This window comes from Peromyscus maniculatus, chromosome X (assembly GCF_049852395.1).
Source record: "Peromyscus maniculatus bairdii isolate BWxNUB_F1_BW_parent chromosome X, HU_Pman_BW_mat_3.1, whole genome shotgun sequence".
In the NCBI taxonomy this organism is placed as follows: Eukaryota; Metazoa; Chordata; class Mammalia; order Rodentia; family Cricetidae; genus Peromyscus; species Peromyscus maniculatus.
In genome coordinates this window covers 55,238,009-55,382,187 of record NC_134875.1, presented here as the reverse complement: position 1 = coordinate 55,382,187, position 144,179 = coordinate 55,238,009, and the positions used below count along the sequence as shown (strand labels likewise).

Here is a 144,179-nt window from a genome sequence, read left to right as displayed (position 1 = left end):
TCTAAAACTCATCTCTCAAGGACATAAAAACAACCTTTAAGAATTTAGCCATCAAAAGAAGGCCTATGTCTCCAAGACTTCATGGAAGAGCAGAATCCTAACTTTGTTATTACCAAGCACCTTCTCAAAACAAAATAAGAAGCCAAACCTGACTTTATCTCCTTACATTAAACAACATTTTTCACCTTTTGCTTCTATGAATTTGCTGAGCCCCTTCCCCTAGGCCCCAGTTAGTTACGTGCTTTTAGAAATTACTGATTCTGGAGGTCGAGCAGCTGAGCTATATATCAATGTCCCACTGCCTTTACTGTACACTACACTTCTGGAATGTGGGTCTCACGGATAACAGCTGCCTAGGCTACTTTTGTAGAGATCCCCAGCTCTTTACATGGGTCTGTGGAGATGTCTACTGGATACTTTGGCTGTCAGGAGGTTGAAAAGTCCACCATCATTTTCTGACCATAAATCCCTCCAAGAGCCATGGGGATTAATTATACTTGTCCATAGTGCTGATTACTTTAATTCCAATCACATTTCTTCAAGTCTTAAATCTACCTGATAAATATTACTAAACCCTATCAAGGAAGTGGATTTGAGACTTAGCTGTCTTACCCCAACACTTAACCACCATGTGAAAAATTCATTCTCCTTTGAAAAACTCAGTTTCAGTTACTGTGCAGATAAATTAGGTGTGGTTCACTAAAAAAACCTCTCAGTTATATACTTAGGCTGGATAACTCCTATCTGTCTATCTCAGGGTACATTTTCCTTCTTTTTAGATAACATCTTTCTATATAATACCTTTGGGAAATATGCTGCCTAGTTTATGTCATCTTGATACAAGCTGAAGTCATTTGGAAAAAGGTATTCTCAGTTGGGAAAATATCCCCCATCTAGATTGGCCTGTAGACAAGCCTGTAGTGCATTTTCTTGACTGATGATTGATGTGGGAGATTCCAGATCACTGTGGGTAGGGCCACCCCGGCAGGTGGTCCTGGGTGCTATAAGAAAGCGGGCTGAGAAGACCTGGAGGAGCAAGCCACTAAGCAACAGTCCTCCATGGCCTCTGCATCACTGCCTCGCTCCTGTTTGAGTTGCTGGCCTGACTTCCCTCAGTGATGGACTGTGATGTGGAACTATAAGCTGAAATAAACCCTTTTCTCCCAAGTTTCTTTAGATCATGGTCTTTTATCACAGCAGTAGAAACTGTAACTAAGATAGGATATAGTGGGATATAACTTGAATATCCATCAATTCACTCACTTAGAAAATACTGTCTGATGATTTTCAGTATATTCACAGTCCTGTGCTACCACCACTATAATTGCTTTCTCTATGTTTCTATCAAGTCAAAAGAAGCAGGATGACATAACTACCTTTACCAAAACCATTGAATTACTTCCCAATTGCTCCCGCCATAAATTGGAAGAAACTTGGCTTGAATTTCTCCAGTTGAAAATGAACTAGGTTCTACTGGGAGCCTAGTAGTGGCTACATGCTTTATGTCTTGTATATCTCCAAGGGTGAAATATCTGATCGAGGGTTGTGGATCTGGGGACAGGGAGCATAGCAGCCTACTTTCGGGGTGACATTTCTACTCTAAAATGTGTATTCTTCCTGGGGATAAGTATAGCAGTCTAAAGTCCGGCCAGCTTACCTCTGTCAGTGTAAAATAATGCCTTACTTTAAAGGATGTAAGAAAATAGCTTATTCTTAGCCAAATATGTGTGGCAATCGCCCAGAATCATGGATTCAAATTAATTTAAACGGCATGTTCCAAAGTGAAAGGGGTTACATGAACTTTTATAGCTAAAGAACAAGAAAAATGTTTTAAATGAATACATTCAACAGATACGTTAGCTTCAGATGTTATCTTCTAGCATTCTTAGCTTTCTTACCTTTAGCCTTAGTGGAGACTGGCTGTCTACTGAGCTCACTGATAACATTCCAAGGGTTTTACCTAATGGCCAGGAGGATGTTAAGACAGACACAGAAACTGAAAATTACTGGCTATTAAAGGGACACAGATAACCAAGGTAAATTTGTCCCTTGACCTACAGCATTCCATCTGCTCACAATGAAGATGTTCTTCTATATCGACAAAAATCAGTCAGTAGGATTGTTATCATATATGCAGCACTGTTGGAGAACTTTGCTTCCACAGTGCTAATTCTGGGAACCATGTCTTCAAGACAAGGACAGGATAAGCAGCGTCCCAGCATTCTTTGTGGTTCCACATCCAACATTCTATAATTTGATTGAGCCCCTACTTTTTGGTTGCACTCACTCAGCATTCAACTTTAGTCAAGGGTCAGTACTACCAGGATGAAAAATACAGATATCCTTCCTTTCCCATGAAGAAAGCTCCAGACTTGGAGTTGCAGGGGGCTGGTTCTCAATTGCCTGGTAGAGTGCAGGTTATGCCCCCCGTAACTGAGCTAGGGATTTTGGTGGAGTGAGAGATATAGATCAAATGCCACAGATGTCCCCTATTTTATGAAATTTTTATAAATTTTGTCATATACATGATTCTTTTTTGATATATGTTATTAATACTATTTAAACATGTTTGAGATGTTTGGGTGTTTTGTTCCAGGTTGGTTTTATAGTTTTACTAGAGAGCAAGATCTCAAAGTTTGTTATGATGCCATGCTAATATTTCCTAGATATTACTTGCCCCAGAAGACATCACTAGCATATAGGTTAGGTATTCTTGCTCTGTGGTACATATTATACTCAGTATCTACTGTCTCACATTAATTATGATCTCCATGAACATATGAATGCCATATTTTCCTCATCCTTTTCATATTTCTACTGTCTTACCAGAAACATAATATAAAATACTGAGTAACTGAACTGCATATATTCTTATAGCAAAGAGCTATATCCAGGGTATCAAAACTCTAAATTAGGGACCGGAGAGATGGCTCAGCAGTTAGGAGTGTTCATTGCTCTTCTAGAGAACCGGAGTCAAGTTCCTACATCATGCAGCTCACAAATGCCCATAAACTCCAGCTTCAGGGGACCCAATGCCCTCTTCTGACCCTGTGGGTACCTGCCTGCATGTTCATGGCACACACACACATACACAAACACATACAAACACACACACACACACACACACACACACACACACACACACACACACACACACACACACACACCACACAATACACACCTCTTTAAAACTCTAAATTAGGTACTGAAAATGAATGATAGATGTGGGCATGTGGCACTAGCACAAAAGGAGCTAAAATATCATCAAATGATAAATGTTTAATGAATACAGGAATGAATACTTTATATAGCTTGGAACTTACTAACAGGAAAAATTGAGTGGTGGTTTAAGAATATAGATTAGGCACTACAGGAATCTGAATTCCTATTTTGTTGCTTCTTATCTGTTGCTTAGCTTCACCATCATGCAGTTCTTTTGTTTGTAAAATGGAGGGTACCATTAGCACCTACTTCCTAGGACTGTTGAAAGGATAAAATGTAACCATTAAGGTACATACAATAATGCTTCACATGTAGCAACATTTTCTTATCTCTTTTATTTTTCATTACTATGTATTTGTAAGAAAAATAGGTTAGTTTGTATATGCTATTTTATTTTATTTTGTGTTCATTGGTGTTTTGCCTGCATGTATGTCTGTATGAGGGTGTCAGATCCCCTAGAATTGGAGTTACAGTTAATTATGCGCCACCATGTGGGTGCTGGGAATTGAACCTGGGTCCTCTGGAAGAATAGCCAGTGCTCTTAAATGCCCTGCCATCTCCCCAGGCCCTGTATTTGCTATTTTATAAGACCTTTTAAATGAGTTAATTTTTTGTGATTCTAGAGATCAAACCCAGGGGCAGGTTTGTTTCTGCTTGCTTCACTGTGGGTTCCTGTCTCTGCCTCCTATTTTGCGTAGGGGTGCTAGGACTATAAATATTTTTTCCGTGAGTTCTGTGGGTTTCTGGGATCAAATTCAGATGGTCAGGCTTGCATAGCAAGCGCTTTCCCTTGCTGATCCACCTCCCTGGCCCTGTTGTTACCCTTTTTGACAACCTGAGAAAACATTCAAATTTGTCTGGGTCTCTATTTCCTAATTCGTAAAGTAAAGCTCTTGGACTAGATTATTTCTAAGGTTAGTTTGGTTTTCATGATACAGTGTCTATGAAAGAATGAGACCTTAGACCATAACTTTCTACTCTACAAATCTAAAACTAGGTGAAAGCCAAGAAAAGGAAGCTATAAAAACCAGTGTTCATTTTAAAATGATAGATTAATTTACATTTTTGGACTCATGGTTTATTTTACTCTCCTCTTCCAACCCACTGTAGTGACTTTACACATTAGTTCACAATCAGTTCACAAATGAGTATTTGTGACTATGCTAATCATTTTTTAAATGCTTTAGAAATCCTTCATGTAGCAATGATATGAATGGAACAAAGCTGTAGTGATTTTTATTCTAGGTCATAGTCAATGTTATTTGCACCTAACCATTATACTCAAACAAGTGTTACTAACATATTGACTATTGCCTAGCAGGAGGCCAAGAAATGGATGGTAAGAGGTTCATAACAGTAAGTGGTATGACAGCTTTTAAACATGGCTAGAATTATTGAGCACTTCCCTTGAATGAGGTGAAATTTAAATTCCATCTACTTGAATCTTGGAAAAGGTCTTATGACTGCTTGTATTGATTGATCACAGTGGGACTTCCAAGGCCAGATCATAAAAGGCCATGTAAATTCCACCTTATACACAGGGAACTTTTGCTGTTGAAACACTGATGTAACCATGTTGGATATGCTACCTGTGAATTCTCTGTCTTTTGGCCATCTTAGTTCCAGCATCAGGCTATTTGTGTCATCTACAGGCATTCAAGTTAGTCTAAACTGGACTATTCACTCTATGGTTCCACACAGTAGAGCAGAAGAGACTAGCCCTTACTGTATTATTTCTGAATACTTTAATCACAGAATCTCTGAGCATATATATATATATATATATATATATATATATATATATATATATATATACAAATTTATCCCTTGTAGTTTACATCAAATGAACTCTGAGGTGATTTGTTACCATCAGTAGGTCACTGGTAGAGTCACCTGTGTTCAACAAACAATAGCACTGTGTTACTTTCCTATTGATGTGATAAAACACTATGACCAAGGCAACTTAAAGAAGGAAAAGTTTACTGGGGGCTTATAAGAGGGATTAGAGTCCATGACCATCATGGCTGGGAGCATGGCAGTGCAGCAGATAGACAGTCAGGCATGAGGTGGCTACAGCAGCTGAAAGCTCACATATCAATCCACAAACAGGAAACAGAGAGAGCTAACTTGAAATGGCCTAAGTCTTTTGAAACCTCAAAGTCCACCCTCAGTTACATACTTTCTCCAGCAAGACCACATCTCCTAATCCTCTCCCCCATAGCCATCATTAGGAACCAAGTCTTCAAATGCCTGAGACTTATGGGGGACATATCATTTAAACCACCACACACATCACAATCATAATTCCTATTTATAATCAAATCAATCAGAGTTTGGGGTAGCCAACATGGCAATGAACATCTGTATTTTCAGCACTTGGCAAACTTAAGCAGGAGGATCATGAGTATGTTTCATGAGGCAGGAGAATCATGAGATTGTTTCAAAGAAATAGAGTTAAAAAGTATATGAAAAGATAAAAAAATGAATGCATAGTTATAAATTCATAACATGAATTTCACATAAATTTTGATATTTCTGATATCTCTAGATGGATATTTCACAACCTTGGGCCTGAATTTCCTCAGGACAGTTGACCCAAGGTGTGCAGAAACCATCTCATTTTAGTGGGACATGTGATCTCCAAATCAAACACATTCTTGCTTATTAGCCTTCACTCACATATATGGTACTTCTCACCTTGCTAGTTATAAAACTCACCTTGCTAGTTATAAAACTCAAAGTAATAGGGTCCACTGGATGTCAGGGCCTCACCAAGCACCAGAACTGTCAAACAGTTCTTCCAACATAGCAGTCCAATTGAAAAGTTTGTTTAAAAAATTGTGAATTTATTGGGCCAGTGAGATGGCTCAGCAGGTAAAGCCATTTAAGAAAAGAACCAGATCCTTCAAGTTGTCATTTGACCTCCACAAATGGAAATAAATAGGGTAATTGACATTTTTTTTACAAAGTTAATTTTTTAAATGTGAATTTTTCTGGATGAGCTCATTGTAAATGATTCACATTCAGGGAAATATTAATAATACCTGAGGTTGTTATGTGAGAAAATATGCATTGTGTGCATGTGTAACCTATATTGTGTATGTGCAATTTCAAAAGATACTGAAGTAGGATAGAAAGACAAGGGAAATTTGGGGGACAGGAAAAGGGAGAAAAGCTTTTTAGCCAGCAGATAAGCAAGAATTCCAGCACAATTTACAACTGTTTATGGCCTCCTCTGTTCCCAGATATAAAACCTGTAATTTTCTAGGATTCTCACCAGAAATTTCATGCTAAATCTTACTTAGTCCTGATGTGTTTGTGTTTACAATTTTTTAAGATTATATTTTTATTTATGTGTATAGTTTAATTATGTGCACATGAGTGCAGTGCCCTCTGAGGCCAGAAGAGGGCATCAGATTCCCCAGGAACAAGCCAGACATGGGTGTTCAGACCTTTGGCCTCTGCAATTCTTGCTCTTAGTAGCTGAACCATCTCTCTAGCCTGTTTGTACTTTGTTTGTTTTGGTGTGTGTGTGTGTGTGTGTGTGTGTGTGTGTGTGTGTGTGTGTGTGTGTGTGTGTGTGTGTGTGTGTGTGTGTGTGTCTACAGGCAATGGAGCACATGTGGAGGTCAGAGTTGATTCTCACTGACCACCCACCTTGTAGGCTCCAGGGATCCAACTCAGGTCATCAGGCTTGTAAATAAGTACCTTTATCCATCTCTTTGCCCCTCCCATCCCGGTATTATTTATTTTTTTTATTTTACATGCCTGCCTGTATGTCTGTGTGAGGGTGTCAGGTCCCCTGGAACTGGAGTTACAGACAGTTGTGAGCTGCCATTTGGGGGCTGGGAATTGAACCCGGGTCCTCTGGAAGAGCAGTGCTCTTAACCACTAAGCCATCTTTGCAGCTCCCTCCCTTCCTGGTGTTATTTTATTAATTAAAATTCCATCAAAGGCACCTCCTGGCCAGGTGTGGTAGCGCACAACTTTAATCTCAGCACTTGGGAGGCTGAGGAAGGTAGATCTCTGTGAGGCCAGCCTAGTCTACAAAGCAAGTTTCAGGACAGCTAGAGCTGTTACAGAGAAACTCTGTCTTGAAAAACAAAACAAAACAACAGCAAAAGCCAAAAATAAAAAAGTACCTCCTGGGCCATTTTATAATTTTACTTACCAAAAAGAAAGAAAAGAGAAAAATGTTTTTCACTAACTTTTTGAATTGTAACTTGAGAGCCACCAAAATGGTATCTATGACTAGTGTTAAGACAGTTCATTATGACTCTCCTTGAGGAGCCGATAGGTACACATGGGTATGTCCCACTTTCTTCTGCTTTTCCTTGGGAAGCACACTCACACTTTCTTGCACGGAAGACTTGAGTCACAGTTTAGCCTGAGCTGAAGTCCCTTAAAGATCAGAAAAAAACTTCTTCGACTTATGGGGGTGGCAGTGTGGAATCCTGTCTCCTTCCCTTCGCTGCTGATATCACGGAGTCCATGATCCATCTGGAGCATTCTTCATGAATTTCCCTGTCACTTGGCCCATCTGCCCATCAGCTATGCATGGCTTTCATCTTATCTTTGCTGTTGTTTGTCTTGCCAGAAATCCCCAGTTCTATTGTTCAAAACACAGCCATGAAAGTAGATCACCCAGAGTCTTGATCCCCCCTCACACTCCTGTGAATATTTAAGACAAGCCTGAATAAAACACATGGAAAAACTACTCCTCAAAGTCTCATATGCCAGGTGCAAAACACATTAGAAACGGCCACTTCTATAATTTGCTGACCTCAAAATTCTAAAGGCACTGTTTTCTTTCCTTCAGCTGTCTCCTAAAGGGGCTTGCTGGTTTTCCTATATTAGGTACTCTGTGAAGAAGACTGCCTTAGGGAAGGGGAACTTTGACTCCTGAATGCAGTCTTACCAGTCCTCAGCTTAAATTACGAAGAAGTCTAACAACTTTCCCTCAATACTGTGCAAACAGCTCAAGGCCCAACTAGGTGAATTTAGGCTTCACATGTCTTCATTTTATGAGAGGTTGAAATCCTAGCTGCTGTGCACGTCTATTTCTTTAAACTACACTGGATGGAACAGTGGTTTTTAAGCCATGAAAGAAATCCCTCTAAGGGAAAAGTAGCCACTAGAGAACAAGTGAGGACCACATTTTGAGCCAAAGCCTGTCAGTGGTTGGTGTTGTTTGATCCAGGCAGGGATATATTCCAGACTTGCACTGGATGGGTGAATTATTCCTCATCCAGAAACCTATATATCTTTTATCTCTTTCAGATATACAAACAAGCACCAAAAAATATAGTTCGGCTTCACTATAAATGAGAAAGTAGAAAGCTTTGGCTTCAAATGACACAGAGAAAGGCATTTTTGTCTGTACAGTCACTTCCTTTCTTTTATTTAGTTCTTAAAATAGAAAAGATATTGCTTGAAATCTGAATGCCTAGGTTCATGTTTTGACTTTTTGATTTTACTGCATATCTACTGAGCCTTACTAGTGATCAAGTTAAAGGCTGTAAGATGTAAGTTTTCTATCATGTTTTTAAGGAAAGTCATACCATAGTTTGGGATTAAGAATTACTCAATGCTATCAAATAAACACTTAGATCAATGATTTAACTTAAAACTGACTAGTGATATCTCTAAATGAAAGCTAAAAAATATTAGTCTTTAAAAACTGTCATTATGCGTGACTATGTATGTATCGTTAACATGCACTTATGAGTTTAAGGTTAGTTACAAAAAGCTCCATTAGCCCCAACCAGTTATGCCTGATCACTTGTCCCAATATACCAGTTAAAGAGAAGAGTAATTGCCAGGGACAGAGAGAATATGCAATCAATGTGGCCCCAGGTCCAGTGTTGGTGGTATTAACATGAATCTTAAATTAAAATTTTAAAACAAAAGCAAGCGGTATACATAATTAGACAGTTCTGGTTAGGGTGTTATCTGGTTGACAACTGTCTTAATTCTGATTCTAGATGGTCCAAGAAGTCCCTGTTGCTGAGCTGGATGGATTAATTTTCAACAGATGATTGTTCCTGCTTCCCAGTGCAACCCTGCACTTAGCTGGGGTGCTAGGCTTGGTGTTCCAAGGACTGGAAATAGGGCTTTTCAGTGCTTTCAGTTCTCCTCGGGTAATTAATATGCTTACCTACAAAAGTAAGGACACCACACAAAGGAAAACAGAGATAAAACGAAGGCAGAAATGCTTTAGTGTTTTGGTTGCCTTATAAGCTCAAATGAGACATGAATGCTTTTTAAAAAATGCAGAGGTTGGAGAGATAGCTCACTGATTAAGAGCATGGCACTCTCCCAGGGGACCCAGGTTTAAGTCCCCGCACCTACCTGGTGACTCACAGCCACCTGAAATTACAGTTCTAGGGAATCCAATGCCCTCTTCTTGGCTCCTCAGGAAACAGGCATTCATGTGGTACATAGACATACATTCAGGGAAAAAGGCCTATACTACTACTACTACTACTACTACTACTACTAACAACATATTTTTAAAAGATCAGTTTCTAAGTACCTATTACAATAGGACTTAAATCTCAAACAAATTGGTTAATTTAAATTTGTTGTTCAAAATGTTTTCAGGACTGTTAATGTGATTTTGCTGCATTTCATATATAGCTTCCTATGAGTCACTAAAATATAAATTTGTTTTATCAAGAAAAAAATGTTTTCTAAAGAAAATAAAACTGAAAAGAATCATCAAATAAGAAAAGAGATACATAAAGTTTTAGGTGTAAGACATTTGGGGTAAAGGGAGATTAAAGAGAAAAAAGCAAATGCTTCCAGACAAGAATAGGTTTTAGATAGTTTTTGGCTCATCTGATAATGGTGCCCATTGCCGTGCTGAGAGACCTGTGCTTCATCTCTGGACTCACACGTCGGAGGGAGAGCAGTGACTTTTGCAAGTTGTCCTCTGACCTCCACATGTTCTTCTTTAAAGTTTAAACTAAGAAGCTTAGACATACTGTAGGAGCTCTGCGAAAATATAAGAAGTTTATGATATGTGACACTTTAAAAACTTAAAGATGGTGTGCATGTGGTCAAATTTACTGTCATTAAAGACAAGAACCCCAAGGTGAGATATGACTACTTGCTCGTTTCACCAGGCCGCACGTTCCAGATGCTAGAAGGAAAGCATGGAAGTAGGCAAACAGAAAACAGAGACAACCAAAAGGCCCAAGGGAAAAGATACAGGTAATGGGACACACCTGGACCACACCTGGCTACTATAATAGCTTTAGTCCTGGGGAAAGATATAATTCCTCAGGTAGATTACAACTGATTGTCCCAAGAGAACCCAGGGTAATGAGAGGATTTTTTTTTTCTGAGACAGGGTTTCTCTGTGTATCTTTGCACCTTTCCTGGAACTCACTCTGTAGCCCAGGCTGGCCTTGTGAGTTCCCGAGTGCTGGGACTAAAGGCATGCACCACCACTGTCTGGTGCTAATGAGAGGATTTTAAAGGAAAATGTTGCATACAGTCTACAGAAAACCAAGGCACTGGGAAAGAACTTCCCTCAGTGGAGTTCTAAACTAACAAGGGCCCCACCACTCTACAAAGAGGGAAAGCACTGTAAGAGACATGTCCTATATTATGTCTGGAGAATGGTTCTTCAGCTCCAATTATGCCTGCCCTTAAAGATGCTGCCCAAGGTAAGGGCCCCACAGGCTTGACTTCAGATAACTATCATTTACCTTGCACAATTTTGGACTGTGGCAAGCAAAAAAAAAGTTAATATCTGGGGGCTTTGTTCTCTACCTTAATCAGTACCCCAGGATTCAGTTGTAAAAAAAAAAATGCGCAGTAACCAGTATTTATGAGAATGCCCAATGTACTCTTAGCTGCTTTCTCCCAGTCACCCTTTATTTCAACTCTCTGTTCTCTTAGACCTTATAACTGTCTAAAATTATCCCATCATCTGCTTACCTGTTTGTTTTCTATTTGTACCATCACAATAGAAGTTCTTTGGGTATGCCACCTATCTGTGCTTTCTACCCTCTGTTGCTTAGGAGCATGACTGGCATAGGATAGATCCTCAGCTCTTATCTGTTTAAGATGATAAAAAGATTATTATATAGTCATATTTCTTTAAAAAACTACTTATTGTCTTCAAAAAGTAGTCTCTCTGTGTCTGTTTTCTTTTGCAATGACATAGTATCCTGTTATGAGACCTGAGTGGGTCACAACTTGTTATAGAGACCAGAATGGCCTCAAACTTGGAGCAATTCTCCTGCCCCTGCTGTCCAAGTGCTAGTATTACAGGCATTGCATCCCTCTCACCCATTCATTACTCATGTTTATTTGGTATGTGCATCTTTCCTTTAAATATAATTGATGATGTCTTTCTTTTGCATTCATTATATTATTAGTTTCACAGAGCTTTTATACCAAAGCACCAAAAGAGGCTTAAAACAGAAATGTGTGTGCTCTCAGAATTCTGGATAGTCAAAATGCAAAATCACAGAGGCAGGATAATCATACTTCCTCAGAGAATCCAAATCCTGCTGGATCTTTCTTTGCATTTTCCTAATTTCTGGTTGTGGCTGTCAATCCTTGGCATTCTTTGGCTTGAAACTGCCTCACTCAAATCTTTACCTCTGTCCTTACTCTGTGTTTTCATCTGTTGAACAAAGACATTGGCCACACTGGATTAAAATCTTTGTAGATGGCACCATCTCAACTTGATTACACCTAAAATTTTTTTCCCAAACACAATCACATTCACAGGTAACAAGGATGGGGACTTTTTTTTTTTTTTTGGTTTTTTGAGACAGGGTTTCTCTGTGTAGCTTTGTGCCTTTCTTGGAATTCACTCTGTAGACCAGGCTGGCCTCGATCTCACAGAGATCCGCCTGCCTCTGCCTCCCGAGTGCTGGGATTAAAGGCATGTGCCACCACCGCCCGGCCTGGATGGGAACTTTTACATATCATTTGATGGCATATAATTCAAATCATAGTGCCTGTGGCTCAAATACTTGTCTCATAATTTTCTATATCCTTTAAGGTAGAACTGGTGTTCTTTGTTCCCTTAGATATTAGCAACAGAACTTATATGGGAAATAGCTAAGCTTGGGTAGTCAAGAGAAAGTAACTTCATAGATATCTATGTATGAATTTTCTATTTTTTTCAGCAAACCCAGAGTTTCATGAATGATGACAAGTGCTCTGCCACTGAGCTACATCCCCAGTCTATATATGAGTTCTCTGATATGCCACTGAGTTTATCCCAAGGTTCAAGGGGGAGGAGGAATATGACTACCACAGGCTTGAAAGGTCGAAGGAATACACACACACACACACACACACACACACACACACACACACACACACACACACTTTAGTACAGGTCATCAGTTTAGGACACTACATGGAAATGATCTCTTCCAGTAAAGTCCTAAACTACTCTAAATAGTGACTGTAAGACTTCCTTGTCACAATGTATGCATCTTCTGTAGTCCCTGAAATAAAATATTTTCCTGCTGCTCTCTAAGAGATGATAGAAGTTGGATATTTGTTGGTTTTACATTCAGATAACCAAGCTCAACAGCTCTCTCCCTCCCCCATTATTTCAGACAACATTCTTCAATTAAATATCTTTCAAATGATCCAAATTCTTACAGAGATACTTTCATTAGGTCCATTCTTTATTCCATAAGTCTTAGCATCAACTTTATAATGGGCATGCCTTATGGGAAGCCTGAGGGAGCATGCGTTCCTACATTCTTGACACCCAGTTTCAGTTTGTAATAGGTGTTCCAATGTTGCTGAAAAGAGCAAAGCACGAGAAGAGTGTAGCAATGAAGCACTGGGAAGCTGCAGAGAAACATCTAAACAAGAACAGGGATACCTATACCCACAGAGCCTCCAGTGCTCAGAGCCTTCTCCCAAGCCGAGTATTCAACTAGGAGAACATAATGAGAAGCAAATAGAGTAATTAACACAGTCCAACTGGATGCACTCCAGCCAAATATGTGTGAGTTACATAGTGAATCATTGTCTCAAAAACAAACAAGCAAACAAAGAAAGACAGGCCATATCTCAAAGGTTAGAGCCCTTCCCTAGCAGGCACACATGGATTCAATCTCCAGCAGTGGAGAAAAAACAAAACAAAACAAAACAAACCCCCGAGATTTCAGCAAAAAGAAGCTTCCTTGGACTGGATATTAGCTTGATAGCTCCAGAATGTGATTGAAGGATCTTACCAAGTGCAGGTGAAATCATGAGAAAAACAACAACAACAACAACAGCAACAAACCCAAAAATCAGTGAATCAATAACATGCTTTTGCCACTGTTTTCCCAGTGGGTATGGGCTAAACTATATATTAGTCTAGCTCTTCAACTTTCAACTATTGTTATTAAAATAGGCTCAGTCAGACAGTTGAATATTGGGCTCCTTTTGTTTTGAGCAATCAACCACACTTTGTATTGCGAGTCCTCCTAACCCCTTCAGGACCTTTAGAATGGTGGCTCCTGGATATGGGATGTGTGAGACCAAGGTGTTCTATTGTCTAACCGTTCTCTTTCTGTGTGTTTGTGTGTTGGTTTAGTGGTGTAAAAGCTTGCAGAAGAGGGATAAAAAGACAAGTCTTAGCTCTGGGAATGTACTTCAGTGACAGGGTACTTACCCAACTTGTTTACGGCACTAGGTTCAATCTTCATCACTCAGAAAACAAAAATACGCCTCTTCATCAAATATCTAGGGTGACTCCCATGTAATTAATCTCTCATGTAAGTGCTACTCCAATGTAATTCATCACCATTGAGACTCAGGCTAGATTCCTATAGATTCCAATGACAGGGCTCGCACCAGAACAACCTCTCAGGTTTTGCTGGCATCTCTGAAGACTGGGCAGTATCATGTACATACATGTAACTTTTATATTAACATTACTATAACATGTATCTCTTTTTATCCTACTTTGCAACTCTGTATCTCAAACTTTTGTCTCTTCAGCTTCCACTTTGGACCCTGCCTGCATGCCGGGATTTGTTTTTCTTATCTCTTCAGAACCGGAAACTTTAGAAGAAAAACAATCCTGGCCCTTTCTACACCTTTCCACACTACCGTAACATCTTTTCAGTTTTCTTTCTGTTACACAGGGAAACCTTGTCTCGAAAAACCAAAAAGGAAGAAAGAAAAAAAAAAGAAAAAGAAAAAAGCCATTGCTCTATTATAACTAATCTCATACATAAATTTTGATGGAAGTATATACAAATGTATGTTTTTGTTCAAGAAAAATTAGGTGGTTGCAAACAAAAGACTTATCCAAGCTGGATCAAAAGGACAATGTTCAACCATGCACCCACTGAAAGAAATAAAAATCCACTTGAAAAACTTCATATTCAATTGTTATGCCACACAATTTCTCTACTTTCATGGAATTCTTTCAATATAATTTAATTTTTTTCCTACTTTGTACTATAGCCTTCAGAACAACATCATCAACAACAATTACCTTAAGTATGGATGCATTCATTTATCAAATAGTCACCTACTTTGTACAAAAAATACTGTAAACCACTAACTATGCAAAATAGACATGTGGATTTCACAAGTTAATATAGCTAAGTAAAGCATCACAAACTGATACTCTTAAAATATTGCTAGAAACAACTTAATGGTAGTAAAAAATGAGTCAATTTCATCAGCAATTTGCTAGGCTCTGGTGGTGAATTCTTATTATATGTAACCATATTCTTCTAACAATCCCTGTTTCACTGTGGAAGCACAAAATATTAATAAATAATTGACTTAGAGTTACTCATCATTACTTTAGCAGACCGAATCTGAACCCAGATTTGTCTGATATCCCAGCTCATGCTTCTATTCTGCATCTTTCCAGTCAATATTATTAACAGAGCAGTCTGTATGATGTTAAATTAAACAAAATTCAGCCTAAAGATGGCTCTATACTTGACCAATTACACAAGAAACTACAAGGTAACTTAAGAAAAAGGTTAAATGAAAGCCTGTTGAAGTATACTTTCCTAACAAATAGCTCAGTCTCAACCATTCACAGCAGTCCACCTTCAATCAGTAGCTAGGGAGTAACTGTTCTGACCCTATGTTCTCACTTGTATTTTGTTCCTCTGGTAAACATCATGACTCAAAGCAACTCCTGGGAGAGAATGGTTTATTTGACTCACAGGTTATAACCCAACTCTGAGCTAACCCAAGGTAAGAACTGAAGGCGAGACCATGGAGGACTGCTGTTCACTGGCTGCTTTTCATAGTTTTCTCATCTGCTTTCTTATATAACCTAGGACCACCTGCCCGGGGGTAACACTGCCCACAATTGGCTGGGGTGGTCCTTGAACACCAATCAATAAACAAGAAAATGACCTCAGGCTTGCCTACAGTCCAATTTGATGGAGGCAATTCCTAAATTGAGGGCCCCTCTTTCCAGGTGACTCTGGTTTGTATCAAGTTGACAAAAAACTTGCCAGTGCACTACGCTTAAAAAAAAAAAAAAAAAGCAAGCACTAAGCTGTAATCAATCAAGCTGTCTCTTTGCCTCAACTCTGTTTTCTGTACATGTTCATTTTCAGATGTCCAAATTCCAGAAATCTCTAGAATTACTTTAAAAGGTAATTACTGGGCCGGGCGGTGGTGGCGCACGCCTTTAATCCCAGCACTCGGGAGGCAGAGCCAGGCGGATCGCTGTGAGTTCGAGGCCAGCCTGGGCTACCAAGTGAGCTCCAGGAAAGGCGCAAAGCTACACAGAGAAACCCTGTCTCGAAAAACCAAAAAAAAAAAAAAAAAAAAAAAAAAAAAGGTAATTACTGGCTATGATTTTGCAATTTGAGATTTGGGAGCTATATCCTAATATCTCCAAACTCTTAATTTTATATGTGATATATGGCTCCCAAACCTTAACACACCAAGCATTTACATTTTACTTCTCCAGTGTCCCACCTCATTTATCAGGGTAGAGACAGTACAGAAGTTTGAGGGTCAAACTAGAATCAGCTTCTTTCTGTCATAATGACTAGTTATTAAATTGTAAATAATAATACTATGTTTTCAAAAATCTATCTTCTATCTGTGATCATTTTTTAACAGAAGCTGATTTCAACTCCAGGCCTGTCTGGGCCACAGAATGAGACTTTGTCTCAAAACAAGCAAATAACCAAAAACCAAAACCAGTGATTTCAGGGTGAGAGAAACAGTTGTATTTAGGATGACTTTCAGTATAAGTTTCATTGTTTCATCCATCCTTTGCTTATTTCTAATATTTTTTGCAATATTCACACCAGAGTAGGAGGTTTGGGGAGGCAAAGGGAGGAGGCTGAGGCAGGAAAGAGCACCCCAAGTTTGAGGCCATCCTGTTTAGTATAGTGAGTGCCAGGCCAACCAGGATTGCATAGTGAGACCCTATACACACACACACACACACACACACACACACACACACACACACACCATATAAAATTATGGCTTCTCCCTGAAGGAACTATTTCATATCAGTTTCAAAGCATTAGCTGTATTCAGCAAGAGTCCCTCCTTCTTAAAACAAAAAATGAAACAGACTAATACAGTATGTTTCAAAACAGCCATTCAAAACCTAGAGAATATAGTTTCTGTCTCACACACACACAGGTTAACATAAACAAGTTTTTTTTTTTTCATTCTGCAGAATGAAACATTTCTTTCAAAGCTGAAAATTCACCAGGTTTGGTAGAGCAGGCCTGTAACCTTAGCTACAAGGAAGGCTGACGCAGGAAAATTGAAAATTCAAGTGTAGCTCCAACAACATAGACAAGCACTGTCTCCATTTTTTTTTTTTTAAGTTTAAAAAGTGTGTGTGGTGGCAGGGGGTGGAGCAGTCTGGGAATACAGCTCAGAAGAGAGCTTGCTTGTCCAGCAATTATGAGGCTAGAGGTTCTATCCCCAGCATTCCAAAAAAGAAGTGACCCTTTTAATTTTGAATTTTCTGAAGCATGCTGATGTTTTTTTTAAAGAGGAAATAAAGAGAAGTATGCACAATCTCCCCATTCTCCACTTCAGGGTGTTTGTGGGGAGAGGTCCCGGGAAAACATTTGGCTAAGGTGGAGAAGGTGGAGAGGAATCTCAATGAAGGCTAAAGCCAAGACCTGGCTATAGTGGGAGGGAGAGATAGAGGATGGTGCTGACTCTCCCTGGTAACAGGGAAGGGAGAAGTCCAACCTCCAGACGGTGAGGCCACTTGTGGGTACTCAGATTGGCGAGGATCTGGATGAGTGACGGGTGGGGCCTGAGGTGCTTGCTCGCGGCGGGGAGGTGGAGGCGGGGCCTCCTGTCGCACTGGCCTCCTGAGCAGGGGAGCTAGCTTGGCAGTGACGCGGGGCCCTCACGTGACCCGGGGCTGCAGAGCGACGCAGCCTTGGGTGCAGTCGTCACTTGCGTCTGGTCTCCAGCTCCGCGCTTCCCTGCGCAGGGCGGGCTGGCATCGGGCCCTGGGCGAGCGGCGCAGGTAAGGGGCCCGCACGCAGCGGCCCTAGGGCCACAGCCTCCCGGTGCGCCGGAGCGCGCTGCAGGACGGCGCGGCGGCCCCGCGGCTTTGTGCATGGCAACGAGAACCGCGGCTGCGCCCGGGGAAGGGGCGCCCCTGCTTGCGGGCGGGGATGGCGGGGGTCTCGGGGAAGGGCCGGCTGGGGCGGCTGGCAGAGACCAGTGCTAGACCTAGCCCTGGAGAGCCTGGAAGGGGACGGGCTGCTGGTGGCTGTGGGAGGCGGGAAAGGATGGGCAGTGGGGGTGCAGGCGGAGGAGGGGGTGCGGTACCGATCTCCGCGCTGAGTCGCTCCCATCCCACCCTGTCTGCAGGTCTGCAAGCCGAGAGTCGCGGCGGCGCGTCTGGCAGGAGAATTGAGAGGAGGACTCCGCGGCGAGGGATAGGCCCAGGTCGGTTCAGGGCAGTGTGTGTGTGGGGGGCGCGGAGTGGGGGAGGGGAAGGCTGGAGGAGCGTGCGGAAAGCCTTGTCTGGGACCCCAATGAGAGCCCCTACCCCACCCCACTCTCCCTCGCAGTCCTCCATTTTGGTGCCTGCGGAGCTCAGGGAAAGGATCCTGGGAAATAAAAAATGGTGGGCTTTGGAGGTAGAAGGGAAATGAGAGAGCTAGGGGGAGGGGCTCGAAATGGAGGCTCCCTAGAGGTTGCCTGGAGACTCTAAGGTCGGGGGGAAAAATAATGAAAACTTTTGTTGTTAGTCTCGGGATATTGCTGGTCGGTGCACCAAGCATTCAGTTTCTTTCCTTGCCCTGTCTTACTTGTGTTCAAAGAATAACAACCAGAAAACAAAATCTCATCATGGCAAATATCCACCAGGAAAACGAAGAAATGGAGCAGCCCCTGCAGAATGGGCAGGAAGACCGCCCTTTGGGAGGAGGTGATGGCCACCAGCCTGCAGCAAACAACCACCACCGAAGAGGACAGGCCCGCCGACTTGCCCCTAACTTTCGATGGGCCATACCCAATAGGCAGATTAATGATGGGTTGGGTGGAGATGGAGATGATATGGAAATGTTCATGGAAGAGATGAGAGAAATCAGGAGGAAACTTAGGGAGCTACAGTTGAGAAATTGTCTGCGTATTCTTATGGGGGAGCTCTCTAATCACCATGATCATCATGATGAATTTTGCCTTATGCCTTGACTTCAGCCATTTTCATGAGATTCATACTGTGATTCCCGATGTATTCCTTTTCCTTGCATTTTCCTGACATGCCTTTACTGATCTGTTTATGGTGAGCCTTGTGTTATTTCCATGTGCCAGGTGGGTCTTGTGTTGCCAACTTCTAATTGGAGATTGCCTTCCCACTCAGTGTGAGTTTCTGTCAACAGTACAGTGTTGCCCATTTGCATGGAAAAACTGTAAAGTAAATAAAGCAACCGAAAAGCAACCTGAATATCTATTATTGTCTCCGTAAAGCATATATAAATACATAAAAACGAACCACAAAAAGCCTGAAATTCAACAGTATTGGGGGCACATGTATATAATTAATTTTTCTTTTATTTGGAGTTTCATAAACTTTTTCAGTGATTTTTATGAACTTATTGCAGGTGCATATAATTATTTCCTCAACAAACTTAAAGCATAAATCCTCTTATAAATACAATTTCTTAGAATTGTCCTTAGTCCCAGAGAATGGAGTTTTACAAGGCTGTAATAGACCGGATCAGGTGTGGGACTCTGCTGGTTTAGGTTTTTCCCTACTTGTCAGCAATCAATAAGGCCAGGCCTCCAGCCTTCATTAAGTAGTTGGGGTAAACTGAGGGGAATCCTCAGTCCTTGCCCATTCTCCCAGTTTCATATAGGAAAAAGAGGTAGGTTCCTCTAGTCATTTGTATGTTGCAATCCCGTCTCTGATTACAGGTGTGTGATTTGGGCATTCCCTCTGATTCCTGTTTTCTGTACTTAGGGATGGCATGCCTATAGTCCTCAACATAGCTAAATCTGATTTGTTTATAAAGTCTGTAGTGTCCTTAGTATGATGGTGTGGAAAATGCCTTTATAACTTGGCATATTTATCCAGGTGAGTATAATCCCCATGGTTCTTGACTCTTAAGAAAATAGCCCTTTCTGATTTTATTTTGTGCCCCCCTTCAAAAATCTCTGGCATGGGTGCACTGAAGCCTAGCACAATAGATAAGCGATGCCTTTCAGGGTTAGGCCCAGAAGTGCATTACTGTAAACCTCCAGATCACAAATAGGCTAACAGCTTTATGCTGTTTATACTGTAAAGCAGCCTCTCAGCAGGCCTGCCCACCCAGTTTAATAGACTTCCTAGAAACATCAGTTTCATTGAGGAACAGGCATTCTTCGGCTGCATCCTGTTTGTCCCATCCACACCTGAAACATAAACTTCATTGTGAGCTCTTAAAAACCATGTGGAGCATTTTGCTTTATGATTTTTATGTAAATGTGTATCCTGTTGAGCGGTTAGGACCTGACCTAGAGTAATCAGAAATTGTTGATTACTCTGATAGGTTAAGTATAGTGGAGTTAGAAACTCTGATACTGTTCCTAATTGACTCTCCATAACAGAAGACTAGTAATCACTGATCTGGAAACTTTAAAGAAGCACCCCAAAGAAAATCTTTAATTCCATATTTAAAAATTATAGACCTTATAATATGTTAGTGTTTATGGGAACACAATCACCTACCTGTCCACATAAGGGAAATATTAAAACTGAATTCATGACACGCGGGTGCCCTCAGCTTGTTGCCCGCTGTTAGCAACCTCTACATCAGAGATTACTATTTTTAACAGTTACCCAGCTGATTTTTCATGTCTTAAGTTTTGACAACATAGGCAAAAAGAAACTGGCAGAAATCTCACCATTTTACATGATCTGAATTACCTTACTCGATTACACAATATACAGTTTTAAAATTAGAAATTATACTGTATTAAATATTCAGTGTATGAGTATAGTTAAGCTAGTGCTGTCTTTAATTTTTAAAATTGTCCAGTTAAGTTACTGCATTATTATGAAAAATTATGATACTAAAATTATACATTATAATTTCTGTATAGGTCCATGACCTGTCCACTTATAACAATAGTTTTGTCTTTGCATTCCTGAAGCTCAGTGTTTGGCACAGTGCCTAATATGGCATATATTTAATAGCAAAAAGGGCATGTATTTAATCAGTTATTAAATAATTTCATAGTTATTAATCTAAAATCATATACAACAATCCATAGTTTTGTTTCCATAGTTTTGTTTCTGGTTATTTTTTTATACACAACAAAGTTTTTATGAAGAACATTCAAAACTTACTATCTTTTAGAAATATACATTGAAAGGTCATTTTGCATATTGAGAGTGTGCTGAAAACTAAGTATGAGCATAAGTAACAACAATCCAGTCACCCAAAAAGATAGCTTGTAATTTTTTGTCTTTGTCCTATATGTAGTCACAGCGGGGTCAGATGCAGGGCCTCATAGGATAAAAAGACTGCCTCTTTCTCACCTGTGAAGTTAGGTGTGGTGGCACTGGCCTGTAATCCTAGAATTTGGGGGTGGAGGTAGGAAGATTTTGAGTTTGAGGCTACCCTGGGCTGCATGAGACCACCCCCACCCCCAAATTAGTTTTCATTTAGCTAAACTTAGGAGCCATTTTCAAGGCAGCACATTTCAGTTGGCAGCATTTTGACGATAAATTCTACTTACTTTTGCTTACTATATAGAACAAGATAGAACTATTTACTTAAGATTAAAAATTGTCCCAGTAATAGAAAAGTCTGGTTTCCATTAACAAGGTTATCAAAATCCCATGTCTATTCTGTGTCCTTTCCTGTTAATCACATGTATTATGTAATGCCATGCCGATCTTGGTTAGAAAGAGCTAGCTTTTAGATTTTCAGTATTATATTTGCACTTGTATTATAACTGCAACTGAGACAGACGAAGAGGACCCACTTGTCTCTGGGGCACTAGGTAAGTATGAAGCACTGTTAAATGTCACCATTACTATTAAATTATGTTCATTTTCTGTGTAAATATGCAGATATTGGGGATGGATAGGGCAACTGGACTTCTAACTAGCTGTTATTGGACTCTTTTATCCTACCCTGCCTGTCTTGAGCAAAAGGACTATCAGCCAAACAGCCAACTAAACTCTCCCTGTGTGGGCATCAGCCAGTTTGAACACTCCACAGAGGATGTGAGAACACTATCCAAAGATTGCAGCTGGCTCCCCCACCTCCTGGAGGTTCATTCCGGGATGTCTGAAACTGTTTATATTCAGACCTTTTGCTTTTGCAAACCTTAATGAACTCTAGACAAGCGGGTAAAAGCCTGTAGGATAAGACAGGTCTGTCTAGAAGTATTAAATTAAATTGCCATTCTTAGGACTGCAGTAATAACTACAGAAGTAGATAAAATCAGCCAAGGAGAACATCGAGACTGAGAGAAGATTGGACTTGCAATGTTTAGAGAAGAAATAGAGCTCAATTCCTAAGACTCCAAGCTTGTAATTTATCAGAAGCAATTAGATTAAAATCTACAGCCTGTCCCCTTCCTAGTCTAAGAGAAGCAATGAAAAGAAAAAGTATAAGATGGTGATAAAATGTTCACATTAAGGATATGACAGAGAAAAGCTGAACTTCAGAAAACGGTGAAACATACTCTATAAGAAATCTGATATTGTTTTTTAAACATCACAGAAAGCAATAAATGTTCTATAGATAAACAGGAACATTTAAGAGAGAAATGAGTTAAGGCCATGAGGGTTCTGTTGATAAACAGGAACATTTAATAAAGAAAAACTGTCAATCAACCCACTAGGAGTCTCATACTCCTTAACTTACATGGCTCCATGAAAGAATGCTTCATTACTTTCCCTGCTGCTGTGATTAAATGCCCTGACCCAAGCAACTTAAGAGAAAAGGGCTTTGTTTTGGTTCACAGTTCAAGGGGACAGTTTGTCATGGTAGAGAAAGCACGGGGGAAGAAGCTCGGAAGTGGTAGCTGGCCACATGGGGGCTGCAGGCAGGAAGCAGAGTGTGATAGATGCTGTTCTCTTAGCGTTCTCACTTTTCTTGCAGTCCTGGACTCCCTTCCCAGAATGGCCCCACCCACAGTTAGTATGAGTCTTTTCACCTCAATTAGCTGAATTGAGATAAGCCCTGACACCTGTACCTGGGGGCTAACTTAATCAAGATGATCCCTGACATACATTTCCCCAGGCTTCTCTCTGGAGATTCCAGGTTCTGTCAAGCTGATAGTATGAACCATCACAAAAGTTAAAAAAAAAAATAAGAGTACAGTAATGATAAGCTACTTTTCTGTCACCATGACAAATACACACAGAAATCAACTTTAATGAGGAGAGATGTATTTTTGCCTCATGTCCTCAGAGGTTTCGGCCATCATCAGTTGGTTCTGTTGCACTGGGCCTGAGGTGAAGCAGAAGCAGCAAGATTTAAGAATATGTGGCAAAGACTGTTCACTTTCTGTCAGGATGCAGACAGAGACAGGAAGGGACCAGCCACAAGTTCTATTTTGCAAGATATGTACTAGCTGACCTGCTTCTTTCAACCAGGCCCTACCTCTTAGCTTCTACCAACTCTCAATGTGGCCATCATTGTGGATTCATCAAGCTGAGGCAGGATAGAAAGATAGGGGAAACAGTGGGGACATGAGAAGGAGGAAGGACTCCCCCTTACCATAGTATCCAGTCAAAGCTTCTTGCCAGCAAAGAAGCAAGAATCCAGCATACTGCTATTAACAACTCCTAGCCAGCTGCTATTGGACTCTTCCTACCTTACCTGCCTTGAACAAGAGGCCTTTCTCCCATTCCAGCTGAAAAATCTGAATTTTCTAGCAAACTCACTAAACATTCCATTTACAAGGAAAGGACATGTTCTAATCATCTTGTGTAACACTAGTGGCTTCTGGTTTTCTTTTATCGGATTATAATTCCACCTAAGCCATCCTCATAGCCACCTTATAATGTCCTTTATCAAAGGAGGAGAGGGAAAAAGATCTCTTAGCTATCTTCTGAGATGTAACCTGAGACCACTGAATTAGTATATAAGGCTAGTGTTGACCATTAATAGCTTACTCTCCCTTGGGGAGTCCATACCCACACTCGGGTACACCTAGTGCTCTGCCACTCTTTCTTTGAGAAGCTCATACTCATGCTCACAGATATGTCTTACTTTCTTCGGAGAGCCTGGCTTTCTCTCAACTGTTGTGCTTAAGTTTTTTTTTTTATTAAAATAGCTTTGATACAAATCTCCACACTGCTTCATAAATTGGCTATTCCTGGTGTTCCTTTCAGTAGCAAAGCCACAAAATCCAGCCTGAGCTGAGGTCCCTAAAAGCTTAGGGGAACTCTTAAGCTGCTGAGAGTGGCAGTGTGGAGCAGTGTGTCTGTCTCCTCGCCACTGACACAGAGATTAATCCATTGATTAGGTTAGAACCCTCAGAAACCTATCATTTCCTCAAAACCCATCAACTGGCAGCCATGCCTTCAGGGGCAGGGTTGGGCAATTCAGATTCAAATCACAATGGATACGCTGAAAAATCTATAATCAATATAAGGAAGCACAATATAAGCTTTGGGTATATAATAGTATAATTAGGAAAATATCAGTAATGATATTAAATATTTGAAAAACTGGTAATACATTTTATCTTATTAACATGTGAAACACAGCAAACAACTGCTGAAAAATATCTTTAAAATGTACCTGTGTATTGTGGATGTAATTCAGTGGTAGAGCACTTCTCTAGTAGGGAAAAGGCCCTGGGATCAGTCTCCAGTACCACAATAAGTTAGTAAGTAAGTAAGTAAGTAAGTAAGTAAGTAAGTAAATTTGTGGACTACTTCCCCAAATTGACATATAAACTAGGCCACAGAAGAAGGATCAACACATTTTAAACAATGTAACCTGTCTACATAAACTTCCAGACTTGCAAAGAAGTCTCCAAATGTTTGAGTCAAACAATACCATCTAAATAAGGGTGAGTAAAAAGGGAATTACCATGGCAATCAGGTGCTAGTTTGAATTTAGAAATAGTGAAAATATGGCACCTGGGAACTTTCAGGCAGGAACTAATGCTGTCTTACAGACCTGTGTTGTATTTGACTATCTTGCCTCTTATATCCCTTTTGCTGAGCACTCGGGTGTCAAAATGGTTCATTAGAGCAGTAAGGCAAGCTTAAAGTAACAATAAAATCTTATTCCAACAGTGCAAGCAAATGGTGAAAATGAATAGTGCTGTCTTCAATTGCTGCAGTTTTCCCAGTGGACTAGCACCAGAAGTGGGTCAGCTGGATTAGCATAGATGACAAGAATCATCTCAATGCACAGGAGCCACAAACTAAACCTTTTGGCTTCCTATTGGCTCATTTAAGTTAGACTAGTGTTCATCACATATACAGTGCACATATGTATACACATGTACACACATTTGTAGATGGTAATCAGAAGAAACATAGCACTCTGATAATTTTATGGTGAAACTGAAGATTATGGTCTGGTCCTAATAGTGCATGCATTTTCTGCATATGCAAGGTGGATAATGGATTATTGGTCATCCAAGATAGAAACTAATTAGTGATTTACTTATGAAAACTATATTTGATTTAGGACATTTAAAAAAGTATCGTAAAACCATAATAAACAAATTCCTATGCAGTCAAGGTTATAGAACAAATTATTCCAGAATGGACTTCTCTGAATGGCCCCTCCAATCACCTCACCACTAGCAGGAACCACTCTCCACAGTCTACTTTTATCATTCTCATGCTTTGATCCGTTTTTAACTACTCATGAACATACCCATAAACAAAGCACACACAACAGCTTTCTTGTTTTAATCCCTAACAGTATTGGTATTACGTATTGGTTATTGTTGGATTTGTTTCTAAGAAAGGTTCTGAGTTTTCTCAAATGAAGTCTTTTGTCACGTTAGCTATGGACATTGACCATGCTTGCTCATGTGCCTAAGGCTATCTGAGTCCAGACTTAAGGAAGCAAATGTTGATGCTGCCTCTCTTTACTCTCTCACTGACATTGCCAAGGGTGTCCACAAAGAGACTGTGCCAAGTATTCCTCTCCTACTATTATATTAAGATCTCACACTTCTCCAATTTCCATCTTAAAAGGATGTAGCATGAATCTTGCCAAACTCTATAGTAATTTCAGAGTATGTATCAAACCTTAAAAAAAAAATCCACCGTCTTTACAATTAAAATTTGTATGTCAAATATGCTATTTATATGGAAAGAAGAGGGAAAATTGGGTAAGTTAGCTCACAATCCAACAACAGTACACTATATGAACAAGTATAAATAATTTTGGGAAGTACATTATTGCACAGATGTGAAGAAGCAGCGTGTAGTTGACTGGAATCAGTATTAAAGAAATATTTTTAACTGCATAGTAAATATTTAAAATGTTAAATAATAATGCTATTTGCCAAAATACTCCCTGTAGAGAAAGGGGTCTGGCTAAAGAAACCCACCCTGACCCTGGAGCCCAGAACCAGAGAAAGAAACACACCCTGGATCTGGGACCTGAGCCAGAGAAAGAAACACTTTATCCCCAAACCCAGAACCAAAGAAACACACCCTGACTCTGAAACCAGTGCCAAAGAAACACACTTTGTCCCTAGAATCAGAGCCAGTGAAAGAAATGTGCCCTGGCCTCAGAATTAGAGCAAAAATGCTAAGAAAGGCCAGTGAAAGAAACACAGTTTGGCTCTGAAATCAGGGCCATCTCTGCCCCAACCCACAAAACTAACCAATCTCTGAGCAGAAAAAAACTAACCAATACCTGGACAGGAAATCCTCTCCCGGGAGAAACTCTGTCCCCAAGAGATCCTATATAAACCACCCTGCCTGTTCAGTTGTTGGCTGTTCTTTCCCACCCTGGTAGAGGCAGATACTCTCTTGATTCCTCTTTCCCAAATAAATCTCTTTCTCAAAAGAGTTTTGGGTGTGAAGATCTTCATTCGTTGGCGCAGAGAAGAAGAACCTTGATAAGACATCCCTTAGTGGACTGAGCAAAAAACCCTTACAGAGATGTTCCCTTAGTGGGGGCTGAGCAAGGTGGAACTGAACAGAAGAACCTTGCTGTGACATCCCTTAGGGGCTGAGCAAGGTGGAGCAGAAAAAGTAACAACTTTTCGCTGGAGCGGGAGGAGATTGCTACACTTCTGCAGGGGTTTCCCCTTTAGCAGAGTGAAGCCAAAGAAGCAACATCTCCAGCCGGAGAAGAAGCCGAGCTCTGCTGGGAAGCCCCCTTTAAGTGGGGGGCTGAGCAAAGCTCAGCTACAGCGGCTCTCCAGGCGAGGAGCAGGATTGCCATATTCTGCAGGGAGACCATCCCCCACCGCACCAGGTATAGCCTGACTGTGGCACAGTCAGGGTACCTTTCCCTCCTGAGCTGTCCTAACAGCTCCAGGCCTGACTCTTGAGCAGTCAGGATGCCTTTCCCTCCAGAGCTGAGCTGTCCTATTGTAGCTCCAGCTGTCAGAGCTGTCCTGAAAGCTCAAGGTGTCGCCTGACTCCCAAACAGCCAGGATGCCATTCCCCCAGAGTTGCAACACACTCGCCTATAGTCCCCCTCAAACTTCAGATAAAGTAAGGATAAACATCCTTGCTTGTGTGTTCTCACTGTTCATGGCTGAGTTGACAGGCCCTTAGCTATCTCTATAACTTTTGGCCTTGAGACCCCATTGTATTCATCCTCCCACCTAAAAAGAAAAATCTACCTTCTGGTTAGCTGCTCAGTTTTTGTACACAATGTAAGATCCTGTTTAATCTTTGTTATAGAGCCCAGGTCTCTACGCCTGAAGGACTCTGCAAACCTTTAATAATCCTTGCCTGAGAAAACTCTCTTTTCCAATGTCCCCCAAAGCCTGACCCTACCTATGAGGTACAAGCAGCACTACATTCTCTATACACATAAAAAAAAAACTGACCCTAGAGAGCTTTTTACATACTTGACATAAAACTTCCTAGGGCCAGGGGGAGGGGCCTAAGCTTGCCTCCTCTCTGGAAACGCAGGGTGGTAAACACAGGAGATGATCAAGCCTCACGGCAGAATGTGTTCTCACACATTTGATCTTCCACCAGCCTTTCCAGGTGCTGAGGTTGACAGACATTTTTTTCCTGGCTCTGGCAAGGGTCTGGAGCAGACTCCATGCCATCTGTCTCTGAGATTAGGAACATGTGTGTTGTAGTCACACATCCATGAAGACAGAGTAGACATACCTCATAGGAAGGGCTGTCCTGAGATGTAAGGCAGACACCAAAGAGCCTGGAGCTGCGGTTCTCATAAAAACATGCGTTATCAACAGTTGCTGTTTTTTCTCACCTAGAGCAGAAAGTGCTATGGTGGCCTTCTGACTTGCCTCCTTCACCAGTGCTCTTTAGCAATTACGCACATCAGAGCCACAGCACTGTGCATTTTCTAAGCCAAGTCAGTGTTCCCCTTTGGTTTGAAATAGGGTTTCTTCTTGAAAGGCCCATCAAGCCGGTAAGCCATAATAGTATGAGCCCAAGGAAACAAACTCATATGCTTGTTTGATGCCGATAGTGTCTATGCAAGTCCCCTTTATTCTAGATATTTAAAATGGTTGTCTTTTTTGGACAATCTGATCAACATATTTTACCAGATCTGCCTCTTTGAAAGTGTCATCTCAAATGGTCATTACATTACGTATTCAGAGGTTCTTCCCTTAGGACTGCTAGATTTAGCAAAATAGAAAGTACAGCTGCATTCAAATGAATGGAATAAAGATGCTTGCTACATCCAGAGAAAGAGAGAGAAAGTGTGAGGGTGTGGGTGCATGTTGGAGGCAGAGAGTGAACTGTCAGCCTGGAGAAGACAGTAAATCTAATGTAGATTAAGCTGGAGTTCTGCTACAATGTCTCTCCTCCTACTCAAGGGCATTTGGACTTTTGCTTTAATCAAGCTTCCAAATGACTGGATGATGCTCATCTACATTATAGAGTACAATCTGCTTTAATTAGTCTGAGTCACCACAAGTTTAAATGTTAACCCATCCAAATACATCGTCACAGAAATGTGTAGAATAATGTTCAGTTATCTAAGCACAATGGCCTAAACCAGTTTAACACATATAATTAATCTTCACACATAAATAAAAAGTATTCATCCTTTATTCTGAACACGAATTTGACCAGTTGTTACCCCTTTTCCCAAGTAATCCTGGAGGACTGGTATTTAAACAAGTTGCTTCCGGCAACAGCCCCAGCTGAGTACCCAGCAGATGCCAGCACTAGCTGCAAAGCATGTGAAGAGACCCTCTAGATTTCCAGATAAACAGATCCTCCAAATGACTGCCAACTCCAGGTGACAGGCACCATATGGGGCAGAAAAGCATCCATCTGAGCCAAGACCACACATAGACTACCAAGGATCAACACCTACATTATTGAGAGGTATCAGTTAAGCAGAAATATCCAACATCAAAGCTTGATTAAATACTCCTTCCTTTTGAGTGGTCTTTTTTCACTGGATAAGAAACAATTCCCACTTTTGTTTGCATGTCACATACCTTAGAATGACAAGGCATGCTTTAGTCAATGGGATTCTCTTATGCCTGAAGACTTGGTAGGCTTCTCTAGAAAATTGACTATAATTTGTGTATGAGTTTGTATGTGTATACAGATGACAAAAATCATGTTGTCATCTATGTCTAATAGATGTAGGAAAGGATGTGGTGATATTTTATTTGTACTGAAATGTTATTTTAATTTTATGTTAATAAATAAAGTTGCCCTGGGGTCAGAGCTATTAGAGCCATAGTAAGAGCATGGTGGTTAGAAGAGCTAGGTAGATTTCTGTGTGTTCAGGGATACAGCCAGTATTGGAGACATACGCCTTTAAGACCTGGAGGGCGGTACTTACAGGCAGTGATGAGGCAGTCATGTGGTTGGGTTTACAACCAATGAGAAGGCAGAACAAAGATTATTTAAACAGAGACACAGGAAGTACCTCCCTCTCTCGGGGAAGCTAGGAGCACTGCAGGAGGTAAGATTTTATCTCTGAGCTCTGACCTCTCGGCTTTTCTCTTTTACCTTGGCTCTGTGTTTCTTATTTTAATAATACGATTGGTTACATCTACATCTGGCGCCCAACGTGACAAGAATCCATTAAAAACTGCTTGGGGCCGGCTCCCTAGCCGGAGCAGCGGGCTCCCTAGCCCCAGCCCAGGTCTGCTTGGGCTCAGGCCGGACTGTGAGCTGCTTGCTTAAAGCCAGTGCTACAAACAGCTCAGGCCTGCCCTGCTACACAGGGCCCCTGGCTGTAAAGCCAAGCCTTGACTCGGCTCAGAGGGAACAAGTGGCTGGCTTTAAGCTTTAGCCAGCTACCCCTTCGCTTTCACTTTCACTTTCACTTTCACTTTCACTTTCGCTTTCGCTTTTGCTTTCTCTCTTGCTTTCTCTCTGTCTCTCTGTTTCTCTCTCTCTCTCTCTCTCTCTCTCTTTCTCTCTCTCTCTCTCTCTCTCTCTGGATTTACACCTAGGACTCTAGGTGGCTGTTTTGAAATTCGCTCGGATTTCTACTGTTCTACGCAGATTTGGTAAGTCATAAAGGAAACTATTTAAAAGACAAATTTTTTCCACATTTAAAAAAATGGGTTTCCTGTGTACATTGGAAGAAAATTGGGTTTTGTTTGAAATTTTAGGCAGTCTGACAATGGAACAACTATATGAAAAGATTAGTATTATGGGAATTATGCAGTTAATCACCATGCTTATTCTCATTTTACTATTTAAAAAGATAGTCGATTTAAGTGCCAGGATAACAGCTTTAGAAAAACCTGTTAATTTTAACAGTGAAGTTGGTTCAAGTTTGGATCATAAGATTACAGAAAGAAAGCCTGTTTTCACACAATCATCCTTAATTTATCCTGTAACCGTACAGCAGATGCCTGATCAAATGGCTACACAAAATATCTGGGCTCCAATTGAACTGATGGATTTTAAAAGGTTTAAGGAGGCAATAGTATCTTATGGCATGCATTCCCCATATGTAAAGCAAATGTTAAACTCTTGGTCAACATATAATAGGATTATACCACAGGACTGGCGGGACCTTGCACAAGCTGTTCTGGAACCCAGCCAGAGAATTCAATTTCTGACTTGGTTTAAGGAGGAAGCTAGAAACATAGAAACACAATGGAGGGATAAAGGAATACAAGTTTGTCAGGATCAGCTTATTGGAGAAGGCCAATATGCTTCAATACAAACACAATGTTTATATGATGTTCAAACCGTAATTTTATGTCGAATGGCAGCCTTGAATGCATGGGACAGAGTTGATGAACCAGGAAAAAAACATGAGTCATTCACAAAGGTTATGCAAGGCCCTAAAGAATCTTTCACAGATTTTTTAGAAAGACTGGCTTCAGCAGTAAACAGAATGGTCTCAGGATCAGAAGCTAGTAAGGCAATAATTGAAGCTTTGGCATTTGAGAATGCGAATGCAGCATGCAAAAGAATAATCAGGCCGTTAAGGGCAAGATCTGCACCTTTGGAAGATTGGATTAGAGAAACAATTAATGTTGAGGTTGATGAGCATGATACGTGGGTAGGAGAAGTAATTTCAAAAGGTTTGAGGAGTGTTAGATGTTTTGGGTGTGGAAAGCAAGGACATTTTAAAAGGGACTGTAAACAGGTCAATCCTAGAAGCAATGTTTCTTCAAGGAACAATGGCAACAGAATGCCCCTTCCTTCTGGAGTATGCAGAAGGTGTGGTAAGGGAAAACACTGGACCAACGAATGTAGATCAACAAAGGACAGACAGGGTAATCCTTTGCCTCAGTTTTCGGGAAACTCCCGGAGGGGCCTCATGCAGGCCCCCATAGCAAAACCAGTTCAAACCTTTCCTGCAGCTGTAGAGGAAATCCCTGCTCTGAGCGATTAAATAACCAAATGACTATTGGAATAAATCAGGCTGGTCAGGATGATGAAAAAGAGAGAATAGAAAATTCAGGAGAAAACATAAAGAAAATTTTTTGGCAAACTTCTATTAATGAACAGAGACCAAAATTAACGATAAAAATAAATGGTGTTTTGTTGTCTGGTCTGGTAGACACAGGTGCGGACATTACCATAATTGCACCAGAATTTTGGCATCCAGCTTGGCCTCTTCAGGAGGTAAACGTTCAACTGTTAGGAATTGGGACATTATCTGGAGTGAAACAGAGTGCAAGATGGCTGGAATGTATAGGTCCAGAAGGACAGAGAGGAAAATTAAAACCATATGTTGCTAACATAGCTATGAACCTGTGGGGTCGAGACTTGTTGCAACAATGGAATACTCAGATTAAAATCCCTCCAATCTCAGAAACAAATCATAAACTAGCACATGTTTCTGAGAGAAATATTAGAAGGCATTATTTTGAGTGGTCACCAGCCATCCATATTATACAGGAACAGGGCACAACAACTGATAATCTTCCAAAAATACCAACAGCTCTACCTTTAAAATGGTTAACAGACAAGCCTGTATGGGTTCAGCAATGGCCTTTAACAACAGAGAAACTCCAGGCTTTAGAAGAGCTGGTAGAAGAACAGTTAAATGCTCAGCATATTGAACAGTCAACCAGCCCTTGGAATTCTCCTGTATTTGTTATTAAAAAGAAATCTGGTAAATGGAGAATGGTAACAGACCTTAGAGCAATTAACAAAGTAATTCAGCCGATGGGCTCTCTACAATCTGGAATTCCTTTGCCTACTCTGTTACCAAAAGGATGGCCTCTCATAGTTATTGATTTAAAAGACTGTTTCTTTTCAATACCCTTACAAGAAAAGGACAAAGAAAGATTTGCTTTCACAGTGCCTACTTATAATAATTCTCAACCGGTTAAAAGATTTCAATGGAGGGTCCTCCCACAGGGAATGTTAAATAGCCCAACTCTGTGCCAATATTTTGTACAACAGCCATTGGAAGTGATACGTAAAAAATTTCCTAAATCTATAATTTATCATTATATGGATGATATTTTACTAGCTGACTCAAATGCAGATACTTTAGAAAGAATGTTTGAAGAAGTAAAGAAAATTTTGCCTCGCTGGGGATTACAAATTGCTCCTGAAAAAATACAAAGAGGAGATTCTATTAATTATTTAGGATATAAAATAGAGCTACAAAAAATTAGACCCCAAAAGGTGCAAATTAGGAGAGATAGACTACAGACTCTTAATGACTTTCAAAGATTATTTGGAGATATTTCTCATCTACGAACTATTGTTGGGGTAAAAAATGATGAACTGACTAATTTGTTCAAAACCTTAGAAGGTGACAAGGACTTAAATAGTCCAAGAGAATTATCACCTGAAGCTGAGAAAGAATTGGCCTTGGTAGAAAAGAAAGTACATGAAGGGCACGTGGATCGTATTGATCCAAAGCTGGATTGCATTTTGGTTATTTTACCTTCTAGGCATTCCCCTACTGGAATATTAATGCAGAGGGAAGATATTATATTGGAATGGATATTTTTACCAAATAAACCAAATAAAAAATTAAAAACCTATGGGGAAAAAATCTCTGACTTGATTTGGAAAGGAAAATTGAGACTTCGTCAATTAGCAGGAATAGACCCAGCAGAAATTGTCGTACCTTTAACTAAGGAGGACATTGAAAAATTATGGACAGAAAGTGAACCTTGGCAAAGAGCTTGCAGTAATTTTTTGGGAGAAATTAACAGCAAATATCCCAAAAGCAACAGAATTGATTTTATAAAGAGAGCTGATTGGATCTTGCCTCGAATTGTACGGCAAAAACCCATATCTGGAGTTCGTACATTTTATACAGATGCCAACAAACAAGGAAAGGTAGGTTACAAATCAGAAAATTTAAGTAAAGTGGTTCAAAGTCCTTATAATTCAGTGCAAAAATCAGAATTGTATGCTATTCTGTTGGTATTAATGGATTTTTCAGAACCTCTCAACATAGTAACTGACTCTCAGTATGCTGAAAGAGTGGTATTACATATTGAGACTGCAGAATTTATCCCTGATGCTTCAGAATTAACTTCACTATTTATTCAATTACAAGATACAATCAGGAAAAGGAGTCATCCTTTATATATAACTCACATCCGATCTCATACTGGTCTGCCAGGCCCTCTAGCACAAGGCAATGATGAGATTGATAAATTATTGATAGGAAATGTGCTGGAGGCCTCAGAATTTCATAAAAAACATCACGTCAATAGTAAAGGTTTAAAAAAGGATTTTCCCATAACCTGGCAACAAGCCAAAGAAATAGTAAAGAAATGTCCTACTTGTTCCTTCTATAATCAAACACCATTACCAGCAGGATGTAACCCAAAGGGTACTCAGAGGAATGAAATCTGGCAGATGGACGTGTTTCACTTTGCAGAATTTGGAAAACTGAAATATGTACACCACACTATCGATACTTATTCAGGATTTCAATGGGCAACTGCTTTGAGTTCTGAAAAAGCTGATTCTGTAATCACTCATTTGCTAGAAGTCATGGCCATCATGGGTATACCTGCACAAATCAAAACTGACAATGCTCCATCATATGTCTCTGTTAAAATGAAACAGTTTTTTGCTTATTACAATATAAAGCATATTACAGGTATACCACATAATCCTACAGGTCAAGCAGTTATAGAAAGATCAAACAAAACTCTAAAGGATATGTTAAATAAACAGAAAGGAGTAACAAAAACCCCCAGAAATAGACTGCATAATGCTCTATTAACTTTGAATTTTCTGAATGCCAATGAGAAAGGAACAACAGCTGCAGAGAGACATTGGGTAATAGAAAAAACTACAGAATTAAATCAGCCTATATACTTTAAGGATGTGCTGACCTCAGAATGGAAACCAGGGTATGTATTACGTTGGGGACGAGGTTTTGCTTTTGTTTCTATAGGAGAAGATAAGCTGTGGGTACCATCAAAATTGATAAAGGTTCGATTTGAACAAGAGAAACCTCTTAATTAGAGGAGGTGATAGTTCATCAACCAGCATGAACATCCAATTTAAACTAACTTGTACCTGTAACACATGTCTTTTCATTTAATCAGATAATAACTTGCCAAAAAGGAACATCCCCAAAATTAGTCTTGGGGGAAGGTTTTTGTTTTTGTCTTTTAGGAGAATGAAGGTTAAGGAATCTGAAGGACACAAGACAAATGAGACAACTGAAGAAAAGGGACAAATCATCTATCCCAGGAAACAGAGTATATGGGAGTATATGGCATATGGGTATATATTATCTAAAAAATTTTATGTCTTCTTAAATGTTTGTTTCTGCTTTTCTCTAAAGATTTAACACTATTGGTTTTCTAATAGTCCCAGTTCAATTAAAATTTAAAGCTGACTTTGGAGTTGGAGAATGGCTCTCTCCTTCTTTAAACTCAAGCATGTTGTTAAAATGAAAATACAAACTCCCTGTATCATGACAGAATAAAAGAGCCATTTTCTGCTATGGGACAGGACAAAAGCCAAATTAATTAAGGGACTATTCTATTACTAATCTCAACTCTTTGATTCTATTCTGATTCTTTAAACTTTTCTTAAAGTATAAATTTTATATCAAAATTTACAAGATTAATATATATATACATTTTAAACTTTGTTAAGATATGAATGGTCATATAGAGTACTAACTAATTCTAGAAAAAAGGCTTCAGTTAGCTGCATATATATGTCTTTGTGTTCGAGTCTCTTATCAGTTTTCTGCAGGAAATCACGGCCAGGCCTAACATCAACTGAAGTCTCCGGAAAGAAGATGGGGCCCCACAACAACAACAACAACAACAATTCCACGTGGACAATAATAATATCACTAAGCTGACAAACATCATCTACAGATCAGCTTTGAACTACAAGGTGCTCAGAACAATTTTGAGATGACTAGCTGAGATGATCCAGTCTCAAAGACTACTTGAATAAGGACTTGAGATAAACCCTGAACTTTGGCTTTATACACAGACTGGATAATAATGAAGGATATAGTTACCTTTCCTAGAATTTGACAATTAACCTAAATTTTTCTTTCAGGATAAAGATAACTTCACCCATACCCAGCAGGAAGCAATTTTAAGAATATGACACCCACATTGCCAAAGAAGTGGTGTGGGGCGGGTGGTTTTTTGGTTCTTTTAATGGGTTTTGGGTCTGGGATAATTTTCAATTGTTTAGGGGGGTTGGTTACAAGTTGTTGTCAAGGGTTAGGAAAAAGGCTAAGCAAAGGAGATTAGATTTAAGGTTCTTGTTTAAAAAAAAAAAAAAAGAAAGAAAAGAAAAAGACAATTACTAGTTTTAAATACTTTACACTATTACCAACTATTAGGATATAAAGAAATGAAAGTTAGTAGTTAGACATTACAATAGAAATTGTAGTCATATTAGATATGTTTTAAAAATTGAGCAGATGTATTTTAGACAGGTCATCTTCAAACCCTTCAGAGATCTAACGAATATGGCATTTAAAATATTTTAATAACTTAGAAATTTTTCTTTTTTGAGACATGTCAGCTCCTGGCAGTACCAATCTACTTCAGAGAAAATATGGGCATTGAAGAAACTGCATATGGAGTTAATTTTCATTGTGGCAAAAGTTAGCCACTGGACAACAAAGTATCCTCAAATCAACAGGACAAAATGGACAGACAGAACACGAAACAAAGGACTACCGATTCCTGCCAAAACAAGTATGGTTATGGCTTTATCAGAAGGCATCTTCTGAGGCCAGGACAATATGGCACCATCCCTGAAGTGGCCTTCACAATCTGGAAAAGGTACAGTGCCCTTTTCTTTGAAGGCAGCTGAACAGGCAGTGGGCCGATGGCTTCTGTTGTGCAATGGAACAGCAACTGAAAGCTCACGCCTCTCAATAGTAGACTGGCATTTAATAGAGGGATGTGGAGAAGGGCATGCTTAGATGAAGCCATATATACACAGCCAAGAAGAATGGACAGCTGAATTCAAAAACCATCAACAATTTCCAGAATTTAAAATCCTGAATCATGACATGACACTAGTGGAATTCAGGTGTTTCTGGTACATGGACTGCTCTCACCCAGTGTGAGGTTGAACTGTTGACCTTGTGTACAACCTACTTCACAAATGAGTCTGTCAGATACGCTAAGCCTATAGGCTGAAGATGATGCCCCAACACTGTGGAGAAACCTCAGGTGACTGTCCAGGCAGCTGGCTGTTTCTGTCAACTCACAAAATTTTTGGAAGTTGCTTTTGTGCACTTCCTGTTTTTATTTTTGTTAGCTAATATTATTTCCTTCTTGGGTCTCTGAGGGAGTTGAAGATTAGTTAGTTATAGTTGAAGATTAATTAGGATAGAAAGTGAATTAGATACATTTTGGACTTACTAAAATAGGATAGATAAGGGAATTATTTTCTCTGATTTGTCAAATACAAATGGACTAGACATCGTTTAGGTATTTGTTACTTGTATATATTGTATATAGTTATTGTACTTTTGTATATAGTTTTTCTTTTGTTAGTTATAACCTTTTGCCTTTTTTCTTTTTATTAAAATAGAAAAGGGGAAATGTGGTGATATTTTATTTGTACTGAAATGTTATTTTAATTTTATGTTAATAAATAAAGTTGCCCTGGGGTCAGAGCTATTAGAGCCATAGTAAGAGCGTGGTGGTTAGAAGAGCTAGGTAGATTTCTGTGTGTTCAGGGATACAGCCAGTATTGGAGACATACGCCTTTAAGACCTGGAGGGCGGTACTTACAGGCAGTGATGAGGCAGTCATGTGGTTGGGTTTACAACCAATGAAAAGGCAGAACAAAGATTATTTAAACAGAGACACAGGAAGTACCTCCCTCTCTCGGGGAAGCTAGGAGCACTGCAGGAGGTAAGATTTTATCTCTGAGCTCTGACCTCTCGGCTTTTCTCTTTTACCTTGGCTCTGTGTTTCTTATTTTAATAATACGATTGGTTACATCTACAAAAGGATTTTGACAAATTCCTCAAGAAATTTGGAATAGAAATATCTCAGCATAATAAAGGCTCTTTGTGAGAAACCTATAGCCAACATTATATCAAATGGGGGGAAATCTCCAAGCATTTTCACTAGAATCTATAAAACAAGGGTGTCTGCTTTCTCTGCTTGTATTTAATGTAGTATAGAAAAATTTGGCTAGAACCATAAGATGAGAGAGGCTAATAAAAGATGCACATCAGGAAAAAAGAAGTCAAAATATTTCTATTTGCAGATGATTTGATTTTTATACACAAGAAACCCAAAAGACTCCACAAGAAAATTCATGGAACTGATACAAACTTTCAGCAAAGTGGAAGAATATAAAATTGCCTTATGGAAGCAAGTAGCCTCCTATATAGCAAGGACAAGCCTGCAATTAAAGAAATTGGGGAAGCAATTCCATTCACAATAGCTTTAAAACTACATTGGACACCGAGGACTTGAGAAGAACAAAGCTGACAAATGGGATCTCATGAAATTAAAAAGCAAAGGAAACTGCTAATCAAGTAAAGTGCAGAACAGGAGAAATTCCTTGTCATCTTATACATCTAACATAAGACTAGCATCTAGGATATACAAAGAACTCAAGAAACCAAACATCAAGAAAAAAAAAACCTAATAAAAATGGGTTATAGAAGATTAGCATCTAGAAGATACAAAAAATTCAAGAAATGAACAACCCAATAAAATGGATTATAAAACTGAACAAAGCATTCTCAAAAGAAAAAATACAAATGGCAAATAAACATTTCAAAAAATAACCAACATCATTAGCTTTCAGAAAACTACAATAAAAACTACATTCCATCTCACCCCAGTCAGACTATTTATCATCATGAAAACAAATGACAACAAATTCTGGCAAGGATGTGGGGGCAGGAAGAATCTTTAGCCACCATTGGGAGTGAAAACTGATGAATTCACTATTGAGCTACCATATGACCTAGCTACATATTCAAACTTTGTATCCTACCATGGGGATAACTGCACGTTTATTTTTATTGCTGCTCTACTCTCAATATCCACCAAATGAAATCAGCTTAGGTGTCCATCAAGTGATGAATGGATAACAAAATTTATGTATATACATATATATATTTATATATATATAGTTATCCTTTGTATGTACATAATTCATCTTAAAGAATTAAAGAAAAATGAAATTTGTCGGAAAAATGAATCAAATTAAAAATCTTATACTAAGAAAGACAAATGCCACATTTTCTCTAATATACAGATCCTAGTTTCAAATTGTTAGATTTGTGTATTTAATTTGGGATGTTCATAGAGGTCAGGGACCTAGATGGCTCAATGGCTAAGAGCACTGGATGCTCTCCCAGGATATGGGTTTAACTCCATCTCCTACATGGTGGCTCACAATGGCCTGTAACTCTAATCCCAGGGGCAATCCAACTTCCCTCTCTGGCCTCCATGGGCACCAGGCATGCACATGGTGCACAGAAAGACATATAGACAAAACACCAACACATATAAAATAAATATAAATTAAATACATTACAACAAGTTTGAAAAAAATATCCTGCACAGGTGAATATGCTTTCCCCTGAAGACATGAATTATTAAATGCAAGTCTCAGTGCCAGGTATTAGAAACCTCCCTATGAATCAAGGGGGCCCTTAAAGCCCCTCAAACAACACAGACTATTGTCATTCTTCTTGGCCGCCCACTGTAACTAGATAATAAAATCTTGTTGCTGAAGTCACAACATGCTTCGGTTGCAGGGCATAGAGAAACCAAACTCCAATGTCCAGGAAACAAAGTCACTTTGCTTGTCCATCCATGTACAGAGCTCTTTTCCAAGACAGCAGGTACCTGTGTTGTACAGTTGGGCCTTGTGACTGCCCCAACTCAGCACTGCAGGTGAGTGTCTGGAAAAGTTTGGAATTAATTAGTAGGAGGCCAACATGCTGGCAACTCGTAAGTAACACTGCCTAATATCAGCCTTCTACAGAAGAAAGTCCACATGGTTTTCTTCTTTTGTCTCCTTAGCTGTTCTGTTCAAGGACAACTGTGGTGATATATTGTGTACCCTAATAAACTTGCCTGAGGTTCAGAGAAGCAGAGCAAGCCACAGCCAACTTTACCTCGCCAGCTCCATGAATCCTGACTGAAAGCCTCTGAGTTCAAAGGAGGACCTCAGCTGAACTGCTTTAGTTCCTGTCTCCTCAAGCCTCATATATTTTCCTCCGCCCTGCCATCGCTTCCTGGGATTAAAGGCATGTGTGCTTCCCAGTACTGGGGTTAAAGGTGTGTGCCACCACTGTCTGACTGTGTTTCCAGTGTGGCCTTGAACTCACAGAGATCCAGACATCTCTGCCTCCCGAGTGATAGGATTAAGGGTGTGTGTGCCACCACGGCCTGACCTCTGTGTCTAATCTAGTGGCTGGCTCTGTCCTGTGAACCTCAGGCAAGTTTATTGGGGTACACATTATATCACCACAGATAACTATGAATGTGGCCCAACCCCAAATCATTAGCTTACTTAAAACATGTTTTATTAATGTTTCTTTTGGAACTTCATTGCACAGCTCTTGAGCATGGATTTTGTAGATGATTCTGTAATGTTGCATTATCAAGAGGATTTTGTTGGGTCACCTAAGCCTTTTGAAGAACAATATAGGAATGTGTTGGGAGACAGTGAGACCCAGAAACAGGAAAACAGCTTTAAGCCTAATAATAGTCACCCCACCCCCACACACGTTAGGGGTAAATCAGAGACATAGCTCCTGCAAGGTAGCTTCCTGCCTCTCTGACTGAAGGGAGAGTGCTTGGGTTATGTAACCCTAGTATAACTTCCAGTATCTCAAATCAGGTAGATCATGCATAACTATGCAGAGAGAAGGGGGCTAATGCATATTGGTTAATGGCTGTCCTTCTATATGGGAGAAAATATCAGGAGTGGAGGATAAAAATTCCTCAGAATAAATCAATGTATGACTGATTTGGCTAGATTTCTGCCAGATAAATTATGGGTATATTATTCTAAGACTCCTTCTCTGAAATGATTCTGAGATTTATTAAATGACATTTGTTGAGGTTTCTATCATCCAGTCTTGTTTTTTGTTATAGATGACGGACTGTATAGTATAAGTATCTATATACCGTATATACTCATACTGTATAGTATAAGGATAAGGTGTATAAGTATCATATGCTTACCTGAAAGGGCTAGCAAATATCCTGGAGCCACAAAAGACATTTCTTGCTCTCTTTTCACTTATACTACTCTTCTACGGTCAAGGCTTGTTTCGTTTTGGACAGGGTCCTTTAAAAGTATAATATACTAAAACAATCAGCTTCATTATGACATATTCATATGTGAATTATACTCTGATCACATTATCTTCTGCCAATTGCTTCCTCTTCTCCACAAATTCCATTCCTCTTTCCTAACAATACTCCTATTTTATGTCGTTTCCCCCCAGATTGCATATATAAGATAAAACATGCTTGTCACTCATTTTAAAATGTATTTGTTTTATTTAATTATTTAGTATTTATTCAGGGAGTTACTTTTAAAGGAAACAAAATTCCTGACCACAGAAACAGGCTTAATTTCACCCATTTGGGCGGGCTTCTGCCAATTGCTTGCTTTCCTGCCTGGTTTCTTTAATGAGTTTGCTTCCTCAGGTGGGTTGAAGAGATGATGCCGCTTTTTTTCTTCTTCTTGCAGAAGAATGCAAAGCCAAGGAAGGGAGGGCTGCGGGGGAAGCTTTTCCAGTCTGTTGAACATCCTGCGAAGAGCGGTTGCCATAGAAACCTGACATCATTAGGGTGACCTTGAGGACTTTTAAACGGAAACCAGCGTGATCTATTACTGAGAGAAGGGGCCAGTCATTGGGAAAATGTTTTGTTCGAATGACCTGGTCAAAATTCTTCTAATTTCCTGAATCCCACCCTACTTTCTCTCAGTGTACTTTCTCAGGTAGTCCAAAGGTCTTCAAAGGCATTTTCTTTCAGAGAAAGTCTAGGGCACAAGGGAGGATGGGCGGGGGCGTCTCTATACAGCAGCCTGTGCATGGCGGTTGCTATAGAAACCTGACGTCATTAAGGCTACCAGGATGACTTTTTTATGGAGCACTAGGTGATCTGGCAAGAAGGGCAGAGCTTCCCCGCCCACAAGTATTTGGACTGTGCTGAGAGTGTGAATGTCCTGTGATGGGGGCTGACGTCCATGGAATTGGAAAAAAAACAAAAACAAAAACAAAAAACCTCACACCCAAGTCGGTTTTGTGCTGCTTCATCTCCTGAGGGAGAGAGCCATGGATGCCTTCTGGATACACAAGAGTGTACTGTCCTGGTTCAGGGTGCCCAGGAGCCATTCTCATCCTCTTCCACAGATCTGGGAGTTGGGCATTTGACAGTCTTGCTAAGAATCTCTGGAACCTTCAGTGATAAAGCCTACTGAGACCATTATCAATGAATGATACATTTGAATGTCTCAGATGTATGTAAAAAGACACATTGCATTTGACAGTCTTGCATTGAATCTGATTTTTTTTTTTTTTTTTTGGTTTTTCGAGACAGGGTTTCTCTGTGTAGCTTTGCGCCTTTCCTGGAGCTCACTTGGTAGCCCAGGCTGGCCTCGAACTCACAGAGATCCGCCTGGCTCTGCCTCCCGAGTGCTGGGATTAAAGGCGTGCGCCACCACCGCCCGGCCTGAATCTGATTTTTAACACAGAATTTTCTTGATTTTAACAGACTTTTCTCTGGGCACCAGGCTGTTGCCTATTACTTTAAAAAATTCTGGGTGATTATAATTTTTTAACCATACCTTCTTTTTTGATTCTTTGGGAATTACATCATGTACCCAATAACGATCATTTCCCAGGTCCCCTGACCCATATTGACCCTACACCTCAAAAGAGAATAAAAACTTAAAACCAAAGTAAAACAAAACAAAAACAAAAAACAAACAAAAAGTCTCTTTGTTCCTCCGTCTTTCCTGCCTCTCCAACACGCCTCTTCATTCATCTTAGTGGCATTGGGATTTTCAGTGAATGACACAGCATACCCTTTTTTTTCCAATCAGCTCTACTTGCAAACGTTCATTGCAATGATCATTGGTCTAGTTCATGGCCTCTGGTCTCTGGTACACCATCATCACTGGACCCTCACCAAAACTCTTCTTGGATATCCTGTGGCCACCCTGGTATTGTTCCATAGGACCAGTCCCTTCCAGTGTCCCAGCAGGTCATAGATGGGGTAGATGTTAGGGTGGACCAAGGCCCTGAATATGGGCCTGGGTGGTAGTTGAGCTTGTCAGTCCTGGACACTAGGGCCTCCCCCTCAGGCTAGGGGCAGAGCCAGCTCTCCTATGCCCATGCCATCAGGGCCAGTTCTCCCATGCCTGTGGTGAGGGTGGGACCAGCTCCCCTGTGAAGGTCAGGATTAGCTCCCTTGCTGCAGTGTCCAGGGAAGGGCAGGGCCAGCTCAGCCTGGGCCTTGGATTTCATCATGCATGGTCCTTATGGCCCCTGTGGTAACACAGGCCACAGACATCAACACAGACCCCTGTTGCAGTAGGACTCTGGACCCAGACATGGCCCTTGGCAGCACCTGAAGCCCGGGTGATACCATGGTGGCAGCACAGACCACTCAGATCAGCATGGCGCTGGCAGAGGCAAGGCCCTCAGATACCAATGGCCACAGGTTGAGGTCCAGACCTCAGGTTCCTGTGTGACCTTTGTTGGCAACACAGGCCTCCGACTTTAACACAAACCCTGGTTGTGGTAAGACCATGGACCCAGACATGAGCGGTCCTTGGCAACAGTCAGTCCTAGATGTCACCAATATCCAAGGTCGAAGCCCAGGACACTCAGATCCACATGTCCCCAGCTGCAGCATGGACCTTGGACACCAACATGGCCCCAGATGTTGACCCAGACCTCGGGCATCCACATGGCCTTCAATGGTAACAAGAGCCATGGACATCAAAGACCCTGGGTGCTATAGGGCCACAGACGTAGAAATGGCCCTTGTCAGCAGCTCAGGATGACACCATGGCCATGGGTGGCAGCACAGGCCACTCAGATCAGTGTCACTCCAGTGGCATCACAGCCCACAGACACCAAGGCCACAGGTTGCAGCCTGAACTCCAGGCATCTATGTGGCCTTTGGTGGCAACATGGACCATGGATGTTAACACAGATCCTAGCAGGGAAAAGACCACAGACCCAGACATGGCCCTTGGCAGCAGCCTGGGTCCTGAGGTCCTGCAGTGGCAAGAAGACCACCCCCCTCAGCCTGTCCCTCACCATCTTCATTTCTTCCTACTGCACATAATTCATTCAGTTACTCTTTCTCTCCCATTTCTCCACCACACATTTTCTCATCATAATGATACCATTACAGTACCAGGCGGGTCTATGGATGTCTTCCACCAGGCCAGGCTTTGAGGACCCACGCTGGCTTGTAGGTGGCTGGCACCTGCCTGAGGGAATGACATCAGGCAGGCTAGGGATGTCTTCTCACCAGCCAATGATTACCATTAAAAATATGTGTATTTATTGTAAGCATTATAGCTCAGATGGAAAGGGACCCGGTCAGTGGGAGCTAAGGAATACCCCAAAGTCACCATGAGCACAGCAGCTTACAGCCCTGCTCCAGGGAAAAGTTTTCCACAGTGTAACCACTCTGCTCCAGCAGAGGAAGGTTTCCCCAGCGAAGTTGTTAGAGCTTTGCTCAGGTCCCCCAGAGTGTAACAATTCTGCTCCATGACAGGAAGGTTTCCCCAGCAAAAGCGTTAGAGTTGTGCTCCTCTATACCTGGGGCTAAAGTTGTTGCTTCTCTGTTCTGCTCCAGTGAAAGAAGGTCTCACCCAAACCTCATCAAGAGATTTGTTGGGAGGGAAGAATCCAGGAGGGCGGCTGCCCCTGCCAGGGCGGAAAAAGGCAGCTCCCAACTGAACAAGTACAGGGCTTAAATAAGGCTTCTTAGGAGCAGAGTTTTTCCATTGTGAAGACTTTTAGGGTGGAAACTGATTGGATTTCAATGCCTGAGCTTCAAGAAGCCCAGAGATTGGTTGGATTTTGTGCTCAGTGTTTAGTTGGTTTCATGCTCAGGGATTGGTTGGGTTTTGTCCTGAGTTGGTCAGGGGCAGAGTGTGTTTCTTTGGCCCTGGTTTCAGGACCAGGGTGTATTTCTTTCACTGGCCCTTTTTAACCTTTTGGCTCTGGTTTCAGGGCCAGTGAATTGGCTCTGGTCTCAGGGCCAGGGTGTGTTTCTCTGGCTCTGGTTTCAGGGTCGGGGTGTGTTTCTTTCACTAGCCCTTTTACCCTACATATATGACTACCTGCATGTACATATACTGAGTGGGGTCCTGGTGAAGGCCACAAAAGGGTGTTGCATCCCCTGGAAATAGATATACAATCCACTGTGGGCCACCAAGTGGGTTCTGGGAACACAGCCCAGGTCTTCTGTGAGAGCAGCAAGTCCTCTTAACCACTGGGCCATCTCTGAAGTCCAATACACCAAATTTTAAACACAGTTATTATGGTTCTACTTTCATCCATAATGGCAATAGACATCTTCTTGTACTCAGGTAGGCCCAAGTTTCATTATTATTTACAATCCATAAGGTTTCATGTCTATGTTACTCAGGTTCTCAGTCCAACCCACTGCCCAACCGTGTCTGCAGGCAAAGACAGCAACCTGTCACTATAGAGCACTTTATATCTGCTGGAAAGTATTTGAATGGAGTCAGAGGTTAGAGACATCTGGACTCTTTCACTCATCTTGCATATATGTATAAATTTATCTGTTTTGTTGCATATGATAATTGTTCATTCTTAATACTAAATGGTGTAGCATTGTATAGCTTCACTACGAGTTTTAAAGATTTATTTTTATTTTATGTGTATATATGTTTGACTGCATGTTAGTCTGAACGGCACATGCATGCCTGGTGCCTGTGGAGGCCAGAAGAGGGTGTTGGATCCCTTGGAACTGGAATTACAGACAGTTGGGAGCTGCTATGTTGGTTGTGGGAATTGAATCTCTTTCCCTGTTGGCTATGGTTTAGGTTGTTTTCTATTCCTACCTCTTGTATTGAAATGTCTGAGCTCTCCCCATTTAACGAGGGAGACAGAATAGACACAGAGATGAGGGAGATGGCACGTACTAGGCCTGAGCCAGCACTACAGTACCTCAAAGCTGTTAGGTTACTCATTCTATGATGAAAATGTCCTTCATGTTAACATATATTTGCCTGTGTTTCAGTTCCAGTATTTTGAAGTTGCAGAGAATTTGGTGAATTACGAGAAAGGAAACAAATGTCCAACAACAAATTTGGTGGAAAACTACTAAGACAACCATAGGCCAAATGTTTGCTACAAATGGAATCTGCACAATCATAGAAAGTCCTCTATCTCACAACCAGCTCCCTCAAGGAACTGCTGAGATTATAGGTGGAGAGAGAGAAAGTGATGTATGTGAATATCTGTGTATGTATCCGTAACCCCAGGAATGTGTGCATTGTGAAGAATACTTACAGTTAATCATTTCCAAGATATATAATTTTTCCCATCACAAAAAGGACAAGGTTAGTAGCTGTGTGTTTTACCTCTGTCAAGCTGTCAAGCATGCAGATTTTAACAGCGACTACTGTGAGACTGTATACAGATGGAGTGTTTTATGTATGATTCTTGCCACATCACTTATCACCATTATACCTGCTAATGCTGCCTCTGATACCCACTTTTCTATGCACTTACTAGTCTCCAAGCATTACTTGTCTTTCAGTATAGTTACACTTTTTTCTCGTTTGCTTCTTAATGTATTTATTCATGCATTTGTGTCTATCGGTACTACTCAGAGACTCCCATGTTTTACAGGAGTGCTCCTTTTTCATCACTATATATTGTGATGGCTAAATTATCCAATTCCATGCCAGTGGAAGGACACACACTCAAGCTGACCTGCTGCTCATTTGTTTCCTACCTAGAATTCTGTACCATCTGACCACCCCTGGAAGGAAGTAATGGTGCCCATCTCAGTGCATTGAAGACCTTGAAGATAAAGGTTTACAAATGACAACTTACAGAGGGTGACATTGGCACTTTGACTCCTCTGTCTGTCAATGTCAGGTTCTTCTGTGAGAAGAACAGCAGGACTGCAGAGAGAACACACAGAAAGTTGACAACAAGCTGACATATGCCCATGTTTCCAATATGAATGAGTCGTCAGTGCCACTGGTGTGTGTGTGTGTGTGTGTGTGTGTGTGTGTGTGTGTGTGTACATGGGTGTGTGTGTACATGGATGTGTGTGTGTGTGTGTGTGTGTGTGTGTGTGTACATGGGTGTGTGTAGGAAGTGTTCATGAGATGAGCTGAGAAGAGGAAAAATGTCACTGCACAGCTTGTACTGGACTGAATGTAGACAGGCTACTCCATCCCTATATTCAATACAGTTTATCACATGAGCTTTCTCAGCTGCATTACTCTCTTTTCCATGAGCTTTCTTTCCCCTTATTCTGTCTTCTAGTAGAACCTGAGAGGAAGCTGTGGACTCTCCATCCGGAACCAGCCTCTAGAGAAGAACCAAGTGTGGTGTAGAGTCTTATCAGCATGTTTCCAGAGCGAGAGTGGTAAGATCATGTGGGACACAACAGGTGAGTCATTCCCTATTCTCTTCCCATCCCTCTGACCAGCAGCAGCACTGTGGAGTCGGGATGCCATGTAGGAAAGCCTCCTGTGGTATCAGGTGGCAGCAAAGAGCAGCACACTTGGGAACAAGGCATTAATAGACTCCCCAGATGCCTGAACTCTGCACGGGTGCCTTTAAATGACGAGTACTAGAATAGAAGTCGTTCACATTAGGACAATTTCCGGAATGGGTCATAAATTTCTCCATCACATTTGCAGGTAGTGCTTTTAAAATGGTAGATATCCCAAGTCCACAAAACATAGCTCTGGGAAGCAGGGTGGGGCCTATCCAGTTCTTTCTGATGGCTGTCCATGTTTAAAAAGCATTGCCAGTGGGTTTGCAATTCTGTGTTCTAGTATATTTTTTCATGAACTGCTTAACTCTATTAACACGCTCCCTTGATGTTCACTTAAATATCAGTGTCTTATGTGGTGTACAAGTATGCATCAATTCCTTCAATTGTGTCATGTTTATCCAGAGAGTCAGACACTAGCTTCTTTTGTGGGCACCTGGTTTCTGCACCGAGTAGACAAACAGAGGTCCTGGAATGTCATGTCAGACGGGGAAAATGTCAGTAAGCAGAGAGAATTCAGAAATCGAGCAATTCCATATATTATTTGTGCTTTAAAGCACACAAAGGGGACAGAAAATCAGTGTGATGGGGATTGTGGTATGTGGGGTTGTCCCCAAAGTTTGGATTCATAGAGTAGCATTTGATTTGAGTACTGAGTGACAAAATAAGCAAGACATGTGCAAGCAATCTTGTGGTTGGCCTGTACCCCATGGACTATGTTTGTCCTAAGAACAGAGGACAATGTCAGTGGCTGGAAGACAGAATGTAGCCACGTTGAAGTGAAGTTGAAGCGTAGGTGACTCACACAGTTTAGGTCTTTCAATTGTATTTTGATTATGAAAGGCAATAGGCGGAGAGAGACACGATTTGATTCTTGTTGTTGGACTGTGATTGTGTGGAGAATGGACTGAGTAGGACCTGGTGAGAGAGTAGTCTGGAATAGCCACTATAAGTAAAAAGTGGATGGGAGCCATGCGGCCACAGTGTGTAGAGACAGTGGAAGCTTTGGACATGGCTACTCTTCTGAGTGTGCCTTACCAGGTGAGTGGGGCTTTTGGAGAAGAGGCAGGTCAGAGACTCCTGGGCTTTTCTGGCTCCGTGGCCACATGGTGATGCTGTTTTCCATCAGTTGTTTCATGTGTTTTTGAGACATTCTCTGGGATGGTTTGGAAATGCAATGGCAGTTATTGTGAATCTTAGTGATCTAATAACATATGTAAGTTGATAAGAAGTTTCTGGTGTAATAAAATTAAACTTTATTTTCCCAGAATTGTTTAAGTCAATTTTTAAAGGAATCAAATAATTTGCCTTTTGAAAAAATAAACACAGTAGTATATTCTTGAAATGATTATTTTTCTGCAGTCTGTATTACATACCTGTTTCGATGAGGCAAATGCACATGTTCTGTGTGAAGGAAAAGTACCATCACAGTTTTCACGTGATACACCTTTGTCCTGCTCTACAGCCCTACTCTTACCTAAACCATTGCTGAGGGAAAAGAGAATGAAAGTTGGCCTGTGTCTTAATTAGGGTTTCTATTGCTGTGGAAGAGACACCATGACCACGGCAACTCTTACAGTGGAAAACACTTAATTGTGGTGGTTCATTTACTGTTCAGAAGTTTAGTCCTTTATCATCATGGTGGGATATGGCATTATGCAGGCGCTTTTGGTGCTTGAGAAGGAGCTGAGAGTCCTACATCTTGATCCTCAGGCAACAGGAAGTGAACTGCAACAGTGTGTCTGGCTTGAGCATATATGAGTCCTCAAACCCAACTCCACAGTGACACACTTCTGCCAACAAACCCACACCTACTCCAACAGAGCTAAACCTCCTAATAGCACCATTCCCAATGAGCTTGTGAGAGCCAATTATATTCAAACTACAACAGCCTGTTATACCTGGACCATAAGTCAGTAGAGTCTCTTTAGTAGTCACTCCTGTATCTTTCTAGACTATGCTTATTTATCTAAGAAAAAAAGAATGGCAACAGGAAAAGCAGAGTTGTTACTAATATCATAGTTGCAATACCTTGGATACCATGACTGTTACATCAATTCCTTAGACCTATAAGATGATGTTTTTACACTGTTAGGATCTCATGAGGCTTTTCCATATGGACATCACATTTTCTCCCTTTGCCAGAGACCCCATTGCGTGGGAGGAATGCCTACTCAGGTCTTCTCTGTCTGGTCTAATCACCTAACGTTCCCAGCCATTTGTGAGTGAAGACAGACAGTGTGCCACAGGTATGCTTTGTGTGTAAGAAATTGCCTTGTTCCTTTCAATAGCAATTCTTTCTCCTGCACTGATTACACATTTCCTCCAGGTTAACTGGCAGATAATGTAAGAGTACACTATGTGTCTTTAAAATAAAAGGAAGTGGGTCTTGATTTTTCTTCCCTAGTCACAAATTCTTATTAGGAGATTAGAAGAAAGTCTCTGAATTACTCATCGCATTTTCTCTGCGCCCCTCCCTCCCCGGTGACTTACTGTGATATCTACATCTATTTTTGTCTATCTGTATTTGTAGACCATATACTGTCATTAGTGTATTGTATTACATTGTATGACTGTTTCATCAAAAATGCCTATTTTATGGAATTCTGGATATTTCCTATTTTTTTTTTTTACTTCTTTTGAACTATGGTGTTATGAACACCTTATACATAGCTTTGCATGAAAATTTACTTTGACTTTCCTTGGTCATGAACCTGCCTCAGACCTGAGTAGATTATGTGTGTCCAGTTAAGTAGACAAAGGTAAGCAGGTTTTCCTAGTAATTATCTATTATATTCCAGCCTGCAGCATGTGACATGTACACTAACTATTCTATATCCTTGTCAGCACTTGGAACTTTGGAACCCTTTGTTGGTCACATGGGAATGTGGCATTATGATTTTTTTAACATTTTTTTTATTATTGATTCTTTGGGCATTTCCCATCATGTACCCCAATCCTACTCATTTCCCAGTTCTTCCATGTCTGCCCTCCACCCTTGTAACCTCTCCCCACAAAGGAAATAAAAAATAAAAATTAAACTTACAAAACAAAACGTAAAACATCTGGCCAACCCCTCTGGGCAATGACCTGCTCCTCTATTAACCACAGGGTTCTCTTACACCTGTCACAGCCGTCTCAGCTTCAGTTCCACCACGTGTGTACCACTTTGTCCCTGCTTTTTTCCCATCTCTCCATCACATATTCATTTGTCGTAGTGCCATTGGGAGCTGTGGTTCGTCACACAGTATATCCATTTGCTCAAACAGCTTTGCTTGCAAATGTTCATTGCAATGAGTCCTTGGTTTGGCTCAAGGCCTCTGGCCTCTGCTACACCATCAATACTGGGCCCTCACTGAAACTCCTCTCTGGGATCTTGCTGTTGCCCCAAGTCATGGAGATCCTGCAGTTAGGGTTCCAACAGCTTTCCAGCACCTTGTGGCAGCAGGTAAGGCACAGGGCCAGTTCTAGGGGTTTAGGTGCAGAGAGGGGTGGGGCCGGCTCCCAACCCCCCCAATGCACCACACCAGTGCCAACGTGTGGCAGTTGGCGAGAGGCAGGACCAACTGTCCAGCTACTGACAAGGGGCGTGGCCAGCTCAGCACCACCCTTGGACATCAACATGACTTCAGGTGGCAGCCCAGACCACAGGCATCCACATGGCTTTTCACAGTAATACAGGCCACAGACATCAATACAGACCCTGGATGACTGCAGAAGGACCACAGACCCAGATATGGCCCTCAGCCACAGCAGGGCCTGGGTATCACCATGGTCTCAGGTGGCAGCACAGGCCACTCAGATTAGTATGGCCCTGGTAACAGCCTGGTCCTCAGATATCAATATGGCCTTGATTGTAGCAGCCCAGATCATTGAAATCCTCATGGCCCTTGGTGGTAACACAGGCAACAGACATCAACACAGACCCCAACTGTGGCACGAACCCCGGCATAGCGCTTGGTGGCAGCACAGAGTGGACATCCCATGCATTAGTCTGTTCCTCATTGCCAACATGGCTCCAGTTCTCCTCTCTCCACAGTATGGGAAACACTCCGCTTCTCTTTCTCTCTGATCTCTCCACCACATACTCGCTCCTCATAGTGGCACCTGTCCAGCCTGGGCCATGTGGCAATGGGCCGGGACTCTGGCTCTCTCTCCTATTATGATGATCTAAGGTTCAGCTGTTTTAAGGTTTGTTTGTTTTAACTCACTCTGAATATGCACACTTTTTAAAAATATGAACAAGCTTATTTCTTTTAAGATATTTTTCTATTTGTTCACTTAAAGTGTTTGCACTTGAATCTCTGTTTTGCTAACTGCATCCCTGGTCTGTTGTTCTTTTATAAAGTTTTTTTTTTTTTTAAAAAAAAGAGTTTTATTGCCTTTCGTGTATTTATCATTGTTATTATGGGAGTGTTCATGGCACAACACGTATGTGGAGGCCAGGGAACAGCTTGCAGACGTTGGATCCCCTTCTATCATGTAGTTTCCGGGGTTCAAACTCGGATAGTCAGGCTTGGCAGCAGGTACCACTATTTGCTGAGCCTCTTCCCAAGCCCTACTGTGCTGAACCTTCAGTCTTTCCTGTTTCCGGTCTCTTGGCAGCTAATGTCGGAAGTTCTATGCAATTTAGAACTTTTAGCAGCAGTACTTCAGGTGTGCTATTCTTTATTCTGATAGTATTACACCGTGTCATGGTTAGTGTGGATGCTACAACAAATTGTCACTAAGTTAAGCATCATTTGTTTCTTATGTGAGTGGATACTGAAAGTCTGGGATCAAAGTACCAAAATGGCCGTGTTGTTGGTGGAAAACTTCTTGGTTATGGTCACACATGTCCTTTCTTTGTATGTGCACTCAGAAGACACAAATGATCAAGTCTTCCCAGGACACTAACCCATTCATGACAACTCCATCCTTACAACACAATTCATCCCAAAGCCCCATCTCTAAATACTACCATGGTTTACCTAAATACCACCTCTAAGTACCATCACTTTCACCATGTTAATTTAGATGGGACACAAACACTAGGCACATGAATAACAGACATGCCCTGCTTCTATTGCTTGCTGCTTCAATGATCTTAGGATTGAGCACTAGTTCATGAGTTTTCAGCTCCTATTACTTGTCCTGTTCTAATTTCCTAACAGTTCCTCTTCTGAGTCTTTAAATTTTCTAATTAATCAACTAATTTATTCACTTAGTTCTTCATTTTCGATACAGGCTCTTATGTAGCTCAGCTTGCTTTTAAATCTCTGTGTAGTTGATGAAGCTGGTCATGAACTCCTGCATACTGGGATGCATGTACCACCACACCCAGCTTCTCTTAATCCTTTCAGAATTTTATACAATGTACTGATATCATATCCATCCCCTCACATCCCCCACAAGGACCTACAATCTCTAACCCCTCTCAACTTCATGTTCTTAGTTTTTAAAATAACCTACTGACTCCAATTTGTGCTGTCTATATTTCCTGGGTGTGGGGCCTTCCCCTGGAGTGTGGTTGATCTAGCAGGAGCCATGTTCTTAAAGAACCTGATTCTCCCTCCCCTAGGAGCCATGCACTGTCAATGGGTACTCAGTTAGGGGTGGGGTGTTCGTGAGCCCCCTTCCATGTTAGAAGGTTGACTAGACTGATCTTGTGCGGGTTTTCTTAGGGAAACTACAACTGTGCGACAGGCTGTTTTTTTGGGTTCTCCTGGACACCCCTGACCAACAAGAATAGGGGATGTATCCCACACCTAATGCCTCTTATTTGATAACCTACGAAATCTGCGAGGAACATTATTCCCTTTTAGGAGAAATTAGTCTTGTCGTGTGAAGAAAATACTGTTTCATTCCAATACTACTCAATCTCTGGATCTTAGAATCTTCCAAACCACCATTGTGTGATTGTTCTTGAGCCTTGGGAAATGCTGTGATACAGATGTTCCATTTGTGGCTGAACATTCCATAGACAATTACCCTCCATACCTTGGTCAATTTTGAGTTTCTGTGTTAACCACAGTTCACTATAAGAAGAACTTCTGCTGAAGTCTGTAAGCTGTACTAATATATGTATATAGAGATTAGAACTTAGGAGAGTTTCATACTGTGTCCACTTACCAAAGTAGTAGTAGTAGTAGTAGTAGTAGTAATAGTAGTAGTAACTATTGTTGTTGTTGTTGTAATAGTTTCACCTCTGTAACCTGTAAACACCCCAACCATGGGATCTTGATCAGATTTAGAGTACTAGGCAAATGTTTCCTCCTGAGGATTTGGCCTATAAATTCAATCATAAAGTGATTTGGTTACCTCTGTGGTATTCATGCCACTATCTTACCCATGGGTATATCCTACCCTGCAGTCCATTATTGTAGATCACAGAGGGATAAGAATATTGATGACTTTCCTCTCCTCAATAGCCTGATAGTATCTGGTAATATGAAAACTAGGCAGTAGGAAGGAAGCTTCTTGGACAGTGTCAACTAGATTTCTCCAGACCCTGTGTCCAAAGTGTGTGGTATGTTAAGCAATTGGGATCAAGAGCAATGACAATGACCTGTATTGTTTGGGGGACCACGGGAAAAGCTCTAACAGCTAGAGGGAGTATCGCACACTTGGCACTAGGGTTTTATTTAAGAATCCATGACTTCTGTGGGGAGCATTATCCCTTCTGTCAGGTAACTCCAATTAAACTCCATGTGTATATATATAAAATAGTAGGTTTGATTACTCCTATCATGTCTGCTCTTTAACTCAATCTATAAAGAGTAAGTATTCAATAATTATGTGATGAGTCTGACTTGATTTAATCATTCTTGATCTCCATTTTCCTGTGAACAGCATGGTTTTATTTTTCTTAATGTTTGAATAACTCTGCGGAGACCACAGGCTTCTGGGTCTTTTCAAAATTCTTCCTGATGTGATAGTTCAGTGTGCACTTATCTGTTGCACCCCTGGCCCCAAATCTGGAATCAGCCATCTTTTCTAAGGACTCTTTTGAGTGGGCAATGTTTTTTAGTGTACTCAATCTGAACAATAGAGATGTTCAGTGCTAAGTAGTTGATTTGATTCAGTACCTGGGATGAGTACTTATGAATGTCTTCAAGAGAGTAAATGTTATCAGTATCTGTCCTGGTTTATTCCTTGGCACTCTTATGGGGGGAGGTCATTTTCTTTAGTTGGGTGGAGTTTTAACCATCCACTGTTTCAAAGCAGGAGCAAGCATATTTTATTAATTCTCCCACTCACAACAAAAGTCCTGTACTGTCAGTGTGTAATGTAACTTTCTGACCTGATGAAAATGTTCCACATCTGCCCTTCCCTGCCCAGGAAGCCCTAGCTGTCTGTGGCTGTTGGGTAGCTGAAATTTGAGGAGCTCTAACAATGAAATTTATAAGTATGGTTAAATTTTGTTTGTTAAAGTGCTAACTTTATTCATATTAAATAGGTTTATATAATTTGTTTTTCTTTTTTTCCCTTTTTTTCTAGCCCGTAGGTTTATATAATTTGTTAACCTCCATTTGCCACATGTAACTTGTGATGAAAATATTAGAAAATACTAGCCCCATTTTTCTTCACCTTGTGTTTTCTCTTCACAGTATGTCCTAGAAATCACTCTGTAGAACTATAATGTTGGACTTCCTGTTGCCTTTTTTGAAAACTTTTTTTGTTGGTTTGTTTTCAGATAAGATCCCAGTATACAGCTTGGGTAAAACTTTAACACACTATGTAGCTCAGGCTTAGGCCTCAAAATGATTATTCTCTTGTGTTTTCCATCAGTGGGTTGGCATTACAGATGTGTACGACTTTACCTGCCCAATCCCATGCGTACATAGTAATTTGAGTCAAAGGGACATCTTAGATCGTCAGTTTCTCCCTCCTGACAGACACGGTTCGTAGTTTTACTCCTTTGCTGTTACGTATTGTTCTTTTAGAAAGGTTTGGTGTCACCTTCTCTGTTTCTTCGGGATGGAACTTTAGAAGAAAGATTATTGGTCCCAAGAATACATGCTTGTGTCATTTCATTAACTAGCGTCCACTCCTCTCCATAGGGCTTAAGAACATGTGTCATTCCCTCCAGCGATGAAGATGAGTGTCTGTTTGCTCACAGACTATCCGAGAGGAAAGCTGAGAGGAGGTGACTGCTATGTGAGAACCCGTGGTGAGCATTTCATTACAGCAGGGAAGTTACATGCTCAGACAAGATTCTCTGCCCTGTCTTTCTTTGTCTTTCAAGAGGTGGTTTTTCTTCCCTCCGTGTCCTGTGGATCTGGCTCTAGTCCCACAGTGTGAGAAAGGGGAGTCACATGCTTGACCTCACCTCAAATGTTCCCCTAAACAAAAATTGCTTTCTTCTAGATCATCCATACTTAAAGTTAAGTGTGGAAACATGTTACCCTGTACTATCAAATGGAAAGCAGGATCAGAAAAGAATCTACTCCCCACCCAGGATAACATCCAAGACGGACACCACACAGGTTTATCCTCCCCGCCTCTTTGTAAGTGAGATACAGTCAGGAGCAGGTTGGGGCCTGACAGGTAGCACTGTGGGAAGTATCGGTCACAAGATTCCTTGGTTCCCCAAGGCAGTATTTTTTTCTTGTTCAATGGTACCATTTTCAATTACAATTTGGATTCTAGAACAGAGGCAAGTATGGGCCAGACATGCATGGAAGGCAGTCTTTCTGTATCGTTTCTATGGGCATCCACTTAAGCAGATCAATAGAGGGAAAAAGGAATTGTGAGACATGTAGATAAGGGTTGGACTGATGATCCCTGCACACAGCAAAATCCTAATGCACAGAAGTAAATTGATGACATAGATGGAGGAGGTGTGTGTGTGTCTGTGTGTGTGTGTGTGTGTGTGTGTGTGTGTATACTTTCACTCTGTCCTGTATAATATACAAAGAGAATCAAGGTAAGTTGGTACTTATTATTTTGTTACCTATTTTGAGGAGTATTTTGCTCCTATTCATAATACACCTTTTATGGTGAAAAACTAGCATTTTGAAAATAGAGTCAGGCGCCATCTGGTGATCAAAATACGAATTGCATTGACTACAAGGCAACTGCAAGGCAAGGTTGGGGCAGCAAAGGGAGGCGCTGGGATCCACCCACTCAGAGCACTCAGAGAGATCAGTGCCCTTGGGATCCTGACATCTGGAGATGGTTAGAGAATTCTGCCAAACAACCTAGTGTTGGCATGATGTAGCTGTCAAAGAACCCATAGACTGATATTCAGACTGCAACTTTTCATTCTGCAAAATATGTTGAGGTTTCTTGAGTCAGGTCCTCTGGGACTGCTTTGATATGAGTAGCTATGCTGGGTGACCATTCTTGTGCATGTTTTCTCAAGCACATGTGCCTGAGACTCTCCTTAGTGACTGAGACTGCATTAGCTGGGGAAGTTCCACATTTGACTTTTTGTCAATGTTGCACAGGTTTTCTACATAGAGAATGTGTGGAATTTCTCCTCCTCCAGCGACGTATGGAGTTTTCCTCTGTCACATTTTCCATTCAAGTGGAATGTAGCATAAACACAACTTAGTCGTTAAGCTTTCCCTTCTACAGTTTGAAGTCTAGAATTACCCCAAGACATGTTTCGAGGCATAAAAGTAAACTGTGTGATTTATATGGAAACTAGAGAGAGAAAATGAAAAGCAATTCAACTTTCTAACACTACAAGAATATAGATTAGCATATATTAAAATTTCATGAAATGCATAATTTGGACAATTGGCAAAACCCATTCAATCCTTTACGGCAGTGGGTTGGAGCATGCAACCAGAAGTGTTAAGACTGTTGAATGCTTGGGCCCACATGATGGCTCTCCAGGCAAAGAAGGTTGCCGCCAAGCCTGACCAGTTTTCGGCCTGGAACCAACTTAGTGGAAGAAAAGAACCAACTCCTGCAAGATGGCCTGTGCTTATTCCCTGGAAGGAACACACTCACCCACACAATAAATACATGCAATCAGGGGTTTTTAAATGAAGTAATTTTCATGCTGTTAAGGAAGCACTCCCTCCCCACACCTCTGTCCACCCAGCTCAGGGCAGAGGGGACCATTTTCCCAGTTGTCCCGAGCCTTTCCTTCGGGACCCCTGGCCCTGAGGCATTGTTTCACAATGTGCCCTCCATTACTGCTCCTGCATGCTGAGGGTAAGTGATGAGGTGGCCACTGCAATGGGAGGAGCCTGTTCCTCACAGTTGCTAAGATGAGCAGCCTCTCGCTCCACACACCTCCACAAGAGGAAGCAGCAGAGGAGAACAAGAAAAAGTAGGAGGAGAACATGGCAGGAGCCTACATTATTCCTCCCCTGCAAAGTGACAGGTGGGCTTGGAACCCAGCACTCTGAAGAATTTCAGTACTCTCTGGAATTCACGGACTTCCCTTAGTTATGTGGTAGCAGGCCCCACTATGTTTAGAGTGGAAAAATTCCAGCAGCGTAAGAGTCTAACAGAGAAACTGAATTTGTACATGCAGGGGCTCTGGGTTGGTTTGTGCAATAGGAAAGGAGGTCCTGAGTCAGCTTTCTTATCTGAGAACTAGCCGAGCCAGGTACAAGCCTCTCTGGAATAAACTGCCTGTCTTCTCTGTAGTGACTCGGATACCCTTCATTTGCCATGTACAGCCAGCATTGCCTATTCCATAAGAACACTTCAGCTCTAGTGTTGAGTGCCAAGGCCCAGTTCTTCCATGCTTTTCTTCTGCCTGGGCCAATCACTTGGCTCGATGCTTCTATTCACGCAGTTGAAGGCAGATCTCCTTTACTCAGTTGTCTCCTGAGTCAAATACTAATCTTTCCCAGAAAAATCTTCACAGACAGCCTCAGAAACAATGTATTACCTTGATTCTACCAGTTGACACATAAAACCAACTGTTATCATTACAGATGACAATGTTTTGTCTGTACTGCTAATCTGATCTACTAGTTTTCCATGGACCTGCCACTGGACACTTCTCTTAGTTTTTTCTTGAGAGTCCCTGGAGTGGCCAGATGTACCATATAAATACTTCATATCCAGCAGAATCCAAGTTTCAGATAAGCAAAATAATATGCCATACCACAACCAATAAAATAATTGTTTTGTAGAACTGAAATTGTATCGAGTTGAGTTCAATCTGGCAAACACAGCAGACTATATGGGGCAGATCCAGAATGTTCTAAAGAACGGTGGTAGATGCTGCATTCCCTGAAAATGCCAGCTCTGATGGTTTTGTTTAGTAATTCCTCCCCAGCTCATTAAGACCCAGGAATTTCTAAAGGGGGCTTGTTAAGACTCAGGAAATTCCAAAGACGGGCTCCTTGAGACTCAGAAGTAAACAATTCAGGAGTCTCTGGAACTCTTTAAAACTGACCAGATGCACAAGGGGCTTCCCTCACTGACATGTTATAAACAAGTTGTTCACTGAGCTCCAGGCGGCCAGATTTTGTTTGACTTTGCCCATACTGGGGTGGGCTTTCAGGGACACAGCTGCCTCTGGGTGGTTCTTCCATCTGAAAGTAACCCCTCACCCACACTCCTGTAACTCTAATAAACTCATTGTTGCACCCAGTTGGGCTTTGGAGGTGTCTTTTACTTTGGTCTATCATTGGTTCCCAATCAGGGTAAGTAGACATTTACTAATGTCCCCTAGGAATAGTGTCACACAAGTGTACACCTATGAGAGGGGAGTCTTTGGATATTTCAGAAGATTGGAATCCCCTACTGACAGATGCCACGTGGAATACACAACACCCAGCTGTGCCTGGTCAACATACAGAAGAATCCTGGGCGATATTCAATGGCTACTGTTTTATTGAGCACAAGTGAATATCGACAACGGAGTTTCCATGAACTTTCTATCCTTCTGTTTACTGTGGTCTCTTATTATAGGGTAATATGTAGTTCTTTACTCCAGAAAGGGTGGTTGGAGCATTGTTATAAGTTTGACTATGGATAATGTGTTAGTTAGTGTATATGGTAGGGTGTAGACTTTCAAACATTTACTCAACTGCCTATTAAAGTGAAAATCTCACCTTGGTACCTGTGTGGGTGAAAGGAGAGGACCTGGGCAGTTTCTCCTTTCATCCTCTCCAGAAATGTAAGTTGTTTTTGTCGTGGTGAAGAGATGGATGTATAGTGAGGCTAGATGTGTGTTGGTTACAAACTCACCTTCCCATGGAAGAGAACATGTGGAATGGAAAATAAGAGTTCCTTGGGATCAGCCAATGTACTTTTGAAATGATTGTACATCTCCCTATTATTTCATGCCTGCCATCCCAAAACAACAGTGAGGTTCTGCTGTTCAGAATCAATCAATTTTGTGATTATGGACAGTCTCTTAGTCCTTTTGCACCAGATGGCAAACTGTGTGTCTTCCTTCCTTTGGAGGGCTAACTCACCTAAAAGATCACGAGGAGGTATCCTCAGGTCTCTGTACTGATAATACTCCTCCAAAGCCACATTTAAAGGCAGCAGCCTCCCTGACACAGCACATTGCTGTGGTCACTAACATTGGACACCTCTGTCAATTGCATGCATCCTGGCCTTCTCTTTCCTAGTGAGGATGGTCTCTTAGGTGGACTGGAGGGTGAAGATGTTTTGCTTTCAGGGGAATGAGAGGTCACAGGAGGGTGGGCTGGGTGGAGACAGTTTCAGTTTGTAGGACATCATGTGCACCACAGTAGCCACAGAAACCTGATGCCATTTCCCCCTTTTAATGCCCTTTTAGTGGAGGCTGAGATGATGTGATGTAAAGGCAGAGTCCCACCACCAGGTGTTGGAGGCAGGTAAGGGTGTGGGTGACCACACTGAGAGCTGAACACCTCTCATGGTGGGGACGACCCAACTATCCCAGAAGGTTGGAAGGTCTTTCTTAGCAATTTGAAATTGGTTTGTGTCTTATGAATTAGAAACTGGGGTGATGCTCAGGATCCTGGGCCCCAGGTGTTACCCCAAATCTGTGGATCCATGAATACGTTCTTGACGTTTCTGAGAAGACTCCCATCTCTAAACTGAGTCCTTAGGGTTCACTATGCTCATCTAAGCATTTTAACAATCACAGCACCTACACCTATTTTTCTGTCTTCCTTTTAAGATTTGGTTTTATTTTTACCCGTGTGTTTGTCTGCATGGACACTCATGGAGGAGAGAAGAGGGTGTCAGTTTCCTTGGATATCAAGTTACAGGCAGTTGTCAGCTACCCAATTTGGGTACTAGAAACCAAATTCTGGAAGAGCAGCAAGTGCTCTTAACTGCTAAGCTCTCTCTCTAGCTCTTACTCACTTTTGGTTGTTTTGGGGAGACAGGGTTTCACTATGTAGCCCTGGTTGTCTTGGGACTCACTATGTAGACCAAGCTGGCTTTGAACTAGCAGAGATTTGTCTGTCTCTGCTTCCCAATTGATATAATTATACACATGAACCACAGTACTCAGCCTCTATTATTCATTCTTAACTATTTCCAGTGATATATAACAAAATTCCTGGCCACACATCTGGACAATCCAAAGCTATATGGTTGCTTCTTAATTTCAACCCTCACAGGCCAACATTGTTCACATTTGCCACTCTGTAAATTTCTAAAAGCAGAGTTATTAACATTATAGACAGGTTCCATGATATCATAGATGACAGCAGAAGCTATAAAGGGCAGAGCTGTCTTGTTGTAGCACTCTTATGGAGTATGGTAGCATAGCATGGTCAAGATTGAAATCAGGGGTCTGTCTGCTGGCATGTTCCCCTGGTGTCCAGCTAAAGAGACTTCCAAAACCCATCTGTGGTTTAGATTTCCTTCTTAAGTGGCATTTCTGACTCATACAATTTGTATATACTTGTATCAGTAGATAATGCCATGCAGGATTTAAGAATGCTTGTTCTAGTCCATATTTCCAGGCAAGAACTCCATGTATTCCACATGCTTGCCAACACTTGGTGCAATTAATCTAGTCCATCTATTTGTGCAGATGTTTTTGGTATCTCATGTTTTTATATATTGGGGTGGCTCATGCATCCCAGGCTGATCTTGAATTTGCTAATTAGTTGAGGGTGGCCTTGAATTCCATATTCTCCTGCCGCCACAGCCTAAGTGCTAGGATTATAGGCATGTACCAGATAGGCTGGTTTTATGTAGTGATGAGGATTGAATCCAGGGTGTCACAACTGCTAGGCAAGCACTCTATCAACTGAGCTACAACTCCAGCCCTTGTTTTGTTTGAGAAGGGGTTTGAGCATGACCTTGAGTTTCTGATCAGACTGGAGCAGCCTCCTGAATGCTGACATTATAAGCATATGCCACTGTGCTCAGCTGCCATTAGTTTCCATAGGTAAATCTCTAAAGTGCTAAGTCTCTTTTAAGTATTACAACCATGTGTCTTCTACCCTGTTTATTAGCCCATGTTCTCAAGAGAAACATATCCAAAGAGGACCATATAGATGTAATACCATATAGGCTTACACAACCACTAGGTACTCATGCTATAAATAAAGGATAACCTATAGAATAGTTACAGCTTAATCTCAAGGGCAAAGAACTGGAAGAGCCAATGCTCGAATTTCCAGCTCAGATGTCAGGTTTTCATTCAGTTCTGAAGCCAGCAAAAGAAGATAGCTCACTCAATTCAAGCAGCCAATTCAGCTGTCAATTCTAGTCAGGACATCAGTTGTTTAGGTGTGGTGAATCTGAGAAGGCAAGCTATTGTGCTCAGTTCACAAATTCAAGTTTAATTTCCTCCACAAAGACACACCCAAAATAATGCTTGATTAAGTCTTTCATTTTTCAACCTCCATAAGAGTCTGTCTTCTGTCCTATGGAGTTTGCTGATTTCACCTTTAGTATTTCATATATTATTTGGGTCACTTTTATACCTTTTAAATTCACATTGAATTTAGAGGCTACACTAAACTCAGTTTGGCCAAAAAAAAAAAATAAGTCAAATGTGGTGATGTTTAGTCCTACAGTCTCACTAAGAACTCACTATTCTAGTTGTCTGTCTTCTGATGACATTGAAGCTGATCACGTGGCTCAAGTGTTAGTGACTGACCAAGTCATCATAAAATTTTTAATCCGGATTACACACCAAAGGTTTTGCAAACAAGGAAGAATGTTGGGTAGATCTTCATTTGTAAAGGGGTGATATTGTAATTTTATAAGCATTTGTGTATTATTATTTAGGATTTTTCTATTACAGAAACTTCTCACCAACTTTGTTAAAAACTGGTGTGCCAAGAAGGTTCAGGTAAATATGTAATTTTCTTGCAGTATTCCCCTTTTCAAAACAACTTGTTACTCTAGGACCCTGGCAAGCTGAGCGTACATCTTATTTGTTTTGCTTTACATTTATATTTCTTCAAATTTTGGACATGGAATGTATGAAATATGGATACATGAAATATGATGAGTATGATAGGAAGATGAAATTTTAATTTCATATGAATTTAATCTTAAATTTGAATGGCTGTGTATAGCTAGCCAGTGCCACAGAATTGTATAGCAGCTTCTCTAGTCACTTTCTCATATCTTAATTTCTTCTCTTAGTAATATACACTGAAGATCACTTATACAATAGAGAAAATGTATCCTGCTTTATGTACCTGCATTATAGTATAGGATGTGGATGTATCTTGCATTATTCAGTGACTCCCCTCCCATTGGTGAACATCTATATTATTTTTGTCTTCTTCTGTTATTATTTATTTTTACAAGGAAAGACCTTATGTTTATTTATGCCTTTTGGTATTTGTGCATTGTGTCTTATTGTGCCTTTGGGATAGAACCTTAGAATTATGGTGGCTGGTTCAGAAAGAAAGTATCCTATAACTCTTAATGAGAAGATTTAGCCTGGGGCAGTGGTGGTGCACACCTTTAATCCCAGCACTCTGGAGGCAGAGACAGAGGCAGGAAGATATCTGTGAGTTCAAGGCCAGCCTGGTCTACAGAGTGAATTCCAGGACAGTCAGGGCAACACAGTGAAACCCTGTCTCAAAAAGCTGAGAGAGAGAGAGACAGAGACAGAGACAGAGACAGAGACAGAGACAGAGACAGAGAGACAGACAGAGACACAGACAGACTGAAAGAAACAGAGAGACAGACAGACAGAGACAGACAGAATGAGACAGAGAGAGACAGAGAGACAGAGACAGACAGAATGAGACAGAGAGACAGAGAGAGACAGAGAAAGACAGAGAGAGACAGAGACAGAGAGACAGACAGAGAGACAGAGACAGACTGAAAGAAACAGACAGAGAGACAGAGAGAGACAGAGAGACAGACAGAGACAGAGAGACAGAGAGAGAGAGAGAGACAGACACACACACACACACACACACACACACACACACACACACACACACACACAGAATTTGAATCACAGACTCCAGAATACAGCAGTGAGAAGCAAATGTGAGGGAGAGGAGATGGCTCCATGCTTTTATGTGTGCCATAAAAGCATGAAGACCTGAGTTCAAATCCCCAGGGTTCAGATAAAGCTAGATGGGACAGTACAATCCTGTAATCCTAGCACTCCTACAATGAGACAAGAGATGGTAACAAAGCAATCCCTTCAGGAGACAGCTAACTTAGCATACACAATAGCAAAGGAGACAGTCGCAAACATTTTCTTGCTAGCATGCTATGAATGAAAAGATTTTTTTCACAGAGGTGTGACCAACACACCCGACAAAAGTTTCCAGGAGGAAAGGTTTAATCCTGGTTCAGTCCACCACGGAGAAGACTAATGATCAATTATGACATGTGTGGCGGAGAAAACGTGTTCATCACATGCCTGGCAGGAATCTGAGAGCTCAGTAGGACGACCCATTCCCAAAGAAGCATCCGAAGTGAACTAATTTCTCCAACCAGGCTCCAAATCTTTACGTTGCCACAAGTTTCCTAAAGGGAGCCATTAGCTGGGAACAAGCATTCAAAACAAGAACAGCTGGGGGACAGCTCATTTCAAACCTAATACTCTACTCAGTGGGTAAAAAGAGGCGCCTTCTGCCAATTCAAGAGGCTGGGTTTAGGAAAGTTCAGGGGAAATGTAATGAGAAAAATACGATCTTTTTGTGGCCATGCACATATATTAATAAATGTAATTTTGTCTTTAAAAAGAGAGCATAAGTTATCATTTACAATAATATAAGACACCAATAAAATTAGTAATACAGCCCATGTGCGGAGGTCAGGGGCAATCTTTGTGAGTTGGTTCTCTCCTTCCATCATGGCAGCAAGTGCTTTACCTGTTAAAGCACGATGTCAGCCCAATAACTCATAGTTTCTGAGGAATGCAAATGACAGCTTCTTCATCTTTGATTAAAGTCATATATGAATATTAATCCATGCCATCTGTATCAATCACCATAATAATAGCACTGGTGATAGGAATGTGAATGTTAATGATATACAATAATATTTGTCGGTAACTTCCTTGTTATCTGACACTAAGTGATGTTATACTTTCAAAAATTTCTCACAACCTATGACACAGAGGGAGCTATTGCCTGACTTTATATAAATGGGAACTGATGCATGCAAAGAGGGTCGTGATAAGGCTAGTTTTGAACACAGGCTAAGCAGTTCCATAATAAATACATGTGGGTCTCTCTGACAGCAAAAGTCCCCTATATTCACAGAGATAGCAAACAAAATTCCTGCAAACAGACGCGTGTTTGCTTTCCCGAAACGGAGCAGAATTTTGCCACCTGTCTGCATCCCCTTTTAAGATGGTAGCCTGCAAATGAGCCAGCGTTTTGCTTTCAGAGAAAGAGAAGGGAGAGAAGGGAAGGTTGTCTGCAAGCAGTGCCAGAGTGGAGGTTAAGGCTACATTCAGGTCGCTGTTGCCACAGTAACCTGACGTCATCGAGACGACCCATAACTTTTTACTTAGATGTGCGTCATCTACTAAAAACAGGAATCTGCTGCCGAGAACATGTTTTGCTTCCACAACTTGCACAGTTCTGCTAATAGAATGCAACGTGGCACACTTTCTCAAATGATTATGATTCCTTTGGTTACCTTAAGTTGTTTTACTTTCAGGGACAGGCAAGGGCACGGAAAAAAAGGGCCATGTGGAGGTGTTTTAAGATTGTCTAACAAGCCTAGAATCGCTATTGCCCTAGAAACATGACGTCATTATGGCGACCAAAACGTCTTTTAAATAGCCTAAGTAATCTGGGTTTTCTGAGCTCGTTCTGCGGCTAAGAACATCCTTTTAATTCTGTCAGTGGCCTGCGTCCTAATCCACTTTCTCTAATAAACGTTTTCTCAGGTGGCCTCAAGGGTGAAAGGTGCTTTGTTCTCAGAAACAGGAAAAACATGAAGGGGGGTGGGTGGGCGCACAAGCATTTCCGGTTTCACGAAGATGCATGCATCCCAGTTGCCATAGAAACCCGACACTTTTTTTTTTTTTAACTTTGGGCAGGTTTTGACGGGGAACAGGGCATCCTGATTAAAGGAATGGGGTCCCTTCTGCTTTCTCTTCTGGATGCCCTGAGGTGGGCATCCTTACAAGGTAGAGAGAGGCAGGGATCATTGATCCAAGTGGACTTGCTACTTGCCTTGGAACTCAGGGGCCTGGGGTGGCTCAAGAGCAACAAAGATGTAGGATCCAGTCCTTACGGGAGTGTGCTGTCCTGGACTCTTTCCATGTTGAGTAGCATTTGAGGAAATGAGACAAGGTAGGGCTTCTGAGACTAGCTTCTCCCTTGGTAAAACTGAGCTGGGTGCAAGAGGTCACCCACAGGATCTCTGGTATTTTCTGTTAACTCCAGCTTAAACAGTAGTTGTTAGCATTGCAGCTGGGCTGGAAAGGGATCCTGGCAGTTTGGAGCTAAGGAATACCACAACGTCACCACACAGCATAGCAGCTTACAGCCCTGCTCCAGGGAAAGGCTCCCCCAGTGTAACAGCTCTGCTCTGGCAGGGGAGGGCTTCCCTAAAAAGTTGTTACAGTTCTGCTCAGGTCCTAGGGCTGTAACAACTCTGCTCCGCCAGAGAAGGTTTTCCCAGTGAAGTATCACAGTTCTGCTCCACTCTGCTCTGGCTTCTGTGAAAGTTGTCACTTCTCTGCCTCACTCTGCTCTGTTCAGACAAAGGAAGTTCTCACCTAAACCTCACTGAAGAGATTTACAGGGAGGGAAAACATCCAGGACAGAGGCTGAACAGGCATACTGCTTATACAGGGCTTCTTAGGGGCAGAGTTTTTCCAGGGTGAAGAGTTTCAGGATGGAAATTGGTCAGATTTCAATGCCTGAGCTTGGACAGGCTCAGAGAGTGGCTGCTGGATTTCGTGCTTCGTGTATGGTTGGTTTCCTGCTCAGGGATTGGTTAGTTTTGTGCTGAGTTAGTCAGGGACAGAGTATTTTTCTTTCCTCTGGGTTTCAGGACCAAAGTGTGTTTCTTTCACTGGCCCTTTTTAGCCTTTTGTCTCTGGTCTCAGGGCCAGGGTGTGTTTCTTTCACTGGCTCTGGTATCAGGGCCCAAATGTGTTTTTTTGACTCTGGTTTCAGGGTCAGGCTGTGTTTTTATTTTAGGTTGGCCCTTTTACCCTACAGTAGTGATTCCAGTGTATACTTAGATGGATGGTAAACTGTACAGTGAATCAGTAATTTCAAAGATAACAATGCCCTATAATTGTGTTATTAAAATTATACACAGCTATGTTGTCTAAAGTAAAGAGATGGACCTCAATGTGTTAGCATTCCTTTGCAGGGCATAACATGCTTGGTTGTGTAGCTAGCCTCAGCACCTCTCCTAAGCCCCGTCCCTAGGCAAGTCTATTATTTCCATTATCATATTGCTCATTTCCCAGAAAAATTATATCAAAAATAAAAGAAAATAATTAAAGTATATTAGAAGAGTTTTTGTCAGGCTGGAGTTTGGCTTTTTGATTTGTGTTATCTCATCCACGGTTTTTATGTTTAATTTTACCATGTCGTATATATCAACAATTCTTAGTTTACTTGTTTTGCAGTAGTGTTGAGGACTGACCAAGGCCCTTCAGCTTGTGGACAGACATTATACCAGTCGGGTAAAAGGGCAACCCAAAGTAACTCACCCTGGCCCTAAAAGCAGAACCAAAGTAACCCACCCTGGCCCTGGAACCAGAGCCAGTGAAAGAAACACACGTTGCCCCCGAAACCTGAGCCAGTGAAAGAAATAATTTATCCCTAAACCCAGAACCAAAGAAACACACACTGGCCCTGAAACCAGTGCCATAGAAACACACTCTGGCCCTACAATCAGAGCCAGGGAAAGAAATGTGCCCTGGCCTTAGAATTAGAGCCAAAAAGCTAAGAAAAGCCAGTGTAGAAAACACAGTTTGGCTCTGAGATCAGAGTCATCTCTGCACCTGAGCAACTAAGCAGAAAACAAACCAATCCCTGAGCACGAGATCTAGCTACTCTGGGATCAAGACTGAAATCTGACCAATTCCCACCTGAAAATCTTCTCCCTAGAAAAACTCCGCCCCTAAGAAGCCCTATACAAGCCCTGTGTCTGTTCAGTTTGCTGTGGCCCCTTCCCTGCTGCCTTCCGCCCTGGCTGAGGCAGCCACTCTCCTGGATTCCTCCCTCCCAAGAGGTCTCTTGAAGGAGTTCTAGGTGAGACCTTCTTTCTTTCGTGGAGCAGAGAAGCAGCCTGGGCTGAGCCAAGCCAGTGGTAACACTTTCGCTGGGGAAACCGTCCCCTAGCAGAGCAGAGCTGTTACACTCCAGAAACCGGACCAGAGCTGTAACAACCTCCCTGCAGAAACCCTCCCCTGCCAGAACAGACCTGTTAACTGGGGAAGCCTTTCCCTGGAGCAGGGCTGTAAGCTGCTATGCTTACTGTGACACTTGGTATTCCTGGGCTCCAGATTGCCAGGATCCCTTTCTATCCGAGTCACAATGCTTACACCACCACTGAGCTATACTGCCAGCTCTGTTCACTTTCTCTACTCCCCCTCAAACAGGGTCTCACTAGTAGAACCCCCAGCTGCAGTTTGCCAAATGCTGGGATTATAGGCTTTGGACACCACACTTGCTTTATCTGTTCACCTGTTGATGGAACTTTGTGTTTCTCTTAGTAAAGCTGCCATGAGCATCTGGGAATTGTGGCAATACAACATTAAGACAATACTGCTTACATTCATTCTAATGTAACGACTGGAACTTCTGCCGGACCTCACTACTGAATTAATAGTACATCTCGAGGTCACTTAAGACTTAAGACTGCTGTCCTATTGTGTATTAGGCCTACTTATTTCACTTACACTTCAGAGAACAATGCAACAATGAACCTTAATTACCTTCCAATTTTTTGATGCAATCAACTTTTACAACCTAAACTAATGCATAGCCATAATCTTGCTATGTGCATACTTCTCTGTGCCCTTGGTCCAGAGTAATGTATTCTGCACATGTTATGGCAATAAATGTTATAAATAGCAAATATAGGTTGAAAGCAACCTCACAACCTCACAAAATGAATACCTGCCATAAATGTTGAAGACAATACACAGACATTACTTGATGGCATTTATTTATCTAGGTCAGCTAGAGTCACTGATTTAATTCCTTATAAATAATCTGTTAAATATTTCTGTAAACTATCCCTCATTCCTTCCCTATGTGACTCTTTCTAGTCTGTTCAAAAGAAGAGAACAAACTCTTTGTATACGGACACATGAGAGAGGAGAGAGGAGAGAGGAGAGAGGAGAGAGGAGAGAGGAGAGAGAGAGAGAGAGAGAGAGAGAGAGAGAGAGAGAGAGAGAGAGAGAGAGAGAGAAGCATTCAGGCAGGTACAAATTCAGAGTTACAGAACAAAGGGAGAGAAGTGAAAATCTGTGCTCACTGGTAGTTAAATCATGCCAAGCAGAAATGCTGTTTCATTTTTTCCTTAATGTGACACCTACACATAGTTAGTGACTATCACTAATGTATTCAAAAGGATGGAGTGATCAGTCTTTTCATGTTAATGTGCCTTTCCTTCATCCTAGCTTCCTTTCCTGTGGGATGATAAAAATACCGTGAGAAAAGCACTTTAGGGGAGCGCATGTATACTTGACTCAGAGTTCCAGGTTCCTGTCCATCATTGCAGAGGAGAAAAGGGGGCAGGAATTGGCAGCAGCAGTCACACCCACAATCAAGAGCAGAGACATGATGAATGCATGTGTGCTGGTGCTCAGCTTCCGCTCTCCTTTATCACACAGTCCAATGGTGCCACCTGCTTTTAGGCTGGGTCTTCCCATGTCTATTAACATCAAGACAATCCCTCACAGGCACGCTCACAGGCCAGCCCCATCAGACATCCTCTCATTGGGACTCCTACCCAGGTGAATCTAGGTTGTGTCAAGTTGACAACTAAAACTAACCATCACTTCACCTACATTAAATAGTAAGGCTAGCAATGACTGGATCATGTCTGACATATAAAAATAAGATGGTTCGAAATTCTTAGTTTCCTTGTGGTTATACCAGTTTTCGTTGGCACCAGTATTATGGATTTCATCTTCTACAACTGGTTGTGCTTGATATGGTTAGTATTTTTCATATTGGCCATGTTTATGGGAATGTACTAGTATCTTATTTTAGTTTTCATTTAGCGTTTTTCATAATTAAAGATATTGACCATCTTTTCATGAATTTATTTCACATTTGTGTATTTTTAGTATAGTATTTGTTTAAATCTTTACCTTTTTTCAGTTGTGAAGTTTCTACTTTCTTATTGATTTGAGATTTTTCTGTACATTGGGAACCCACAACTGACTCAGTTTCCCAGTTTGAATCTGAAGTCTATTCTGAGTTAATAGAGTTCTGTGAGAAAGTCCTGATTAGCCCACAAGAAGGAACACACTATCTAGCTAGATGCAGGTTGCTGATGCCAGCCAGAGGCACATTGAGATAGAAACGAAACTGCCTGCTCCTTGATGCAAGGCAGGATAGATAGTGGTTGAATGTCTGTGCTGTGCATTGTTCTACCTCTGTCCTTCAAGACTGTGTATAAGCTAGCTGTGACATAAGCTTGTGGCTGTCCGGCATTGACTGGCAGTCCTCTCGACTCTTTCCTGTCGTCTTCATTGTCTCTTCAATGCCCTTTCCCAGCTACTCAGCTGACTGTGGGCAGGCTCCGCCATTGGATGTAAATGACAAGATATACAATTTACAAATATTTATCCTAGCTTTAGGCCTTTCTTGTCATTGTTATCAATCATGCATTTGGAACACATGAAGCTTTGCAGCTTCAAAGTTTCCACTTTTCCCAGCTCTTAACTTTTGGACCTTAGTTTATGTGTCACATCTATGGAATCTTTACCTAAATTCCAGTCAGAAGAATTTTTCTGTGTATCCTGCATGAGGATCTACAAGTAGAGTAAGTTGACCATTTATAAGATGAAGTACAGTAATGATAGTTGTTTGTACATATGGATAGCCACTTGTTCCCACACCATTTGTTGAGAGATTGTCCTTTTCCCACTGAATTGCCTTTATGTTTGTCAAACATCAGTTGTCTAAGGAAGCAGGCATGGTAGCGTATGCCATAATCCCAAAACTTGGGACAATATGGCAAGAGGACCATAAATCTGTGCCAGTCTGGTCCACACAGCAAGTTTGCAGACTGAAAAGAAATCCATGTCCTGAAGAAACCAATTTTCGTGTATTTGTGAGAGTGTGTCTGGACTCTATTTTGTTTCTTTGATATACTTCTCGTTTTTCTTTTGGTTTGGTGAGACTGGGCCTCAGGTACCCCATGTTTGCCTTGAACTCACTATGTAGTCAAAGATAACATTGAACTTCTTCTCCTGCATGGACATCACAAGTGCTAGGATTGTGGGTGTGTGCCACCATGCCTAGGTACTTGTTTATCTTGATGATGTAATGTATCATCTTGATGACTGTAGGTCATAATTAGTTTTCACTTCAGGTAGTATTGTTATTTATCCTTCTACTTGTGCTTTATTTCATGATTTACGTCCTCTGTAGTTCTACAAATGTTTTAATCAGCTTACTAGTATTTTTTAATGGTAGGATTTTTAGGGGGAATCACAGTGAATCCATAGATCAATGTTGAAGGCATAGAAATCATAACAATAGTGTCTTCTGACTTATGAAGACAGTATATAGTCCATTTATTCTCTCAGCAATATTTTCTGGTGTACAGTACATAGGCATTATGCATCTGTATTTACATTACTCATGAATATTTCCCTGTTATAGTAAACTATATTGTATTTTCAGAGGACTGTCGGTAGCCAAATGTTTAATAATGCTTGTGAGGAATTTATTCAGTTGAGAGTAGAATGGAAAACATATTTGATGTTTAACATACTTTGTCCATATTTGCAGACTGGGTGAGAAAAATTCTATTTCTTGTAGGAGAGAAACTGTGTGAAAGATTTCTTTCTTATCCTGAGCTCACTATTTTCTCTTTTATTCTGCTCTTACTTTTCACTGTTCTTTCAGCTCTGTTCTTTTATTTTACAGTTTTATGGTTCTTAGAATTGAAGTTGTAGTGAGTACTTTTTATTATGTATGCATATGGAGGTTGGAATGAGCCATATCCCCCACAGACTCTTGTATCTGAGCACTGGTTCCTTCCTTGGGGTGCTATATTGGAGTGGAGAGGGGATATGGGACCTTGAGGAGGTGGGATTTTGCTGGAAGTATGTCACTGGGGTGAACTTTGAGATTTCATAGCTTCACCCAACTCCTATTTGCCCTGCTTCTTGAGTGAGGATGAAAATGTAATCAGTCAGCTTCCTCCTCCTGCCAGCACACTGGCCTTCTGCTATGGCCTCCCTGCCATTACAGACTATTCCTCTGGAACTGAGGGTCAAGAGAAACCCTTTCTTCTTAAGGTGCCTTTCCTTTTGGTATTTTACCACAGCAGCAGAAACGTAATTAATACAAGGTATTTAAAGCATAAAAATATCTGAACTGTGCCAGATGTGGTGGCACGTGCCTTTAATCCCAGTATTTGGGGGGGTGCAGAAGCAAGTGGACATCTATGAGTTCAACACAGCTGCTAGCCAGAACTACATGGTGAGACTTTGTCCCCCAAAATATTTCATCTGCTCTAGTTTGATATTCCAAAATGTTTTCATCGTTGTTCTCATTAACTTCCATAATTTTGATAGGTATTGGTATTTGTGTCCAAGATTTAATAGTCTCATATGGAGTCAATGTTCATGAATGTTCTATGTCCACCTATGTTAGTAAGTAAATATCTTAACTTGTATCAGACTTAAGAGTTCCATATGTGTTCCTATGGGATCTGCCTGTCAGGTTAGATTATACAGGTCTTCCCATTGATGAATCAATTATTTTCACATGATTGTTGTTGCACTGAGAAAAGTATGTTACATTCATCTGCAATAGGTAATCAGTTTTCCCATACCTCCTTGTAGTTTTGCATCAATCAATATTTTGCTGTGTGCCTGGAATATAGGTATGAATGCTAAAATTTTCCTAATGAATTTTAGACCTAACTTTATTGTGTGTTTCAAAATACTTTCATTGCATTTTGATTGTAGTTCTCTCTTAAACATTAAGATTATAACTCCTGATTTCTAATTATTTGTACCTGGATGGAATTGTTTACTTATTTTTAAGTGTTCAAGCTAATATTGGAATGCCTTTTGTTTCAGGTATATGTCTTGAAAAGCAATGGTTTTGGATTCTATAGGCCATAAGAACATATTTTTTTCTTGATAAGTTATATCCATTTACATGTTTTACAGTTATTTATCTGCTGCTTATTTTGTGTGTCTGGCAGGGGACTACATGATCCCCAGTGCACATGTAGAGGTCAGGGAAAAACTTGCAGGAGTCATTTCTCTGCTTCCACAATGTGAGTCCTGGGGATGAAACTCAGGTCATCAGATGCAGCGCCAGGCACCATCATACCAGGGCCCGCATTTCCATTTTAATGTGATCAACATATGTGGTTATTTGGCCTCAGTTCTGTCCTAGTGTTTATAAACTCATCATTCATATAGAAAATTGCAGAAGGTGTTTTACTAGGCTGTGTATTTCATTGTACTTAATTTTGGTTCTGGGAATCGAACTGGGGTCTAGTACATGCTAAACCAATGCTCAGACACTGAGATATTCCCCCAGGTACAGGAAATCTACTCTATTTGCTGTTTCTGTTTAAGTAGTATACAGTGCATTATTCCTCTTTATAGGGTGTTTTTTTTAAATTAACTTCTTTTGTGTCATGGTAGAAATCAGACCCAAGACTTTCCAAATGCCTGATAAGTGCTCTCTCTACCACTAACTTTGATTGTCAGCCAGACATTCACTTTTTAAAAAAGTTATTACATTTATTTTTTGTTTGTTTATTGTGGGCAGAGTGTGCATATCCCAAAGCACATGTGTGGAGGTCAGAGGAGAACTGGTAGGGGTCGGTTCTCTCCCTCCACCATGTGGGTTCTAGGAATCAAACTAGGGCCATCAGGCTTGGAGGTAAGTGCCTTTACAGGCTTCCCAGCTCTCTGCCCTCAACATTAACTTTTTAATAGGCTTATTTAATATCTTGACTAGGAAAAGTACTAGTTACTAGTACAGAAATATCTTGTGGTAAAAATGCGTAGTTCACATGAAATTGAACATACATTAAATTGTCAAAATCCTGTCAAAAGTAATTGTTAAATCTCAAATTTATATGTTTGATTACCATAATGAATTAAGTTGGCAACTGCTTACAAATATGACTTCAAGCTAGGTGTGATGTCACACACCCACAACCCCAGTACTTGGGAGACAGCAGCATGAGAATTGTTGCAAGTTCAAGGCCAGCCTGATCTTCATAGTGAGTTCCAGGGCAACTAGAGGGCTACCTAGCAAGACCCTGCCTCAAAAACAAAATTTAAAAATTGATTTCAATTTTCAAAATAATACATGTAATGAATACATTTCATATATCATATATATTCACACATATAGATCCTGATTCCTGCCTCTCCCTAGACATATTGGACTCTCTTTTATTGTGTAATTCTTTACTAACTTGATCAAAGTCATTTGTTAAATGGCTGCATTGATAACACATGGACTGCTGTGAGGAGAAAATGGGCAATGTCTGACACATAATACTATACCAAATATATGTATTAGCCTTATCGTTGTTAATCATAACACAAGACAGGACAATGTCCAAACACATCCAGCATATTAATTAGTTATGATTAGGTAGGATATGCTTTCATATTTAATGATAGAAAGCTTTGCTATCTTTGTGTGGTACACAGTACCTGGTGTGGAGGATAAGGCAAATCCTCCCCTCACTGCAGTATATTTTTTCATGTCCTTTCTCACTATATTCTTTGCTCTGTGTTTTGATGACAGAATAACAGCATGTAAGTGTCTGTTGCATGCATGAAACACTGAGATCAGGAGGCCCAAGTCCCCAATTTCAGGCCTGTCCATGATTATAGGACCATTAGGAATTACTTAGCCTGTGCTAACATCAGCTCTATGCTGGCTAGCTTTATATCAACTTGACACAAAAACTAGAGTTATCTGAAAGGAAGGAACCCCAATTGAGAAAATGCCTCCATAAGGTCCAGCTGTAAGGCATTTTAATTAGGATTAGTTATGGAAGAAAGAGGGCCCAGCCTATTGTGGGTGGTCCCATCCCTGGGCTGGTGGTCCTGGGTTCTACAAGAAAGCAAACTGAACAAGCCATGAGGAGCAAGCCAGTATACAGCACCCCTCCATGGCCCCTGCATCATCTCCTGCATCCAGGTTCCTGCCCTGTTTGAGTTCCTATGCTGACTTCCTTCAATGATGGACTATGATGTGGAAGTGTAAGCCTTTACATAAACCGTTTCATCACAACTTACTTTTTGTTCATGGTGTTTCATCACAACAATAGAAACCCTAACTAAGATAAGCCCTGACATAAGAAAAGAGCATCTTTCAGACTTTCCCATGCTAGTGCATGGAACACTAGCAGAATCCACCTTCTAACCACTTTACTTATTCACTGGTTTTTATTTAATTGCTAAATCATAATTGTATATATTCTTTCGGTACAATGGAAGATTGTGATTTATGAATTTACACTAGAAAGATTAAACTAACCTTTTCCCTCTTGAGGTGTCTAAATTTTCCTCATTGAAACACAGCCTTGTCCTCTACAAAATTCATACTTTGTTACAAAAATGTAAAAATTGTCCCCTAATGGTTTATGAAAGTTTACAATTTTGTGTTGGGCCACATTCAACGCTATCCTTTTGGCTTAGTTTGGACACGCCTGTGTGCTGTGTATGCTGTGAATGTTTTGCTCTGATTGGTTAATAAATAAAGTGCTGATTGATCAGTAGCCAGGCAGGAAGTATAGGCGGGACAAATAGAGAGGGGAAATCAGGGAAGTGGAAGGCTGAGTCCGAAGACGCTGCCAGCCGCCACCAGGAGTAAGCCACGAGCCATGTGGCAAGGTATAGATTTATAGAAATAGGTTAATTTAAGATGTAAGAGCTAGTCAAGAGTCAGCCTCAGCTAATGGCGAAGAAATTTTAACTATTATGAGCTTCTGAGTGATTATTTTATAAGCAGGCTGCGGAACTGTGGGGGCCTGAGTGGGACTGGAGAAATCTCCATCTCCAAATGGTGCCCAAGGGCTCGAGTTTCCACCTGAGAATATTTAATAAGCAATTGTATTTTTTAATTATTATTTATTTATTTTTTATTATCAGCTTGATACAAATTCTTATCCTAATAGTGAAACGTTTCACTGAGGCTTGCCCAGTGATTGAGTAAAACCAAAACTTATTATAAGCCACAGTCATCCTCAGGTCCTCCCTGCTATGTAGCCTCCCTTGTTTGTGGGTTGCAGTCTGATTGTTCTTTGCTTTATATCTAGTATCCACTATGAGTGAGTACAAACCATGTTTGTTAATAAGCAATTCTAAATGGAGCCACAACATGTGGGCTTGAGCTACTTCATGTTACACAGAGGTGTATCCAAGCTGTGCACTATGCTGTGTGGTGGATTTAGCCTTTGCTAGTACAAAAAAAGAGGTTTCTGGGCTACACACTGCTTTGGTAGAAGCATAGACCCACTTCTTCTGAGAGGTGATGGTACACATGGCTCCTAACCTAGAGCTGGCAGTAAAGGTAGTTCTGCCATGTTGGGAAGCTGAGGTGGGCAGAAATGCTGCAGTTTAAAGCAATAGATTCACAATAAGACAGATTCAGATGAAATAGTTTACAATGTGTGTAAAAATGTACATAGGCTTAAAAGAGAGAGAAAAACAAATATAGAGAGTTATATAAAGAAATACATAGTTTTAAAAAATAAAGTCTTTAAAGAAAAAGTAAAAGTAATATAAAAAATATCCACGTATAGATAGATATTACACAGAGTATCTGGATTGTGTTGTCTTTGATATTTTTAACTGCATAAAAACATTTGATTATAAAGCCTGCTCAGGTAAACAAATATGTATATTTTAAAGGTACCTTGACTTCAAAATTCGGATCTAAGGATATGTTGCTTTGGAAAGGAGGCTCTGCTTTTGTTTCCACAGAAAGCAAGAGGTTATGGATTTGTTCCAGATTAAGATACAAGAGGTTTGACCAGCCAAGACCACCAGAAAGGTCTCCGATGACACCATGTCCCAGATGATCCAACATCCAGAACCGTTTCAAGGCAATTGGCCCAGACAATACAGACTCACAGACTACTCCATAATCCAAAAATTTTCTTTATGTTCCCATAAGAATGCAGTGCCCTCATCTAGCAGGAAGTAGTATGAGTATGAGAAGCTATGCCAAAATTCCCAAATATACCAAGTTAGCTTTGAAGATGGAATTGGCTCAGTCCTTCTCTAAACCCAAGCATATTGCTAAAAAAAATCGTTGAGAAATTTTTCTGTCCCATATCAGAAGAGCCCTCTGGTGTGGGACAGAGAAAAACCAATATTTTTATTTAAAACAGGTTGATTATAAATGCAATATCATTATAAAAAGAAAAGGGGATAGTATAGATGTATAGGATGAAAGGGTAGATTAATGAACCTAATTTTAGAGAACAGCAACTTGTTTAGAAATGTTTTACATTGCTATGGATTTTAGTTTACTGATACAAATTTATTTTTGGTTGTGAGCCTAGCCTTTAAAGGCTGAGCTATCTCTCCAGCCCATGATACAAATTTAAAGTTAATTTTGTTGTGCTGTATGTATATTTCTACTCTTGTTTAAGGTATTATGTTTGTGCAGCCCATTTGAAATCGTAGTGGAGGCCGGGCAGTGGTGGCGCACGCCTTTAATCCCAGCACTCGGGAGGCAGAGGCAGGTGGATCTCTGTGAGTTCGAGGCCAGCCTGGTCTCCAAAGTGAGTTCCAGGAAAGGCGCAAAGCTACACAGAGAAACCCTGTCTCGAAAAACGCAAAAAAAAAAAAAAAAAAAAGAAATCGTAGTGGATAATTAAGAAATACAGATTAACAATTAGTTTTCTATGATAGTCAAATTTATAGTCATGTTAAGTTTTCTAGGTATACATAGATATAATTCAATTAGGTAGGTAATCTTCAAACACTTCAAAGACCTACAGAATATGGCATTTAAAATGTTTTAACAATTTAGACTTTCTGGATAGTGAGACATGTCTGCTCCTGGCAGCACCGATTTACTTCAGAGAGGAGGATGAGCATCAAAGACACTATATATGGAGTTTATCTTCTTCTTGGCAAAAATAGCCATTTGGTCAAGAAACTGTTCTTGCCTGGACTGCTTGATCGACTGGACATGCAGGACTTATGGGAAGGTGACCACTGAGCTTTGCTTGGCAAAATGATCCTTTAGGTTCCTGCTTTGCAGAGGAAACAGCCAGACATTCTACAGGACACAGAGAGAAATGACTGAGAGACTCCAGGACTATGGGCTGAAGACAGATGCCCCAACTTTACAGAGGAACTTTGGATGGCTGTCCTGGCTGTCAGCTGTCTCTGTTTACCCTGCAAGACTCCCAAAAGTTGCTTGCATCCTTCTCCCATTTCTCAGGTAATATTATATTCTTCTGAGGTCGTTGGTGTAGCTGAAGACAAGATAGTTTTAATTTCCTTACCTATGATAAAAGATAAGTTAGATATAAAACCTTAGACTCACAAATACAGGATAGATAGGATATCTTCTTTAATTTTGACAAATACAAATAGACAAGATATTATAGACTAGATATTGTAACTGTAATTCTTGCTTGATAATTGTTTTGTTATATGTAATTTTACTATGTAAAAGTTAAAACCTTCCTTTTTGAAAAAGAAAAAAGAAAAGGGGAAGTGCTGTATATGCTGTGAATGTGTTGCTCAGATTGGTTAATAAATAAAGTGCTGATTGGCCAGTAGCCAGGCAGGAAGTATAGGCGGGACAAAGAGAGAGGAGAATTTGGGGAAGTAGAAGGCTGAGTCAGGGAGACACTGCCAGATGCTACCAGGAGAAACAAGATGTACCGGTAAACCACGAGCCACATGGCAAGGTATAGATTTATAGAAATGGGTTCATTTAAGATGTAAGAGCTAGTCAATAGTTAGCCTGAGCTAATGGCTGAGCAATTTTAACTAATATGAACTAATATAAACTGAGTGATTTTTTTAAAAGTGGGCTGCTGAACTGTGGGGGCCTGATCAGACTGGAGAAATCTCCAGGTATACCTGTGAGATTCTCTGAAGCCAATTAACCTAAACAGTTTCTCCGGATAGTCTCAGGTAACACTTTCCATTTCTCCAGGCCCAATTGTGTCTCTCATTCTGTTGCATTTATTTGGACCTGGCTTGTACATTCAGAACCTAATGTGGACAATCACGGTCAAGAAAAGAAAAGTAAACGTACACAACAACAAGTGGGGTTACCAGAGTTTGGATTTTCCATGTTCTGGCTGACATTCAGGCCCCCGTGGCTGCTTTAGGGATAGTGTCTGTTTAGAACATGGTCTCATGTTTGCATTGCACAAGCTAGGCTTGCATGCACCTTGCCTTCTCCTACCATATTTAGTTACATAAAGTCAGTCTGGTGAAGGGGTTTTAACCCTCATGGTGACTGTCCCTTGGGCTTTGGAACAAATTAGACTATTACTCAGATTTGAAACCCAGTGCCTCTGTGTTACAGTTTCTGCTCTGGGAAATAGGGGTCTGAGTGTGATCCTATGGAGTCCCTTACATTCTCTCTCCTGTGCAGTCACTGCTGGGCTAATTAGGTAGGTAAATGGGAGCGTGCTGCCAATTCAAAGGACTTCATTGGAGATAGGGTAGGGGAAGTATGATGGGAATTAGTTCATCTCACTGTCTTCACAGATACCTAAGAAAATAAACAGTAGAGAGGGAACAGAAGGGCTGTCTAAGAAGATGTGCCTTCCCTTCAGCACCTGTAATGTGACTGGGTGTGCTATCTTGTGGATAGATACATACAATACTAATAGACCACCATATTATCTGGTTCCCTTGACTAAAGGATCCTCCCCTTCTAAAGATGTATATTTCTGTAGTAATAAGGAAAATATATTTCAAGATTGAAATTATTTTTTATTTATTTATTTTTAATTTATTTATTTGTATTTTATGTACATTGGTGTTTTCCCTGCATGTATGTTGGTGTGAGAGTGTGAATCCCCTGGAACAGGAATTATAGACAGTTGTGAGCTGCCATGTGGGTGCTGGGAATTGAACCTGGGCCCTCTGGAAGAGCAGCCAGTGCTCCTAAACGCTGAGCCATCTCACTAGCCCCTGAAATTATTTTTTTAAAAAAATTTATTATTGATGAATAAGCACTGTTGATGTGTGTGTGTGTGTATGTGTGTGTATGTGTGTGTGTATGCATGTGGTCCTGGAAATTGAATCCTGATACTGCACAAGCTAGCAAACTACCCTATCACCAAAGTACATGATTTTAATTTTCAAATAAAAATGTCTCTCTTAAGATAATAATATTCACGAGGTGGTGGTGGTGGTGTACATCTTTAAACTCTGGGCTTGGCAGGCAGATCTCTGAATTCCAGGCCAGACTCGTTTATGTAGCAGAGTTCCCGGACAGCCAGTGTTACACAGACAAACTCTGTCTCCACAAATCAAAGCAAACAATAGTATTTAAGAATATAAATAATATCCTATTTCTGGCTTTTTAAAAAGATTACTATTCAGTAATGGAGAGGGGAAGCGATCAGGAGCATGCTGCTGTGAAAAGAGTCTGTTCTTCACAGTTTCTAAAAGGAGCAGTTCCGCATCCTACACCAGTCTACACAGGGGATAGCCTTGGTCAGTCTGTCTGTGCCCTCAGTGCCTGGATGATGTCTGTTTGCACTGATGATTACAGATGTCTTTTATTCAGTCTTACTGGCTGAAATGCTCATCTCTTCTAGAAGTATTCTCAGAGTCCCATCAGACAAACCTAGCCCATCTTTCCTTGACTTAGTCAAGTTGGCACATCAAACTACCACAGGTACAAGTAGGACCGACTGTCTGCTTCCTCACGCAGCATGAGAATTCAGCAGTGTTCATATTCACTGTTGAATCTTTTCTTTATTGTATATTCCAACCACAACCAAGATGTCTGTTTTTGTATATCTAAGCAAATCATATATTTCACTAAACTTTAATACTTGTTAATATGACATTTTGGTGTTCGAAAGTGGGATTATTCTCTGTTTTTTCCTATCATGCTTTCTTATATTTGTCTTAGTTCACATTATGCCTCAGATATACCTTGGAGTACTTCCAGGGTTTAAAGGGAAACTCTGATGACTGAATTATGTCAATTAAACACCCCATTTAAAAAGAAAATGAAAGAGAAGAAAACTCTGTACATTGCTGGTTTTCTTTGAAGAAAACCAAGACAACACTGACAAAAAGCAAAATGTGAGACTTCCACAACTAATGCTCACTTGGCAATGTGGAGGACAGAGTCCCAAGCATGTGTATCCCCAAAATATGTACAAGATCAGTCATGGTAGCATGGCTACTCATATCAAAATAGTCCCAGATGACCTGACTACAGGAATCTCAGAAACACTTGCCAGAAGAAAGAAAAGTTGGAGTCTGGATCCTAATCTATGGTATGTATGGTTTCATTGACAGCTGCACACATCTCAACAATCATATGTTTTACATTATTCTCTCCTAACTGTTCTAGGAGGAAAGCACCATTTCCCCAATTTACACATGTCAGAACAAAAACTAATGAGGAATCACACAAAGTCAACTAAGGGGGAGGAATGAGATTCTTCTTCTGCAAAGGGTACTTCTTGGACTCCTATGTCAATGAAAACTGCCATGCTCATGCTGTTGGATGCTTGTGCCTGCTCAGCCAGCAACCCTGTATCTATGGAGAAGCTAATGGAGCAGAGGGCATCCCAGTGCAGGAATCTCTAGGATACCATGAATTGGCTGTAAAGGCCAGGGGCCATGATTCCTCTTTCTCTTTCTCTCTCTCATGCGTGAGTTTGTTCCTCAAATATCAGCCAGTGGGAATCTGATACTGAATATCAGTACCATCAATATCAATATCAATGTTCTGATACTCAACTATATATCAGAGAGACAGAAGTTAATGTGGAATAAAGAAACCATCCAATGATCTTTCCTCCTTAACCCATCATCAATATCACCCTGCATCACAATAATGGCTCCAAAGCTTTCATCTCAATGCAAGCATGGATGTGTGCTAATTCTTATTGCTATACTTCCAGGTGTGTGTGTGTCAGTCATACTGTTTGATTCCAGCCACTCTCATCATTTCTATGGCAGGAAGGAGAAAGCTGGGTCAGGATGGACTGTGTTGAGGTCCTTCTATGTATCATATAGTCTGTGAAGGATTTCAGTTCTGTAAGGACATATAGACTCATTTTAGAGATAACCAGTAGAAATAAATAGAACCAGTAACTTCTCAAAAGCTTTCCTGTTATGTCCAGAAGATGCCAGGACCCAGAGAACACTGATTTCTCTGTTGCCCTGAATGCATGGAACCACGAATCTCCCTCACCTGTTCCATTTCTCCTGCCTACAGACCAACTGGCTAGTTAGTTGGCTTGAAGCTCTGCAATTCTCACATGGATCATCAGATGTCACCTGACTCCATTTTTTAGAGATTGTTTTTCTCACCATGAAATGGTATAATTTTTATAAACAGAAACAAAACTTTCCCTCAATATTTAATAGGACAAGTTGCTTTGGGATAATGCTCTTGTACACTGTAAAGATTTATCACTTGGATTGGTTTAATAAAACACTGAATTATGGGTTAAGTGCAAGATCTAGTTAACAATAAGCCTGAGCTACTGGCTGAGCATTTATAAGTAATATTAAGCCTCTGAGTCAATTATTTGGGAAGGAGCTGCCAGGTATTTGGGAACAGGTAGGTGGGAGAGAAACTTTTACCTACAATAAGTACCAAATTTTCCTTGGTTGTTTTTGTCTTTAGATTTTACTTTTAATTATGGGGGGAGGGCTGTGTATGTGAATGTCAGTGCCCAGAGGTGTTGGATCCCCCAAAACTGGAGTTACAGACAGTTCTGAGCTTCCTGTCATCAGTGATGGGATCTGAACTCAGGTCCTCTGGAGGAGCAAGAAGTCCTCTTACCAGCTGAACCATCATCTATCTCTTCAGCTCCCCAGGGGCTGGGCATATAATTGACTTATTTGAGTGTATTTATTGTGTGATAGGGACTGTGAGTACAACTCCCTACCTGCATGCCCCACCATCTCATTGTATAGCTGCTTATCAAAGGACATTTCCCTGTGGATATCTGTGCCCGCTCAGAAGGAATGACTCAAGAGACTTCCTTTCCCCAGTTGGCCTGTTTCTTCACGCAGCATGAGAAACCAAAGTTCTTACAATTTCGTGTTTTAATAATTCCTCCAATGTTTTCATTGGTCCATATTCCAGTAAGTACCTGAGGAGAACACCTGTGTGTGTGGTAGTTTGAATGTATTTGGCCCCCATAAGCTCATATGGAGTGGCACTATTAGGAGGTGTGGCCTTGTTAGAGGAAGTGTGGTCTTGTTGGAGGAACCTGCATGACACAAGCCTTTAACCCAGACCTTGAGGCTGGAGGGCACAACTTTAATCTGGGCCACACCTTCTGTTGGAAGTGGGTCACTATAGAGGCTGGCTTTGAGGACTTTTTCTCAAGTTTCATTCAGTGTGACAAGCAGTGAACTTCCTGTTGCCTCTGAGTCAAGATATAGGACTCTCAGCTACAGCACCAAGTCTGCCTGCATGCTGCCATGCTCCCGGTCATGATGGACTGAACCTCTGAACTGTAAGTGAGCCCCCTCAAACATTTTCTCTGTAAGAGTTGCCATGGTCAAGGTGTCTCTTCACAGCAATAAAGAAACCCTAACTAAGACAACCTTGCTGTGGGATGGTCTGTATGTCAATTACTTTGATTGGTCAATAAATAAAACACTGATTGGCCAGTGGCTAGGCAGGAAGTGTAGGCAAGACAACAGGAGAATTAAGGAAACAGGAAGGGAAAGGGAGTCACTGCCAGCCACCACCATGACAAACAGCATGTGAAGATGCCAGTAAGCCATGAGCCACATGGCAAGGTATAGATTTATGGAAATGGATTAATTTAAGCTATAAAAACAGTTAGCAAGAAGCCTGCCACGGCCATACAGTTTGTAAGCAATATAAGTCTCTGTGTTTACTTGGTTGGGTCTGAGTGGCTGTGGGACTGGCAGGTGACAAAGATTTGTCCTGACTGTGGACCAGGCAGGCCTGTAGAAAACTCCAGCTACACAACCTATTTTTGCATGTCTGGGAAATTGATCTGTTTCACAATGTGCAATTTCTGATATCCTGGTATAATGGTTCAGACTGTATCTTGGAAGCAACTGTAGAATTTGAAGGGAAACCTCAATGGCCAGGGTATATTTATCCTACACCCCCACCCCCATTAAGGCACAATGCGGAGAGAAGGATGTCACATTATGCAGAAAAGAACATTTTCCACACCATCTTTGCAGAAAAATGAGGGAGCATCAACGTAGGATAAAAGTGAGGCTTTCTTCTTCTAATGCTCTCTTAGTTACAGTGTAGGGCATCCCAGAGATATGTGCCTGGCAAATGCAGAGCTCAAATCTTGGGTTTTGGATGTGGTGTGGTGGTTTGAATATGAATGGCCCCCATAGGCTCATATATTCAAATGCTTAGTCACCAGGAAGTAACACTATTAGAGAAGGGTTAGCAGGTGTGACCTTGTTGGAGTAGATGTGGCCTCATTGAAGGAAATATGTCAGTTGGGGTGGACTTTGAAGTTTCAAATGCTCCTGCCAGGCCCATTGCCACTCTCTGCCTACAGATCAGGATGTAGAACTCTCAGCTACTTTTCCAGCACCATGTCTGCCTGTGTACCACCATGCTCCCTGCCATGATGATAACAGACTAACCTCAGAAACTGGAAGCAAGCCAACTAAATTCTTTCTTTGATAAAACCTGCCTTGCCCATCAGTAGAAGAGTAACTATGACAGATGGCAACTCACAAATTCCTGTGTCCTCAAGCTCTTTGAAGTTTCAGTGTACCTAGGTTTATCCATGAATAGGGACAAAAGGAAACTACTGTTTTCTGAAAGCACATGATTTCAGACAAGTAACCTGAATGGCCTCCTGTCCACTCAAAATGTCATACACTAGTTTCTTTTATTAATGACTAACATCTTGGAACAGATGCTAGTCTATTCACTTATGAGTATTCAACCAACCACAATTCTGTCTTTCCAGCCACTGATGGCACAGAGGAAATCTCATGCAGGAATATGGTTGTTTGAATGAAAATGGTCCCCATAAGCTCATATAGTTCAATGTTTCCTTCCTAGCTGGTAGATTGTTTAGGAAAGGTTAGGATGTGTGCACTTGTTGGAGGAGGCATGTCACTGGGGGTAAGGTTTGATGTTTCAAAAGCCCTTATCAGGCCCAGTCTCTTGCCCTCTGCCTACCGACTGTGATCAGGATGCAAATTCTCAGTTACTGCTCCAGTGCCACGCCTTCTGGCCTGCTGCCATGCTCCTCACCATGATGATAATGGACGAACCTTCTGAAACTGTAAGCAAAGCCCCAATTTAATGCTTTCTTCTGTAAGTTACCTTAGTCATAACAGCAACAGAACAGTGACTAAGACAAGGGTCCTGTGGCTGGCTTGTGATTCCTGATTCTTTTTCATCTGCATTATCCTCTTTGTAGGGCTCAGTGGATAACTCCTTTCCTCATATCACACTAGTGGCTCTAAAATGACAGTAAAGAAAAGGAAATACTTTGGAGATCTTCCTGCAACACAGAAGGGGCCCCAAAGCTTGGTATACACCATAAGAGCGAGTGCATACTATATCTGAAACATATGCGGATTGTGTCTGGGGCATATGTGCTCTCTGGGTTAATGAACCATCCTCTCTTCTCTGGGAAGGAGGAGAAAGCTGGACCAGGATGTACATTGTTAAACTCTGATTCCTAAATCCTAAGTTGTTCCAATGATCAGTTCTGTACAGAGAACACTGTTTGTCTGCATAAATGATGCATACTTCAGCAGCCTGGCAAATGCAAATCAAGGATTCCAGCATCACATGTCAAGTAAGGGAAGAGTGTGGCTTCATATTTGCTCCTACAGAAATGTTGCCTGAATTCTCAACAGGGACAGTATTCTCACAGAGGTGATGCTATACACTATTTCTGCTCTGTGGCAGGACTACAAGGTATAAAGAGTTTACACTTCATCTATGATGTCATATCTCATAGTCTGGTCAGAAAAGGGTGTATGAAGTGGGGGGGTGTCCAAAAGTCTTCCTTTGCTGTGATAATGAAAGGATATTAAATCCTACCATCATGCAAATGATGGACCACCAAAGCTTAAGGTGGCATAGAGGCAGGAGCTGGGTCAGCATAACCGGTGGATCCTCCTGGACCTGGTGTTCTGCGAGTTAGGACTTAGCATTCTTGAAATGAAAATAAACAAACAGTATGCTAAATTGTATTACAAGTTCAACCCAGCTTGGGCTACACAGTGAGTTCCAGACCAACCTGGGCTACATAGTGAGCTACTTCTTGAATGAATAAAATATATTTTCCTGAGAAGATGATAATAATAATGAGAAAGTTGGGTGACAAGGATCATAACTGATGTACATCAGTCTTCCTTGTATGTCTCTAGCTATTTATCCAGAAGTTTCAAAGTACAAAAATAAAACATTGCTGTTGCTCTCATAAAAAACATTTCCCCCATGGTAGCGACAGGCTGCACTTCCTTACCAGTGGCCCAAAGTATTCCTGTACTCTACGACTATCCTTTCCACCAAGACTTTCAAAAATAAAAATGTTGGCCATAGTGACAAATGCATCTGGGACCCCACTGCTGTGGGAAATGGGTTGGTGGGCAGGACTTGCTGGCTTCCAGCCTATTTTGCAAGTTTAGTGAGAAACCCTGTCTCCAGTGACTAAGACAGACAGTTATGGAGGAGGCCACCCAACGTCCTCTTGTGGCTTCCACATGCATGTAAATGGGCAAATTCACACACCACACAAAATACACACAAAACCAAACCATCTTGGACAAAATGACTCTAATTTGCCTGTAAAAATGATAAGCACAAAGGAGTACTTATAAAACATACCACAACCCCCAGGTTTCTCTTGGGAGTCACCAACAAGCATAGTGCAACACAATGCCATTGATTGACCAAGAGTGAAGTTGTCTGGCAGGGAGGGATCTGGGTGGCTGTACCAGAGCCAACTGGAGAGAGGATGGAAGGTCTGGGAAAGTCATCTGAATGTCAGGTAATTCAAGTGTGAACACCATATTCTCTACAGATCAGCCCTCTGTACCCAGTCTGCACTCCTCACTATACACTGAGGGAAGATGAAGTGAGTTGTTGAGCATGAGATTTGCAGTAATCCATAAATGAAACTGCTCTAGTGCATCTGCAAAGCTTCCAAGCAACCTAACAATACATTGCTGCTCTGTAAAACATCTACCCTTTTAATGAAAATGATGTAGGAACATAGTTTGGCTGCCATCTGCTGGCCATAATGAAAACTGCATCTGTGAGCGTCTAAGGCCACATGGAGTCTATGAGGGGGTGGGAGGGAAAAAAAGGCTGTGAACTGGACTCGATGGGACCTTACCTCTGGAGTGTGGGCAGGTTTTTTTCACCTCTGCATACGTTCCTGGCATATAAAAATTCACGTCTTAGGTATATGTAATCTAAACCTGAGATTGGAAACCAATCCTGGTCTAAGGTTAATATAAAGTTGCAACGTTAGGTAGAGATGGTGGAGCCATGTGTGTAAACACAAGCACTCACATGCATGCGTACAGAATCAGAGTCCATTCCACTTATCCATGTAGTTGAAACTGAGCACAATGGATACTTTCCTGAAGTATGGAAGGAATGTACATCCTTTATTGTGTGTGTGTGTGTGTGTGTGTGTGTGTGTGTGTGTGTGTGTGTGGTACAGATGTATTGGGGCATACATGCATGTAGCAGGGGACAGAAGACAGCCTCCAGTGTTGTACCTCAGGCACCACCCCCTTTGGTGTTGATTAGAGAAGGTTTCTTTCTCGCGTGCCTGGAACACCCAGGTGGTCTAGGTAGGCGGGCCAGCAAGCACCAGGGACCTGCAGTCTCCACCTTCACAGGCAAGCGGCTGTCACCTGTTATTTTTTGTCAGCTCTAGTTTTGCTTCATTTTCTTAATTATGCATTTGGGGATGGAACTCGGGTCCTCGTGCCTACAAGGCAAGCCCTTTACTGATTTAGCTATCTCCCCAGCCCTAGTTTTACCAGCCGGAGCACGAGTATTTTCTCAGTTTACATTTTAAACTACCAGGTGGTGGTGGCTCATGCCTTTAATCCCCACACTCAAGAGGCAGAGGCAGGTGGATCTTTGTGAGTTTGAGCCCAGCGTGGGTCAAGGCCAGCTTGGGCCACAGAGTAAGTTCCAGGATAGGCTCCAAAGCTACACAGAGAAACCTTTCTCAAAAAACATTTTAAAGTACTTTTCCTTCCTGGATACAACATTTCCAACAACAAATAAAAGCACATTTATTACCACAGGCAAATCTCTGTCCGTCACTGGACTGAATCCTACACCTAACCCAAGGGCTGTCTTCAGTGAAATGGCCCTGACAATGAGCTATCTGAGCAGAGACACAGTCATTATTTTCTGACATCTTCCTTTGTGTTGCGGTAAATGAGTCACTGTAGGAAACACTAATCTTTGATGTGTCTGTGACAAGAAAGAACGTGGCTGGGGTGGTGCACACGGTTGAGCCTAGCATCAGATGAAAAGAATTTGGGTTCCCATTCACAGAACTAAGCTGAAAGGTTTCGACAAGGGAATGGAATGTTACCAGTCCCACTTTCTACTTTTTGTGTTTAGTGCTGTGTCTCATGGTGTAGCCAAGGCCAGTCTGGGGCTCATCACCCTGCTCCTCAGCCTTCAGCGAGCCAGGCTCCTGAGCTCACCTCACCAGCCCAGCTCAAGCATTCACTTGATGTAAACACACTCTTAATTCTCTATTCCTCTGCGTTTTCTTCTTGGCCCGAGAACATTTTTCTTCCCGTTTACTACATGTGCACTGCTGAATTCCCAAGCACTCAGTCATTTCCTAATTGCTTTCCTTGCAAAAGTTTATTCTAAAACGTCCCACCTCTCTTGCAAGAGCCTGTAATCTAAGATTGCTGGTCTAAGAATTTAACATTTTTCTGAGGTATTTCTGGCTTTTGTCTTGTTTTCATTTTGAGCCAGGGCCTCGATATATTACTCTGGCTCTTCTGAAACTTCTTGGCACAAGTGATCCTGTGACGTCAGTGTTGAAAGAACTGGAAGTACAAGCATGTGCCACACAACACTGAGGAAAATTGTCTTCGTTAGTGCTTGATCATTTTTGTTTAATCATTCACTAGAATTATTTTAATTTGTAAACAATTATTAAGGAAAGGAATGTACATACCTTTTAAAAACATGTATATTCCTGTGTGTGTATGTATGTGTGTGTGTGTGTATGTGTATGTGTGTATATACACATGAATGCAGATGCCTAAGAGGTCAGGAGAGGACACTGGATTCCCTGGAGCTGAGTTCCAGGCCACCATGGATGTTGGTCATGGATGCTGGGAATAGAACTTGGGTCCTTGGCAAGAGTAGCGTGCACTCTTAACAACTGTACCATCTCTCCAACAAGACTGTTAACTGTTAAAGGATGTTAGCCATTTTAATGTTCATGTATTTTAAATTCCACTGTGTTTTCTGGTTGTTTCAATGACCTGGAGCTGATTCTTCTTTTTTGTTGTTTAGATTTTATTTTTAATCATATATGCATGCATGCCTGTCTGTCTGTCTGTGGGAATATGCACATGATTGGCAGAGTTCTTGGTTCCTGCTGCAGCTGGGTTATAGGCAGTTCTGAGCTCCCTGACATGGGTGCTGGGAGCCACACTCCCAGAAACAATATGACTAGGATGTTTCTTTCCTCCTGCCTCTACTTCTTGAGTGCTGGTATTACAGAGGAGGGCTAACATGCCCAGATTATCAAAGATCCCACCACTCTGCATTCTAGGCAATCACACTACTACCTGAGCTACATCTCCAGCCCCCAAACTGTGGCTTCTTTTCATGTCTGTAGCAAACCCACATATAAGCTACCAGAGAGATCGATAATATGGCCGGGAAAGTCCTGCCACAGCTAAGAAAGGAACAGCAATGTCTAGGGACCATGTTAAAAATATCCCTGGATGTGCTGCCAGCCCATGTGTGAAGAGCTTGTGACAGGGTAGTCAGATGCAGTATGGATCTAAGAGCTTCAGCATCCTCGAGTCCAGCCTCTGGCAAGGACATCATGCTCCTGAGAGCAAGTCTCCTGCCAGCAAGCCTACCGTAGACCCCCAGCTTCCTCAAAGGTAAGCAACGGGGAAGTGGAAACTAATAGTGTCTTGTCCGTGGCCCTATGTGCAGAGCCAAAGACCAAGACCCTGCAGTGGAATCACAAAACAGGAAACAAGGACCAAAGTGACCAGTCACATCCTTAAGCTGAGCGATGAAGACAGAGGAGCATATCTGAAAATACAGCACAGTGTGTGGAGATCCAAATAATGGGGTAAGAACAGGGTTCCTTTCGCACTAAGCTGGGAGTGTGGGAGCACCGACGTTGGGTTGCCCCTCACTAGGTATATGGGGAGAAAGATTCAGGAATCCAGACCTACTTGAGATCTGGGATTCTGTGCTGGGATGTCTGTAGACTAATGGTTCTCAACCTTCCTAATGCTGCGACCCTTTAATACAGTTCCTCAGGTTATGGTCACCCACAACCCTAAAATCATTTCTGTAGTTACTTCATAACTGGAGTTTGGTTACTCTTATGAATCTTAATGGAAATAGTTTTGGAGATAGAGGTTTGCTGAAGGGGTCGCAAGCTACAGGTTGAGAACCACTGCTCTAGAGTGAGAGAGATGTGGGACCCTCCTGGCTTCAGCAAGTTTGGTTCCCTGAGTCAGGATGTCCTGGACCCATTTTGCAACCCCAGACAGGCTATTTTTTGGAGGAGGAGACAGAGGAAGACTCTGTTCTGAGCCTAGCTCCCCACTCTGTGAAAAGAGTCTGTCACCATGCTCACCTACAGATTTGGGGGTCTTTTAGGGATCATACCTGTTTTAAATACCACTCAGAGGTTCCTGTGTATGTCTCAGAGTAATGTTGAAATATGCAGTTTGAGGGGGGCTGGAGTTTCGAGGGAGAGTTTCTCTGTGTAGTCCTGGCTGTCCTGGAATTAGAGGTTGACCTCGAACTCACAGAGATCTACCCGCTTCTGCCTTGTGAGTGCTGGTATTAAAGGAGTGGGCCACCACCACCTGGCAAAATACGTGTTTTGAAAGATAGTCTTCTGAAGAAAGGATGGGGACAAGCAATAGCTGTAGCATCTAGATACTGACTGCACTTTTACTTTGCCTAAAACCTACTCATTTGCTTTATCAGCACAACTACAGGCTGTAGAACAATAACCATTTTCAAAAATAGACTAAATTTTGTGTTCACTTTTTATATTTAGAGAAATGTAAAGAATCTCATTCCTTTGGAAATGCTGCTACAGTTGTACTTAGAGAAGAAGCTTACATCTAAAAATAATTCATCGATGACATATGTTATTAAATTGCTAATTTTTACAAAAACTATTTTGGGTGTCAGACTCTCCTGAGAATGTGTCAAAAGCACCCAGAACAACTGATGTTAGTAAACAGAGTCACTGTGTGTTCACGTGGCCAGACAAAAGGCTGCGCAGGGCTGGCTCTCCCGCTGTGCACTATTACAGCATGGCATCTAACCACTTCCACCCCTCCCCTGCTCTTCTGAAACATCCCTCAATGGCGGACTCCACACATGCCCTCATCCTGCCCTCTTTGGCCCATCTCTACACAGTGGAAGATACCTTCCACCAAAAGAATCAAATCAGGTCACCCACACCAACCTTCCACAATACATTATAATCCAAATGACATACACAGAGGAAAACACCATATATCTGCCTTTCTATCTCATCCCCACGCAGTGCACACATTGTCTCCAAGGCTCTGGCCACTGGCCTTGACCTCTTCTCTTAGATCCATTGTACTCCGGGTAGTACAAGCACACCACCACCAACATGGTTGGCACATGCCTTGATTCTTTTTGTCCTTCAGGACTCAGGTCTAATGCTACTTCCGGAAACCGAACATTTGGGACAACCGCACTGACACTAGTCCCCATCACAACCATGTTCTATACCGTCTGTGTTCTTTAAAGCACTAGTAATATATGGAGTCGCTCCAATTACTGATTTCCTCTGCTTACTGACATGATAATCTAACGTGATACTCCAGGACCCTACTTGTCTTCTCAGTGCAGGATTCTGGTTCCCACAAAAGAGGCCAGTGTGTGAATTTTCAGGATAAACACAACATAATTGAAGGGCCTGATGCATATTTCACACACCACCTAAAACACTGATATTTAAATGAACAGCAAGGGAGCATGTTGATGGATTTAAGCGGTCTGTGAAACAATATACTAGAACACAGAATTGCAAACCCACTGGCAATACTTTTTAAACATGGAGAGCCATCAAAAAGAACTGGATATGCCCCACCCCACTTGCCAGGGTTTGATTTAGCTGTGTTTGTGTGTATCTATCATTTTAATGAGCACTACCTGCAAACGTGATACAGTAATTCATGGCCCATTTTGGAAAATGATGTGAAGGACTTCCATTCAAGTACTGGTCATTTAGAGGCACCCATGCCGAGTTCAGGCATCTGGGGAGTCTATTAATGCCCTTGTTCCCAAGTGTGCTGCTCTTTGCTGCCACCTGATACCACAGGAGGCTTTCCTTCATGGCATCCCGACTCCACAGAACTGCTGCTGGTCAGAGGGATCGGAAGAGAATAGGAAATGACTCACCTGTTGTGTCCCACATGATCTTACCACTCTCGCTCTGGTAACATGCTGATAAGATTCTACACCAAACTTGGTTCTTCTCCAGAGGCTGCTTCTGTATGGAGAGTCCACAGAATCCTCTCAGGTTCTACTAGAAGGAAGAATAAGGGGAAAGAAAGCTCATGGAAAAGAGAGTAATGCAGCTGAGAAAGCTCATGTGATAAACTGTATTGAATATAGGGATGGAGTAGCCTGTCTACATTCAGTCCAGTACAAGCTGTGCAGTGACATTTTTCCTCATCTCAGCTCATCTCATGAACACTTCCTACACACACCCATGTATGTACACACACACACACACACACACACACACACACACACACACACACACACCAATACTCATACATATTGGAAACATGGGCACATTTCAGCTTGTTGTCAACTTTCTGGGTGTTCTCTCTGTAGTCCTGCTGTTCTTCTCACAGAAGAACCTGACATTGACAGACAGAGGACTCAAAGTGCCACTGACAACTAGCATTTGCTGAAGACTTTCTGCACGTCACCCTCTGTAAGTTGTCATTTGTAAACCTTCATCTTCAAGGTCTTCAAAACACTGAGATGGGCACCATTACTTCCTTCCAGGGGTGGTCAGATGGTCCAGAATTCTAGGCAGGAAACAAATGAGCAGCAGGTCAGCTTGAGTGGGTGTCCTTCCACTGGCACGGAATTGGATAATTTAGGTATCACAATATATAGTGATGGAAAAGGAGTACTCCTATAAAAAATGGGGGTCTAAGTCGTACTAGACACAAATGCATGAATAAATACATTAAGAAGCAAATGAGAAAAAAGTCCTATACTGAAGACAAGTAATGCTTGGAGACTAGAAAGTGCACAGGAAAGTGGGTATCAGAGGCAGGATTAGCAGGTATAATGGTGATAACTGATGTGGCAAGAATCATACATAAAATACTCCATCTGTACACAGTCCCACAGCAGTCGCTGTTAAAATCTGCATGCTTGACAGCAAAACTAGAGGTAAAACACACAGCTACTAACCTTGTCCTTTTGGTGATGGGAAAAATTATATATCATGGAAGTGATTAACTGTAAGTATTCTTCACAATGCACACATTCCTGGGGTTATGGATACATACACAGATATTCACATGCATCACTTTCTCTCCACCCATGATCTCTCAGCTTCTTAAGGGAGCTGGATGTGAGATAGAGGACTTTCTATGATTGTGCAGATTTCATTTGTAGCAAACATTTGGCCTTTGTTTATCTTAGTAGTTTTCCACCAAATTTGTTGATGGACATTTGTTTCCTTTCTCGTAATTCACCAAATTCTCTGCAAGTTCAAAATACTGGAACTGAAACACAGGCAAATATATGTTAACATGAAGGACATTTTCATCATAGAATGAGTAACCTAACATTCCAAAACTAAAAGATTCTTCAACAGCCTCTGTTAATATCTACCCACAGATAGTCACTTACAGTGAAATATGTGTAAACTCTAATTTAAAATACCTGTCACTTAAAACACCATCAGGAAACATGAAATAATTAGGAAAGGTCTGCTCACTTCTATGTAGTGTCTAGACACTGAATGGGACAAACCATTGCCGAGAGAAATTAAGATCTATGGATTCATCGTCTTCACGGGACAGAAGACACAGCATTGCTAAGGAGTCTATTCTCCTCAAACTGACCTACCCATCCAGTACAATACCAACAGCACCCTTAACAGACATTTTAGAAAGAAACTAAAGGGCTGATTCTGAAACTCACAGTGGGTATGAAGAACCCAAGCTTGAAAACAACCTTGAAAAGGAGCAAAGTTGGAGGATGAACATCCGGTTTCAAAACTCCTTATAAACCTAGAGTCATGAAGACAGCGTGCTTGATAATGGGTCCAAGACAGAAAAGGATACGAAGAGGACAGGAGGAGTCACAGGCATGTGAAAGGATGCCTCCAGGAAAAGATACCAAGACACTTCACTGAACAAACCACATGCTTCTCAATGTGTTTTTCTGGGACTCTCAGTGGTGGTAAGGAGATGAGCCCAGCACTGTGACCAACAACCTGAGGAGTGCCCTGTCTCTTCAGTGTCCTCCACTTTGGTGAAGCTTGAGCTATGACTAGTCTGGAGGAAAAAATTTCAGAACAAGCCCGAGTGAAGCAAAGGTAGTGAGCTTATTAATCCTTTGGACAGAGACTCACCTAGAATAAAGAAAGTTCACTCATGAAGACATGAGTGTGGACTAGAGAAAGACTTGAGATTAGGTGTCATTACATACATGTATGTGCGGACCGGAGGAAGGGTGGGAGAGGGAGATTCTGTGACTTTCAAAGTTACATTGTTCAAAGAATATAATTGGGAAGGTTTAAAATTTGAATGAAGCTTAAATTCAGGCTTTAAAATTAAGTAAAAGAATACTTTTAAAATCATCTTTTTTTTCTCTTCAAGAATTTCTTTTATCAAATTAACTTGTAAGGTGGTTATATGATTTAGGCATGATAAGAGAGCCTACAAGCAATCTGGTCCCAAATAAGCATAGTTTGTTTGTTTATTTATTTATTTTTATGTTTTTGCATTTTTTTCCACATGTAACTCTGGATACCACATGAGTACCTAATGCCCAGGGAGGGCACCAGAGTTCATGAGATCTCTCTGGGAACTGGAGTTACAGACAGTGGTAAACCATCAGTTAGGTGCTGGGAATCGACCCTGGATCCTCTGGAAGACATACATTGCTCTTAAACAATGAACAATCACTTCAGGCTCTAGTTTATTTCTTGTTATTAAAAAAAAAAACACCTTTGAGGTATCTTAAGGAATAGTTACATTTTATCTTCAGGCAATTTCAGCTCTATGAGCTTGGTTGAGGTTTCCTGACTGTCAGCTTACAAAAATGCAAACCAGGTCACAGGGTGAGGGGCACTGACCCCTCTCCTGTCCCCTTCAATGTCCTGTCTTTCTGTCTTATCTCAGGACAACCAGACATCCTCATGTGCAAATACAAATACAGACAAGTCACATATCATAGGACACAACAGTCAACTCAAAATGAACAATTGATCTAAATAGGCCTAGAGAGACATCTCAGAGGTTAAGGGCCCATTTTACTATTGCAGAGGACCTGAGTTCAGTTTTCAGCTCCCACATGGTGGCCCACAATTGCCTATACCCCCAGATCTAGGGGAACTGACAGTCTTTTCTGGTCTCCATAGACATCTGCACTCATATGCACACACCCCACACACAGACATGCAAGCATATATACAGTAAAAATAGAAATAAATCCAAAAGATGATTGATCTAAAATGCAATCTAAACATAAGGCTTGTAGCAGCACACATTTCAATGTTCAGGATCATGGATTAGAAAGAAACTTCTTAGATATAACAAATTACCTTTCATTAAATGATGAACTGGATCATTAGGACTTCCATGAAGTGAACAATGTACACTCTCCCAACTTTATGGCAGAAAAAAATGTTTTCCCTACCTGGGAAAATAAATGTTGGAAATCATGTATCAGATAGCAGACTTCTTGTTTCCAGAATACAGAAAGCCTCAAAAATAGCCATTAAGAAATAGACAATTCAATAAATAAAAATGGTCCAGAAGTTTGAATACATGTTCCACTAAGAGACACATACAACATCAACAACCTCAAAGCTTAGGGAAGAGAAACAGATAACTCTGACGGGACACTCAGCATTCCCACAGAAATTCATAACTAAAGACTTGACACACCAAGCCCTGGCAACGTTGTGGAGGATGAAACTCTCATACCCACTGCTGGTGGTCATGGAAAACAGGACAATAACTTGGAAAAATATTTCTCAGTTCCTTGATATATTTAATTATGATCTGGCAATCACACTCCCAAGCATTTGCCCCAGAGAAAGAAGATATATTTTCTTGAAAAAACTTATTTACATAAATTCACACAAGCTTTATATACTGCAAGGGTCTGAGAATTGCAGAAGAAGACCCCAGACCCAATCAGTATGTAGAAGCAAAGAGCGTTTATTCCGGCATGTGGGTGTCTACCATTTGTACAAATGGTGACCCCAAAAGGAGCACATAGGCCCCCTTTTAAGCTAGCTAGGGGAAATCTAGGAACAATTGGTCGTCTCAAACACAATTGGTGAAGCAGGCTATAGCTACCTGAGTACATTTTTAATTGGCTGTGGTTATTGCTGTACCCAGAGTGCCCCAAAGATCATCAAGAGACCAAATCCGATGCAAAAGCAAAGAGTCTTTTTATTTCAAGTTAACTCGGGACTCTCCATCCATCTGACGCAGCAGCAGAGCAGGAGAGACCCTGAGGAGCATTGGGGCAGGGTTTTTAAAGCAAGAGGAGCTTGGGGTCAATAGACTACAAAGGAACATACTCGGGATTGGTTTATGTGAGTGGAAATCAGGTTAGTAGCTTTTAAATGGCTAGGGATAGTTGGGGGGTTACAGTTATCCATTTTGGGGGCAGGCCTGGACAGGTGCCCAGACTTTGTCCTTGAGCTGCCATGGAGGCTGGCTGGCCTAGCATGTACTGACTGTGGGGACTGACTCAGTGACCCAGGCTCTGTCCTTAAACTGCCATGGAGGCTGGCTGGCCTAGCACGTACTGACTGTGAGGACTGACTCAGTGGCCCAGGAATGGTGGATCCTGTCTTCCTGTCCCTGCTGGCAGGGGCATCAGTGATTGTCTTTTGTTCGTGGCCCTCCCAGAAACTGCTTGCTCAGTCTCAGGAAACTGAAATTGAGGCCTGATCGCTGAGAGAAGGCTGAGCAGCCAGTCATGGCATCTGCTTGGTCCTTTCCGTTATAATTTAACCATTTGGGGGGCATTCTTGGGCACAGCAGGGTATGTTTTGAGAAGATTACAGGAACTGTCCTTTTTGTCACAGCCTTGAGGTACTGTAGGGCTGGCTCAAGCCTAGTACGTGCCATCTTCCTCATCTCTGTGTATATGCTGTCTCTCTCGTTAAATGGGGGAAAGCTCAGACATTTCAATACAAGAGGTAGGAATAGAAAACAACCTAAACCATAGCCAACAGGGAAAGAGATTCAATTCCCAAAACCAACATAGCAGCTCCCAACTGTCTGTAATTCCAGTTCCAAGGGAACCAACACCCCCTTCTGGCCTCCATGGGCACCAGGCCTGCATGTGCCATTCAGACTAACATGCAGGCAAACATATATACACATAAAATAAAAGTAAATCTTTAAAACTCATAGTGTAGCTATACAATGCTACACCATTTAGTATTAAGAATGAACAATTACCATATGCAACAAAACAGATAAATTTAAACATGTATGCAAGATGAGTGAAAGAGTCCAGATGTCTCTAACCTCTGACTCCATTCAAATACTTTCCAGCAGATATAAAGTGCTCTATAGTGACAGGTTGCTGTCTTTGCCTGCTCACAGGGTAGGGCAGTGGGTTGGACTGAGAACCTGAGTAACATAGACATGAAACCTTATGGATTGTAAATAATGAAACTTGGGCATCCCTGAATACAAGAAGAAATCTATTCCCATTATGGAGCAAAGTAGAAGAATACTAATTGTGTTTAAAATTTGGTGTATTGGACTTCAGAGATGGCCCAGTGGTTAAGAGGACTTGCTGCTCTCACAGAAGACCTTGACTGTGTACCCAGACCCCAATTAGTGGCCTAGGGGATGCAATACTTCTTTCTTGCCTTCACCAGGCCCCCACTCAGTATATGTCCACACAGGTCCTCATATATGTAGGGTAAAATGGCCAGCCAAAATAACACATCCTGACCCTGAAATCAGAGCCAGGAAACACACCCTGACCATGAGATCAGAGTCAATTCACAGGCCCTGCAACCAGAGCCAAAAATGTTAAAAAGGGCCAGTGCAGGAAACATCTTTGGCTCTGAAACCAGAGCCAAACATACTCTGCCCCTGACCATCTCCTGACCAAAACCAACCAGTCCTGAGCACTGAACTAACCATACACCGAGCACAAAATCCAGCCAATTTCTGAGCTTGTCTAAGCTTAGGGATTGAAACCTGACCAATTTCCACCCAGAAAATCTTCGCCTTGGAATAATTCTGCCCCTAAGAAAAACTATATAAAGTCCTGTACCTGTCCAGTTGGGAGCTGCTCCTATCCATCCTGGCAGCAGCAGCCACACCCTTGGATTCGTTCCTCCCAGGGAATCTCTTGAATGTGATTTGGGGGAGGACCTTCTTTAGCCAGAGTACAGTGGAGCAGAGAAGGAACAACATGACCTGGAGGCAGAGTGGTGCTGAGCAGAGAGGAGCAGAACTGTGATGCTTTCACTGGGGACTCCTTCTCCTAGGTGCAGAGTTCTTACACTCTGAGGGACCTGAGCAAAGCTCTAACAACTTTGCTGGGGATCTGTCCCCTGCTAGAGTAGCGCTGTTACACTGGGAGAACCTTTCCCTGGAACAGAGCTGTAAGTTGCTATGCTTATGGTGACTTTGATGTATTCTTGGTTCCAGACCACCAGGACCCCTTTCCATCTAGGCTGCAATGCTTACAATATATACACAATTTTTTAAGTTGTAATCATTGGCTGGTGGGAAGACATCCCTGGCATGCCTGATACCATTCCACTCAATCAGGGTCCAGTCACCCACAGGCTAGCCTGGGTCCTCAAAGCCCGGCATGGCAGGAAGACAGCTATGTACCCGCCTGGTGCTGCAAGGGTGCCATTATGATGAGAAAATGTGTGGTGAAGAACTGGGAGGGAACGAGTAGCTGAATGGTTCTTGTGATGTGGAAAGAGGTAGAAAGGAAGAAGTGAAGGAGATGAGGGACAGCGTGAGGTGTGTGGTCTTCCTGCCACTCTGGGCCATGGTGGCATCCGAGTCTTCTTGCCACTCTGGATAATCAGGGCCCAGGCTGCTGCCAAGGGCTATGCCAGGGGCTGACTTGAAATCCTTGGCTCCTGTTACCATGGAAGGCCATATGGATACCCGAGGTCTGGGCAATTGCCATGCACAGGCCCCTAAAGAGATGTCCCCATCCATCCTCCCTTGTGCCCGACTTTCTCTGAAAGCAAAATGCCTTTGAAGGCCTTTGGGCTACCTGAGAAAGCACACTGGGAGAAAGTAGGTGTAAATAGGGCTGGAGGGATGTCTCAGGAGTTAAAAGTGTACTTTGCCACTACAGAGGACCTGAGTTCAGTTTCCAGTACCCACCTGGAGGCTCTCAATTACCTGTAAGTCCAGATCCAGAGGAACTGATGTCCTTTCCTGGCCACCATGGGCATATGTAGTCATGTGCATATATTCCACACATAAACACCCAGCATTCTCAGAATGAAAAATAAAAATAAATCTAAAAGAGAATCATCAAACTAAGTATCTACCTAACATGTTCAGAGTCATGAATTAAAAAAAAAAACTTCTTAGCTTTAAAAAACACTTTTGATAAGTTGAGAAGTGGATTGTTAGGACTTCCATAAAGTGACAGATGTCCACTCTTCAAAGTCCATGGCTGAAAAATGTAGACAAGCCCCTGCCTGGGGAAATAAATGTTTGAAAATCATGTATCTGATTAAGGATTCCTTGTATCTAGAATGCAGAAGGTCTCACAAATGTCATTAAGCTAAGTGTTGCTTATGTGTGTCCATGTAATAGAACAGAGATGATTCTAAATGACCAAGTATATAGATTTTATAAAAAATGTAAATGGATTGAAACTTACCAAGCAAAGAAAAAACTTTCAGATTGCATGTTAAGGTAAAATCTGAAACTACTGCTTTCAAAGCACATTATCCATTTCAATGTTACATTGAACACTTAAAAATGAACAAAAACAAAGTTACATGCTCAACTATATTCATAGCAGCACTATTTGTAATAGCCAGAACCTGGAAACAAGCTAGATGACCGTCAACTGAAGAATGGATTAAGAAAATGTGGTACATATACACAATGGAGTACTACTCAGCAGAAAAAAGCAATGACAGCATGAAATTTGCAGGCAAATGGATGGAACTAGAAAATATCATCCTGATTGAAGTAACCCAGACTCAGAAGGACAAACATGGTATGTACTCACTCAGAAGTGGATACTAGATATAAAGCAAAGAACAATCAGACTGCAACCCACAGAACCAGAGAGGCTACATAGCAGGGGGGACCCTAGGATGACTGTGGCTTATAATAACTACTGGTTTTACTCAATTACTGGGTAAGCCTCAATGAAACATTTTACAATTAGGATAAGAATTTATACTGTATCAAGCTAATAATAGAAAAATAAATAAAAAAGTGAAAACGGAAAAAAATGAACAAAAACATACTAGCCAATTTCATACTAAAACAGATAAAAATTCTGATATTTAAGAAAGGCTAATAACAAAATACAATTAAGAGATATTTTTGAAACACACAATAATGCTACAGGTTTAGTGGGAAAATGTTACTTTTTCAAAGCATATACCAGTCCCATGGCAAATTTTTTCATTGAGGAATGTGATGGCAAATCTGGGTTGCCAACTTAACCACATCTGAAATCAACTGAAACCCAAGCAGCTGGGCACTCCTGTCAGAGATTTTCTTGATTGGATATTTGAAATGAGAGGACCCACCCTAAATCTGGGCTACACCTTTGTTGGAAGACCACATAAAAGGACATGGAAGAAGAAAGCTTTTGTTTCTGTTTGCCCTCACTGTCACCAGCAAGTCCCTCTATCCTGTTTCTGAGGCATCCCTTTGCTGGTGTTAGAACCTACATTTTTGGGACTCCTATATAGACCAAAGACCAGTAGTAGCTCCCTAAGAATCTTCTAGAACTCCAACACCAACTTGGGACTGCTGAGACATCTAGCCTTGTTGACTGAACAACTACCAGATTTTTGGTCTTTCTGTCCAGAGACAGCTATTGTGGGACTAGCTGGACCAAATTCTATCAGTTACATTCCTTTAGAGCAGTGGTTCTCAACCTGTGAGTTTGACCCCTTTGGAGGTCAAACAACCCTTTTACAGGGATCGCCTAAGACCATAGGAAAACACAGATGTTTACATTATGGTTCACAACAGTAGCAAAGTTACAGTTATGCATTATGAACTTTGAAGTAGCAATGAAAATAATTTTATGGTTGGTGGTCACCACAACACGAGGAACTGTATTACAGGGTCTCAGCATCAGGAAGGTTGAGAACCACTGCCTGAGAGAAACGTGACTGATACAAGGGGTAAGGAAAAGCTCAGGAATAATAATAGATTGTACACTGCCTTCAATACAACAATAATCGTGTGGAAAATAATATATAGAACAGATTTTTAAAAAACTAACTTTCAGGGTAGATCCTATATGCAGCTATATGAAATTCTGAAACATGATGCACATCAACCTACCGACTTTCCAGATGAATATGGAACACTCAGCAATACCAACTCCGCATCAGGCTGTAAAATTTCTACAGAAATGTAAATACAGATTAAAATGATGCAATTTAATAAAAACAATGAAAACAATCATTTTGGAACCTAAAGATGGAGTAGTTAAAATATTAATTGATAAATACCTATATCAATACAAATAAAACAAAGTTTGTGGTATGATTGAGCATTCCTTGGGTATATGCCCAAGAGTGGTATGGCTAGGTCTTGAGATAGATCAATTCCCAATTTTCTGAGAAACCACCATACTGATTTCCACAGAGTGTAATCACACTGTCTTATGTCCCTCCTGCTCCCTCCCCCAGAACAGCTGTGTGGTGATATTTTAATTGTGCTGAAATGTGATTTTATTTGTATGTTAATAAGTAAAGTTTGCCTGGAGATCAGAGGTCACATAGCAAGGTCATACAGGCATAAACAGGAGTCAGGTGGTGGTAGCACACGCCCTTAATCAGATCACATGGCAGGCAGAGTCTCTGTGTGGTCAAGGACACAACCAAGGATGGTGACTCGAGCCTTTAATCCTAGTACCAACCATAGAGACCTGGAGGTCTGTATAGACAGGCAGTGATGAGGAAGTCATGTGGCTGGGCTTAGAGCCAATGAGAAGTCAGAACAGCAAGGCAATAAAACACATGTTAGATGGGAAGAAACTCTCTCTGGGGAAGAGAGAGTGGCTAGGTGGTAAGATAAGGTAGTTGTGGCTCTTTGCTAGTTCTCTGATCTCTTTGGCTATTACCTCTGTATTTGGCTCTGTGATTCTTATTTAATAAGACTGTTTAGAAATTCTTCTACACAGCTGGCCTGGACAATGGCTCCAGCACACCCCTGCACAGAACATCACACTGAAGAGGCACAATAGTCTCAAGTCTCTCTCCTGGAGACACATTCCTATAAATCCCGAAGCGGGGGTGAACCTACTGGGGTCTGGGATCCCTGAATCTGCCTCTCCACTCTAAGGAAGATTCCAGTGCTCACCTCCAGGAATCCATAAGCTCAGCTCAGTCCAAAACTAGGAATGCTCATTTTCCAGGACATCACCAGGGTCGCCATTGAAAACAGTCATCATAATGAACCCAGGTTTCTATGACGACAGCATAGCTCCTCCTGTTCAGTAACTGGGAATGGTTCTTCCCAGCCCTCCCTTCTTTTCTATCAAAGCAAGAACTCTTCACCCTTGTTATCACCCGAGAAAGCATACCCATTAGAGAAACTGCCACCAGCAGGAAAGCAGAGCTTTGCTCTTTTGTTCTGTAAACCAAGTATATCCCTTGAAGCGTGACCATATTCTACTCAACTGAGTATGGTGGTCTCTATGAAAATGTCCTCACATTGTTGTCATGGTGAGTAATTAGAAATTTCATCTAATAATTAGCTATGCATATATAACCTCATGGAGGAAGATAAAGTCTGGGACAACTTTACAGAGACATGCTGCAAAAGAAAACCTGGAACCTCGCACATATAAATCATGGACTCTACTGCCAAGCTACATCCCCATATTCTCAACTTTGTTGATGAAAGCACTTATGAATGAGAGAGAATGATCAGCATTCATATTGACTGCAAGATACTGTGTCAGGTTATTTCAGCCTATTTTATGGCTTCCAGTTTAGGATTTTGATAAGATTTTTACGACATTTGAAGAATGAGAAAACAACCTATTTTCAATAAAACAAAACAATAACACCCACTAGAGAAACTCCCACTAGCAAGAAAGCTGAATTTGCTTTTTTTGCCCCGTGAACAAAACATAACCCTGCAGGCAAAACCATGTTCTACTCACCAGATTGTGGTGGTCTCCATGGAAAAGTAGTCACAGTCTGAGATGAACATTGATGTCTTGGTGACAGATGAATAATTTCATCCAATAATTAGCTATGATCTCCTAAAAAATTTTAAAGTCTGTGATACCTTGTGCAGAAACATCCTGAAAAGGAAAACCTTGAAAGTTAAAAGTTCATGGAAATACCGAGAATTGAACCTGGGACCTCATACACGCCAAATATGTGCTCTACCACTGAGCTACATCCCCATGTTGTCAACCCCCTGACCAAAGCCTATATGAATGCAGAGAGACTGATCCGGCATTCCTATTGACTGCAAGGTACTGAGTCAAGACTTTTGAGTATATTTGATGGCTTCCAGTTCAGGGTTTTCATAAGATTTTTAGGACATATAAAGAATGAGAAAACAATCCATTTTCAATTAAAAAAAACCCAAAACAATAGTACCTATTAGTGAAACTGCTACCAGCAAGAAAGCTGAGTTTGCTTTTTTTTTTTTTTGTGAACAAAACATATCCCTGTAGGCATGACCTTGTTCTACTCACTGGACTATGGCGGTCTCCATGGAAAAGTAGTCACAGTCAGAAATGAACATTGATGCCATGGTGAGAGATGAGCTGTTTCATCCAATAATTAGCTATGCATATATTATCTCCTCACCAAAATTTAAAGTCTGGGATACTTTGTTCAGAAACATCCTGAAAAGGAATACAGGAAAGTTAAAAGCCCTTGGAGAAGCTGAGAATCAATCCCAGGACCTCATATATGCTAACTATGTGCTCTACTGCTGAGCTACATCCCCATACACTAAACTGTGTTGATCAAGGCATATATGAATGCAGAGAGACTGAGCCAGGATTCATAGAGACTGCAAGTGTTGGAATTATGTACTTTGAGTATATTTTATGGCTTCCACCTTAGGGTTTTGATAGCATTTTCATGTCATTATTGGATGAGAAAATAATCTATTTCCAATCAAAGGAAAAAATAATAAACCACTTTATGCTATTTAAAACAAGGCAAGGTAACAATAAATAATACCTTGAATAATACTTATTTAGTGCCAAAAATTTTAATTCAACTTTATGTTGTAATATTAGTTCAACTGGAGACTATCATGTGGAATTAATAATTATGACTTGCTGGCTAGCAATATGCTAGGATATCTGAGAGCATGGGTAGTTTTCTGAAACCTTCCTTATCATACCTCCATTTTCTTTTAAAACATGCCTTAGCTATCATGGCTTAAAAAGTTTTTTGTTTTTTTTCTAATTTTGGACATGCTGGTCATCTTGTTTCATAACTTTCCCATACACTATTTATCACTTAATTTATTTCAATAACTAAATTTGCAGGGATTGTTTCTTCATAAAACCCTAATGTACTGTTACTTTCTGTATGTTTTTGTATCTCACTATATGAGCTGTAAGCTTCTGAAATAAGAGGTTTGTTACATTCTGTCCCCCCTTTCTCACATCATCTGGTGTATGTCTCAAGACACAAAATCATTAAATAAATATTTTATATATGTTCAAGTGACTGAAAATGTAACAAATATAACCAGAGAAGATGCCAGATTGTAGACGACCAAGTCTACAATTAAGGACATTGCTCAACCTCAATAATTATAGGAATACTACAAATACTGCCATCAAAATAAGACTTTACTATATATATAACTGCTAGATAAAGACAAGGAGTATTAGCAAACAAGTAAAGGTAGCAAAGAATGAGAGCAATGTAAATAAAATGAAGAAAAATCAAAAAAGAGAGGGAAGGAGGGAAGGAGGGAAAAGTCAGATGAGGGGCAGGGGAGAAACAAAAACATTTCACTGCTGATCGTGGTCTAGCTTTGGGGCATTGGTGGACAAGTACTGATCCTCAAGTGACCTGCTAGTAACAAAATGAGAGTCAGTATATCTCTGTGAACCATGATTCCTTTGTGTTATACTTCAGTCTGAGAGCCTTCCTTTCATGATTTTTATGCACAATGCGTTTTGTAATCCTCTCTCTTTCTTGATTCTTATAAGGATTGGGTATCTGGGTAACTGTAGCCTCTTAAATAGAATTGGGCAATGTTCCATCTTTTTCTACTTACTGGAATATTTTGAGGTGTATTGACACCAACTCTTTTTGAAAGTCTGCTATAATTCTGTTCGAAAACTGTCTTGCCCTGTGTTGTGGAATATTACTTAAAGATGTGCTACACTTGTCTATGCTGTGGAACATTTGTTTAATGATAAATAGATAAGTTGCACTCTTTTAGGTTGTATTTGTTTAACTCCATGAAGCTCTGTTACTGTGCCTGTTTAAAGCACCTGATTGGTCTACTGTAGAGCTGAAGGGCCAATAGTTATGCAGGAGAGATAATAGGCTGGACAGCCAGGCAGAGAGACTAAATAGAAGAGAGCAGAATCAGGGTAGCCAGGGGAGAGAAAAGGAGAAGGAGAGGAGGATGCCAGGGGCCAGCCACTCAGCCACACAGCCACATAGAAAAAGAAAGAAACTAAAGACATACAGAAATAGAGAAGAGTAAAATCCCAGAGGAAAAAGGGAAATGGGGCAATTTCAAATTAAAAAGCTGGCTAGAATAAGCCAAGCTAAGGCAGGGCATTTATAAGTAATAAGTCTATATGAGATTATTAAGGAGGCAGGTGGAGAGACCCCAAATAATAAATAGTAAAATAACCAACTACAGACCTCAGCTTTTTAGTTGGCAGACTTTTAGTGACTCCTTCTATTTCTCTAGTGATTATAGGTCTATTTGTATTGTTTATAAGATTTTGATTTAACTTTAGTATAGAAAGTTCATAACAAATGAGAGCTTCCTGAGCTCTCCACCAGTTTGAGGACACCATTGGAGAACCAACATTGCAGAGAAAAGAGCCACTATTCAACCCGGTGTGTGAGTTTGAAGGAGACTGGCCCTGATGGACATGTCAGTTAGAATACTTGGTCTCCAGGTGGTGCTACTGTTTAGGAAGGATGAAGAAGTCTGGACATTTGGGGGAAGTGTGTCCCTGAGCATGGGTGTTGAGGTATGAAAAGACTTGTGCCAATCGCAAGTTCTCTTTCCCTTCTGTTTGTAGGTCAGGATGTGAATTGCTCTCAGTTGTATCTATGACATGGCTCTACCCAGACATCAGGGGCTGGGACCCTCGGGTGTGTAAGTTCAATTCAACACTTTCTATAATGTGCTTTGTCTGTGGTGTTTTATATCACGGCAGTATAAGAGAACTAAGACACCCTGTCCTTTCTGCCAGAGACATGGTGCTGGCCACATATGGGCGATTTGTCCACTAATAATCTCTAGGCTTAAGCCACTCCTCCTTGTTCAGGAACACCCTGACCAGAGGAAGAAACTGCCAGATGCAAGAGACCAGCCTGCCAAACCTTCACTTGAGTGAGATTAGAAAGGCCCAGCTTCACAGAGCCGGTGCGCCAGTTTCAAATACTGCTAATGCATTATCAAAATCAGGGTTGTTTTGAAATCACTGTTGGTGATCTTTGAGTTCTGATGTAAAAACACTTGCTAATGTTTCTTTCCTATGAGCAATGATGATGAAGCATGTACTAACTTCACTGGCAGCTGTGGACTCCTCTTGCTGCCCTGGCTACCTTGGGCAAGAGGACTGTAAGTCCAACAGCCAGGCAGACTTCTCAAGTCTTCAGCAGATGTCTTGAACCCTCCACAGATACCCCGAGAAAACTGTCCTAAGACCACAATTGATTTGTGCTAGTCCTAGGATATGGCTCTAGCCTGTCTTTGTGAAACTGTTTGCACTAGATTTAGTGTTATCACAAGCCTCAGGGAAACTTAGAAGGGCATGGAATAATTTCCAATAAGCCTGAGGGGAGCCCTTTTTATGATGGCCTTGGAAAGGTACTGCAGTGTCTGGTGCTAAGACACAAGGCTTTGATTGGTTTAAAAGCAAAGCCTCAGTGATTGTGAGAGGCAAAACTGCACTGGGACAAAACACAAACCAGAGTGATGGTGATTGATGCTAAAATGCAAGGCTGTGATTGTTTCTTCCAGATGGTTGTAGTTGGTCCCAATTACAATCAGGTTGCTGAGGATTGCCTGAAAGATGCTCTCCTGTGCTGTGTGACCTTGTGGTGTAGCATTAGACACAAAAACAGGCCTCTCTTGCTTTGTCCTCCCTTACCTATGTTCAGTACCATAGCTGATTGGATGGAGTTAGCACCAGCAGAACCAAGTGTAGTGGGTCCCACTTGTAATATCAGCTATCAGCGAGGGCAGCAGCAGGGTCATGTTCCCATGATCACCTGGGCTGTGAAGACTGTGTCTCAGGTAAGGAGCATGAGACAGAGGTGAGGGGGAGGGACAGAGAGACAGGGACAGGGAGACATAGAGGACAGGGCAATGGCATTGACAGTGGGGATGTCAGGCCAAGTAGAAGAAGAGACAGGGCAACTAGCTGTCAGCTGAACAAGTAACAGCTGAAAAACCTCAAGGGGCCAGGAAAGAAAGAAGTGCTGGGGAAGTAGAAAGAGGTCAAGAGAGCTAGCAGGGTTGACACTGAAGAAGGAGAAGGACTGACAGGAAAGAGCAAATGAAAGTCCTGGCTGTGGAGGGTTCCAGAAGCCTATCTACATTTCAGTTTGTATTAAGGGTTAAGGAGCACTGAGTCCCGCACCTACAGAAGAGCTCTGTCAGTGGCTACTGTTAAGGATTGAGGAGCCCTGGGACTTGGACTGCCCTGAAGCTGTGGTGCAAGTTGGAGCCAGGAGCTCCAATCTGCACCCTGTGGGGCCACAAGATCTGTAAGACTGGCAGGGCTGAGGGGCCCTGTTTCTATACCAGCCCGCATATGGTCATGACTGGCAGTTGTCAAGTTCAGTGGGGAAGAAATTCTGACAAATCCAGGACTTGAAGATCTCCCCATCTAGCCACTTTGATTTCTATGTGGGTGAATCAAATGATATCCAGCCAGCCTATCGGCAGCTCTGCAACTGTTTGAAACAAATCTCCATAGATCGGGAAAATCGACCATGGCAAAATCAGTGTGCAAACTGAACACAAAAAAACAGAGGATTTCCTTACATGTGATATAAGCTTAAGTATTGAATGGTTTACAACTGTGCTGGGTTTTTTTTTTTGTTTGTTTGTTTTTTTGTTTTTTTGAGACAGGGTTTCTCTGTGTAGCTTTGCGCCTTTCCTGGAACTCACTTGGTAGCCCAGGCTGGCCTCGAACTCACAGAGATCGGCCTGCCTCTGCCTTCCGAGTGCTGGGATTAAAGGCGTGGGCTACCACCGCCCAGCTACAACTGTGTTCTTTACAGTGTATGGTGCCCTGGCGAAAAGAGTGCTAAGGTGTGTTCTTTTGTGGAAATATAAACTAGAGCACTAAGCACACCCCATGTTAATAAAGAGACTTAAGAACTAAGAAGAGATTATCAACCCGTGACTGATGTCACACTAACTACCCAGACTTCCCTAACTTTTCCAAGTCAGTCCATTATGCATTTTTTAAAATAATCAAGTGTTGTTATACTATGAGGAGAAAAAAACCTAAACAAGCAAATAGTCCATCTCATCCTTATTATATATTTTAAGACATATTGAAGCCTGGCATTAATTATGTTTAATCAGTTTAATGCCAGCACTTGTGAGGCAGAGGTCGGTATCTCTGTGAGTTCAAGCCTTGCATGGACTACAGAGTAGTTTCTAGGATAGCCAAGGCTATACCTCAGAAAACCACTATCTATAGAAACAAAAACAATTATAAAAAAACATATTAGTAGTGGGTATCTGTTCTACCCAGGGACGACCTCAGGCAGGCTTAGGACCTGAGGGGCATGAATGCCTTGCTCTCCCCCTCTCTCTGGCCTTGGATGGTGTGGACTGACTTAGGTAGCAGGAGCAGCATGGGACAAGACATCAGCCTTCTAGGACTCTGAAATGATTTTGCCTTTTTTCTGTGTACTGAGTTATTTCTCCAATTTATATCCTAATACATTCCCTGTACCCCTTAAGCAGACTACCTTGGATTTCTGGCTGTATCTGGTGCTCCCTACGTGTGGGTGGTTCATCATTACAGCCCTAGTGGCTCTTTAAGAGCTCACCTGTCCATGTGAGCTTGGGAGAATAGTGACGGGCTTAAAGACACAGGCACAGGGGGACAGGGGCCACAGTGTATGTCTGGGGGTGCAGGAAATTATGGCCTCTGCAATTAGCCAGCCAGGGATATTACACCAGGGTGCCAATTGTAGCCACAAGTTTTCCTGTATCCTGCCCGGTCCTGCAGACTCTCAGTCCCAAGTAAACACACAGAGGCTTATATTAATTACAAACTGTATGGCGTATGGCTCAGGCTTCTTGCCAGCTAGTTCTTAGAACTTAACTCAACCCATTCCTATTAATCTGTGTTTGGCCACTAGGCTTCATGGCATTATCTGTTCTCTCATATCTTGCTTCTCCTGGAGGCAGCTCCCAGCATTTGCTGCAACTACACCCTTCTTCATTTCCATGTTCAGTTTGAATGTACTACCTAAACTTATTCTGCCTCACCATTGGCCAAACAGCTTTATTTATCAATCATGAGACCAACATATAATCACAGCATACAGAACCATATCCCACAGCACATATTGATTCCAGAAATAACAGCGAATACTTTTGGGTTTCTTGGGCTTATTAATAACATAATTTTTAAAAAGAGTCAATGTATTTTTGATGACAATAGAAAGTTAAGATGTGTTTATGATTTTTTTTTTTTTTTTTTTTTTTTGGTTTTTCGAGACAGGGTTTCTCTGTGTAGCTTTGCGCCTTTCCTGGAGCTCACTTGGTAGCCCAGGCTGGCCTCGAACTCACAGAGATCCGCCTGCCTCGTGTTTATGATTTTTATGTGTGTGGGTATTTTGCCCGTGTGCATATATGTACAGGTCTTGTATTGCTGTGCTGGAAGAGGTCAGTAGAGGATGTCAGATCCCCAGGAACTGAAGTTACAGATGGTTATGACTGTCCATATGGGTTCTGAGAACTGACCAAGGGTCTTCAACAAGAACAAGGGCTCTTAACTGCAGAGATATCTCTCTAACTTCTGGAGAATAATGGCATTAGAATTTAAAAGAGAAACCCTAATGTCTTTAGAGCACTTGTTCTTGCAAAAGACCCAGGTTTGGTTCCCATCATCCACCAGGAGCATCATAACCATGCACAATTCCAATTCTAGGGGATCTGATGCCATTGATGACCTCTTTGCATACCAGGCACCCAAGTGGTACATAGACATTTATGCAGGCAAAATACTCACACAGAGAGAATGAAATAAATAAACCTAAGGAGGAAAAGAGAGAAAGAAAAAACTGAAAAGCTCCAGGGCAGGTAATTGCAAATCTATGCTGCACCAAGGAAAGAAATGAGCAGGAAAAAAGAGGAAAGCTGTCCCATCTGAATTAAGCCTGCATGGCTGATACACAGGGTTCATATGCAGCCACATGGTGGGGAGGGAACTTGAGAGCAAGGTCACAGTGTCAGGGAAGAAGAGAGAGTCAGTGAAAGCACACCTAGAATAGAGAGGAAAGTGGGCAGATCCTAGAGGCTGCAAGACTGCAGCTATGATTGCACTTGCTACAAGAGTGGGCTTATGGGATGGGAAAGCACAGAGAATAAACCCTTCCCTGTAGATTACTAGGTAGCATAGGGGGAAAGAAATACATGAAATTGAGGAATCCAGAACGAGAAAGCAATAAAACCCAGGGGATGGAATGGCAGTGCCTTACCTGTGCAGACTCCATCAGTGGAAGGTATACAATGACGCTTTTCCTCTTTCCAGCTCATCACATCACCATGGACACACACAGTGATACCTGGGAATGCATACACATGGTGGAAATGAGAGCTTGTTCATTTGCCATACCTTGCCAAGTGCTCTCCCTTGTGTGTACTCATGAACTACTTTCAAGCCAGAGTCATCACACTGACAGCGTGAAAGAGACACGGGAAATTTGCCTTACTAGACACACACAACACAAGTGTCTGCTTTCTGTCTCTTCAGGCCTCAAAATGATTCTTTGAGGTGGGCACCATTAATTCCTTTCTATACAAGGCCTCAGACAGTGCAATGTTTAGACTCAGGAAATGCTCCAGAGGCATCTTTAATGGACTCCTCTGGCCAATACTGGAACAAATTGAACATCAAAACACAGAATGCCAATATGAGAGAGTAATCATAATAGGTATTCTGAGACATACTGAGATAAATCCATGAACAAATAACTATGGAGAATAAGTAAGCAATATATTAAACATCAGATCATCATGAAGAGGCAGTAGTAGAATTATAACACATAAAACCTATCACAGTAATAATAGATTTAACTAACTTTAACGAATATATTATTAGTCTTTGCTATATCCCACAGGAATCATTAAGGCACCGGGGTAATGATATTGGCTAAGCAATAACAGGGAGAAAAATATACACCACACTTGATCCTAATATGCTCTTAATGTATGAATGACATGAGCACATTATTTAACATTCAGTGATAACTATGCCTGGCAACTTCAGAGACATATCCACAAATGTATAACAATACACACTGAGGGAGCCCGTTTTCAGGTTCCTCGTCGCTTTACCCAGCAGGTCTGCATAGAGAGGAAGATTGGACCACAGGCCTGAGTGCAGGTGTCTGAGATGGTCTGCACTTGGCTGTGCTGCGGGGAGGTCGTTTGCTCCACCCCTTGTCATTTCTATAAATATCCTAGGGAAGAGACAGCCGGGGCCCATTGAAATAGGTTCCAGGTCCTCTCAAGGATATCCTTTATTTTCTGTTTACCTCCACAATGGAAATCCTTCTATCTAACATTTCCTGCTACTCTCAGTCAAGAAAATTCTTGTGGTGTTGGTGGGTAGCTGTCCCCCAATACACAAATTCACACTGACAAATGTCAACGCAAAAACACAGCTCTCACCTCAAAGGAAGAAGAGAGAGTTTATTCTGGAATCAAATATGAGTGAGAAAATATGAGTGGCACAGATTGAGGTTAGAACATTTCATGTCACAATGCAGAAATAGTTGCATGCAGTTTGTCTAGTAACAGAATGAAGACAACTATGAATCAAGGCACTCCTTGAGTGCTTTGGTAGAAATATTAAGTGGGCTATTATGGTAAAGCAGAGAAACTTCAGCTACAGGCATTAGCTACCATGTGATGACACTCAGTCCTTTGACTGGCAGAAAATTAAGGCTTTGTAAAAGGGATATTTTCTGATATTTTTAAATGTCGGGTCCAACTTCTTCTGTTAGTGACAAGATGCTAGGTCAGTCCAACACAGAGGGGCCAAGTTAGAGACCAGCATTGCCTAATAGGAATACTCCATTTGAACCGACAGTAATTGGACCAGCATGCTATTGGAATCAACATTGGCAAGTAAAAGTCCAAAATCTACAGTCTCTGCTTATACCCACACATTTACAGACCATTGCCTACTGTGCACCAACATTTTCCTATGTATCCCATGCTGACATCAAGCCTGTGCAGAGTCTGGGCTGAAAAGAACTAACAATATTGCTGCTGCGGCCTCTCAGGCACTGGGAATATTGGAATATGTACCATGCCTGGAATGTTGGAGAACTGATGTTTCACAAATATGCAGAAAGGATGGTCTTTCAGCAAACAATGCAGAGGCAAGTGTATATCCATATCCACAAATATAAATATAAATCATATCATGTGCAAACACCACTCAAAATAGATTGGAGATATGAAAATATAAAAATAAAAATATAAAAATAAACCTATAAATATAAAATATAAAATAATAATAAACCTATAAATAGTGAACAGAACACAGAAGAAAATCCTTGTCTCTGGGACTGAGTGAAAATTTCACAGACAAGACACCAAATAAAAAACATAATTGAAGAACTGGAGAAGGTGGAATCCTTACAATTTAAAATCTAGCACTCTTCCAGAGGATGGATGAGAATGGAGAAGATAACTCTATGGCTAGGAGAAAAGTTAGAAAAACATATATTCAATAAAGAATTTCTATGAATCATACAGAAAAGCTCACAAAATCAGGCAGAAAATAGAAATTGAGAAATGGGAAAGCTTTCAGGTGTGTTGTTCAAGGGGACATTGATAGGACTGTCCTTTTCATAAGTGATTCATTAGAAATATTAATGCCATGTGCAGAGAGCATCATGGCAGGGATTCTGAGGAGACATCAGGGCCACCTGGAGGGTGGGTATCACAAAAATGGAAATTAAAATCCCAAACTGGTGCCAAGCACAGTGTGTTCCACACCTGGAGACCCTTCACGAGGCAGCTGAGGCAGGAGAATGACTGAGAGTTCTCAGCCAGGGTAGGACACAGTGAACTGCTGTCTCAAAAGCAAATAAAACCTCAAAGTATTAAAAACGAAAAAGAAAATCCTCTAACCAACTGCATATTGAAATAATCATCTGAGATATGCAGGGTAATCATTGACTTCCCTTTAGGCTTTACCACTTACTGTCCCACCGATCCCGAGTGAGCAATCTCATTCCCTTCTCACAGAGCAGGAAACTGGGATCAGAGGGTGCTCACATTGTCTTATGTCCCTCCTGCTTCCTCCCTCAGAACACCTAGCCTGGACAATGGCTCCAGCACACCCCTGCACAGAACAGCACACTGAAGAGGCACAATAGTCTCAAGTCTCTCTCCTTCTGGAGACACACTCCTACAAATCCCGAAGCGGGGGTGAACCTACTGGGGTCTGGGATCCCTGAATCTGCCTCTCCACTCTAAGGAAGATTCCAGTGCTCACCTCCAGGAATCCATAAGCTCAGCTCAGTCCAAAACTAGGAATGCTCATTTTCCAGGACATCACCAGGGTCGCCATTGAAAACAGTCATCATAATGAACCCAGGTTTCTATGACGACAGCATAGCTTCCCCTGTTCAGTAACTGGGAATGGATCTTCCCAGCCCTCCCTTCTTTTCTATCAAAGCAAGAACTCTTCACCCTTGTTATCACCAGAGAAAGCACACCCATTAGAGAAACTGCCACCAGCAGGAAAGCAGAGCTTTGCTTTTTTGTTCTGTAAACCAAATATAGCCCTCGAAGCGTGACCATATTCTACTCACCAGAATATGGTGGTCTCCATGGAAATGTCATCACATTGTTGTCACTGTGAGAGATGAGCATTTCATCCAATAAATAGCTATGCATATATAACCTCATAGAGGAAGATAAAGTCTGGGACACCATGTGCAGAGATATGCCGCAAAACAAAACCTTGAACCTGGAACCTCGCATATACAAAGCATGCAAAGCATGCACTCTACTGCTGAGCTACAGCCCAATGTTCTCAACCTCGTTGATGAAAGCACTTATGAGAGTAGATGATCAGCATTCATATTGGCTACAAGGTACTGTTTCAGGTCTTTTCAGGCTATTTTATGGCTTCCAGTTTAGGGTTTTGATAAGATTTTTAGGACATATAAAGAATGAGAAAACAATCTATTTTCAATAAAAAGTAATAATAACAATAATAGTACCCATTAGTGAAACTGCCATCAGAAAGAAAGCTGAGCTTGCTATTTTTTTCTTTTCTTTTCTTTTCTTTTTTTGGTTTTTTTTTTTTTTTTTTTTTTGGTTTTTTGAGACAGGGTTTCTCTGTGTAGCTTTGTGCCTTTCCTGGGACTCACTTCGTAACCCAGGCTGGCCTCGAACTCACAGAGATCCGCCTGGCTCTGCCTTCCGAGTGCTGGGATTAAAGGCGTGCGCCACCACCGCCCGGCTTTGAGCTTGCTATTTTTTTCTGTGAGCAAAACATATCCCTGCAGGCACAACCATGTTCTATTCACCAGACTATGGTGGTCACCATTGAAAAGTAGTCTCAGTCATAGATGAACATTGATGTCATTGTGACAGATGGACATTCATCCAATAATTAGCTAAAATTTAAAGTCTCTGATATCTCATGCAGAATCATCCTGAAAAGCAAAATACGAAAGTTAAAAGTACTAGGAGATGCCGAGGATCGAACCCGGGACCTCATACACGCCAAGTATGCGCTCTACCACTGAGCTACATCTCCGCGTTGTAAGCCTCCTTGACCAAAGCCTATATGAATGCTGAAAGACTGATCCAGCATGCATATTGCCCGCAAATTTCTGCATCAGGACATTTGACTATATTTTATTGCTTCCAGTTTAGGGTTTTGATAAGATTGTTAGGAATAAAGAATGAGAAAACAATCTATTTTCAATAAAAATAATTATAATAACAGTAATAGTACGCATTAGAGACACTGCTACCAGCAACAAAGCTGAGTTTTTTTTTTTTCTTTAAACAAAACATCAGAGGCATGACCTCATTGTACTCACTAGTCTATGGTGGTCTCCATGGAAAAATATTCACAGTCATAGATGAACACTGTTATCATGGTGACAGATTTCATACAATAATTTCATCCAATAATTAGCTATGCACATATGATCCCCTAACAAAAAGTTGAAGTCTAGTACACCTTGTGCAGAAACATCCTGAAAAAGAAAATTCAAGTGTTAAAAAGAAAAAAAACCGTTGGAGATGCCGGGATTCGAACCCGGGACCACATAAATGCGAAATATGCGCTCTACCGCTGAGCTACATCCCCTTGGTCTTAAGATAGTTGATTAAAGCCTATATGAATGCAGAGAGACTGATCTCCCATTCATAGAGACCTGAAGGGTCTCCTTCATGTAATTTGAATATAATTTACGGCTTCCACTTTAGGGTTTTGATAGGATTTTTAATCACATTTATTGGATGAGAAAATAATCTATTTTCAATCAAAATAGAAAATAATAATAAACCACCTTATGCTATTTAAAACAAGGCAGGATGACAATAAATACTACTTTAAATTATTCAGGCCCATCAATTTAATTCAACTTTATGTTGTAGTATTAGTTCAACTTGACACTATTATGTGGAATAAATAACTTTGTCTTGCTGACTAGCAATATGCTAGGATATATGAGAGTATGTGAAGTTTCCTGAAACCTTTCTTCTCATACCTCTGTTCTCTTTTAAAATATGCCTTAGCTTGCATGGCTTAAACCCTGGCGGTGGTGGCGCACGCCTTTAATCCCAGAACCGGGGAGGCAGAGCCAGGCGGATCTCTGTGAGTTCCAGGCCAGCCTGGGCTACCAAGTGAGTTCCAAGAAAGGCACAAAGCTACATAGAGAAACCCTGTCTCAAAAAAAAAAGTTTTTTTTTTCTTTCTAATTTTGGACAGGCTGGTCATGTGGTCTTTTTCTTTCACGTAATTTATATATTGGATTACATTAGCTGTTTTCTGTATGTTGAACTATGCCTACAATGCTCTGATGAAGCCTATTTAATTATGGTTGCTGAACTGTTTGATATGTTATTGGATTTTGTTTGTGAGTATTTGAGTGAGTACTTTAACATCTTTGGTCTGAGGTAAATTGATCTGTAATTCTTTCTTGATTCTTATGCAGTTTAGGTATATGGGAACTGCAGTCTCTTCAATAGAATTGGGCAATGTTCCATCTTTTTCTACTTACTGGAATATTTTGAGGGGTATTGACATGAACTCTTTTTGAAAGTCTGCTATAAGTCTGTTCTAAAATTGTCTTGCCCTGTGTTGTGGAATATTACTTAAAGATGTGATACACTTGTCTATGCTGTGGAACATTTGTTTAATGATGTATAGATGTGTTGTACTCTTTTAGGTTGTATTTGTTTAACTCCATGAAGCTCTGTTACTGTGCCTATCTAAAGCACCTGATTGGTCTACTGTAGAGCTGAAGGGCCAATAGCAAGGCAGGAGAAATAATAGGCTGGACAGCCAGGCAGAGAGACTAAATAGAAGAGAGCAGAATCAGGGTAGCCAGGGGAGAGAAAAGGAGAAGGAGAGGAGGAATCCAGGGGCCAGCCATCCTGCCACACAGCCAGACACAGAATAAGAAAGAAACAAAAGACATACAGAAATAGAGAAGAGTAAAATCCCAGAGGAAAAAGGGAAATGGGGCAATTTCAAATTAAAAAGCTGGCTAGAATAAGCCAAGCTAAGGCAGGGCATTTATAAGTAATAATAAGTCTATATGAGATTATTTAGGAGGCAGGTGGAGAGACCCCAAAGAGTAAATAGTAAAATACCAACTACAGACCTCAGCTTTTTAGTTGGCAGACTTTTAGTGACTCCTTCTATTTCTCTAGTGATTATAGGTCTATTTGTATTGTTTACATGATTTTGATTTAACTTTAGAAAGTTCATAACAAATGAGAGCTTCCTGAGCTCTCCACCAGTTTGAGGACACCATTGGAGAACCAACATTGCAGAGAAAAGAGCCACTATTCAACCACTATTCTCCTTCAAACACAATGTGTGAGTTTGAAGGAGACTGGCCCTGATGGACACGTCAGTTTGAATACTTGGTCTCCAGGTGGTGCTACTGTTTAGGAAGGATGAAGAGGTTTGGACATTTGGGGGAAGTGTGTCCCTGAGCATGGGTGTTGAGGTATGAAAAGACTTGTGCCAATTGCAAGTTCTCTTTCCCCTTCTGTTTGTAGGTCAGGATGTGAATTGCTCTCAGTTGGATCTATGACATGGCTCTACCCAGACATCAGGGGCTGGGACCCTCGGGTGTGTAAGTTCAATTCAACACTTTTTTATAATGTGCCTTGTCTATGGTGTTTTATCACTGCAGTATAAGAGAACTAAGACACCCAGTCCTTTCTGCCAGAGACATGGTGCAAGCCACATATGGGCGACTTGTCCACTAATAATCTCTAGGGTTAAGCCCTTCCTACTTCATCAAGAACACCCTGACCAGGGGAAGAAACTACTAGATGCAAGAGACCAGCCTGCCAAACCTTCACTTGAGTGAGATTAGAAAGGCCCAGCCTCACGGAGCCGGTGGCCAGTTCCAAATACTGCTAATGCATTATCAAAATCAGGGTTGTTTTTAAATTACTGTTGGTGATCTTTGAGTTCTGATGTAAAAACATTTGCTAATTTATCTTTCCTATGATCAATGATGATAAAGCATGTACTAACTTAATTGGCAGGTGTGGACTCCTCTTGCTGCCCTGGCTACCTTGGGCAAGAGGACTGTAAGTCCAACAGCCAGGCAGACTTCTCAAGTCTTCAGCAGATGTCTTGAACCCTCCACAGATACCCCGAGAAAACTGTCCTAAGACCACAATTGATTTGTGCTAGTCCTAGGATATGGCTCTAGCCTGTCTCTTGTGAAACTGTTTGCACTAGATTTAGTGTTATCACAAGCCTCAGGGAAACTTAGAAGGGCATGGAATAATTTCCAATAAGCCTGAGGGGAGCCCTTTTTATGATGGCCTTGGAAAGGTACTGCAGTGTCTGGTGCTAAGACACAAGGCTTTGATTGGTTTAAAAGCAAAGCCTCAGTGATTGTGAGAGGCAAAACTGCACTGGGACACAACACAAACCAGAGTGATGGTGATTGATGCTAAGAGGCAAGGCTGTGATTCTTTCTTCCAGATGATTGTAATTGCTACAAAATACAATCAGGTTGCTGAGGATTGCCTGAAAGATGCTCTCCTGGGCTGTGTGACCTGGTGTTGTAGCATTAGACACAAGAACAGGCCTCTCTTGCTTTGTCCTCCCTTACCTACGTTCAGTACCATAGCTGATGGAATGGAGTTAGCACCAGCAGAACCAAGTGTAGTGGGTCACACTTGTAATCTCAGCTATCAGCGAGGGCAGCAGCAGGGTCATGTTCCCATGATCACCTGGGCTGTGAAGACTGTGTCTCAGGTAAGGAGCATGAGACAGAGGTGAGGGGGAGGGACAGAGAGACAGGGACAGGGAAACATAGACAGAGGACTCCGGGAATGTAAAGCGAAGTAGGAGAAGAGACAGGGCAACCAGCTGTCAGCTGAACAAGTAACAGCTGAAAAACCTCAAGGGGCCAGGAAAGAAAGAAGTGCTGGGGAAGTAGAAAGAGGTCAAGAGAGCTAGCAGGGTTGACACTGAAGAAGGAGAAGGACTGACAGGAAAGAGCAAATGAAAGTCCTGGCTGTGGAGGGTTCCAGAAGCCTATCTACATTTCAGTTTGTACTAAGGGTTAAGGAGCACTGAGTCCCACACCTACAGAAGAGCTCTGTCAGTGGCTAAAGTTAAGGATTGAGGAGCCCTGGTACTTGGACTGCCCTGAAGCTGTGGTGCAAGTTGGAGCCAGGAGCTCCAATCTGCACCCTTTGGGGCCACAAGATCTGTAAGACTGGCAGGGCTGAGGGGCCCTGTTTCTATACCAGCCCACATATGGTCATGGATGGCAGTTGTCAAGTTCAGTGGGGAAGAAAATGTGACAAATCCAGGACTTGAAGAACTCCCCATCTACACACCTTGATTTTTGTGTGGGTGAATCAAATGACATCCAGCCAGCCTATTGGCAGCTCTGCCACTGTTTGGAAAAAACCTCCATAGATCGGGAAAATCGACCATGACAAAATCGGTGTGCAAACTCTGAACCCAATTACAGCAGAGGATTTCCTTACATGTGATATAAGCTTAAGTATTGAAAGGTTTACAACTGTGTTCTTTACAGTGTATGGTGCCCTGGCGAAAAGAGTGCTAAGGTGTGTTCTTTTGTGGAAATATAAACTAGAGCACTAAGCATACCCGATGTTAATAAAGAGACTTAAGAACTAAGAAGAGATTATCAACCCGTGACTGATGTCACACTAACTGCCCAGACTTCCCTAACTTTTCCAAGTCAGTCCATTTCGTATTTTTTAAAATAATCAAGTGTTGTTATACTATGAGGAGAAAAAAACCTAAACAAGCAAATAGTCCATCTCATCCTTATTATATATTTTAAGACATGTTGAAGCCTGGCGTTAAATATGGTGCATGAGATTAATCCCAGATTTTGTGAGGCAGAGGTGGGCATCTCTGTGAGTTCAAGAATTGCATGGACTACAAAATAATTTCCAGGATAGCTGAGGATATTCCTCATAAAATCACTGCCTATAGAAACAAAAGTAATTATTAATAAGACATATTTGTAGTGGGTACCTGTTCTACCTATGACCTTGAGGTACCAGCCCATTGTGCAAGGCCTCAGGCAGGTTGAGGACCTGAGGGGTATGAATGCCTTGCTCTCCTCCTCCCTCTGGGCTTTATGGTGTGGACTGACTTAGGCAGCAGGAGCAGCATGGGTCAGGATATCAACCTTTCAGGAATCTGAGATTATTTTGCCTTTTTCTGTGTACTGAGTTATTTCTCCAATTTATATCCTAATACATTCCCTGTACCCCTTAAGCAGACTACCTTGGATTTCTGGCTATATCTGGTGCTCCCTACGTGTGGGTGGTTCATCATTACAGCCCCAGTGGCTCTTGAAGAGCTCACCTGTCCATGTGGGCTTGGGAGAATAGTGACGGGCTTAAAGACACAGGCACAGGGGGACAGGGGCCACAGTGTATGTCTGGGGGTGCAGGAAATTATGGCCTCTGCAATTAGCCAGCCAGGGATATTACACCAGGGTGCCAATTGTAGCCACAAGTTTTCCTGTATCCTGCCCGGTCCTGCAGACTCTCAGTCCCAAGTAAACACACAGAGGCTTATATTAATTACAAACTGTATGGCGTATGGCTCAGGCTTCTTGCCAGCTAGTTCTTAGAACTTAACTCAACCCATTCCTATTAATCTGTGTTTGGCCACTTGGCTTCATGGCATTATCTGTTCTCTCACATCTTGCTTCTCCTGGAGGCAGCTCCCAGCATTTGCTGCAACTACACCCTTCTTCATCTCCATGTTCAGTTTGAATGTACTACCTAAACTTATTCTGCCTCACCATTGGCCAAACAGCTTTATTTATCAATCATGAGACCAATATATATGCACAGCATACAGAACCATATCCGACAGCACATATTGATTCCAGAAGTAACAGCAAATCCTTTTGGGTTTCTTGGGCTTATTAATAACATAATTTTTTAAAAAGAGTCAATGTATTTTTGATGACAATAAAAAGTTCAGATTTGTTTATAATTTTTATGTGTATGGGTATTTTGCCTGCATGCATACATGTACAGACATTGTGTTCTTGTGCTGGAAGAGGTCAGTAGAGCATGTGAGATCCCCAGGAAATAAAATTACACCTGGAATGGGTACTGAGATCTGACCAAGGGTCTTCAACAAGAACAAGGGCTCTTAACTACAGAGACATCTCTCTAACATCTGGATGACAATGGCATTAAAGTTTAAAAGAAAACCCCAAATGTCTTTAGAGCATTTGTTCCTGCAGAAGACCCAGGTTTGGTTCCCATCATCCACCAGGAGGCTCCCAACCATGCACAACTCCAATTCCAGGGGATGTGATGCCATTTCTGACCTCTTTGCATACCAGGCACCCAAGTGGTACACAGTCATTTATGCAGAGAAAACTCTCACTCACATAGAATAAAATAAATAAACCTAGGGAGGAAAATAGAGGAAGAAAAACCTGAAAAGCTCCAGGGCAGGTAATTGCAAATCTTGAGCAGAAAAAGAAGAAAGCTGTCCTATCTGAATTAAGTCTGCATTGCTGACACACAGGGTTCATAAGCAGTCACAGGGTAGGGAAGGAGCTTTAAAGAAAGCTCACAGTGTCAGGGAAGAAAAAGAGTTAGTGAAAGCACACTTAGAAAAGAGAGGAAAGTGGGCAAATCCTAGAGGCTGCAAGACTGCAGCTCTGTGGGAGCCTGCCAGAGGAGCAGACACCCCTTATGGAAGGGGAGGCACATTATCTCATGAAGGGATCAGTATGGCCCCTTTTGTGTTTTTGGAATGGCTTAGGGCAAACAATCTCATTTTTCAGAAGGGGTCCTTTGGCCTCCGGGTTGTCTGACCCCAGTGGATTAACACTTACCAGGGAGAGAGTGGCCTGTCTCCATTCAGAAGGCCATTTCTGTCTTTTGGAAGAGAGGCAACATAGTCTATTAATGAGGTTTCAAGACTACTGTAAAGGAACCTCCCCAAGGTAGGTGAAGGGAGAGAGAGAGGCATCCCACATAACAACAAGGACTATTTGTTTACAACTTGTTAAAGCAATGGAGTCACACAACATCATTTGTTTGTCAGAGATGCAAGTGAGAGAGCTTTGTGATAGAGATCATTTTAAAGCACCTAAGGCTTCAGGCATGGCATAACAAAAGAGGAATTTCTTGAGAAGATGTAACTGGAACAAGCATCTAGACACTGTGTATGTCACAGAGTAGGGGGCATATTCAGATGGATTTAAAGGCAAGTTGGGTAGAGAAGTCAGAACTCCCTAAGTACACCTGCCTGCCTTCCACACCACACCAATATATCCAGCCTGCCCTCTATGCCTCTATATTAACAATAACATCAAAAAGAGTAGACATGCAGGCACTCACCATGTTTAAGTACAAATAATCAAAAACTACCATGCAGTTCTGGGACAGCTGATGTAATATAATTACTCCAGAGTGCCTTGGCCCTTGCATCCATCTGAGAAGACCAAGCATTTTTAAATGGGAATATATTTACCCTGAAGATGAAGACAGAATGGGATATTGTTAGCATACTGATGGAGAAGGATGGGGGAAGGGAAATAAGCTACCCATAATACCTCTTATTCTTTTCACCCTGTCTTTCAGGCACATGTCACAGCACACTGGATTCTTCTCTAGGACTTGCTCCTTCTGGAATGCAGAGAATAAACCCTTCCATTTTAGACTAGAGGTAGCATGGGGGAAAGAAAACATAAGAAATTGAGGAATCCAGAACGAGAAAGCAATAAAACCCAGGGGATGGAATGGCAGTGCCTTACCTGTGCAGACTCCATCAGTGGAAGGTATACAATGACGCTTTTCCTCTTCCCAGCTCATCACATCACCATGGACACACACAGTGATACCTGGGAATGTGTACACATGATGGAAATGAGAGCTTGTTCATTTGCCATACTTTGCCAAGTGCTCTCCCTTGTGTGTACTCATGAACTACTTTCATGCCAGAGTCATCACATTGACAGCGTGAAAGAGACACGGGAAATTTGCCTTACTAGACACACACAACACAAGTGTCTGCTTTCTGTCTCTTCAGGCCTCAAAATGATTCTTTGAGGTGGGCACCATTAATTCCTTTCTATACAAGGCCTCAGACAGTGCAATGTTTAGACTCAGGAAAGCTCCAGAGGCATCTTTAATGGACTCCTCTGGCCAATACTGGAACAAATTGAACATCAAAACACAGAATGCCAATATGAGAGAGTAATCATAATAGGTATTCTGAGACATACTGAGATAAATCCATGAACAAATAACTATGGAGAATAAGTAAGCAATATATTAAACATCAGATCATCATGAAGAGGCAGTAGTAGAATTATAACACATAAAACCTATCACAGTAATAATAGATTTAACTAACTTTTACGAATATATTATTAGTCTCTGCAATATCCCACAGGAATAATATAGGCACTGAGGTAATGATATTAGCTGAGGAATACAAGGGAAAATGCATACCACACTTGATACTCATATGCTCTTAATCTATGAATGGCATGAGCACATCATTTAAGGTTCAGTGATGAATATGCCTGGCATCTTCAGAGACAGATTTAAGAAATACACACACACACACACACACACACACACACACACACACACACACACACACACACAAATATCAACACAAAAACACAGCTCTTGCCTCAAAGGAAGAAGATAGAGTTTATTCTGGAATCAAATACGAGTAAGAAAATATAAGTGGGACAGATTGAGGTTAGAACAAATTTCCTGTAACAATGTGAAACAGTTTCGTAAAGTTTTTCTAGTAAGAGAATGAAGAAAACTATGAATCAAGGCACTCCTTAAGTGCATGGGTGGATATATTAAGTAGGCTATTATGGTAAAGCAGAGAAACCTCAGCTACAGGCATTAGCTGCCTTGTGATGACACTCAGTCCCTTCACTGGCAGAAAATTAAGGCTTTGTAAAAGTGATATTTTCTGATGTTTTTAAATGTCGAGTCCAACTTCTTCTGTTAGTGACAAGATGCTAGGTCAGTCCAACACAGAGGGCAAGGAAGGGCTCCTCATGGGCTAAAGAGAGCACAAAATTAAATGTAATTAGGCTCTGGGCCTACAACATCCCATGGTCTCTACATCACTGAAGTTCTATCAGTCAATCACCAGTCTTTGCAGACCAGATTCTGTCTGGGAATTCCTGTTCACACATTCACAACATCTCACTCTCACAATCCTAGCTCCCTGGTATTCATTAAGGTGTTTACTGAGAGGTCAAGAGGTAAAACCCCATCTTCAACAGATTCATCTCTAACCACACACGGGATGCTGAAAGCTACTAAATTATGCTCTTTCGGTGTGATTCCTGTGAGGATGGCCGATTCACACGTCTCTGGGACATTTCTCTCATTTCTTCCAATAGACTGCCAACAACCTCTAAATGCTGGTAAGGAAATGTGGACAAACTGCAATAATCATCATATAAAGGTTCCATCACAGCGTAATCAATGCTTTCAACCAAAGGGATCCTTCATAAGTATCATTGACATTTTGTTCCTATTGCATCACAGAGAATTTAATAATTACTTCAAAGAAAATACAAGAATTAGGAATTGTATTTTAAAAATAATACCAGGTGTAGTGAAATCAAAAAGTGCAGAAATTGTGTGAACAATCTGGGCACATAGATCTATAGTGCCTATAGACTGAAACATCTTAAAACATTGCTGAATTGGAGACAATCTGCATAAACGAAGGACATATCATATTCATTGGTCAGGCATTTCATGATCAGTAAGATGTCTAGTGATTCAAAGATGTCTACAGATTCAATGCAATCACAATAAAAATATACTAAGTTTTTGAAAACTTGGATAACTAATAATAATCTTTATAGATAAATATATATTTTGGGGAAAAACCTTAGACACAGAACAAAGTTAGAGAACAGCATTGAATGATAGGATATCTCCATATGAACCAGCATGCTATTGGAATCAACATTGGCAAGTAAAAGACCAAAATCTACAGTCCATGCTTACAGCCACACATTTCCAGACCATTGTCTACTGAGTGCCAACATTTTCCTATGCTGACATCAAGCCTGTGCAGAGTCTGGGCTGAAAAGAACTAACAATGTTGCTGCTGCAGCCTCTCAGGCACTGGGAATATTGGCATATGGACCATGCCTGGAATGATGGAGAACTGATGTTTGACAAACAAGCAAAGGCAATTTGGTGCAGAAAGGATGGTCTTTCAGCAAACAATGCAGAGGCAAGTGTATATCCATATCCACAAATATAAATATAAATCATGTCATGTGCAAACACCACTCAAAATAAATTAGAGAAGTAAATACATAAAAAATAAACCTATAAATAGCGAACAGAACACACAGAAGAAAATCCTTGTCTCTGGCACTAAGTGAAGATTTCACAGACAAGACACCAAACAAAAACCATAATTGAAGAACTGGAAAAGGTGGAATCCTTACAATATAAAATCTACTGTTCTTCCAGAGGATGGATGAGAATGGAGAAGATAATTCTATGGCTAGGAGAAAAGTTAGAAAAACATATAGTCAATAAAGAATTTCTATGAATCATACAGAAAAGCTCACAAAATCAGGCAGAAAATAGAAATTGAGAAATGGGAAAGCTTTCAGGTGTGTTGTTCAAGGGGACATTGATAGGACTGTCCTTTTTATAAGTGATTCATTAGAAATATTAATGCCATGTGCAGAGAGCATCATGGCAGGGATTCTGAGGAGACATCAGGGCCACCTGGAGGGTGGGTATCACAAAAATGGAAATTAAAATCCCAAACTGGTGCCAAGCACAGTGTGTTCCACACCTGGAGACCCTTCACGAGGCAGCTGAGGCAGGAGAATGACTGAGAGTTCTCAGCCAGGGTAGGACACAGTGAACTGCTGTCTCAAAAGCAAATAAAACCTCAAAGTATTAAAAACGAAAAAGAAAATCCTCTAACCAACTGCATATTGAAATAATCATCTGAGATATGCAGGGTAATCATTGACTTCCCTTTAGGCTTTACCACTTACTGTCCCACCGATCCTGAGTGAGCAATCTCACAGAGATTCCCTTCTCACAGAGCAGGAAACTGGGATCAGAGGGTGCTCACATTGTCTTATGTCCCTCCTGCTTCCTCCCTCAGAACACCTAGCCTGGACAATGGCTCCAGCACACCCCTGCACAGAATAGCACACTGAAGAGGCACAATAGTCTCAAGTCTCTCTCCTTCTGGAGACACACTCCTACAAATCCGAAGCGGGGGTGAACCTACTGGGGTCTGGGATCCCTGAATCTGCCTTTCCACACTCAGGAAGATTCCAGTGCTCACCTCCAGGAATCCTTAAGGTCAGCTCAGTCCAAACACCAAGAATGCTCATTTTCCAGGACACCGCCTGGATCGCCATTGAAAACAGTCTTCATAAGGAACCCAGGTTTCTATGACGACAGCATAGCTTCCCCTGTTCAGTAACTGGGAATGGTTTTGCCCAGCCCTCCCTTCCTTTCTCTCAAAGCAAGAACTCTTCATCCTTTTATTACCGGAGAAAGCATATCCATTAGAGAAACTGCCACCAGCAGGAAAGCAGAGCTTTGATTTTTTTGTTTTGTGAACAAAACATATCCCTGGAAGCATGACCACATTCTACTCACCAGACTATTTTGGTCTCCAAGGAAATGTGGTCACATTGTTGTCACGGTGAGAGATGAGCAATTCCATCCAATAATTAGCTATGCATTTATAGCCTCAGGAAAGAAGTTAAAGTCTGGGGTACCTTCGGCAGGAACATCCTGCAAAAGAAAAAGAGAACACTGGAGATGCCGGGGCTCGAACCCGGGGCCTCATACATGCAAAGCATGTGCTCTACCGCTGAGCTACATCCCCAGGCTGCATAGCTCCCTGATAAAAGCATATATGAGCTAGACAGAGTACACCGACATAGCGTTTCCAAGAGTCTGCATCTGGTCCTTTGAGTATATTTCATGACTTCCAGTTTAGTGTTCAGAGGATTTTTATGACATTTAGTGGATAAGAAAATAATCTATATTCAATTAAAATAAATGAAAACAATAACAACAATAATAATAATAAGCCTTATGTTTTTTAAAACAAGGCAGGATAACAATAAATAATACTTTGAATTATTCAGGACCATCTATTTTAATTCAACTTTATGCTGTAGTATTAGTTCACCTTGACATTGTCATGTGGAATTAATATATGTCTTGCTGACTAGCAATATGCTATTCTATCTGAGAGCATGGGTAGTTTCCTGAAACATTCCTTATTATACCTCTATTCTCTTTTAAAACATGCCTTAGCTGTCACAGCTTAAAAAGTATTCTTTTCTAATTTTAGACAGGCTGGTCATCTTGTTCCATAACTTTCCCACACACCATTTATCACTTAATTTATTCCAACTAAATTTGAGGGAACTATTTCTGTATAAAACCCTAATGTCCTGTTTCTTTCTGTACATTTATGTATCTCACTACATGCGCTGTTAGCTTCTGAAATGAGAGGTTTGTTACATTGTGTCCCCCTTTTTCTCGGGTCATCTGGTGTATGTCTCAACACACAAAATCATTAAATGTTTTATATATGTTCAAGTGACTGAAAATGTAACAAATACAACCAGAGAAGATGCCAGATTGTAGACGACCATGTCTACAATTAAGGACACTGCTCAACCTCAATAATTATTGGAATACTACAAATACTGCCATCAAAATAAGACTTTACTATATAACTGCTAGATAAAGACAAGGAGTATTAACAAACAAGTAAAGGTAGCATAGAATGAGACAAACCTAAATAAAATGAAGACAAAAGCAAAAAGAGGGGAGGAGGGAAGGAGGGAAAAGTCAGATGAGGGGCAGGGGAGAAACAAAAACATTTCACTGCTGATCGTGGTCTAGCTTTGGGGCATTGGTGGATAAGTACTCATCCTCAAGTGACCTACTAGTAACAAAATGAGAGTCAGTATATCTCTGTCAACCATGATTCCTTTGTGTTATACTTCAGTCTGGGAATCTTCCTTCCATGATTTTTATTCACAATAGGTTTTTCTCCATAATATATCCTGATTAGAGTTTCCCTCCCCTCTACTCCTCCCTGTTCCACTCCACCTACCCTCCAATCCGGATCCACTCTGGTTCTGTTTCTCATTCCAAAATAACAGGCTTCTAGGAGATAACAGCAAAACACAACTGAATAAATTAGAATAAGACAAAACACAACTATCAAGTACAAGTTGGACCCAGCAAACCAACAGGAGGAACAGAACAACAAGGAGACACAAGAATCAGAGACCACTGGTTCATTCACTCAGGAATTCTATAAAAATATGAATAAAAGTCCCCCCAAAATATGGAAAGGTAGAATATATATACAGAGGACATGGTGAATACCCATGGACCCAAAGTGCTTGCTACTTTACTCTCTGTGAGTGGATTTAGAAGGACTTGTACTCCAGATGGAATCAATCTACCTCAAATTCCAGATATACCACTCTTGGGCATATGCCCCAAGCAAGCTTCATCCTTCCTTCAGGACACTTGCTTGGAGCACAAAGCTAATTAGTCTTAATAATACAAAGCCAGAGTCAGACATCAGGGTGAAAGCTGAGAGATCAGAGAAGCAATGGAGCAGCCACGGTCACCTCTTACCTCTCTGACTGCTCAGACCTAAAGGGGCCAAGCTCCTGTCTCCTCTCTGCCTCATCACTTTCTCATCTGCCTAGTCATAGCATTTCCTGTCTCCTCTCTGTACAGACCTCCAGACCTCTGTGGTTAACTAGTGGCTAGTTCCACCCTCAGATCTTCAGGCAAGCTTATTTATTAGAACACAAACAAAATATCAAAACACTTGCTCAACCATGTTCATTGCTGCTCTCATCATAAGAGCCAAAAACTGGAAACAACCTAGATTTCCCTCAACAGAAAAGTGGATAAAGAAAGCCGGGTACATTCATACAATAGAACATTACTCAGGTATTAAAAAGATGACATCATGAAATTTGCAGCAGAATGGAGCCAGAAAAAAATCCCGAGTGAGGTAACCCAAACTCAGAAAGGTATATATATGATATACATTCGCTTGTACGGGATATTATTATTTAAATAAATGACAACAACACATCAGTTTGAATATTTGGTCTCCAGGTGATGCTACTGTATAGGAAGGATTAAGAGGTTTGCACATTTGGGGGAAGTGTGTCCCTGAGCATGGGTCTTGAGGTTTATAAAAACTTGTGCCATTCCCAGGGTTTCTCTGTTTCTGCCTTCTGTTTGTGGGTAAAATTGTGAATGGTTCTCAGGTGTTTCTACTGCCACGCCTTTACACAGACATCATGGGCTGTGACGCTCTGAACATGTAAGTTCAATTAAATATGATTTGTATAATTTGCTTTGTCTGTGGTGTTTTATATCATGGCAGTATAAGAGTAACTAAGACACCCAGGTCCTTTTTTCCAGAGAAATGATGCTGGCAACATGAGGGCGACTTGTCCACTAATGATCTCTAGGCTTAAGCCACTCCTCCTTGATCAGGAACACCCTGAGCAGGGGAAGAAACTGCTAGATGCAAGGGACCAGCCTGCCAAACCTTCACTTGAGTGAGATTAGAAAGGCCCAGCCTCACGGAGCTGGTAGGCCAGTTTCAAATACTGCTAATGCATTATCAAAATCAGGGTTGTTTTTAAGTCACTGTTGGTGATCTTTGAGTTCTGATGTAAAAACACTTGCTAATGTAAAGAAGGGCAGGGGAAGTAGAAAGAGGTCAGAGAGCTAGCAGGGTTGACACTGAAGAAGGAGAAGGGCTGTAAGGTGACAGGAAAGAGACAAGGAAAGTCCTGTCTGTGGAGGGTCCAGAAGCCTCTCTACATTTCAGTTTGTATTAAGGGTTAAGGAGCACTGAGTCCCGCACCTACAGAAGAGCTCTGTCAGTGGCTATTGTTAAGGATTGAGGAGCCCTGGGACTTGGACTGCCCTGAAGCTGTGGTGCAAGTTGGAGCTAGGAGCTCCAATCTGCACCCTGTGGGGCCACAGGATCTGTAAGACTGGCAGGGCTGGGGGGCCCTGTTTCTATACCAGCCCGCATACGGTCATGACTGGCAGTTGTCAAGTTCAATGTGACAAATCCAGGACTTGAAGATCTCCCCATGTACACACCTTGATTTTTGTGTGGGTGAATCAAATGATATCCAGCCAGCCTATTGGCAGCTCTGCCACTGTTTGAAAAAAACCTCCATAGATTGGGAAAATCGACCATGACAAAATCAGTGTGCAAACTCTGAACACAAACACAGCAGAGGATTTCCTTACATGTGATATAAGCTTAAGTATTAAATGGTTTACTGTAGCAGAAATCTTAAATGGTCTTATTAATAAAAACAAGCCTGAGGCCAGTTATTGGGGTGAATAATGAAAGATCCGAGAAGCAGAACAAGCCAGAGCTACCTCACCTCGCCAGTTCCTCAGCTGATTGTGTTTCCTCAGACTGGAAGCCTCTGAGTCTCAGCTGAACTGTGCTGCTCAAAGGCCTGAGGCTTAACCAGCCAAATGCTTCTAGTTTCTGGTCCTCACGCCTTATATACCTTTCTGCCTTCTACCACCACTCCCTGGGATTAAAGGCTCACTTTCTGGGAATAAAGGTGTGTGTCACCATGCCTGGCTGTTTCCAATGTGGCCTTGAACTCACAGAGATCCAGATGGATTTCTATCTCTGGAATGCTAGGATTAAAGGCGTGTGTTACCACTGCCTAACATCTATATTTAATATTGTGGCTGTTCTCCTCTCTGTCCTCAGATAAGTTTATTAGCATGCACAATATTTTGGGGAACACAATACCACCACATTTCCCCTTTTTTGTATAAAATTTAAAAAGCTTATAACTAATTCAAGAAAAATTATATCAAATAAGTATATACAATATACAGAGTCGGGATAATATTATCAATGTCCAGGCCATTAACATTTCACAGATTCAGACAAAGAACTCCATTAATATATAACAATGTCCATTCCAGTAATATTTGATAAACTCAGACAAAAAAATTTTCATTACTTATCCTATGTAAAACAAGTAGATCCTTTTTAACAGTAGATTTCTTAATCTCACTTTTTATCTTATCATATCCATATTCTCTCTTTTTTCTTTTCATAATAGATTCAATAATATACCTTTTGTCATTTTTATATCTTCCCCTTTTTCTTTTTAGAATAGATTCAGTGATCTACCCATTTATCTTATTATTTCTCTTTTTTCTCAGAGTATACTCAATGATCACCTCATATATATATTCTCTTTTTCCTTTTCCTTTTTCTTTTTTTTTTTAAACAAAACCTCTGAATCTAATCTCCTTGTTCAGCTTTTTTCCTGACCATTAACAATTAACAAGTTGTAACCAACCATCATAGACAATGACAATATCCATAACTCATTAAACAACCAAAAATCTCCCCGCCCACTTCTTGGGAATGTGGGTGTCGTTTTTTTCAAAATTATTTTCTGCTTTCTGGGGGTGAAGACATCTTGAGGGGATCCTGAAAAGAAAATGTTTGGGTTAATTGTCAAGTCTTGTATCATTTGTCCAGTCTCTGCATAATAGGAAAGTTCAGGGCTTGTCACAAGTTTTTGTTTGAGTAGTCTGTCAGGCTGGATCATCTCAGCTGGCCATCTCAAAATTGTCCTGAGTAGTTTGTAGGCAAAAGTCGATCTCTTGGTGGTATTAATCAACTTAATGGCTTTACCATAGTCCTTGTGGAATCATCATTGTGGGGGTCCCATCATCCTTTTGAAGATTTCAAAGTCACTGTTAGACGTGGTCATGGTTCCCTATAGACTTTTTTTTTTTTTTTTTGGTGCCTCCTCTGTGGTTTGGAGTAATCACAGTCTGATAAATGTCTGTCTCTCAGAACCATGAATGTTCTTCCCTAGAAGAGAAAATCTTCACAGCAATTTCTCCCCACCATTTGTCTTGCCAAACTTTTCCAAACTGACCTTTGCCAATGCTTTCTTCTAACACGATGGTCCTGGCAATTCTTCTCTGAACAAGCAGCAATAAGCCCTTCATCCCAGGTAGAAGCATCACCACAGTCACCAACATGATGAAAAGGAGCCGGCAACTTGGAGCAGCAGCTCATGCCTCCATAGTCCCACAGCTGCCACCTTTTGTGACTAAGCCCCAGCTGAAGTCTCCTAGGCCAGCCTCAAACTCGGGATCCTCCTGCCTTTGCCTCTGCCTCTTCAGTAAATCCTACCAGTGTGCCACCACAACTGGCTGAGGGTAGCTCCAGTCTGAGCAGGGGCCCAAAAGGCCACAGGCAAGCAGCTTTTTCATGAATTCGTACCACGAATGTTGGGCTCCAGATGTAGCAGGAATTTTAAATGGTCTTATTAATAAAAACACACCTGAAGCTAGTTATTGGGGTGAATGTTGGAAGATCAGAGAAGCAGAACAAGCCACAGCTACCTCAGTTTACAACTGCGTTTTTTGCAGTGTATGGTGCGCTGGCGAAGAGTGCTAAGGTGTGTCCTTTTGTGGAAATGGAAACAGAGAACTAAGCATACCCCAAGTTCATAAAAAGACTTAAGAATTAAGAAGAGATTATGAACCCGTGACTAATGTCACAGTAATTGCCCAGACTTCCCTAACTTTTTCAGGTCAGACTATGATTTTTTTAATATATATATATAAAATCAAATGTTCTTATGCTATGAGGAGAAAAACCCCAAACAAGCAAATAGTTTTTCTCATCCTTATTATATATTTTAGGAGATACTGAAGACTGGCAGTTCAAAGTCAGCAGGGTCTACAAAGTAATTTCTGGAACAGCCAAGACTATTCCTCAAAGAAACCCTGTCTAAAGAAATAAAAAACAAAAATAATTATAAAATCGACATGTTCAGTCCAGAAAAATCCGCAAATCTTCTTGAAGATCTTGGTCTCTTTAATAATGCAATTTAAGGAAAGACTCAATGGATATTTGATGACAATAAAAAGTTTAGATTTATTTATGTTGTTTTATGTGTGTGGGTATTTTGCCTGCATGCATACATGTACAGCCTTTGGGTGTCTGGCACTGAAATAGGTCTGAAGAGTGTGTTAGATCTCCAGGAACTGAAGTTAAGGATGATTATGATCTTCCATATGGGTTCTGAGAACTGACCAAGGATCTTCAAGAAGAACAAGGGCTCTTAACTACAGAGATATCTCTCTAGCCTCTGGAGAATAATGGCATTAGAATTTAAAAGAGAAACCCTAATGTCTTTAGAGCACTTGTTCCTGCAGAAGACCCAGGTTTGGTTCCCAGCATCCACCAGGAGGCTCCCAACCATGCACAACTCCAATTCCAGGGGATCTGATGCCAATTCTGACCTCTTTGCAAACCAGGCACCCAAGTGGTACACAGACATTTATGCAGTCAAAATACTCACACAGAATGAAATAAATAAACCTATGGAGGAAAACAGAGAAAGAAAAAAACTGAAAAGCTCCAGGACAGGTAATTGCAAATCTCCTCAGCTGCCCTGAGGAAAGAGATGAGCAGAAAAAGAGGAAAGCTGTCCCATCTGAATTAAGCCTCCATGGCTGACACACAGGGTTCATAAGAAGACACACGGTAGGGGGGGAGTTTTAGAGAAAGAGTGAAGCTCACAGTGTTAGGGAAGGAAAGAGGGTTAGTGAAAGCACACCTAGAAAAGAGAGGAAAGTGGGCAGATCCTAAGGCTGCAAGACTGCAGCTCTGTGGGAGCCTGCCAGAGGAGCAGACACCCCTTATGGAAGGGGAGTCACATTATCTCATGAAGGGATCAGTATGTCCCCTTTTGCTTTTTAGTATGGTTTTCAGGAAGGATCCTCATTTTTGAGAAGGGGTCCTTTGGCCTCCTGGTTGGCTGACCCACCTGGATTAACTCTTACCAGGGAGAGAGTGGCCTGTCTCCATTCAGAAGGCCATTTCTGTCTTTTGGAGGAGAGGCAACATAGTCTATTAATAAGGTTTCAAGACTACTGTAAAGGAACCTCCCCAAGGTAGGTGAAGGGAGAGAGAGGGGCATCCCACATAGCAACAGGGACTATTTGTTTACAACGTGTTAAAGCAATGGAGTCACACAACATCATTTGTTTGTCAGAGATGCAAGTGAGAGAGCTTTGTGATGGAGATCTTTTGAAAGCTCCTAAGACTTTAGGAATTTCTGGAGAAGATGGAGCAGGGGACCAGGCAGCTGGAGGCTGGGCATGGAACATCATAGATAGAGGCCATATTAGATCAATTTAATGGGAAGGTGGTGAGTCTTTCACTCTGGAAGATTGGTGCAGAGCTGTGCTTTGATTACTCAAGCTGTGTGCTAGAAGGATGGTTGATGACCATTGTTGTCATCCAGGGTCAGATCATTGCCCCTTGCATACTCCATTTCCCATTTAAAATAAATTAATCATTCTTTCACTTTGCTCAAATATAAGTACTTTTCCTTCTCCGTTAGAAAATGCGTGAAAGTCAGACAATAAAATTAGGAACTGTCAATTGGGGAGACAAATTTCTACTTTATTCTCAAAAGTGCAATATCCTACTGTCCACATTCAATTCACAGTTACAGGACTTGCCTTTGTGATTCTGATCTTGTAATAGAATTGAAAGCCACATTGTCAAGATTGTTCCTTCACAATGCCCAGTAAAAATGAAGAAAAAAACTGGTATTGAATAAAATTCTTTTTAAAAGCAACTTTCCAACCAGAGAAACAGACACACCCAAGAGGTGAGGGGTACCTGATTCAAGGAGGTGCTGTGTGACTGACTGACTCTTGCTAGTATGCAGGAGCAGGGAAGCCTGGGCTGGGATGCTGTCACGTGACTTGCCATCTGGAGTGCCCCGCCCTCGCTCCCCAGGGCTCTGTCCCAGAGCCACCTCTCAAGTCCCTGGGCTCCTGGTTACTGTTCTTGCTTCTCTCAGGTCAGTGTGAGGCTTTGCTCCTAGAGGCCAATGCTGCAGGGTGAGGCCAGCTGGGCGCTAGGAGGGAAAGATTGGAGGTGGAATTTGGGACAAGGGAGGAGGACTTGGGTGTAGAGGGAAGAGGCAATGGGAAATGGAGGCTACTGGGGAGTTTGCAGCCGCTGGGCAGAGGACAGAGGAGGCAGACACCCCCAAGTGTCCCCGCCTGCCTGCTACACCCCACCCAGTAACTTAGCTGCCTTCACTGCCCCTTCTCTGCCCCTCTTTGGAGTCTGAGTTCAGGACCGGGGCTGGGAGGAGCCCTCTAAGAGAGGGTGTGGAAAGAAAGAGGGGAAGGAAGGAAGGAAGGAAGGAAGGAAGGAAGGAAGGAAGGAAGGAAGGAAGGAAGGAAGGAAGGAAGGAAGGAAGGAAGGAAGGAAGGAAGGAAGGAAGGAAGGAAGGAAGGAAGGAAGGAAAGAGAGAGAGAGAGAAAGGTAGACAGAAAGAACCAAAAACAACCTTCTTCCATGCCTGACCCCAAAGCTATTCAGCGCCAAGGTGGGCTCTTGAGTTCCAGCCAGGACAGGGAGACACAGACCCCAAAGTAGTTAGAAGAACATCCTCCTTTTGAGCTCAAGGCTTGAATAGAAATGGCGCCTGGGGAGCAGGGAGGGATGGAGAAGGACAAGTCCTGAATCCAGGACAGTTTCCTGGTCACAGCTTTTCACGGAGGTCACAGACCCTGCCCCTGTGCCCTGTCAGCATATTTGAGCCTGCTGTTGCCTGCCTGCTGGGACCCCTGGAAAGCAGGGGCGATCTGTTCTGAATCCCTGCAGGTCAGCATACAGCAGCAGCCTGGGCAGGGAAACAGGCAGAATTGGGGCTCCACTGTGCACCCCCGCCCTATTCCACAGTGTTTGCTACAGTGAAGGGGCACAGGGAAGGTGGCAGCTCTTGCAGTGTGTCCCTCCCTCACCTGTGAGGGTGCAGGCAGAAGGCACACTTGGAGGGCAGACAGGCTTAGTTTAGAACCATTCTCAAGGGCAAGATGCAAAGACTAGATGCATGGGCCTTCTGTGCCCGCTCCTCAGTCTCGGTGTCCTCTCTATTTCCTCTTTCCCCACACCAGCCCCTCCTAAACCCCCAGGACAGGAAAATAAAAATCTGGACCTGGAAGAACTCTCGAGGGAGAAGGAACGAATGCCTTCCATGCAAGGACAGATGGAAAACGGCAAAGCGCCACAGGAGGAGGGACAGACAGAAGTAGCCTTTCCTCTGGGAGACAAAGAAATGTCAGAAAACCAGGCAAAGGCAGGAGATGAGGGGATGCTACCAAAGTGCCAAGAGCAGCCAGAGCCTGAGAGAAAAGCAAAACAGGAAGGAAGAGCAGAGAGCCAGGCAAAGCCAGAAAGTAAAGGGAGCTCTGCAGGAAAGCGCCCAGCTGAGGACCCCCTGCCCAGAAAAGCCAAAAGAAAAACCAACAAGGGGCTGGCCCATTGCCTCAAGGAGTATAAAGAGGCCATCCACGATATGCACTTGAGCAATGAGGACATGATTAGAGAATTTGACAACATGGCAAGGGTAAAGGAGGATGAGAGAAAGAACAAGCAGAAGATGGGGCTGATCTTTTGGATGCAAAGAAGTTTGTAGGACCCCTTCTCCCCAAGGGGCCCAAGGGAATTCAGGGGTGGCTGCAGGGCCCCTGGAAGGGACATTGAAGACATCCCTTATGTTTAGTTCCCAGGCAGCATCTGCTGGGCAGAGTGCTCTAACCTTATGCTGCTGCTTCGATTTAGGCTTTCTTCCTGGTAGCTGCAGCCTGTTTGACCCTTCTGCCTGCCATGTTCAGATTCCAGTGTAGCCGGTTTTCCCTCACTGCGTGGAAAAAGTAATACTCAGAGTGTGTTGTCAAATTCAAGTACATGAGCCTCAGAACCCTCTATGTGGCATCAGCCGACTTCTGTGAAACTGCAACAGATAGTAATGTACACCGAGAAAACAAGTCTGAAAATTACTTGTGTCGTTCTTCATGGTTTTGTCAATAGTTTACTGTCTCCTAAGATGGCTGCTCCTTCTGGGCATAAGATACAGGAGTTGGGAACTAGTCCTAAGCAGTCAGGAACACTGTGCATGTGGGGAGTGCAGTCATTGCGTTTTTTGTTTTCTGGATGTAAAATCTGGAGGCAATGTTGGTATTACTCCTGGAGCTCCATGGTGGAAGACTCAATCTCTCCTTTAGTGCTGCAAGGCAGAGCCTTGCCATCCGTGAAATGGGGATAAATCTTACCATGCAAGGGTGTGGAGAGGAGTGTAGGAAGCAGTGAGAATGTGAACTGCTGTGGTCTGCTCCTTGCCTCCTCCTCTGCACGAAGAACTCTGGAACTTGGTCAGACACTTGTGGCTGGGCCAAGAGAGGTCTCCACTTTGCCCAGGAATAAGTCCGGATAACTGCGAGTCCATGCCATGTCTCCCTGGTCCTATGCTTCTTGTCACAGTTCCTCCCTCCTCTGGGGACACTGTGGTGATCCTGAGGCTTTAGCCCAACCACAGCATAGAGACTCCCAATCTGACTCCAGTAGAATTATCTTCCCCTCATTGCTAGGACACAGTTTTCATTTGGGTCTTGATGGTCCATGAGATTCATGGGGACTCTATGGTTTTCGTCTATTTCCACACAGCCCCTCCAGGAGTCTTAGAGGAGGATGGTGCAGGAAACCACATGAATGCACAGGTGCTCTGCTGTTCTCCCCTCTGATCCGAGTGCTCACATGCTGATCAAGTGCTCACATGCTGATCCGAGTGCTCACATGCCTTTCTGCAGGGACTGCTTCCCCAGAAACTCATAACAAGGTCTCTGTTTCCATTCCACAGACCGGTCACCACCACCTCTATCTGTATAGTGCTGGTTTCTTTACTTGCACTTGTTCTAAAATAGGCTTTTTTTTTTTTGAGAGAGAGTTTCTCTGTGTAGTTTTGGTTCCTGTCCTGGAATTCGCTCTGTAGACCAGGCTGGCCGAGAACTCTGCCTCCCTAGTGCTGGGATTAAAGGTGTGTGCCACCACTGCCTGGCAAAATAGACTTTTTTTGGGGGGAGGGGGAACACTTGTGTGTGTTTCCAGAATTACTACAAAAATGACATGGAATTTCCATGTACTCCATAGCAGGTATCTACTCTTTCTAAAGCTCTTCATTAGGATGGTTCATTTGCCAAACCTGACCAATACTAATGCTTTATTACCTAGTGAATAATGTGTCATATTCACAGGCTTCAGTGTCCTTTCTCTGGTATAGGAGCCTGCTTATGTTAGTACGGAACATTTTAAAATCATATTTCTGAGTGTTCCACCTATTGAGTTTTTTTTTTTAACTTCACCTAGTTTTAATGACCTTGACACTTTTGAAACATAGTAGTTAGATATTACTGTCTCACAATATAGGTTTGCTTTATGTTTTTCTTCTTATTTCACCAATATCTTGGTTTTCTTTCTGTTGATGTGTTAAGCACTATGGCTGACAACTTCAAGAGGACAGAGTTCATTTCAGCTCGCTGGTTACTGATTACTGTCCATCGCTGAGGGAAGCCAGGGCCAGCACTTAAGGCAGGAGTTGTAAAGAAATGTACTACTGGCTCTCTTCCAGTTTCACATTAAGCTACCTCTCATATACTAGGCACACCTGCCTATCTGTGGCACTGCCCACAGTAGACTGGGTCCTCCCTCATGTCATTCTAATGATGCACTTCTTCAGTTGAGACTCTTCCCCGGTGTCAAGTTGACATCCAAGGGTAGCCATTGCTGTGGGATGTTCTGTATGTCCTGTGGGAGCCCATTCTCAGGTTCTTTGTGGCGTTACCCAGCAGGTCCGTATAGAGGATGATTAGGACCATGGGCCTGAGTGCAGGTGTTTGAGATGGTCTGCACTTGGCTGTGCTGGGGGATGGTCTGTATGTCAAGTTGCTCTGATTGGTTAATAAATAAAACCTGATCGGCCGTGGCTAGGCAAGATAAAAGGACAGAAAGGCAGAAGGAGACGCTGCAGCCGCCGCCATGACCAGAGAGGCTACAGCCGCCGCCATGACCAGAGACACTGCAGCCGCTGCCATGACCAGCAGCATGTGAAGACGCCAGTAAGCCACCAGCCACATGGCAAGGTATAGATGTATGGAAATGGATCAATTTAAGATAAAAGCACAGTTAGCAAGATAAGGACAGTTGGCAAGAGGCCTGCCACGGCCATACAGTTTGCAAGCAATATAAGTGTCTGTGTTTATTTGGTTGGGTCTGAGCGGCTGTGGGACTGGCGGGTGACAAAGATTTGTCCTGACTGTGGACAAGGCAGGAAAACTCAAGCTACAAGCCATCATATCTTACAGTAATGCAATTTGGGGGGAAGAAAATCTTATGTATAAAATACCATTCTTGTCACATCATGTAAAGAGTAAATGTGATCAGTATTAATTATTACTGATGATGCTCCATTAGACTTGCTCACCAGGATAAGTGGTGTCTGCCAAGTTTCCTTTTTTGTTGTTTTTTGACATAGGGTCTCTCCACACAGCCCTGGCTGTTCTGGAACTCACAGTGTAGACCATGTGGCCTAGAACTTATTCTGTAGAACATGTGACCTCCAACTCACAAAGATCTGCTTGCCTCCTCCTCCCAAGTACTGATATTAAAGGCTTGCACCACCATGTCTGGCTTGCCAGGTTTCTTGATGTTAATATTTATACTTTCTCTCATTCCAAACTACTCTATAAAATAGTCTTTATTGGCAATGTAAGTTTCAAGAATAGGGCATTATGTTTCAGCTCAATGGCAGAATATTTATAAAAATAATTTAGTATCTCTATACATAGAATATGTATATAATTTAATTAATTAATTAAAAATTGTATAGGGGTTCTCTATGTAGTCCTGGCTGTCCTGGAGCTCACTATGTAGATCAGGCTGGCCCCCAAATCACAAAGTTCAGACTGCCTCTGGCCCCTAAGTGCTGGGTTAAAGACAAGCACCGCTATGCCCAGACTCCATTAATTTATGTATGTAATGTATTTATGGCAGTATAGACTCATGAATACTTATTTTTATACTTTTGAGTGTAATATAGCCTTGTTTTACATATTTCATTAGTCAAATCATTTTTGCCTTGGACATTGGGAGCTTTTTCAGTTGGCTTCTATATTCCAGTTTTCCTATATTATTTTATTGTGGCATTTTTAGTGCCTTCTGCCACTATAAGATACCTTAGCAAGGCATGATGGTACATACACCTATAATACCAGCAAATAAGTGCCTGAACTGACCAGCCTAGGCTATATAGAGAGTTGGAGGTCAGCCTTGGCCATATAGAAGTCTCTGTTTCAAGCAACAACCACAAAATACTGGAGTGTTTTCTTGCAGTACTTCCTGCCCTGTTTCTAGATTCAGTCACTTTTCCATGGAGCCCTCATAACTTTTGCCAGAGAATTGTATCTCAAAAATTAATATCAGAGAGGTAGGCATATTAGGGATATCATTGTTTCTAGGACCCTCAGCTAACAGAGAGAGGAGGTGTTTGTTTATAAAGAATAGGCAGAAATGTAAATATTTCTATAGGCAACCTACTTTACCTATATAAAGGTAAACATGGGTTTATGTTGGTGTTACCAGTTGTAGTTAATTACTGGGTAGGTCATTATAGACTCCTTTGCTTATGTGCAACCTTCTATTTCAACTGTAAGAAACTTTTCTCCCACAGTTCACCATCTATTTTGTTAAACATTCAATCCTATTACACACATATATGCATTTTATTTGTGGGAAACAACCTTACCCATTAGAGTGCCAAATGATATGCATTTTTTTTGCCTTAAACATTAGACTCTACTCATTCCAAATTTAACTGTGTCAGCATGTTACTCCTCTATCCTTTTTATTGAGGCCACTTCATATATTTGTAATATATTAAGATACCTGTATCATATTATCCCTCTGGGGAGTGGTATTATAAATGACATTTTTAATTTCAAAATTAATTTGTTCATTGCTTGTATATAGGAAAACAATAGACTTTTATGTATTAACCTTTATCTTGGATATATGCCTTTTATTGGGTCTAGTGCTGTAATAGCAGGAGTGTGTTTCCCAGTTAGTACAAAAGTAAGCCGCCGGGCGGTGGTGGCGCACGCCTTTAATCCCAGCACTCAGGAGGCAGAGCCAGGTGGATCTCTGTGAGTTCGAGGCCAACCTGGTCTCCAAAGCGAGTTCCAGGAAAGGCGCAAAGCTACACAGAGAAACCCTGTCTCAAAAAAACCAAAAAACCAAAAATAAATAAATAAATAAATAAATAAATAAATAAATAAATAAACCAAACAACCAGAAAGCTGTTCAGCTTTGTATATACCTAGGAGTGCATTTTTGGGACATATGATAATACCTTGTTTAACTGTTAGGGGCACTGGCAGACTATTATCACGAAGCTGGACATTTGTGAGAAACACAAGCTGAGTCCGTTATTTTTTTTTCTTCTGCTTAGATGCATAGTCATAGCTTTTTGTGAGGCAACACAACAAAATTTAAATTCCTTTCTGGAGTATAGATAGGGATAAATAACACTAAAGACCTTTTGAAAAAGTTCAATAGGGCTGGGCAGTGATGGTACACGCCTTTAATTCCAGCACTTGCTCAGTAAAAGTACAATTTCTTTCCAAATATTTTTAATCTACAGTTGTTTGTTTCACAGATTTAGAACCTGGATTACAGAGATTTTCTGCACATATTTTGAATCATCCTTACCCCTAAGAGAGCACTCCTTCTCACTTGGTATTTCAAGAGGTCCATTTGAGGGAACACCAACTACCTGCTTCATGTAAGACCTTCCTTCCCACACTGGGAGACTAGATACAGAGTCATAAGAGACAGAAAGGAAGAAAAACCAAGCCCTCAAAGATAAGGACAGGACAAGAACATGTAACTCTCCTGGCTTAGTAAAATGCATAGCACCAATTTCTACATAGTGGTCCCCCCTCAGCTTTCCTCTTTGAGGACTAAGTATTCTCTTTTATTGTTGGCAATAATGGCAAATGGCCCTAGCCCCTATGACTGGAATCTGGTGCCGTCTAATAAAATAACACAGCCATGTGTTCTCAGATCCAGTAATCTATTCTTTGAGGATGTTTTCCAAAGAAATAAAGAAAAAGACACAAAGACATTCCTGGAGGAATAAATTATAGCACCAAAGACTAAACATATGACAGGTAAGGGGACTGACTAGGGCATATCTATGTCTCAAACTACTATGCATATGTACAAGCTAATGCAGTTCCTAGTGCCTGATAATGTTTATGTGTAATCCCTGTATTCAGAAGGCTAAGAAAAGAGGATGGTAAGTTTGAGACCATCCTGAATTGCATGGTGTGTTATACATTAACCTGGGTGATATACAGAGACCCTACCTCAAAACAAAAAACATGGATAAACAAAACAATAAACTGAAACCAAAAGGCCATATTAACTCTCTTTTTATGCTATTATGGAGTGATCTGCAAGAGGTATTGTGAATGAAAAATACAAGGTAAAGAAAATGGGGGAAAACAAGTTACATGTGGCAAATGGAGACTAACAAATTGTATAAACCTATTAAAATAAATAAGTTAGCTCCTTAACAAAAAAAAATGTAACCATAATTATAAATTTTGTCCCTCAAACTCCTCAGATTTCAGGTACCCAACAGCTACAGACAGCTAGGGCTTCCTAGGCAGGGAAGTGCAGATGTGGAACATTTTCATCAGGTCAGAAAGTTACATTGCACACTGACAGTACAGGCCTTTTGTTGTGAGTGGGAGAATTGATACACACAACATGGTTGCTTGTGCTTTGGGAAAGTGGATAGTTAAAACACCACCCAACAAAAATGGTTCCTTGCCAGACTACAGTGGAGTAGCCCAGGATAGATGCTGACAACATTTACTCCTTTTAAAATGTACTGTATAAAAAACTGATTCCATGCTCTGAAAAAAGGAATAGTACAATTAATTAGCAATAAAGAAGTCTATTCCTCGGCTTGAGTGTTCTAAAAACATTACCCACTTGAAGATATGTTAGAGAAATAGTTGATACCAGGTTTTGGGCCAGGAATGTAACAAATAAGTCTGGATCAAACTATCATACCAGGAAGCATTTGGAAAAGATCCAGAAGCCCATATCCACATTCGAGTAGTATTTGGTCAT

General features: G+C 41.5%; 2 protein-coding genes, 1 long non-coding RNA gene and 3 other non-coding genes across 16 annotated transcripts; 2 read left to right on the top strand and 4 right to left on the bottom strand.

The window, feature by feature from the left end:
• Positions 1-17,539: 17,539 nt before the first annotated feature.
• Bex3 (brain expressed X-linked 3) lies at positions 17,540-19,123 on the top strand. Of its 2 annotated transcripts, none has more exons than XM_006995967.3 (3): positions 17,540-17,698; positions 18,049-18,126; positions 18,550-19,123. In XM_006995967.3, exon 3 carries the CDS (start codon positions 18,562-18,564, stop codon positions 18,874-18,876), a length of 315 nt encoding a protein of 104 aa, XP_006996029.1. In that variant the 5' UTR covers positions 17,540-17,698; positions 18,049-18,126; positions 18,550-18,561; the 3' UTR covers positions 18,877-19,123. The 2 variants fall into 2 exon arrangements, with proteins under 2 accessions (XP_006996029.1, XP_006996028.1); XM_006995966.3 differs by having other exon boundaries at positions 18,504-19,123.
• Positions 19,124-77,864: 58,741 nt separating this feature from the next.
• LOC121826045 (uncharacterized) lies at positions 77,865-127,555 on the bottom strand. 10 transcript variants are annotated; one of them, XR_013048312.1, is made up of 14 exons: positions 127,371-127,555; positions 123,811-123,897; positions 123,610-123,682; positions 123,395-123,528; positions 116,368-116,526; positions 111,769-111,855; positions 104,568-104,720; positions 104,022-104,165; positions 102,191-102,252; positions 96,229-96,323; positions 93,864-94,180; positions 91,044-93,469; positions 85,347-85,450; positions 77,865-78,483 (listed from the first exon to the last, which is right to left on the bottom strand). It is a non-coding gene; the product is annotated as an uncharacterized LOC121826045 (long non-coding RNA). The 10 variants fall into 10 exon arrangements; XR_013048309.1 differs by lacking the exon at positions 85,347-85,450 and adding an exon at positions 85,494-85,632 and having other exon boundaries at positions 86,223-93,469; positions 93,962-94,180; XR_013048313.1 differs by lacking the exon at positions 85,347-85,450 and adding an exon at positions 85,494-85,632 and having other exon boundaries at positions 77,865-78,254; positions 86,223-93,469; positions 93,962-94,180.
• On the bottom strand, positions 116,007-116,078 carry Trnaa-ggc (transfer RNA alanine (anticodon GGC)). Its single transcript has one exon. It is a non-coding gene; the product is annotated as a tRNA-Ala (tRNA).
• Trnaa-cgc (transfer RNA alanine (anticodon CGC)) lies at positions 116,568-116,639 on the bottom strand. The gene has a single exon. It is a non-coding gene; the product is annotated as a tRNA-Ala (tRNA).
• Positions 127,556-127,850: 295 nt separating the features above from the next.
• On the bottom strand, positions 127,851-127,922 carry Trnaa-ugc (transfer RNA alanine (anticodon UGC)). The gene has a single exon. It is a non-coding gene; the product is annotated as a tRNA-Ala (tRNA).
• Positions 127,923-137,172: 9,250 nt separating this feature from the next.
• Positions 137,173-137,622, top strand: LOC102916595 (uncharacterized). Its single transcript, XM_042269821.2, has one exon. It carries the CDS (start codon positions 137,173-137,175, stop codon positions 137,620-137,622), a length of 450 nt encoding a protein of 149 aa, XP_042125755.2.
• The last annotated feature ends 6,557 nt before the right edge of the window (positions 137,623-144,179 follow it).

Coding starts and splice junctions, on each gene's coding strand:
- Bex3 (XM_006995966.3), top strand. CDS start 18,532: ATGGCAAATATCCACCAGGAAAACGAAGAAATGGAGCAGCCCCTGCAG.
- LOC102916595 (XM_042269821.2), top strand. CDS start 137,173: ATGCCTTCCATGCAAGGACAGATGGAAAACGGCAAAGCGCCACAGGAG.